General features: G+C 45.3%; 5 protein-coding genes across 5 annotated transcripts in view; 3 read left to right on the top strand and 2 right to left on the bottom strand.

Annotated features, from left to right (window-relative positions):
- NCAPH (non-SMC condensin I complex subunit H) overlaps positions 1 to 5,103 on the top strand; it is a 25,390-nt gene extending 20,287 nt beyond the window's left edge. Inside the window, exons 14-18 of the mRNA XM_054997947.1 lie at positions 723 to 887; positions 1,649 to 1,765; positions 2,983 to 3,068; positions 3,789 to 3,864; positions 4,595 to 5,103. Of these exons, the coding sequence (XP_054853922.1) occupies positions 723 to 887; positions 1,649 to 1,765; positions 2,983 to 3,068; positions 3,789 to 3,864; positions 4,595 to 4,654 (504 nt within the window). The 3' untranslated portion in view covers positions 4,655 to 5,103. The remainder of the gene's footprint in view (positions 1 to 722; positions 888 to 1,648; positions 1,766 to 2,982; positions 3,069 to 3,788; positions 3,865 to 4,594) is intronic.
- Positions 5,104 to 11,076: 5,973 nt separating this feature from the next.
- NEURL3 (neuralized E3 ubiquitin protein ligase 3) lies at positions 11,077 to 22,154 on the bottom strand. Its single transcript, XM_054998106.1, has 4 exons — positions 21,956 to 22,154; positions 14,023 to 14,517; positions 13,475 to 13,543; positions 11,077 to 12,787 (listed from the first exon to the last, which is right to left on the bottom strand). Exons 1-4 carry the CDS (start codon positions 21,981 to 21,983, stop codon positions 12,522 to 12,524), a joined length of 858 nt encoding a protein of 285 aa, XP_054854081.1. The 5' UTR covers positions 21,984 to 22,154; the 3' UTR covers positions 11,077 to 12,521.
- A 27,500-nt stretch (positions 22,155 to 49,654) lies between these two features.
- Positions 49,655 to 82,715, top strand: ARID5A (AT-rich interaction domain 5A). Its single transcript, XM_054998483.1, has 7 exons — positions 49,655 to 49,729; positions 61,792 to 61,928; positions 70,180 to 70,369; positions 71,428 to 71,480; positions 78,140 to 78,237; positions 79,439 to 79,601; positions 80,371 to 82,715. Exons 1-7 carry the CDS (start codon positions 49,726 to 49,728, stop codon positions 81,892 to 81,894), a joined length of 2,169 nt encoding a protein of 722 aa, XP_054854458.1. The 5' UTR covers positions 49,655 to 49,725; the 3' UTR covers positions 81,895 to 82,715.
- A 38,222-nt stretch (positions 82,716 to 120,937) lies between these two features.
- Positions 120,938 to 125,086, top strand: LOC129342377 (small serum protein 2-like). Its single transcript, XM_054998094.1, has 4 exons — positions 120,938 to 121,005; positions 121,861 to 121,954; positions 124,437 to 124,566; positions 124,904 to 125,086. The coding sequence occupies exons 1-4, from the start codon at positions 121,003 to 121,005 to the stop codon at positions 125,049 to 125,051; spliced, it is 375 nt and encodes a 124-aa protein (XP_054854069.1). The 5' UTR covers positions 120,938 to 121,002; the 3' UTR covers positions 125,052 to 125,086.
- A 1,854-nt stretch (positions 125,087 to 126,940) lies between these two features.
- Positions 126,941 to 133,419, bottom strand: LOC129341836 (small serum protein 2-like). The gene is made up of 4 exons (XM_054997174.1): positions 133,355 to 133,419; positions 131,361 to 131,451; positions 128,397 to 128,508; positions 126,941 to 127,205 (listed from the first exon to the last, which is right to left on the bottom strand). The coding sequence occupies exons 1-4, from the start codon at positions 133,355 to 133,357 to the stop codon at positions 127,094 to 127,096; spliced, it is 318 nt and encodes a 105-aa protein (XP_054853149.1). The 5' UTR covers positions 133,358 to 133,419; the 3' UTR covers positions 126,941 to 127,093.
- Positions 133,420 to 142,883: the final 9,464 nt, after the last annotated feature.

Below are 142,883 nucleotides of genomic sequence, written 5' to 3'. Positions count from 1 at the left end.
GCATCTGCAATAATTTTTCTTTAAAATCCATTCTGGAGACAGAAAACACTGCGTCCAAGCTGGAAAAGGCATTAATACAGCTGAGGCATCCTCTTCTCATTTCTGATATATCACATTTCCATACTGTGGCTACTGTGTTTGCAAAGGCTGGGGGTGGGGTGGGGGGTCAGTGCTTAACAGGGTAGTGGGAGATGCATGAGATGTAAAGGACCATTTTATATGTAGGACTGAAGGAACCCAGAGAGCAAGGAAAACACATTAAAGGTTTATTTAGCAAATTTGAAGATTAGAGAAAAGCTCCCAAAAATCTTCAATTAAGATTTTTGGGAGCTTTAATCTTCAAATTTGCTAAATAAACCTTTAATGTGTGTTTTCCTTGGTCCCCGGGTTCCTTTTATGCCCCTGTTCAGTGCATGCTTCTGTATGCGAAAATCTGCCTGATTACTCTCTAAAAAGATGGTTAGTGCAAAATGGGCATTCCTTGAGAGTGTGTATGTAGGGGGAGAGTTAAAAGATTTCTCAATCTTTCTTGCCCTTATGTGATCACTAAAAATGAGAGCTTCAATGAATCACATTCTGTCAAAGCTGCTCACTTAATGCAAAAAAGCAAGAACTGTCTTGGTCATTAAGATTTAAATACTCAGATTGTTCTTCTCCCTCTGCTGAAAACCACATTCCTCTCTAACTGGACTCCAGCCTCATCTCTGTTTCTTTCTGTTTAGGATGCTGACAGTGATGACGAATATCCTGCTGACTTTGTGGGCCAGGGTGGGATGTTTGAAATGACAGCTCATCCTGAAGGAGAAGTAGGCCAAGATGCAGAGCTCAATGGTGGGCCCAACATCACTACTTATGGAGAATCAAACCTGGTGGCTGAGCCGCAGAAGGCAAGTACTGATGTAGAATGGACACATGCAAAGCAACTCTCCTCTTGTTTATAGTCTACACCAGGAGCTGGTGCTGAATAGAAGACTTTGCACTAAACACATACTAGGTGGCACTAGAGCCAAGGTTTGCTTGTTCAAGGCATGCTGGTTTTAAGAAAATTGTTTCAGTAAAGTGTAAAGAGTTTGAAACAAAACTCCCAGTTTAACCCATGTTCTGTCGTGGTTACTGTGGATAGGCCCAGCTGGCCTGGTCTATGACTGGCAGCTCTTCTCGCCTGTCACCACCAAGTGCAGAAAATAACTACGTAAGTAAGTCTAGTTTAATTAGGAGTTTTTCCCTACTTGGAGTTTGTAGTGGTTCTTTGTACATCTTTCTTGATTTATAAGGAGTTAGTTGTCTGTCTTCAGGAGTTTCAGTTTCTTCTACTGTGGCTAAGCCAAAAAGCATTTGTATTTTGGTACCAGGGAAATCTAGAAGGCTTGTCACAATGAAAAGGAGGGCTTGGTTCTGGAAGCAAATCCAAAACCAAACCCTCTTTTTGATGGCATGCTTGGATTCTTCTTAAACCAAGAACCTCACGCTGTGAAAGGACTATGGTTAGTGAGTGGCAGACATAAAACTTGTTAAGGAAGAGGCATGTGCCCAGGTGCAATAATGGGTGCACGTTTGATCATTTGTCTTCAGTTTGTGTTTGTTGAGATTTACTGGGGAGTCTTTGCTATTCCTATAATGCTGTTCCCACATGCCTCCATTCTTTCAGGTAAACAAGATAGCTATCCAATATGCAAAGACTGCCAAAAAGATGGACATGAAGAGGCTAAAACAGGCCATGTGGTGCCTTCTAACTGATGCCCAGAAAAATGGAACTGAGGAAGAGGTATGAGCTAGGGAAGCTCAGAATGCGGCCCCAATCTTCCCTTTGCTGAAGCTGTTCTTTACTTAGGCTGTTTCAGCAATATCATAGATCTCAGCTGACTTCATGGGTCTTTAGTTGTCATTTGCGGCCTCCTTCTTTGCCCCCTAGGTTTCTGTTTATTTTACCTAAAATATTTATGTACCACCTCTTAACCAAAGTGCTTGAGGAAGTCAACAATGTGGTGGTTCAGTGGCGTTACAAAGATGCTGTTCAAAGCTACGGTATTCTGGGCTGTGCGCTTGTAAATACCCAATTTCTGCACAAAGGAAAAACTGGGTCCCGTATGAAGAGTGCAGATTAGGAAATTGCTTTGCATAATCTATTTCTGTTAGTTATGAGGAGGGGCAATAAGCTCTGCATGGGGACCTTATTCCTCTTTCCCCACCTGGCTCTGAAGATTTCACTAGGCAGTACTGGCATATTCTCAAGCATCTCTTTGCAGCCTGCTTCAGAAAACAAGCAAGCAAGCTGCGATTCTTAGCTGAAATCTGCACCCTCAGAATCGCTCCATATAAACTGTGTCAAATGCTTGATTCATAATGGAACACAATGAGGTATAGTGATCTCTTACGCTATGTATGCCACCCCAAAGCATGTCTGTGTGACTTGTTGCCGTGGACATAGATCAGATATAAGAACTAGTAGGACATCCTGCATCGGACGCAGTGTGACTTCTTTCAGAGTTGAACTGTCCCTGAACACTCAAGCCAGAACAGAATTCAGAGCACTGTTCAGGTTCAGATCAGGCTCCAGAGCACAAGGAACCTGATCTTCTGAACATTCAGCTATGCCAAACTGCAAGTCTTGTAAACTCAAAGGTGTGGAGTCCAGTGGCACATTTAAGACTACAACATTTATTTGAATATGTACTCATATTAAAATAAATGTTGTTAGTCTTTAAGATGTCACTGGGCTTATGTTTTATTTTGCTATAACAGACTAACGCAGCTACCTCCTTGCATTCATGCATCTTGGCCTAGCAAACATTTTTTTAATAACTCCAGTAATAGTGCTCTCACTTGATACATTTGGTCTCAGCTGTCCAAAACCACCAGTTGTTGCATAGAAATGTCATTTTGTTGCTTTAGCATCTTAGGAGGCACACACCTAGGACTTGGGCACTGTATGTGCATTATCTGATCACTAGTTAACTTTTAATTTCTCTTTTGCATGAGCAGCATGTAGTCTCGGAGAAAGGTCCTGATTCCTCAGCGGTGATGGGCCAGAAGGCCTTCAGCAACATTACCAAGGATCTGCTTACCAGGTACTTCTATGTGCAAGTTGTAGATTTGATGTTCTGGAGTTGGGGGGGGCAGACTTGCTCCTGTGCAGCCTTCCAGTCCTTCACTGTGTGCAAATGGTCCGCCATATGGAGTTGGCTGCTGCAGGGATCTAACTAAGTATCCTCTGTGTGTTGACTGTTCCCTCGCTCCCTAATTGGAGAGTACTTTCTTTTTTTAAAATACTCTGTACATGGAGCAGGCAAATGAACACTAAGTTGCTAAAACTGTTGGCACAAGGACTTGGCAAAACATTTCTCTCAGCTGAGCACGGTGGAAGACTTCAGCTAGATCCCTGAAGAACTTGAAATCTCGAGCCCTGCCATATTTGTGTGTGTGTGAGTGTGTGTGTAGATGGAAGATGAATTCAAACAAGGTGGTTTTCAGTCTGGTAGCTATTCTCATTCTAGTAATCTAATAATCGGAACAAACTATAATTTCCTTTACAAAAAGAAAAGAAACAAGGAGTTTGAGAGACAGTCTGCTTTGCATGGGGTACACATTTCACCTGCTCCACTCATACCTGAAATCAAATAGGTTTTTGAACAATACAATACAAAACCCTCCTAATTCGGTTTGGTGGGGACAAAGCTGTAAAAATGAGCAAGTGTAACATGAACAGCAATCCTAAACTTCCTTCAACTCTGAAAAGGCTGCTGTCTATCTCCAGCCTTAATCCTACCCTCTTTTTCTGTTTCTTGCAGGCTGCCTTCTGTTATGGCAAAAAACCTATCTATACCGTTGGCATTTGCTTGCCTCTTGCACTTGGCCAATGAAAAGGTATGTATGATGTGTACATATTCCTTTGGTTGTGTATTTGAACATCATGGGCAAGCAGAGTGCTACTGTTTGCCTATATGCACATCCAAGGGATTAAAATATCTCGGCTTCGCTAACCAATCAGAGATGCCATCCCATAATTTCAATTGCTAAGGATGAGAGCTATAAGAAACGAGGAACATTGATAAAGTTCTTGAAATCGATATAGTCAAGTGCATCCCTTAGGAAATGCAGAGGCAGTAACCTGTTCTGCCTCAGCTAAAGCTTCAATATGGGCCTCATACTCATCAACACCTGCTGAAGGCAGAGACCCTACAACTCTGTACACGTTGCAGCATTCCCTTGATAGACAAATGGGTGGTGGTCTTGAATGTTCCTATATCTCATTGGACCTTTTACATAAGCAGCTACCTAACTTATGCCCAATAGACCTAGCTTTCTTTTAGGGGAGAATTTTTTTGTAATTGTCAGCTTTCCCTTAAGTCTTTGAATTTATTGGAATTTATTGAATGTATTTGTAGGCTGCTAAAAGATGGATTTTTTAAAAAGTGCTTAAGTGGAATAATAGACATCTGTGGCCAGTAGTAACATGATCTGAAATATAGCTTAGATGTCATTGTGCTAAGAAATTTGTAAGGACTAGCTTAACTACTTTATAATACGAAGTTCAAAACTGTACGCAGACAAATGGTTTTCAGCTGCAATATGTGCTCTGATTTCTTGTCTGCAGAACCTGAAGCTGGAGAGAGTGGAGGACTTGTCTGATGTCTTGGTGTTGCAAGGAGACTAATATGTGCTGCATGGGCAGAGTAAGAAGCTTTAGTAAGAAGGTTTATCTGCCCGATAGCTGCTTTCCCACCTTCTGGGAATGCTCGCATCATTTCCAGCAACTCTGGGAGCTATGGGAATACATGGTAGTTTAAAATCATGAGCAGTTGGTGAAAAGTATGCCTGTTCAAGAGTGGCATTGTGATTTTAACCCTTTTCTGAACTCTGCACCACCACCACCCTGCTCCCCACTGTCCTCCTGAGACTAGATGTGCTGTTCTATGCTGTGGCCCATGAGCCTTTTGAAATACATCAGTGTTCCTTCCATAGTCATGGTGATTGCAAGTGACTACTGGATATATTCATTTTGCTTTTGAACATATGCATCTACTTCCTGTACACAGAAAGCTAACCTGTCTCCTTTTAATGTTCTTTATTCTTTTATCTTAATTGATTTTATATATTTATACAGATGCCTTTTTTTAAAAAAACTCAATAAACTATGTGTGTAGTTTCTGTAAATCTCTAATAGAAGTACTGACTTATATGAGAGATGTAAATGTGATTGCACCACTTGGGAACAGTGACCATAATGTTATTGAGTACAACATATGTATAAATAGGAAATTGCCAAATAAGACCAACACAGCCATGTTTAACTTCAAAAGGGGTAACTTTTCTGAGATGAGGGGGTACGTGAAGAAGAAACTGAAAGGGAAAGTAAAAAAGGTCAAAACACTTGGGGAATCTTGGAGACTATTTAAAACTACAATCCTGGAAGCTCAAATTAAATATATACCGCTGGTTAGGAAAGGCACAAATAGGTTTAGGAAAAGGCCAGCATGGTTAACAAGCAATGTAATAGAAGCTGTAAAAGGTAAAAAGGATTCTTTTAGGCAGTGGAAAACTAGTCGGAGTGAGGTTGATAAAAAGGAGCATAAGCTGTGGCAAAAAAAGTGCAAGTCTGTGATCAGACAGGCAAAAAGGGAATATGAGGAGCATATTGCAAAGAACATAAAGAAAAACAATAAACAATTCTTTAAATATATTAGAAGTAGGAAACCAGCTAGGGAGGCCGTGGGGCCCTTGGATGACCAAGGCGTAAAAGGATTACTAAAGGGTGATAGGGAAATGGCCGAGAAGCTGAATGCGTTCTTTGCTTCTGTCTTCACTGTGGAAGATAAGAAGTGCATGCCCACTCCGGAAGCACTGACTTTGGGAGGGGTTTTGAAAGACCTGAGTCACATTGAGGTGACGAGAGAGGAGGTTATGCGACTGCTAGATAATTTAAAAACTGATAAATCACCGGGCCCAGATGGCATACATCCAAGAGTTCTGAAAGAACTCAAGTGTGAACTTGTAGATCTCCTCACAAAAATATGTAATCTGTCATTAAACTCTGCATCTGTTCCTGAGGACTGGAAGGTAGCTAATGTTGTCCCCATCTTTAAAAAAGGTTCCAGGGGAGATCCGGGAAATTACAGGCCAGTCAGCCTGACGTCAATACCGGGTAAGTTGGTGGAAACTATTATCAAAAATAAAATTAGTGGGCACATTGATGACCAAAAGCTGATGAGGAAAACTCAGCATGGGTTCTGTAAGGGAAGATCTTGTCTCACCAATCTGTTAGAGTTCTTTGAGGGAGTGAACAAACAAGTGGACAAGGGAGACCCGATAGATATTGTTTATCTTGACTTCCAGAAAGCTTTTGACAAAGTTCCTCATCAAAGGCTCCTAAGTAAGCTCAGTAGCTATGGGATAAAGGGCCAAGTCCTCTTGTGGATCGAAAACTGGCTAATTAATAGGAAACAGAGAGTGAGCATAAACGGGCACTTCTCACAGTGGAGGGTGGTGAGCAGTGGGGTGCCACAGGGGTCGGTATTGGGTCCAATGCTTTTTAACTTGTTTATTAATGATTTGGAATTGGGATTAAGCAGTGAAGTGGCTAAATTTGCAGATGACACGAAATTGTTCAGGGTGGTGAAAGCCAGAGAGGATTGTGAGGCACTCCAAAGGGATCTGTCGAGGCTAGAAGAGTGGGCATCCATGTGGCAAATGAGGTTCAATGTAGCCAAGTGCAAAGTAATGCACATTGGAACCAAAAATCCAAAATATAAATACAAGTTGATGGGGTCTGAACTGGCGGAGACTGACCAAGAGAGAGATCTTGGAGTCATGATAGATAACTCACTAAAAACGTCAGCACAGTGTGCGACTGCCATAAAAAAAGCTAATGCTATGCTAGGGGTTATTAGGAAAGGGATTGAAAACAAATCAGCTGGTATCATAATGCCTCTGTATAAATCGATGGTGAGGCCTCATTTGGAGTACTGTGTACAGTTCTGGTCGCCACACCTTAAAAAAGATATCATAGCACTGGAAAAAGTACAGAGAAGGGCAACTAAAATGATTAAAGGGTTGGAACACTTTCCCTATGAGGAAAGATTGAGGCGCTTGGGGCTCTTTAGCCTGGAGAAAAGACGACTGAGGGGAGACATGATAGAGGTTTACAAGATAATGCACGGGTTAGAGAAGGTCGAGAAAGATGTGTTTTTCTCCCTTTCTCACAATACAAGAACTCGTGGGCACTCTATGAAATTATTGAGCAGTCGGGTTAGAACAGATAGAAGAAAATACTACTTTACACAAAGGGTGATAAACACATGGAATTCGTTGCCACAGGAGGTGGTGGCAGCTACAAGCATTGCCAGCTTCAAGAGGGGACTGGACAAATATATGGAGCAGAGGTCCATCAGTGGCTATTAGCCACAGGAGATAGATGGTATTCTCTTTGTGGGGAGGTGGTGCTCTGTTGTCTTGGTGCTGGAAGGAAGGCAGTGGGAGGGCTTCTGGTGTCCTGGCCTCACTGACAGTCCTTTAGATGGCACTGGATTTCTAGCCACTGTGTGTGACAGAATGTTGGACTGGATGGGCCACTGGCCTGATCCAACATGGCTTTGCTTATGTTCTTATGTTCTTATATGTGGCAAGTTCCATTAATAACTGCTACTTATTGGTGATTTCGAGTTAGGCGAGGCATTTGATGATGGGATTGCTGAGTTTTTTATGCATCTGGTGGTAGAGCTGACACTTTATTTTGCAGCTTGTTTTGGTTCTCTCTATATGATCGTGCTAGCTAGTGAGTTACATAGGCTGCTTATAACATACAAGAATTCCAGTGTAAGAGTGATTCCGCACATGTTGGATAATGCACCTCCAATCCTCTTTATAGATCATTTGGAACGGATTTTTTCGTGTGCGGAACAAAAAATCCACCTCAAACGATTGATAAAGTGCATTGAAAGTGCATTATCCAACGTGTGCGGAATCAGCCTAACTCTCCGGATTGGGCAGGCACCTTTTTTTCATTTGGCTCATCCTTTCTACCTGGTTTTAATTTCTGTTCTGATTTTTTAATCTAAATGTTAGCTTCCTTTTTTGCTTTTCAGCTATGATTATCTAATCCTACTAGGGCTTCCCGCCCTTTCTCTTAATTGCTCTGCCCCTTTATCTAATCTGTGCTAGTCTATTCAAATTGATATTTCCTGTCATGGTTCTTGAAATTGCCTTGACAAAGGGCCCTCTGTCGGTAGAATGAACAAACGTGAACTTTCATGCCCAGGGCTCTAGAATAGCTCTACAAGCAAAAACATTCTCTTGACATAGGCATTGGCAAATCTGTTATTCCCTGTGATCCACACAGGCTTGATGTACATGGGGGGAAATGGGATCTATGAGAAACGCCCCATTCCCCTAAATTTTGGCCATATTCAGAATAGAATGTGAACATTAGCATAAGAGTCCATGTGATCTTTATCACTGTCTCAGAGTAAATTTCCACATGTGTTTATGATCTCATTTCTGTAGGTTGCCAATAGTGCTTTGTATTTAACTTGTCAGCTTATAACCTTCATCTTGTAAAACCTTGTGTGACTCATCTTGTTAGCTCTGCTTAAAAGCTGAAGGCATGTTTGTCTCTGGAAACTTCCTTTCAGAGTAGTTCATACTCACGGGCGTACAGTTCGGTTTGGAATTCAGATTAAAATACTGAATTTCCAGGTATTCAGAATTTTTACTGAATTTTCACTAAAAATTCAGTAGCATTTGGGCATTGTTTTCTATGGGAAAATAACTCTGGGAGCTGTTTAGTGGGCTGGGGTGTGTGTGTCATTTTTCAACCAAACTTCACCAAAGTTGGAGAGAATCTACTGCTGACTGTCCTCTAAATACCACCCCCCCCAAGAGTCTGGGGGTGGCATTTTTCAAGCAAACTCCACCAAATTTGCAGGGGAGCCTACTCCTGACTGTCCTCTCAAGGCCCCACCACCAAGTTTCAGGAAGATTAAACTCGGGGCCAATTCTATGGCCCCCTGAACAAGGTGCCTCCAGTCACTTCATTGTTTCCTATGGGGGAAAGTCAAAGCTGACTTCCACTGCAGTAACACATCGGGGCAAGGCTGCCATGGCCAAGGCACACTCTCAAATGCAAGCTGAGCTCATCCCAGAGAGAGCCCAAGCTGAAGCAAGGGAATGGAATCTCCTCTGAACCAAACCTCTGAAGCAAGAGGACCAACATCACATGAGAGAATCACATCCATTCCACCCAAACCAAACTGAAGCAAGGGGCACTGTTGCAACTTAGCCCAACAGGAGCAAACTGACGCAAAGGAACGCCTTGTGCATGTGGCAGGGTAATGCTTTGTTCTGTGGTGTTTCCCCACTGGCTGAACCCAGTGCCCGGCTGCTGTGAATGACACTGGCTCTGTTGAGGTAAGATAGCCCCCAAAGTGATTTTTTTCCACAGAAAACAATGGCCAGATTTTTCAGAAATAGCCAAATCAAATTGAAGAATTAATTTGGAATTCAGGGAATTCTGATCCCCCCCCCACTTCAGATTTGGGGGGTTTTTTTAGAAAAACAATCAGATTTACCCCCCCCCCCCTTTATTTTTGGTGCACACCTCTAGATGGAGTTATTGAGGAAACTTACTCAAGTGATCATACTAACCATGCTTTCAACTTAAAAGTATAAGTACCAATGGGGGATGGGGAATCATATTTATTTATTTAGATATTTATACACAGTTTTTCTCAGTAATGGGGAGAGGACCAAAAGCCGCTTATAACTTCATGCCTCTCTTCATTTCATCAACCCTATAAGGTATCTTATGCTGGTAGAGTAACTGGCCCAGTCACCTAGTAAGTTTCTACAACAGAGTGGAAATTTGAATCTGAGTCTCCCTTCAAATTAAAAAAAGCACATCAAAGAGAATAGCTCTAACTTAGCCTTCTGTCTGCTGTCCAGTTCTCCACTTACAGCGAATGATTAATGTATGAGAACTGTGAAGGATGTAATCTCTCTCTTGCATCTAAAGATGTTCAGTCCCTTTGACTACCTTGGCACTCTGCCACCACCTTCTGCTGCAGGTGTGTACCAGGCCTAAATACTGCAAAATGTAACCTTATACCTCCTATTTCACAACTAATTTTGCATAATGGAAGTAGATACGCTTCCAGACCCTTATACTTAATTTTCTGTGGGCGGACTTTTCTTCCCAGTCCTCCCCTCATGTTGTCTAACCTCTGCTCAGTTAATGGGCAACAAAAATGGCAAATCAGATTCTTACAATAAAATAATAAAACCATGCTATTATGATGAAACAAGATAACTGCAGTACTATACAACTGAGCTGTTTGTTAGTCCATGCAAGGGACTATGTTCTTCCCCTGCTGCTGAATGATGGCTTGAGGGAGGTGGACCAAGAATAAAAGATTCCTTTCAAGGAGGCAGCAGCAGGCAGGTCTGATCATACCAAGGGGTCGTGGCTCAGTGACAGAGTGTCTGTCTGGAATCCAGAAGGCCCCAGGTTCAATCCCCAGTGTCTGTAGTTAAGAGGCGATGTGAAAGACCTCAACCTGAGACTCTGGAGAGCCATCAAGTACATAAGGTAGCTTCACATGTGTGAGTTGATGTGTGAAATGGTAATTGGTAATGGCTTAATGGTTTTATCATAAGCTATTTTGAAAGGGTTTTTTAAAAGCAAAAAACCCCTCCAGCCCTGCGAAGAAGTATTAAGTCTTGTTACTAGTTGCATAGTGCGGATTTGTTTGAGGAATAAGGAAAGTTGTTTGTCCTTCATGCCTTGCTTTGGGATATCTGGACCCATTAGAAACAGGCTGACATTTCCATTGATTCAGGAAGGACTTTTCTTACATTTAGTCTGTTTCAGTCAGTATTTCCTGTTAAGCATGGAAGAATGAGCTTGGTGTAACTCATCGCTGAAGTTATGACTTTGTAACAACTCCACAACACAGCAGCTAACCTTCGTCTTGTCACTCAGTTCAAACCGCAGAATACAAAACACACTGTATGTATTTTATTTCATAACTTTCTAGAAAATGAAAAGTATAAAAGCAAATACAATATAAACTAAATAGAGTTTTAAAACAATCATCCCCACCAAAATAAACAAAATTAAGACAGATGGTATATTGTTATATCGTTGCCTGCCTTTCCAGAAACAGAATCCTGGGCGAGGCAATGAACAATATATTGTACTGATTCTGTGTGTGTCCCTTTTAACAGCAGCCTGATCTGTAACAAAGATAGTAGGTGAATTCTTTTCCCTATCACTAATCTCCATGCTTGGGAAAAAAATCATTCTACTTGATTTCCATGTTTCAGGTTGCTGTTAAAGGCAGAAGAATGAGAGCAGGGGCAAACAAACACATACCTGACACCCTGTAGCCATTTTATCTGTGCGGCTTCTTTACTCCCCCTGCTCCCACAATTTCTCCCAGTACGATATGATACATTTAATTGCGCTCCTTGTGTCCTTGGCCTGTCCTGTAATGCTAGATCTGGTTGTTTTCCTTTTAACAAAGGATGGGAAATATCTGCTTTTCTCCTACATGGAATTGCTGTGCAATCTTATGTCTCTCCTGCCAGCTCGGGGGGAATTTCTCATTCTGCTGGATAGCGGCAAACCCTGTAGGTGTCTTCTGCTTTTCAGGGACATGTAAAGGCTTTTGTTCTGCTGCTGAATGTGTTTTTTCTCCAGGTCCCATGTGGTTTCCTCTCTTCAGTAACTTGTGAATCTCCTAAGAACTCCACCACTTCTTCATCGTCTAGTATTAATTTTGGGCAAAACACACACGCTCACACAAAGGCTTCATCTTTCTATTCCATGCACTGGGAGGGTAGCTCTTTCAAAGAACATTATGAATAAGGTCAGTAGTATCTGCCTGTCTAACATCTGCCCCAAAAGACAGCTGAAGTGGCTTGTGTTTTTAAGTAAATAGGAAATGCAGAATCCAATTGCCTTGATTTGCTTGCAAAATGTACGTTCTCTCAGGAAAAAGCTGTCCATTAATAGAGTTGTCAACAGGCTTGGAGGAAAGTGTTCTGCCCCTTCAACAGAAGCTTAATGAGTAGAAATAGGCAAGTGAAGCTTTTCATGGCATAGAGGTAAATAACATCCCATTAAGACTCTCTCCAGGCAATTGGCGTCTCTAAAGGCAGTGCATCTTCCGTAAAGGTATCTTCTCAGTTTTTCTTGGATATTTTCAATAGCAGTTACAGTGAATGAGTAGTTCTGTTTCCCCTGTCATTTGTCTTAAAATGTATTTTAGGAGTCATTCTAAAACCTGCCTGTGGTGCTCTGTTTTTCAGCTGCAAAGGATTTTTTCCCCCAGCGTGCTCTCCATACTCTTCCCTCTCACCTTGGCTGTTGATCGGGTGAAACTTTGCATTGAGGAGGTCTCTTAAACCAGCCCATTCTACTCTATTCATTGTTTAGAGCTCCCTTCAGTCAACTCTGCCTTTTGTGCTTTTTTTTGTTTCCATCAAGATGGAAATGTTACAGGGACATAGGCAGAATTAAACTTTTGTCATAGAGGAGGTTGGCTGTCCTTTGCTTCTCCCAGCCATTTTGCTGGGATTCCTTGCTCAGCCCAAGCAGAGACACGAAGTATTTTCTCAACTTTCTGCCGACACAAAGGGCAGTCGCTGCTGCTATAGAGAATTCTTGTGGAGCAGGAGAAGCAAAAGTTAGTGTGGCAACAAGGGAGCATTATTGTGTTGGCCTTGCGGTAGAGGCAGACAACGCATTCTTTTCCGATGCTATTTTCTTTATATAAATTTCTGCATGCAGACTCTAGAAAAACAGGAACATTTCATTAAAAAGTGGAACACAATGTCGAAACAGGTACTACTTCAGCTACCACTCAGGACAGGATGATCGGGGGGTGGCATCTGCAGACTCAAGTTTCCTTGTGTTGAGAATGCAAGCTGGAGACTAATGCTCTTATCAATATTGGTTTATTTACAAATCTACAAACATGATATAGTAGAAGCAAGCAGGCTGCCCAACATCTAGTTCTGCTTCACATCTTCAAAGGAGAAGTTGCATGTGCGTGCACACATGCACCACATCCCAATGGCTGTATCCTGGTTTTAGCTAATGCTAAGTAAACTCCCAGCCATTCCTTTCCCCCCATACTCAAATGGCTTCCACTGCTTCTCTGCCCCTTTTTGGCTGTGACGTGCCAAAAAACTGCAGATGGGTTTCCAGTCACTGAAGTCTCATTATAAAGACTGTGGGTGGACAGCAAGTTTACATGTTGTAAGGATCCTCATAGGATACATAGTGCACTCTACATATAAACAATATACCCTTTCCCTGTGGGATCCTTGTCAGGGAGGGCTAAACTACCTGATACCAGCAGCGGATGGCACATGCAGCCGTTCACATAGATAGGCATAGTAAAATGGTGTCCTCAAGAATACTGGTGAGTTGTGGCCTAAACTTGCTCCCTGCACAAAGCTCTTTCCAGATACTCACCATTCTGTTCACTTGCATTCAACAGCAATTGGCATGGCTCATAACTATGTGTCTTTGGTCTTGAGGGATCTATGGGGGCAGAAAGAGAAAGTTCAGATACCAGATCACAGCTAAATCTTTATCCTTTCCCCTAAACGAACGTAAGCTCCTCGTCTAACGGGACTTTTTTCAGGCATCGTGCAGCAGCTAATTCAACATCCTCTCATATGCTTAACAAGGAGATGCAGCCAATTCAAGTTCCCTGACTAAAATACCTATAAGCTCTCATGCTTGCAAACTTGCACCTGTGTATTCCTGCTTTAGATATTGAGAGATACATCTTAAAATGTAATGTATGAATTTTTATTAAATGGCTGTCTCTACTGTGGAGCCCTACCTGGAATAATCATGAGCCATGTTGAAGGCAGGTGGCTTAAGTCAAGAAATCAACTTGGCCCGAGAGGGCTGGTTTCTCATGCTGAAAAAATTGGCAACTGCCATCTAAACAACAGAACGAGACTCTTCTCCTAAACCAGCAAACTGGCCAGTCTAACACATCAGGTGCTTACCTAGAAGCTGGATAGCTTTAGTTCTTCCATAGATGTCTATAACTGCCCAGAGAGGCTTTTTGACCGGGACACCTTCGAGCAGTAAGTAATAGCCAGACTCTTGTTCAATGCTGAAGAAAACACGGCCTTTGCCATCCACCCAGAAGCTGACAATTGTGCCTTCACTTCCATATTCATCTGGTAAGACAGCAGCCCAACACTTCCCTTGTCTGACCAGATTGGGGCAAGCAAATGGAGGCAAATCTCTGGAGTCCATCAAGGAGGGATGCTCTGATGTGAAGCCCAGCCGTAAGCCACCAAACCATTTGCTATCTTCCTTTAGGATTTCTAGTGTCACCTTCTCATTAACTTTAATTGGCCTGTTGGAGAAGACAATACCATCACAGAAGGTGGCTGCTCTGGTGGCAATATACTGTGATGCATCTAGAATGATCTGGGACCCTTTGGTGTCTGGATGGAAGACAAGTGGGACATATGGAACCCGGTTGCAGTCACCTTTAGGAGACAAAAGGATAATATAAATGAAGGGATAGGATACGGCACGCATTCTGTTTAGTGGTAGTTCCTTGAAAATCTCTTCACTCAATAATACAGAGGTGTTATTCATCTATGTAACCACAGGAGCTATATTTTGGTGGTGATAATTGGGGTTCTTTAATGAAAAGTTGAGACTTAGAGAAAGATAAATCCTGTGCCCAGTGGAATTGTAGCATACACATAGTACTGACCTGCCTAGTGTGTATAGGTGCACGTGGGTGTGTATGTACATTTGTAAACAAAGAATATGGCAAAACATGAGTTTATTACTAGATGTAGCTGTTGATAATATGCCTGATTCTAAGGCTCCAAATGGAAGTTGGCCTGTTTAATTTGCAGATATCACACACCCTTGATAAACATTCTCAGTTACAAGAACGCAAAAATGAAACTGACCGATTCAGGGGGAATCAATAATTGCACAAGGATTGAAAGAGCCGTTCCTTTTTTTGTTCAGTTTAATTTGGTTGTATGGTTTATACTTAACCAATATTCAAGTATTCCTGATTATTGGATTAGATTAAGCTATTCCAAAACATATCAATAACATAAACTGGATTCAGTATATTATAGTTAAACTCTGGACTCCTTTTAATATTATTAATTTAATTTGGAAACTAATAAACTCTTAGCCAAATAAGTAGTAAACTCCTATGCATTTTCTAATTATTCCAGGATTGATTAAACTGCTTGTATTTCTCAGTGTTCTCAGAGATACTGCAGCAATTAATTGATTTAATACCAGCTGTATAAACTTTGAGATATAGCATACTTTACAAAATTAAGCAGATGTATAAGTGGCTCTAATGTTAATAATGCTCAACATTTTCTTATACAACCTCAAGCACAATTTTCCAAAAATTGCTATTTTTGTAGAGCCAGCTGCATACAAAAACAAACCCAAATAGCTGCAACACCAACAACCCAATGTGGATGTTGTTGCATTCTTCCAAGTTGTACTGTGCTATTAGTAAAACCATTTTATGTTAAAATTCATTGTGAGCCAATTGTGAACTGCAGATCATAATTTGGAATGCTTACATTGAATTTCTAGGTGCAGTTTTGATCAAAAGTTTAATTTTCTGACCTTGTAAATTTTTCAAATTCTGTTGCTTCTCTGAGAAAAAAATTCACTCAGGGACACATGAGCTGTTCTTTACTCTCTGGACCTCCATCCTATGGCTGGGTTCCCCAGGGCTGTCAACCAATTACAGATCACTATTATTAAGTACTGTTTTGATTAATTATTCAATTAGTTTATTAAAAATAGCTTCACACTATTAACTTCACAATGCATTCTCAAGAGATTCCTATCATTCCACAATAGTAAGAGGCAGCCATTGTTATGTAGTGGAGAGTGTCGGACTGCTATTCAGGAGACCTAAGTTCAAATTCCCACCCTGCCAAGAAGCTCACTGGGTGACCTTGGGCCAGTCACTCATAGCCTCATTCACCTCACGCAATTTGGAGGATAAAATGGAGGAAGGAAGAATGATGTATGACCCTTTGGATCTCCACTGAGGAGAAAGATGGGGTATAAATAAATCCTGTGGGAGCTGTTTGTATGTTGGAGCAAATCTAAACAGAAGCTACTAAACTCAACCGCTGATGACAAGGAGTTTGCTGTTTTTCAGAGAAAGCTCTTATCATGAGGTAAAAGCCAGTGGCCACTTCACGACCTCCTGTCCACTGTCATATCCACTTAAAAGATTGTGGTAGTAGGGCTTGGAGAAGACTTCTCTGCCTCAGACCTTGCAAAGCCACTGCGGGTCCGCTAAGAACAATGTTGCCGAGTGCCACGGTGGGCCTGGCCCCTGTAATAATAATAATAATAATAATAATAATAATAATAATAATAATAATAAACATTCAATTTATATACCGCCCTTCAGGACAACTTAATGCCCACTCAGAGCGGTTTACAAAGTATGTCATTATTATCCCCAAAACAATAATCACCCTGTGAGGTGGGTGGGGCTGAGAGAGCTCCTAGAAGCTGTGGCTGACTCAAGGTCACCCAGCTGGCTTCAAGTGGAGGAGTAGGGAATCAAACCCGGTTCTCCAGATTAGAGTCCCACGCTCTTAACCACTACACCAAACTGTAAGGGTATTGCAGGCTCTATCTCTGAATTTTCAGCTTTCAGTTAATAAAAAGTAAGTCTCCAGTCCTTTTTCTTACAGAAATAAAAATAACAGTGTGCATGCAACATCCATCTGATTATTAAAAAATGGAGCAGCTTCTGCCTGCCAGTATCTTGGCTAGAGAGTACAAAGGCACTGAGACAAATTGGCAAGCAATAGCCACATATTCTTAATTTGTTTTAAAGGTTCCCCCTGCACTCACACACGTGGAATTTTCACCATTATTTCTCTATCAAAAATGAAATTCCAAGGTGTGTGGACAGTTGCCATGCTGGTGTCATGCCCAACTCCAGATGGATACTTGTAAGTATAATGGCTGTTGTGTTCAAGTGCTTCGGATCCGTGAATCTGTACGTCCTCAGGTTGGTTGACAGTTAAAACTAAGCTGTTCAAATTGCAATTGAATCCTGGGTTGTTTTTGTCTTAATATGAACACACAATTTATATGGCAAGACAAGGCTCAGATCTCCGACTATGGGAGCAAACTGGAAATAAGAACATAGAGGTTCCTTTGGTAGTTCACTTTGTGGAAAAAACACAATTGGGCATTGATTTTCTTTGCCACTAGCAAACCATATGTAACTCTTATAATTGGCTTAATTCTAATTAAGACCATTTTGAATCTGCATCCTAGAAGATTAAATGACTGATAAAACTGATCTGAGCAATTGATGTCTCATAGTGTTTTTTCTTAACAGAACAGTTCAGCGGTACTTTAAAGGCTAACAAAATTGATTTCAGCATAGGGAGAAATTCCAGCATCCTTTTGTGGCTCTCTCTGTCTGTAAAGCTGTGGGCGTTGTAAGATACTTAAAGAACATGTTATGTTCTTGGATCACTGCTGCTACTTTTGGATTCGTTTCTAATCTGACCTTGCAAGAATGAGGAACTTGTGGACACAGATCTCCCTTTCATAATATTAAAAATTTTCAGAATATTTTTTTTGCACAGTTGAGTTTATTTTCAGTTTCAGTTTGGAAATGGTTCATTGTATACACATTAATATTTTCTTGCTTGATAATGCCAGATTGATACATCTTGCATTCAGTGGGGCTATCTACCAGGTATACATGCCAAGGCACAAATTCCTATGCTTAAAAAGTGAGAGTGTCTGTCCTGTGTTGTTAATGGCACTGTAGTTATGTGGTACAGACAGTGATCACAACAATTGGCTTTAAAATGTACTAGGTTGGTCTCTTATGTAGCCCCTGTCTCATGATGAGCCCAACACAGGAAGATGTCTCAGGGGGTTGTGCCCATGCGGGTCAGCTCTGGATGGCTGCCCTTTTAAGCAGCCATCCATCCCTGTGGCAGATGTCTCACCTTGCCTCATGAAAGTGCTGCCTCTACTCTGTGCTCATGCATGACTTTCACTAATTGATCTGACTCAGGCAATTAATAGTTAAGCTGCTATATCTCAACCTAACAGCTTCATAAGTCTTTCCCAACAGTGCTGTAATTCTAAAGTGCAATGTTATGTGCTGGTCGAAGAATACAGCCTTTGTCTTGTTCCACATTCCAGGTGTGTTTTATGGAGATGGCAGTTACAATCGCCCATACCTTTATTGCTATAATATTGGTAAAGAGGGTTCCTTCAGACAGCCTGAGTACAAGCCTATGGGAGGGGGAAGAGGATGGGGCCAAAGTTAGAATTTTTATGGGCCCCAAAGGATGTTGGGATAACATCCTGCCCCTACCCTTGACATGTCGGTACCAAGGGCTGCCATTGATAACAAAGAGACTTCAATGAGGTATTAAAACTACACGAGATGAATTACATGAGGACACTCAAGGGAAGGGAGATACAATGTTAGCTGGGAAGCGTAGTTTGAATTTCACCTCTCTGTACGGAGATCGCTCCACAGAGCATTTGTTCATTTCACGTCTCTACAGAGCCTGCAAAGATTGCTGCTTAGAGGGTTTGTTAATTTCCTCTTTGCCTCCCTGAAGGCTCTGTCAATTATTAACAAACCCTCTGAGAAGAGATCTTTGACTCCTCTGTAGAGATAGGTGAAATTCAAACTACGTCTCCCGGCTAACATTGCGTCTCTCTTGAGCGTCTTCATGTAATTCATCTTGTGTAGTTTAGCTCTGACAGCCTGAAGGGAAGGCAGCAGGCTTTTGCTGTAAAGGAAACTCTTGGCTGGGGGCTCCCAAGGATCCTTCAAGCTGCCCCTTTCCAGTTTGAAGAGGTGAGGGGGCGGGGAGGGTCTTGGTTTCAGAATGGTTTCTTTGAACCATTCCTCAATGGAATTTTCCACAGTCCCAACTTGTTATATACTGTTTCCCAGACTCTTATGTTTTCCCCACCCCCTTTTCAGTCATGGACCTGCCAGGAAAGATAAGGGGCGGGGGGGAGAGGAGAAGAATAGCATTTCTGTATCATTTTATGAGTGTTCAAAACAGTCATCCTCACAACAATTCTGTCAAGTGGGTCACAGTTATTTTTATATTTCGGTCACTAAAAATAGTGGTCCCCGGACTGAAAATGTAAACTGGGGGGTTTCTGGGTCACAGTTTGTGATTCTTGTCACTACACTACACTACATTATATTTGAAGGAACGGGGATGATACATTCTGTTTATGAATTGGGTGGAAGAGAAAGAAGATCTGTAAGATGATTCAGAGAGCTTTTTAGCAGAAGAATGATCGTTGTTAGATGGAAAAATCTTAACAGTGCTTTATATCACAGAAAATGTGGTCTCATGCTACAATGCCCTAGTATAACATTCCTCCTCAACAATTATAATAAGGGCATCTTCTAGACAACTGTAGTGTTCCAGTTTCAGTTCCCTTCATTATCATGTTTTCTCCCCTCATTCCCTCACATCTTTGTGGCATTCCTACCCACTCCTTCTTTCTGAAACGTTTCCCCCATATCTTTTTCTTTTCTGAGACAGCTTGATTTTGGTTTTTGCCTGTCTGTAATGCCTGTGCCATTTCCCATTGCTTCACCCATCTCGCCATTTTGTTTTGGCGCACGGTGGGTGGTTAACATTTTTTTAATCGCTTGCTAGCAATACGCTGCACATGCGCTAAACAAACTGGCATGGCCAAAAGGAATGTCAGAAATAAGCAGTCAGTCCTCTCCTCTCGGCTACCTGAAATGTTCCTTGTAAGAGCGCACTTGAGCCCTGTGCCTGGGAGCCATTTTCTAGCTCTGCATGCTAGTTTCCTTTGCAACATTCAATCTAAAGAGTCTGTGGAAGCACGTGGGATCTCCCAGAGAGAAAGGGGAAGCATTGACTTGCTATTGTTCAGGGTGCTTCTTATCACCTGTGCCCCCCCTTCAGCCCAGCATGCCCTCCATAGCAACCAATGAAAGGGACACCCACCAGCAATTGCCCCAGCACAGTAAATGGTCTATTCAGGGCAACTGTATACATGAGTACCAGTACATTTGAAAAAAAGAGAGCACTGAGTCTATTTAAAAGTTCCTGATTAATCATTTACAAATAAACATGCAACCACAAAAGCATTTCTGGGCATTAATGGTGATTTACCGGTGGTTAGGTGATTCCGAAGCAGAATTTGCCTCAGTATTAACCACCCACCCACCCACTTTCTGTGAATGAAGTTTGTGCACAGTAATAATGAATTCAATCTTGGCATAAGGACTATAAACACAGCAAAATTCTTTATTGATGAACAGAACAGGACGACAAAACAGTATAAGGGTGCTCTAAACAATAATGTTCCAAAGCAACATCCTTTAGTCCTGCGACTGGCCAGGATCACGGCTATGCTGAATTCTTTAGCTACTGTTAGGTCTGTGAGGCCCTCTGGTGGGGGCGGGGGCGGGAGATCCCCTGCCCCCACACTCTGCCCCCTGCTACCACTCACCTGGCCAGCAGGGGAAAAGGCGGGGGAACAAGCCTCCTGAGTCACCCCCAGGAGTGATGTCATTGTGATGTCACCCTGTAAGCATGCCCGCACTTCTCACCAAAAGTGATGTCATCGCACCACAAGGAAATGAGAAAGGTAAGTGCTGAGTCTAACCCTCCTGCCAGACCTGGAAACCTCTAGCTACTGTCCTTCATTCACAAACGGAAGGAAGGAGAGCACAGCCAATGAAAGCAACCATCCAACGCAGGAAAGCAGATAACCAATCACAGGCCAGACACATACGCAAGGCATGATTCCCTGGTGGGCTTGGAGGGCCGTAATTGATAAAGCAACACAATGAAACAGCACGTGTGGAAATGGACTGTGTTCAGTAGATTGCTACGACACACGTGGGGGGTGGAGAAGGAAAATACCATCAAGTCATAACTGACTTATTGTGACCCTGGCTGGGGTTTTCAAGGCAAGAGACCAACAGAGGTGGTTTGCTATTGCTTGCCTCAGCAACTCTGGTCTTCGCTGGAGGATTCCTATCTAATAACTAACCAAGGCCAACTTTGCTTAGCTTAAGGGTGGGGGGGATGTGGCAAACTGAACAGTCTGTAAAGGAAGATAGAACACGCACATGGGGAAGTTCTGCATAAAAACCTGCAGCGTAAAACAATTGCCTTAATGTGCTATGATCAGAGGATCCCCAGAAACAAGGAAAAAACAAATCAAGGCTGCAGTCTGGAAGAAAAGCCTTGCTGGATTAAATGCTCCCTCTGTTCCAGCATCCTGATTCCTACAGCAGCCAACCAAGAAGACCTCCAGGTGCTCACAAGCCCAGCATGGTCAATGAATCGTTTCTCCCCAGTATCTGGTATTTAGAGATATGCTGCCTCTGGACTTGGGAGTTCCATCTAGCAGTCAAGGTTAATAGTTGTTGATAAGCCTCAGTTAAACGTCTCCTTATCAAAACTCACGAACCACCACTGCATCTTGGGGCAACAAATTCCATAAAATAAGATTTTGTGGGTCAGATGGCTGGAAAAAAAGCACTCAGTTCACATAAGGAGGCATTTAAAAAAAAATTACTTCGGAGCTGAGTCTTGTTAAACGAGTGCAGTTACAGCGCAATTCCAAGCAGTCGCTCAAGCCTCGACCCATTGAAATCAGTGGGCCGAGACTGAGTAACTGTTTAGGATTGCATTGTTAAGCCCGCAGCGGTAGCCTTTTTTTAGTGCAAAGAGCACCAACGTTTCGGAGCCCCTGGAGACCAGAGATGCTTCAGCTGCACTCCCAGAAGTTGAGCTTGGAGCGGGACACACCCTCCACCGGCTGGTCTGTAAAGCCTCCTCCGCCTGCGCGTATTCTGAATTAATCATAACGAAACCGACAGAAGCCCTCCTTAAAATCTAACTTCCTTACCAAACAGAGTGCTAAGGCGGGTACCCATCTCTGGCCAAGGGGGCTGCTTTTGGTCTGCTGCTCTGCGGTGGGGCAGGGGGCGCTCGCCTTTCCCCCTTTTCTTTTTTCCTTTCTTTTCCTTCTGGCTTTGTTTTTTGGTCTTCCTTGCCCGCGGACTAAGGACCTTCTCCAGCAGTCTCTCACGTTGGGTCTGAAGGCTCCGTTGCCATGCCGGGAGAAGGATCGGGTTTTTATACCGCGTCCTGTGCAATTTCATGAGTTAAATATTAATCATCGTTTATGCTTCTTTTAAAAAAATGGTCACGGGTTTCTTTTACGTTCGGGGATTTCCATTAGCTTGTGGTTTTGTGTGTGTGTGTGCGCGCGCGCGCTTTTAAAACATCCGCTCCGCCTCCAGCCCCGGCGGGATCCATCCAGCGCTTCTTGCTTCGAGGCCACAAGCTGAGCTAGCAATGGATCTTGGGGCGCTCAAATGGGGGGGATCGTCGGCTTCTCACCCACCCCATCCCCACCCTCACTTTTGTGATTTTCATTCTGGATTTAGGCTCCCCCTGCAGCCAGGTGGGAAGCCATCAGTTCTCTGTATTGGTTCTAGATTGGCTTGTTTCAGTTGTAGGATACTAATACTTTTAAACGAGTAACTGGAATGTTCAAAGCGTACATTCATGCCTCTTTACAAGGAATTATGGGGATTGTAGTTTCGTGATGGTGCTGAGGCATCTGAGCTGAGGGTTGCCAACCTCCAAGTGGCGGCTAGAGACCTCCCAGATTTACAACTGATCTCCAGACTACAGAGATTAGTGCCCTGGAGAAAATGCATGCTTCAGAGGGTGCGTTCTATGGCATTATACCCTGATGAGGTCGCTCCCCATCCCCTCCAAATTTCCAGGAATTTCCAAACATGGAGTTGGCAACGTTTGTCCCTAAGAATTCCTTTGCCAGATCAGAAACCATATTGGGACTAACATTGAACTGGGAAATCACCATGGTATCAAATGCACTAAACCGATGCAGAGCCCAAAACTTCCTGCAGACGGGCACTGCAGTGAATGGAAAATTTCCAGGGACAGGTGAACCCGTGGGAAGGGAGGTAGGATCTGTCAAGCAGATGGATCGCTTCCTCGACAACTGATGTAATCTCTTTCCTGTGCTGTGTGGCAATTGAAAAGTGGCACGCATCCAACATTATACAAATTAAACATTTGTACTTGTCTAGGAGAGTCACCTGATTAGAGAAATGTTCCTGGATTATCCAAAGGAGTTTTCAATAAATTACATGTGCATAACTTTGCATTTGAAAAAATCAAATGTAAAATTACACTTTAAAAATTAGGCATATTATCCATGAAGGAAAAGCATTTTTTTTCTTCTTTAAAGAATCAGAACATTCTTTTTTTCAAACCTCGTTACATTAACTGTACAAAAAAAGATTAAGAGGACAGCAACATTTAGCTTTGATGGTGAGCCAAGGATTTCAAACAAAAATGTTTACATTTGCATATTCCAAGGATGTACTAAGTTTAGTGACCACAGTTCCTGAAACACTAGGTTCATGAGGGACTGCAGTGATTGAAAAACAAAAATCCCGATCAAGGAACTTTTGTGGTGGATCTTTTCCTGCCGCCTTCACCTTCCTTCCAGCAGCCCGCTGCATCACGAATATAAGGCAGGCTGCAGTAAGGAAGGGAAATTGGGTGGAATTCCCTCCTTATTATGTGAGTGGAAAGTAAGCAGGACACAAACCAAAGTCTTTCTTGAGGCAAATTAGCATGTAGAAGCTGCAGCAGAGAATGTGCTTTCCTCAGACAATCTGTGTATCACCATAATGCCCATTTCTGATCTCGAAGCAGACGATGAAAGAAGTGTAGGAGCCTGGCTGCACCTGCTGGAACACACACACACACACACATTGCAGATTGATTGCTTCTCCCCCCCCCCCCCGAACATAGATTGGTTGCTCACATGCCAGTTCCACATGTTGGATCAGACCGAGTTGGTTGTATCTAGTCTAGCAGCCTGCTCCCAACGATGGCCAGCCCCCAGGAAGCCCCCAGGTGAGGCATGAAAGCAAGGCTCCTCCCTGGTTGTTTGTCCCCTGTATCTGGTATATTGCTGCTAACCATGGAGGTTTAATTCACGGCTACACTTTACAGATACTCCCCTGCGTCTGTCTATTCCACATCACCACATGCGATGGGACTTCACTCCCATGTTTATCCACTGTACAAAAAAGTCCTTCCTTTTGTCCTGTCCTGAATCTTCCACCTGTGAATTTCATTGGGTGACCTGTGGTAGTGTTATGAAAGACCTTTCTCTCGGACCACTTTTTTGAAATCTCAGTAAACCAAGGAAGCCTGAAACAAAAGAAAGAAAGAGGCCTGGATGAAGGAGGGCATGAAAATGGTCCAGAGAAAGGAGGTTTTGTTTCTTTTCAAGCCCCGTCAGAAGTGGTCCATCCATCACTGGTGTTTTGCAGTCACTCCCTTTGGGTGCTCAGCTTGGCTTGGCTCCAAGACTAGAGGAGAACAGAGGTGAAGAAAACAGACTTGTGTGAGCAGTAGGGTTGCCACCCTCGAGGTGGAGCTTGATGTTCTATTGATCTCCAGACTATGCAAATCAGTTCCCCGGGGGAAAGGGCTGCATTGGAGGGTGGACTCTAGGGCATTATATCCCACAGATGTTCTTCCCTTTTCCAACTCCCCCAGGCTCCAGGAATTTACCAACCCGGAGTTGGCAACCCCAGTAAGCATTGGAGAAAATGTTTTCTCCAGCCACTTTCTCTGTCCAGTGCATAATTTTATAAGCCCCCTCCAACCATCTTATCACGTCCCCCTCTTAGATATTCACAGTCTGGGGAAGATGTAAGGAAAAGAGCGCGCTGGCATTTGGTGTCGGTCTGTGTATGTACACAGAAGCTATTGTCGATCCAGCTCATGTTCAGTGACCGATCCTCACAACAAGAACTCTGCGAGGTTGGTTAGAGTGAGAGTGTGTGGCCCAAGATCACCTAGCAGACTTTCATAGCAAAGTGGACATTTGAACCAGATCCTGGTCCGATACTCAATCACTACCATACTGGCTGGAGAAATCTGGAAAACATGAGAGAGACCCTTGGAGAGAGAGAAGAGATTCTCTAAATAGGGGGACATCGATTTGTCAAGTGAAAGGACCAGGCGGCAGCAGCAACAAACGTGCTCTAGCATGAAGCCACACCTCCTCCCATTGCAGATTTGGACGTTCCTTTAAAGAGCAACGTATTGTCAGGAAGCTTAATTAATAGTTAATTGTTGCATTTTTATCCCATTTGGCTATTTTGCTTCAGTGTCCGTTCGATAGTGACTTCGTTGCCAGGGGTTTTTCCTTTGGGCTGTTCACGTGCCCTCTCCCTTCCCCGTGATCAGTTACTTTTCACTAGAAAGCGAGAACACAACAGCGAACTGTTCTTCCTGTTGGCAAAAGGCTCCTTTTCCTCTATGCTAATACAGCTCCACTCCACCCTCTAGTGGCGACTGCTTATAACTACAGGAATGGCTATTGCCCTTTTCTTGGTATTTCTAACTCCAAATCGTATTTCTTCAGAACATTCTGATGGAAACTAAAGTTAGCCAAGTTTAATCAAATAAATAAGCAGATCACACAGTTTGCCACAGCTCCTGTTCATTTCAGAGGGTCTAGTGCAGTAGAACTTCCTGCTGGCTTGTGTGCCATGTTAATCTGTGTCTTTTGAATTTTCCACTGGAGGCTGGAAAAAATGTGGATTGGCAAGAAGACTTTATACAGTTATGCCTATAAATCGAGATTTGTTGTAGGTTATCCTCATGTATTTTATGATATTTAGAATATCTGGTATGTGCCCAGGTGCAGCTCCCACATGCCTTCACCACACAGCACATTTGACAGATACTTGGATGGGGTGTGTGTCCAATGCTGATTCAGTTGCCTCATTTTAATTCATATTTGGGTAGGGTAGGATATCTTGGCTTTTTATTTAAATACATATTGACCTACAAGAAGAATATGAAAACAATACAAGATTAATTAGGAAAAAAAAGATGTCATCCCCAAGACTTCCAGAATTACAAATTTCCAAAGTTACAAGCAATACGGCAAGCACCAGACAATAGCCAAGTTCTGAACCAATAGTAATTTCCGAACTCTTTTTAAGGTAGCCCCAAAGAAAGCACATTGCAGTAATCTAACATGAGTGTTGCTATGGCATAATGCTTGTGATGACATTACATTTTTCCAGGGGATGACATACTTTGGGCCACAAATGTTATTTGGGTATCCCTGAGCATAGATGAATCTAAAGACACTCCTAAACTGTAAAATCTTGTCCTCAAGGGGTAGTGCCACCCCATCCAGAATCAGCCAGATGCCATCTCCATAGTGTCCTGTACCATCATCACCTCTGGATTTAGTTTTACTTTCTTAGCCCTTGTCCAGGTCAGTTTAAAGTCCAGGTTCAATTCACAATGTCTGGAGCTAATGAAATCTAGAGTTTCTTCTTGCTCCTTCTCCCATGCTTCAGGCAGGCTGCCCGCCTTTTTATTTTTCAAATGTCATATGTATATGTATATTTAGTGAAATGTAAATCCATCCATTCTCTGCCCCCCTCCTTTTTTAAATAAAAAAGCACAATTGATTTATGAGGAATGTGCATAGCAAGTTCTGTTGCAAACAGCTAAACTCAATCCAGCAGTGAAGTCTGACAAAACCACATGGATGTGCTTTCCCAGCTGGCTCATTGATAAAACTATGTGCAGCCGGACTCTCTTGAAGTATTGTAAAGAAGAAATGCTTCCTGTTATGGAGGCTTTACTACTATCATCCCTGTCACCAACAGAGATTCTGCTATCCTAGGCATAGTTACCAATGGTCTCAGACTGCAGTAACTCTAAGATTGTTCTGAAACATGGAGGTCATTGGTGCCTTGAATGTTTGGATTGCTCTGGTTCTGAACACAACTCATCTGCAAATCAGGTTTGGAAGCACCTTGTTGGTATGAAATGTGGAACTGGAAGCTTTGCTACTAGTGTGCACAGCATTCTAGAAGTGGCTGTATTTCAATAGTTACGGTGCAGTAATAAGAATTAAACAAATTATAGCCATCCTAGGATCAAGCTTGGTTCTTTGTGGCTGGGATCATCAGGGACAGAGAGCAGCTTTAGCTTTCCACCACCACTATTTTTCCAACAGTGTTCCCAAAGCATCCTTTCCCTGTATAAGTTAATAGCTATTATCTACTCTTATGAGATAAGGCAAAGTCACTGCATTCAGGAATGCTGTTTCGGTGAGTGGGGTGAAGGAAATGTGTGTGTGTGTTCTGCCTGGGACACAATGCTTATGTCATTCCATTTTCTAAAAGGGGATGGGTCTGAGGCTCAATGGTAGAGCATCTGCCATGCATGCAGAAAACCCCAAATAAAGCAGAGTGGCTCATATAAAGCAGAGTGAGACCTTTGCTTTGCTGGTGTGGGCCCCCCAATATTGCATGACCCCCAAACTATTTTCCAGCTCCCCCTTCCATCACAGAAGGGACATTTAGCTCTTTGCCACCAGAGGGAAGCAGAGCCACAAACAAAGCAGTGGTAGCCAATGGCTTCTGTCCAGCTTTCTGAAAGCAAATTTGTGGGGAAAATATAGCCAGAACGAGAGGCAGGAAAAGGTGTATTCCGGGCACCACATTTCATAGCTATTGTTGCCCAGATATTCTCAGTGCAATTGTTGCTGGTCTTATCCTGGGCCTTACAACTTCCCTATAGTTATCTTTATAGCAACTAAGGCTGAAAATAGAAAGGAAAAAACAAACAACCAGCAGAAGGCAGTCTTTGTTCCTCTCTCTCTTTATAGCAGTGTGTATTCTTAGTTTATTACTATTGTGAGTTTCCTCCTTGTGGTTTTGGCTGGTAAAGCAAAAGACCGGAACGTACTGTTTGGTTATCGTTAATACTTTCAGGTTTACTATACTGCTTGCATGTCTTCTGAGGAAGCAGCTACAGTTATTTAACACAACGGAACATAATTCAAAGTACTCCCTTCACGAGAAAGGGCCCAGGCCAAGACATATTTATTGCCTGAAAATCCACATGGGGCATCCATCCACCCCACCGGTTTGTGCCCCCAGCTTAGTAAATGGAAGTCTTCCTGCTCAGTTCAAATTGAAATGAATTTTTGTGACTGCAAGCATCCACCAAGGAGCAAACAGGGTGCGGTTTGATCGAATAAATGCAGTGGACTAGTATGTGCAGGTGGATGTGAACAGCCTTAGTGTTCATATGCACTAATAGGTGTCTCTGTATAAAGATCCTTTTCAAAGGAGGAAGATGAGGAGATCAAGCATGCTCATGATGGCATGCATACATCAGTGCCCACACCAAAAGAGGCACAATCAGGGCTGGTGCACCCATTGAGACCAGTCCAGCCCCCAAGCGCTGAGGCGCCGGAGAGGGGGCCGGGGGCGGGGGCACATGCTACGGAGCTGGCAGCAGCAGCGCTGGCGGCTGAGCGGAAGGGATGGGAAACTGTTTGCATGCTGCCCTGGCCGCCTGCCATGCCTGGGCCCGCAGCTGCTGCAGCCTGCCAGCCCTCCCGCCACGCCGCCACCGCCAACACATGCCCCTGGCCGGGTGCCGCAGCCATGGGCCAGGTGTGGCAGGCGTCTGGGACAGTGTGTGGAACAATGGAGCGGGAGGGCTGGGAGGACACACTTGCACCTCCCCAGCCACCCGATGCACCCGACTGGGAGCGTGGGCAGCCTCCGCATGCCGTCCCAGCCGGCCGCTGTACCAATGGGTGGGCTTGCTGCATGATGACATCAAACACAGTGACATCATCATGCAGTCCGGGGCATGGGTGCACATGTGCAATCTGTGCACGCATGCAGGGGCAGCCTCGGGCGCCAGAAACCCTGGTGCCACCCCTGGGCACAATGCAGTGGCTGAGGGGACAGGAAGGGAGGTGCTGCTGAAAAGAATCTTCCCATGTCTCTGTCTGCTGTGTCTCTTTGACACAACCTTGTAATATCATTTAGCCAGGGCCTTTTCAGCCCTGGCATTGGCCTGGTGGAACTCTCTTCCAATGGAAACCTGGGTCCTGTGGGATCTGTTACAGTTCTGCAGGACCTATAAAACGGAGATGTTCTGCCAGGCTGAGGCTTGACGGTGTCCTCTCTGACTGTCCATGCCCCCACCTTGCCACCCTGGGAGTGATCGTTCCATCCTTTTGCTATCTGCCATTTAGGATCATAGTGCAGCCTTTTATATGAATAGTAACACCTGTATTTATCGATTGGCTTTATGTGTCTTATTAAGTGTATATTTTAAACGCTGTATTCAAAAATAGTTGTGAGCCATCCATCTTGAGGGCGGGATATAAATGTAATAAACTAAACTAATTAGGAATGTTCCGATCTGCCCCTCCTGTTTTTCCCTTTGGGGGTTGGTGTATGCCACTGTTGCTGGTGTTTCCAATTCTGTTGCTCCTTTGGTGCCATTTTTACTCCATTCCTCTGCAATGAGGGCTGGTTCCAGGTTTTGACGGGCCCTTTCCTGCCCATCTTCCTCCCCACCAGGGGATCCTTCCCCTGCTCACTGGCTCCTGAGCCCTCCCTCCACCTATCCTCCCAGCCGCATCCATCACCCACTTGCTCCTCTCCGGTGGTGCTGGTCAGCTCACATGGCCAGGGCCAGGAACACGGGTGGGAAGGAGGCTTGCAATTCAGAGAGCGGGTGGGGGGGGTGTCCAGCAGGGCAGGCATGTGGGCCCAAGCAGAAGTCCAGAGCCTTGGCAGTTGGCCCACCTCAGGCTATGCTGACACAGCCTCGACATGATGCAAAAATGTTAACAATTGCACACATTTAACAGAAAAGGTTTGGCAGGAAGAGACAGAAAATGAAACAAAATAAAGGCGCACTGATTCGATTTGCGTAAGGGGTAAGCAAAATTGATACAGATTTGGCTGTTGACATGGTTGGGTTGTGAAATCTGGTACCATCCTTGCTTGTGACATGATAGGTGATCGTGGCTTTTGCCAGCCACAGGAGAGGGAAAACACACAGCATGATAATCTCATATAATGAGGTAGGTGATACTGCTTGTTACGGAGAGCGGAGAACTGGATACGAGAATGCTATTTTCAGTACTTTCCCTGCGTCTGCCATAGCATGTCTTTATTGTCCCAACTGTTGGAGCTCCTCTTCCAAATCTGAGACCATCCACTTAGGCCACTTCTTCTTTGGCTGCATCTGCAATATGGGGATGATAATATTGACCTACCTCACAAGGTTATTATAAGGATGACTGGGAGAATATATGTAATGCACTTGGATCACTTGATAATTGCCAGATATTATTAAGATGACCGCATGCTTACAGCTGTTCTCTCTACTGCAGCTTGACTCAAATTCCTTTATCTTCTTCAGTTCTGATATCACTTCAGGTGATGTGCACTTTCTGCACGTTGGAATATTATCTCAAGCAAGCAAGCAAACAAGCAAATCTCCCTGCATGTAGAGAAACAATCTGTCAGGGAGAAGGCTAAAATTCTTCTAAATAAGCTAGTTTTCTAGGTGCTTGGAGTTTTAATACAGGGAGTATTCAGACATTCAGCCCTAACCCCCACCTTCAGGTATACTCCAGCAAGAACTTCACCAATTTTTTTACTAAACCTCATTGTTGATTCCTGGGAGAAGGGTACTCACATCTTGCCACTTCCTTGTTTGCAGATAAAATTCAAAGCAAGAGGTCTCAGAAGGGTTAATTATAACAGCAAGGTCTCTGCCAAATGGCCCAAACATTCAAATTTTGCCCTGATGTCAGGCTTTGCATGGCAGCCCTGGGACACCTTGGCTGGCCAAGATGGATGAGGCTGTCTTGCACACCTGCACCGAGTCCAGAAATAGCTCCTTCCATCTGCAAGCCAAGCACAGACGGGCTCAGAGACCAAGGAAGATGGTTCCGACACCTCTGTGCTGGCTCAGATGTATTGTCCACCTGGCTCCTCATTCTGTGTGCTGGGGAAGTTCCCAATCCAGCCCCAAGGATGACATCCTGTCCACTGCATCAAAAAGACAGAAATGCAGAGTAATAAAGAACGAGGCTGTATGGTGGCGAGGGTTGCCAACGGACCAGGGAGAAATGGCATGGCCTGTTTTTGTGCCTGTAAGAGTTGCTTGATGTGCAGGAATCAGGAGGTGAAGCTTTTCACGGGATGAAGATAAACAAGGCTTTTTTTCAGCTGGAACGTGGTGGAACGGAGTTCCGGAACCTCTTGAAAATGGTCCCATGGCTGATGGCCCCGCCCCCTAATCTCCAGACAGAGGGGAGTTGAGATTGCCCACCACACTGAGCGGCGCAGAGGGCCATCTAAACTCCCCTCTGTCTGGAGATAAGGGGGCGGGGCCACCAGCCATGTGACCATTTTCTCCGAGGGCAACCCACTGAGCTCCACCACCTCTTTTCCCAGAAAAAAAGCCCTGAAGAGAAATATGATCCCTTGCTTATTATTGCTGATTCCGCTTTCGCTAAAGGCACAGCTACAGGGCATAGTTTGGATATTGGCAAGCCCAATGTGAACTGGAGAACCCCTGGAGCAAATGCTACCTTCTCAAAATCTGCAAGCGGCCTGAGGTAACCTGCTCTTCTCCCAGCCTCAGCCTTCCCATCTAGAATGTCAACCCCTTTGAGCCTGGTTATTAACAGGAGAACCACCCATACATTTTATCAGTACATATATAAAGGAAAGTTCGTAATTGCTTATCTGATGAAGAAAACCTACTAATAAACTGAAGTACTTTTCACACAAAAGAAAGTTGCCTTGCAATGGTGAGGCAGCATGCAGGGTGTGAGAGATTGTTTTTTTTCCTGGTCAGTTGGCAATCTAGCCTGTGCCAATCCCTGACACCTACTTGAACTGCAAAAATCAGCCGGTCATGCTTTTCACAGCACAGGCAGGAATAAGTACAGTCAGTTGCTAATAGCTATGCTCTAAGCTGTTGCTAAAAGCATAAGAGTAGAGGCTGTCTGAAAAGCTGGTGATCCTACAAACCATCTATAGCCATACGTGGGGAGGCACTGCATTCTTCACCGTGAGAGTTGACAACTTTTTTCTGACAGGACTCCTGTATTTTTAACAGCTGCCTGAGAGAAATCTAGCAGCTGAAGCTTTCCCTATCACTTCCTTACCATTGCTAGGAAAAGCTTCATCTAATTTCAGCCCACCAGGCCATTTCTAAAAGCACAGGGGCCTTGCCAAAAAAGAAGCTGACAACCTGGGCAACTGCTCAATAGCCACAGCAACCCTCCTGTAAATATTTGCTCTTCCTTCCTCTAATTTTGAGCAGGGCTGAAATTTCTTGATTGTTTGTGAATGAAATTTCTCTTTCACTCTGACTGGGCAGTCAGATTTGACTCAGAGTCCCTGGTGTGTGAAGAAAGCACGTTTTTGCTATCAAAGGAGGCTGGCCAGCACTGAACCGCCTCCTGAGTCATATGGAGACTGCCACCCATGTCAGTTGCAGGCCCAAGAACCACAGAGCACGGCTGGAGAAGAAGGGGCCTGAGGCGGAGAGTGCCAGTTTGTCCTGTCCTGTTCCAAACATGGTGAAGCTAGTGCCAGCATCCCCCGAGCTGGGGCAGCTGCCAGGACCCAGGGTTTCAGGTGGGGTCCACAGGTGTTGATTCCCCCCAGCCCACTCTCTTGCTAGTGACCTGTGATCCCAGCTGTACCCTGCCCTTGCTACCAAGGAGAGGAATGTTGGTGGGCACACAGCTCTGAACTCGGGCAGCGGGAGAGCTTGCGAGTGGGCAGGGAAGGACATACAGCCGGGTTAGGTTCACGCTGAGGACCCCACAGCAGAGCTAGTCACTGGCGAGGTGTGAGGCCACCAGAGGCCCCCCATGAGTCTCCTTAAGAAAGAAGGAGATATGATGGATGGACAGGCAGGCAGGCTCCATAGATTAGGCTGATTAACTGGGAGCAGGCAAATTTTAACGAGTGGGTCCTGAAGCTCTGGTAGATCTGTTTGGCTAATCTCATGGGAAACGTGCTATTATGCATACACATAGAGAGATAACACTGTTTTTTTCTATACTTCAGAATCCCCTTGATATTCTGACCAAGTTTTTGAAACAGTTGAGGGGGAAAAAACCCGTGTGACTCAAGTCAGAAGCACCATACTAGCAAATTATTTTTTTTAAAAAACACCCTGCTCTGTGAAAGGCAGCAAACAAGGGTAAGAAATGACTGAACAAAGGGGCTAATTAAACTCTGGTAACAGAAGCAAAATTTGACAGAACCAGAGTTGATGTTCTGTCCCCATGCTGTAAGTAGCTGACTTGGGCTTGGCTATCTTCAAACGCATCGGGTCTGGACAAATCCCATGCAAGCCTGAATTTAATGCCCGGGAGAGAAATTAGCATCTCAAGATTTTCAGTTCTTTACTCTGCATTAGTCTCATCTCCAGATTAAAGATACCAACAGGAAACCAACTTGCGCTGACACCCTGGCTTTAACAGCCCCTGGAGCTGCAAAAATTAACAGGCAAAGTTAAATGAAGCAAACCTGATCACTTACTAATGGCTGCATTTTGTTAAAGGTACTGGAGTAAGAACCAACAAAAAGTTGGCAACCCAAACTCACCTTTACAAGGAAGGTTTGGGAGCATGGAGGAAGGGCAGGCCCACCATTTCTTACTAGTCCAGTTGCTGTGCCTAACATGCTGGAATGAGGGGCAAGCTTTTCCTGGCATGCAGCTCAAGTGATAGGAGAAAGCTTTACGTGCTTAATTGTGGCATATCTGATTACTGTTAAAAGCACAGATTTAGGCCCGGTGCATCCATGGAGGTGGTGTTGGCAGTCGCCTCAAGCGCTGAACTCAAGGAGGCACCGTACCGGCCCCCGACGACCTGGAAGCTGACCGCGTCCCTGCTTGCCTCTCCGCCCCTTCACCGCCGCCACCTGCCTCAGCTTGCCTCTCTGCGAGCCGGGTGCCCAGGCGGTGCGGCAGCGAGCGGTGAAGCGAGTGGGGAAGTGGGCCGCCCGCCTCAGGTGAAGGGGACGCTCTTGCACAATGACATCACAAGTGATGTCTTCGTGCAGGGCCGGAGTACACACATGCTCTGCGTGCACAGATGAGGCAAGGGGCACAAGTAGGTATCTTGCCTCAGGTGCCAGAAACCCTGGCACTGGCCCTGCACACATGCCGGGGCAGTGGCAACCCCACACAAAGGCCAGAAGAAAATGGGCAGAGCATCCCATGGTCAAGGACAGCCCTATCAACATTTGATATCCTTTAAGAGGTTAATTCCAGGCTTGTACTGAAAATGGTCCTAAATCTATTGAGAACTTATCCTACATAAGCTTTGTTGAATGAATGGGAACTGGGGAACATCCAGTCAACTGCTGTTATGTGGTTTGCAAACTTAACACTGTCTGTAGAACAGAACTGAGAAAGAGGTTAAAAAACCATAAAGTAAAACAAGTTCTAGTTAGGGCTTCCAACTGATCAGGGAACCCCCCAACCCCCCCCCCCAGCCTTTCCTGTGTCTTTAACAACAGCTCAATGTGCAGAAATCAGCAGGCAAAATTGTTCCCAGTAGAGGCAACTGCAGTTAGAGGCAGAGGAGAAGGAGCTGGCAAAAAACTGGCAACCCCAGCCTAAAATTTAACCTTGGGTGACCACATCTTTTCCTTTTCTGCTTCTAAGTTTTTAACAGCAAACTTAGCAGGAGTTTTTCTTTCATATTCTCCCCATACCAGGAATAACTTATTCTAGCTAAAACTTCTGCGTTGAGCAGTACGGAAGCAAAGCCAGCAAAAAGAAATGGCAGCCTTGTCCTGATCTGGCTCTCATATTCTGCTGCATAAGGTCAGACCTCTGCTTGGGTTGTCAGCTTTTTGACACTCCTACTCCAGCGCCTTTCACATTAGTCAAACACACAGAAATTGAGCAAGTGAAAGTCTTTCCTGGTGCAAATAAAAAGATGGAAGAAAGCTTCTCATGCTGAGTTTCTACCTGTGTGTGTATAAAGTGCCATCAAATCACAGCCAATTTATGACTACCCTAGAGGGCTTTCAAGGCGAGAGACGGTTCAGAGGTGGTTTGCCATTGCCTGCTCTGCATAGTGACCCTGGTCTTCCTTAGGGGGTGGGGCAGGTCTCCCATCCAAGTACTAACCAAGGCCTACCATGCTTAGCTTCTGTGAAGATCCAACTAACCTGGGTCATCCAGGCCAGGGTGAATTTCTCCATGCGTGGCTTTTAAAGGCATAGGAGCAGAGGCAGCAAAAAAGGTGGCAACCATTACTGTTACAAGAAGCAGAAATGAGATGCGCCTGTACTGATGCCCTTCTCTTCTTGCAATGCACGAGCTGCATTTGAGCATCACGGAATATTTCACTACGGTTGTGCTATAGCAATCATTTGTAACAGGATTGTGTTGTCCACACAGGAAGAACTGGTTGCTATCATGCAACAATTTTACAATATCCAGCATTGGATGGATGCACCCATAATGTTGCTCCAAGCACCTTGAGACAAGAGCCCTAATATTAAGTGATTCCTGCTACCTGCATACTGGAGCTTTCATTTTGATATTGGAAAGTACCACACACTCATTTGGTCAGACACCTCAAACCACAATAAAATTGCTCCGGAAAGCCCAGGCAGTTCTGGAAATGAAACATTCAGATGTGAGTCATACCCCAACCCCTTTGACCCAGGCTAGAGAGCATGCAATCACACCACAGGGTTGGTTCTTCTGAAATTTCTAGATTCTCAATGGGAGAAGCCAAGACAGAGATCTTATTACATTTTGGGCAGCATTAATTTGTGCTGATCACAACCTTATAACTTGGCACCTTTTAACAAAGTTGCCATCTTTTTTTAAACTAGTCCCTGTTCCTAAGCTTTTAATAGAAACTTAACCTACAGGCCCAAGATCATACATGTCACTGTGCCCTGAATAGGTTGGCCAATGTATCAGGAAAAATATTTCCTGTCTCTTTAGTATGCAGAAATGGGCAGCTGGAGCTTTTCATGGCATGGGGCTAAATATTATCACCTGATAATTGCTGCCAATCAAACTGATATTAGAGAGACAGGTAGAGGAGTAGCTCAAAAATCAGCAGCCCTAGTCCTGAAAAGCTGTTAAAATCCCAGGATCATGCCATACTTGTGTAGTTTTTTCTCTGACCAGTGGGAAATCCTGTCATTTAATCAAGCAAATTTTGGATGAAACAGTCCAGCCATTAATTGCACCTATGAGAACAGCAAGGGGTTTGTTGTGGCCACATTTAAGGTTGCCGGACTGCAATATAAAGAACCCATCAATATATATTTAAATCCATCATGAAGTGAAAGTATTTACTGCTGCTTCTGTCCAGTTAGGTTCCTTCTCTTCTTTTCATTGGTGTTCTTCCTTCCTTAGACTGGAAGGCACAAAAGCAGACTAAAGGAACAGGGGAAACTAGGCATAGTTTGGCTGCTGCTCCATTAGTGGATTTGAAGAATGGACTTTTGGGCTGCAAACTGGCAAGTTTAAGGACATCAGGGAGAAAGACTAGTTCTTTTCATGCTGTGCTAGTTTCCAGTTTACAAGGAATTATCAATGTAAAGAAGTGGTTTTCAAACTTCAGCAACCTTAGGACCCCCCCCCCCATTTTGATTTAGAGGTTTTTCATGCCACCCACAAAGCCCTCTCTTCTTCCCTCAATAGTGCTGACCATGAGCCCAGGATTGGTGAGCAATGAACACCCCATGGAGGCACACGCCCCCCGCCCCAGTATTAGTAAGACACTTACTAGCTTCACTTTAAAAGCAAGTTTCAAAAGAATGTTGTTTGCACAGGTTCCCTGCAAGATCAGATGTTGAAGAGTAGCTCATTCTATAGGGCCACAAGGAAAAAGACTCTGACCGAAGGAATCACTTTTTAGACCTGCTCATAGAACAAGACTGGCATTTCATGAAGCCTAAACTTTTAGTGTTACAGTAAAAGCTTTTTGTTAGCCAGCATTTGATTATCCAGAATGCGTCATTAACCAGCATGACCCAGAGAGCAAGCTCCTCCTCAACCATAACAGCCCTGCATCCTTGGTTGAGAGCATGCCACACTCCTGGTTTCCCATGCAGTCAGCTTGATTCCTCCAGCTGTTCAAGGCTTCTGACAATTGGCACTGCCAGCTGACATCATCTTCAGGCACCTCCCTCCCCTTCAGCCTACCAGAGGGCTGCTGAGCTGATTGCTGCATCACGGAGTGGTTCTGTGATTCATGAAGATGAGGAATTGTTTAGCCAGGCATCAGGGCTGAAGCTATGGCATTCACAGTAGAATGGGATTTGATTGCTGCAGATTCCACTGCGAAGCGCCCAGGGCAGAACAGTAAGCTTGAGTATCTAGCACCAGCAGTCCGCATTTCCCATGAGTGCCTGGTAACAAAACTTTAACTGTACTTTGAAAACCACAATTAGGAGCTGTTGTCTATGAATGCAGATTGGCATCTCTATGGTGAGGTTCCCTTGTTGGAAAATTAAGTGAAAAGCAATTCGATTTCATACTAGATGTAGTTATAGTGATTGCAGTAGGACTATTGCCTTGGTGCCACACCACCAACCAATTATCTAGAATTGAGCCACTAGTTCCCAGTGGCCAATCAGCATGTTTTCTAGCTGGTGAGCTGAAAGCTAGATGACTGATGGTAGCAGCTCTACAAACCCCCATTCTTCAAAAGAGAGAGAAGCCAGTGGATTCCCTTTCCCCTCAAAATGAGAAGACTCCATTTCACATTAGCTGGATAGATATGAGATTATAAGAGTTTACAGAGTCCCTGGAGTACTTTCATGGACCCCCAGGGTTCCTAGATCCAAATCTGAAATGCGGATATAGAGGAGCTCTGAAAAATGTAATCCGTCCCCTATACTTTGAAGTAGCACAGTCCATTGTACATCCACAGCATTCTGCCATGTAATTACCACTTCATTCTGCTGCATGTATAATCATGAATATCTAGGCATTATTAAATATGGAGTTGGAAAATGCGGCACTGATGCCTAATAGTAGTGATGGCCCCTTAATATGAGTAGCATTTTTCTGCTGCTCCTGTTCAGTTTCATGATGAGGCTTGTGTGGGAGATTTTCCAAGGGGGGATTCTGACCGGTGCGTAACCATGCAGCATTTTACAGAGGACACTAAAGAATCCTTTGTCTGTTTGTAATACAGCCCAGTTCTGACATCAGTGCCCTTGACATCTCCCAATCACTCCTTGCAGAAGTGTCTCTGCCTGCTGTAGGAACCACGTTTATGCCGCAATACCCTGTTCTCTGTGTTAGTGAACTGAGCAAAACGGTTTCCTTTAAAAAGAGAGAGAGAGCAGATGTTTAATCTCATGTTGGATCAGCTCATACTTTCAACAGAAGAGCCACAACTCCAACACATTCCGCAATATCTACTATCTAAGATTAGAGGTTCTGGGGAAGATGGAGGAAAGGAGTGCGTTGCCTGGGTAGTCACAGGTGTGCATTTAGAGGCATGTGTGCTGAGACTGAGATGAATCCAGTACCCACACAGTGATCTAACCTCAAAATCTAAGGGAGGGGGCTGAAACCTATACACACTTAAAGCCATTTGGTAACTTCCAGCTTAGAAGACTGCAATGTGCTGTAAGTGGAGCTGCCCATGAAGAACATCTGGAAGCTTCTAAGAACTGCGGCTGGACTGTTGACTGGTGACTGTACAACAGTGGTCTTCAGTTCATGGGTTAGTACCTTCGAGTGGGACTCAAAGTCCCATCTGCTAGGTCTCAAGCCTTTGTGGAACCACCATTTTGTTGCCTTTTTGAAGAACTGCTAGTGTATATATACCAGGAACACAGGTCCCCTACTACTTGGTCTCTTTTTGCATTCATCCTGAGAGGAAAATCAAGCACCGGGTGACCTTCTTCCATGAATCTTCTTCCTTAGGATTTTTCCATGACTCTGAATTTGGGCTTGCTCCCCACTATGGTGTACTTTCTAATACAGTCTTCTGTTTTTGGACCCTGCCTCTTTTGGTCTGTTGCTCACTATCTTAACTATGACATGAGTGTGTCATAACTCTGCCCCACCTCTTCCTGTCACATGACTTCCTATCATTGCTTGCTACTTAGCATGTTATGGAGCTGAAAAGATTGAAGACCATTGCTGTAGAGCTGATAGTACTTGCCTGTCAGGGCCTTACCCTGCATTTTCTCCAGAGATGTCCCTGGCTCAGCTGGAGACGCATAATCTAAAGTCCTTTGTTTTCTAACGCCAGAACAGTACAGTTTATTTGTGATCCCCAGTCATCCAAGGTGTTACAAGCAAGTCAACAATGCATAAAACATAATACATCAACAATTCATATTGTGAATAGTCACAAACCTTTGTTTTCTAGACATGTGTGGGCCCAGTTCAATTGGGATTGTGAAAGACTTAAACTTTGTCCCTTCCCCAGTTTTCAGACCTGGCGTTATTTTTCCACTGGGATTTGCAGGTGAATAGATGAGCTACATGTTAAGTTTCCACAATGGATCAAATAGCACCCCAGGACCATTTCAGACTGGGAAAATAACAAAGGGTTATGTCTAACCCCCCTTTCTCCACGTACAGAGGCCCTGATCCAGAATGGGGTCTCTTGTGCATCCAGGGCCGGCGCGCCCATGGAGGCCAGGTAGGCGGTGGCCTCGGGCGCGCGGGCACTGGAGGGGCGCTGGAGGGGGTGTTGGGGGCAGGGCCGCCTGTAGCTACTGCTGCAGCCAGCCAGCCAGCCAGCCCCTTGCTGCTGCCACCGCCACACACCTCAGCCGGGCGCAGCCTCTGTGTGCCGTTCGAGCAGCAGCTTGCGGCTTCTGCGCCCAGCTGGGGCGCGCGGCGGCGGCAGCACGGAGCTGGCTGGCTGGCTGCAGCAGCAGCTGTAGCCAGCCACCCCAGTTCAGCTGCGCGCTCCTCCGCCCCAGCCGGGCGCAGAAGCTGTGAGCTGCTGCTGGGGCGGCGCACGGAGCAGCCTCCGCGCGCCGCTACAGCAGCAGCCCGCAGCTTCTGCACTCGGCTGGGGCATGTGGCGGCGGCGGCACGGGGCTGCCTGGCTGGCTGCAGCTACTGCTGCAGCCAGCCACGCCAGCTCAGCTGCGCGCTCCTCCGCCCCAGCCGAATGCAGAAGCTGTGAGCTGCTGCTGGGGCAGCGCACGGGTCAGCCTCCACGCGCTGCTCCAGCAGCAGCCCGCAGCTTCTACGCTCGGTGGTCCGCGCGCAGCCCAGCCCCCCTGTGGTGCGTGATGACGTCTGCGATGACGTCATCACGCCTCCCGTGGGGCGCGTGCGCGCCCGCCGCCGCAGGCGCTGAAACCTCTGGCGCCGGCCCTGTGTGCATCTGAGAGCCAAGCTACAAGTGACGCCTTACCCAGGTTGGACACTTGTCAGCTTCCCTCAAGTTTTGATGGGAAATGTAGGCGTCCTGGTTTTACAGCTTGGCTCTCCATTACAGCTGCAAGACCAGGATGCCTACATTTCCCATCAAAACTTGAGGGAAGCTGACAAGTGTCCAACCTGTGTCAGGCGTCACTTGTAGCCTAGCTCTGAGAAGTACAGAAATTCAGAACACACCTCTCTCCACCTGTCTTGGGGACATCCCTAAGGAAAATTTAACATGCCATTAGGACCTAAGAGTTTCATGGGATACCATTTTATTTCTAAGTGCAATCAGAGAGTTGGCTTTGTTTTTGAAATGGGCTGGGGTGTCTCAAGAACTGTTGTGTATTGGGCTGAGCAAGGCCTCTAAAGTAACTACTGTATTGAATGTTATGCTTCAGTTTATGTCAAGGTTCCTAACGCACTTCATTCTCATTGGTTACATTGCCTGCACTTAATCCTCATTGGGTACATTCACATGCACATTCATTGGGTACCTTCTGAAGGCAGCAGCCAATTGGTCCTCTCAAATAAAGACCAATCAGTGGCCTGCCTATCTTATATATTGTATATAGTTAATGCAAATGACGGTATTGTAAAGCACACGTTCTTATTGGTTGCTAGCTATTCTTGGGGTGGGGTTTTCTCTGTATATATTGAGGGCTTTTGTTCAGTTTGTGTTGTGTGTCTAGTGAGTAGTGCCTGCTGTTGTGTGTTCTGGCTTGCAATAAAGAGCATTGTTTTGGCTGAAATCACTCTGGACTGCAATCATTCTGAGCTCTAGGCTCAGTACACAATAAGAACTATGAACCTGCTTGCATATTAAGTTCCTTTGCAGAGCGTGTTCCCAACTTCTTAAGTGATGTAGATAGCTGGTCAGGATGGGGATTTCTTTGTTTTGGCACCTGAACTGAGAATTGTCCTCCCTTGGTATGGCTGAAAGCCGCTATCTGCTCCTTATTTCAGAGAACTATTTTTTATTCATTTCTTTCAGAAGTACTCATCGAAAAAATGATACGTGCCAGAACTACAAAACACAATTTTAATGCTTCTCACAATATTCTAATAAAGCACTTTAATATTCGGGCATACATAAGATAGTTTGCTGTAGTGGTTAAAAGCGCAGGACTCTAATCTGGAGAACCAGGCTTGATTCCCTACTCCTCAGCTTGAAGCCAGCTAGGTGAACTTGGGTCAGTCACAGCTTCTAGGAGCTCTCTCAGCCCCACCCACCTCACAGGGTGTTTTGTTGTGGAGATAATAATGACATACTTTGTAAACTGCTCTGAGTGGGTGTTAAGTTGTTCTAAAGGGCAGTATATGTTGTTATTTCCTTCTGGTATCACAGCCAATGTGTTTCTTATTTTTGCGCTATTCAGGTTGAACTGATACAAGGCAGAGCAATTTAGCTAAAGTTACTCGGGTTTGGTTGTGATCAGTGCCTGGATGGAAATTCCCTCAAGAATTAGCTGAAACCTGTGTGATACATAAAATGTTCCAAAGTGGTAATTTGTGATTAGTGTAGCACAATTTGGTGCGTGATTATTTGAAAGTAAGTCTCACCAAAGAAAATGGCACTTAGTAGTATGCACAGAGTCTGATGTTTTGCTACGGTTGTGGTTGCTCTATTGTCTTTGTTTTGCCATGTAGGTCAAAACACTGAGTTGAGAATTTCCTGGAGATTTGGGGATTGATCCTGGGAAGGACAGAGATTGGGAAGGGAAGGCAGCATAGCAGGGATTAGATGCCTTAGATTCCAGTTCCTCAAACTGCCGTTTTCTCCAGAGGAACTGTTCTCTGTAATTTCCAGATTACAGTTGTAATTTCAGGAGAACTCCTGGAACCCTATTATGATGCCTAATTGTTTCCAACAATTTGTTTCCAATAATTTGATTGTGAACTGCTACGGAAACTTGAAATGTCCAAAATGTGGGGTGTAAATGTTTCAAACAAGTAAGTAAAACATTTAAAGAAGCTCTGCCCTCCAAAGGTAAAATAATGACCCTGTCTTATCAGAGAAGAAGATTGGGACTGTCCCTTGTAAAAAAGGCAAATGGAAAAAGCCCAGGTTAATTAGCAGGAAGGAGTCTTATTTGAACCGCTGCCTCAGCACTGCACCTGGAGATGCCAGTGTGACAAAGACCAGCTTGGTGCATCTAACAGACGGTTTGTGGCTGAAATAGCAACTTGTCCTGTTTCACTACGAGAGGCAGAAATATCTAAGTGCCTGATGCTCAGTGTTCTGTGTATTCAAAAGAATAATTTTGATCTTTTGGATCATCTTTTACTTCCTTCCAAAGGTGCTCAGGTTGTGACCCTTCTGAGGAAGGGAGCCTCTCCCAGTGCCTCCATCAGTTAAATGGCACAGGAGCCAAGACAAAACTTTGGGGGTTCACTGTCAGAAGAGGCTGCCCATAGAGTCCCTGCCTGAGTCATTGCTTTGGCCTTCTCTTCTAGTCATGATTAAAGTTTCTAGTCCTTGAGGTATTCAAGTTTCAAGGTTTTAGCCTTCTCCTCAGGGTGTTCCAGGGGAGGATGTTACTCTCCGGTTGAGGAACTGAAGGCTAAGAGGCAAGGTCTTTCTTGTAGCCCCTCTCCCCATAGGGCTGCCAGGTTGGGAAATTCCTAGAGATTTGGGGAGTGGCACCTGGAGGGGGCAGAATTTGGGGAGAGGAGGGATCTCAGCGGGATAAAATGCTATAGAGTCCATCCTCCAAAGCAGCCATTTTCTCCAGGGGAACTGATCTCTATGGCCTGGAGATCTACTGTAATTCCAGGAGATCTCCAGCCTTCTCCAGACATTGAAGTTTAAACCACTCCCCTTTCTAGCTTGTTCTTCCAACCTTATTATCTTTCTCTTACTTTCTGTGAATGAGAATGATTGAGGGGTATGGATGTCAATATCAAATATATCTGGAATAGAAACAGGGAAGTGGGGAATCTCCTTGCACTGGAGAGCCATTAGAAGAGACTCAAGGGGTTTTTATTCTTAATCATCAAAATGACATCAGGCCCTGCCTTTGAATTTGCTTTGCCCCCTGAATCCAGAGGCTTAAGAAACCAAGTCAAGAGCACACCAAGACTAGTGATGCATGCAGAAACACAGCAGGCAGCCTCCCCTGAAGGCCAACGATGCTTGCTTTTACACCATGGATCTAATTGGGTCATTTCGTAGAAAAAGAGCGGGAGGAACTCATTAGCATAACTCATTAGCATATGTAATGCCCCTTGACATCACTGGAAGTGTGTCATTAACATAACTGATTTGCCACACACCCTGACATCATCTACCCTAGGTGTTTTGGACCCAATCCTGGCCATTCAGGGCCGAAATTGGGCCCAAAATGGCAAAAAGTGGCTGAAAATGGCCAAAAAGGGCCCTAAAATGGTCAGGATTGGGCCATTGCTGAGCAGGAGAGTGATCCACCACCCATCAGAGGCCTGATCCGGGCTGTTTCGGACCCAATCCGGCCAAAATGGGCCCAAAATGGCCGAGAATCAGGTGGGTGGGGCCATCTGACATGTGACCTCTTTGGGGAACTGCTGAAACTGTGTTCCTGCACATTCCCCCTCGAAATGAGCCCGGGATCTAATCCCAATCCCCAATAGGCATTCTCATTATTTTAAATGGGAGAAAGCACACATTCAGTTTCTCCACTGAAATTAACTTCGCTGTATCTGAATAGGGAGCTCAAGTCAACGAACACTGATGCTGCTATCAATCTGTTTGTCTAAGATGGCACAGGAAAGCAGATTTATCTGGTTACCCCACTGGAATTTATTTCCGTTTTAATCAATGGGACTTAAATGTACTTAACTTTGGTTGGGTAGTAAATCTTCCTAGGGTGTAAGAATGAAATGATCCTTCAACTTCTAAATTGAAAGAAAAAAATGTGCCCTAGATGCCAGGATCTTGGGAAATGGGTCAGGGTTGATAGATGGTGGATTTTTTCTGCTTTAATTTTAGAGCAGCCTCTTTGCTCTCTCCAGCCTCGGTTTCTAGTTTCTCACTGAGATCTGTTGCCAGTGTTTATGTGCCCGGCTATTATTGCTTGGAAAGCAACCCTCTTCATTCCGCTCTGGAATCCGTGTCCTGGACAGTCTGTTCGTTTGCCCTCTAAATTTTACTCATGTTTGCAATCTGGGTGTAATGCTTGTACGGATTTCATCCACTCTCTGAGCGGCTTTTGGTGATGTAAGCTGATATTTTAATTCTCTTACAAGGAATGGTGTTTAGAGGAATGACTTAAGTGGATTACTCATCTTCTGTAATAACTTGGCAGCACTCCCATTCTATTCCTAGACATGACGCTCGAGGCTTTGATTCTTCTCCCGCTTCTGTTCCACCCCCACCATTTTTTTTTAATCCAGAAATTTACGCTCATGTATATTTCAAAGAATCAGCCCGCCCCATGTTGTTGCAATGCATTTTGGGAGATGTAGTCTGTTTACAATAGAAGGCAGAGGCAGCCCAAGACATTTGGGTGCCTGAGGCCTAAAATCCAAAAGGTGCCCCCATGGGGAGGGTCTGAATATTAGTGTCATTGGCGTCTAATGATAGGGCCAGCGCTAGTCAAAATATTTGTAAGGCACAAGCTTCCTGTTTCTTTACACTGGGAACCAAGCATTTTTCAGTGGAAAATGGTTCATAAATATTAAAGGAAGAAAAAGGCTCTTACAGGGAAGTCCATTGCTCTAGTGGGAGTGCGCACACTTTGTGTGCAGAAAAAAGCCCTGAGATCTCAGATAACAGGGCTGGAAAAGAACTCTTTGCCTGAGAGGGCTGCCAGTTAAGAGTTTGTACTGGGCTAGGCATGGGACAACAGCAGTCTAATACTCAGCACATGGACATAGGGTTGCCAGCCTCCAGGTGGTGGCTGGAGATCTCCCGGAATTACAACTGATCTCCAGGTGACAGAAATCAGTTCCCCTGAAGAAACTGGCTGCTTTGGAGGGTGGGCTCTATGGCATTATACCCTAATGAGGCCACTCTCTTTCCCAAACCCCACCTCTCTAGGCTCCACCCCCTAAATCTTCAGGAATTTCCCAATCTGGACCTGGTAAGCCTAAATGGACAGATTCACACAATTGATTTTTCTACCTAAAAGCCTGCTGCTTAAAGTGCCATCCTTGTGATTTTTTGTGTAAAATGGTTGAACTAGGATTAATTAAAAGGGTTCATAGGACGTCTCCCCCGGGCTAAACTTGGAGTTGGGATTCTTATTTGACTATCCCTGTGGCTGTCTGAATAAAACCTGCAAACCCCTCATTGCAGATATTGATTTTTAGCATAACTAATGGTCTCCAAATATTTCTTGATTATTTGAATTTTACATCATTACATTTCACTCTCAACTTCCCGCATTGTGTGGCCCCTTGACCTTGCTTTAAAAAACAAAAACCCTCCTGCACCAAATGACTGCATGATGAAGACCCACTCATAATATCTGAGGAAGTGGGCTCTAGCCCATGGAAGCTTATGCTGGAATAAATTTTTCTTAGTCTTTAAGGTGCCATCAAACATCTGCTTATCCTTGTGTTTAATTTTCCATCCTACACATGTAATGTTAAAGTTTCTTACCACATTTAAGGTCACTGCTGTATGGAGAGTCTCTACATCTCGGTGGTGTTTCAGGGAAGAGGAGAATTCTCCGTATGTTGACAGATAACACCACGCATGAGGCGGCCAGGGCTGGCTCTAGGTTTTCTGGGACTCTAGGAAAAAGACCTGTAGTAGGCCCTCCCCTGCCCTGGTGGCAGGGCATCTGCTGCCAATCTGGGCTGGGTGGAGTTCCCTTCTCCCCCAGGTGTGTAGGAATGAGGATCTGCCACGGCATCTTCTCTCTACTGTTTACCTTTGACCTTCCTGGGCAGCTGGTTGCTGTTTGTTTCTCGGCTGTGGAGGTTGACGGAGGAGACACCAAAGATGTGGCTGAGGAATAGAAAGGACCCCAGATGCAAGAGAGAGAGAGAGAATGAGGGTGGGATGACCCTGGATGCCAACAGTTGGCTCCAGGCTTGGTGACTTGGCACCATTTTTGATGGTGTTTCTGTGACCACTTTTGCTCTCAGTATGCATGTTCTTGACTCATTGCCCAAGTGTACAAAAGTATTCGTTCCATCAAATATTATATTCATGGTGAAGCAGTGGCAAGCATCTGAAGATCTTCAGGACATCCGGACAAAATTAGTAGGATTTTAGTTCAGTGGCACCTTAGAGACCAACAATATTTTCAGAATGTAAGCTTCCGAGAGTCAGAGCTAGGGAGCTTACCCTCCCAGTGGGAGGGGGGACCTGGCACTCACCTTTCTAAATGTCTTTTAGGAAGTGACATCACCATGCAAGAGCTGGGAGTGCCCCTGTGCTTCACAGCAGGCCAATTTGGGTCCCAGGTGAGTGGTGGCGGAGGGTGGAGGGTGGGAGCGGGGGATCCCCCACCCCACCCCCACCAGGGGACTTGGGATCCACAGTTAGAGCTCCATTCTTCAGGCACCTGAATACGGGAGCTCTGACTCTTGAAAGCTTACACTCTGAAAAATTTGTTGGTCTCTAAGGTACCACTGCTGTTCTACTGCTGACAAAATGGCTACCCACCTCCGGGATAAGATTTTTATTTTTCCATCACTTTGAGGTACCTATTTTGAAAATTCCTTAGTTCACCTCATTCCCTTCTTGATTGTCAAGTGCTGGAGGCCTTGAACCAAGCATTCTCATATCAGGTACTCATTCTCTATCCCCTGCACTTTCAGACTAGCTGGAAGAGGGAACCATAGGCCATTCAAGTGGAGATTTAGAGCTCTGGATCCAGGGCAGTCAGCTGATTTATATAACTTCAAGATTTGTGGCAGTCCCTTAGTTTGGGCAGTTTGTTGTTGAAGAAAGTCAGTGTGCTTAGCCAGGTTTATGTGTTCCCTGGTTCTCCCTGCTTTATATATTCTGTGCCTTGACAGGTGTAGGGCTAGGATTTTGCCAACATGTAGAGCAAGAAACAGCTGTTTTCAAATATGTCTTGGAAGGATAACCAACCTTCATGTGGAGCCTGGATTTCTCCTGGAATTACAACTGATCTCCAGATGACAAAGATCAGTTCCCCTGGAAAATGGCAGCTTCACAGGACAGATGCTATATGGCATTACATTCCTGTTGAGCTCCTACTCCAAACTCCATCTTTTCCAGGTACTTACCCTCATCCCATGTCTCCATGAACTTCCCCAAGATGGAATTAGCAACCCGAGTTCTAATCAGGTCTATCTCAAGTCTATTTAATCGTGCTTATTCACGTGAAAGTATTTTTAGGATGGCACTGTCTGCTTTTTTCCCCTAATGTTTTGTATGATCATGAAAACATACCCAACTAGTCAGATAGTCAGCACCAACTTGGGTACTTCCTGGAGATTTGGGGGTGGCAGTACCTAGGGAGAGGGGAGTTTGGGGAGGGGAGGGAATTCAGAGGGGATGAGATGTCCATAGAGTCCTCCAAAGCTGTCATTTCCTCCAGGGGAACTGATACTGGGAATCAATTGTAATTCTGGGAGAACGCCAGACCCCACCAGGAACTTGGTAACCAACAGGTTAAATATGTTTTTTTTAACTTGCCTGGTGCAGGGGCCAGGTGAGAATTTAGCAGTGTGAAAGAGCTGCTGGCTCAGCAGAATGGGGGAATTGTCTTACAACTGGCTAATTGGCCAATACGTTGATTAAATATAAGTATTTTTGATATTACCAAGTCTCACTATAGGTGCCTTATTGAGATACTGATGGATGAAGGAAATGTGACACGTTTCAAAATAAAAAAGCAACTACATTATTAGAAGGAAAGGTATCAGAAACTTTTCCTCTTGGAAAACATTGCTGTAATACTGTCTGCCCTCCTAAGCTGCCATTTGCTCTAGGGGAACTGATCTCCATAGCCTGGAAGCTCATAATTCTGGGAAAATTCCACCTGGAGGTTGGCAACCCTATGTGGCTAAGGATGTGTTGTAATGTTCCCTAGTTCAAATCCCACATCTGCCATAAAATCATGATGCAATTCTGTGCAAGGCACTAGTTTCCTGAGCTTCACCCCATCACCTGTTATCTCCTATATAAGCAAAAGTTGATGCTATACCATAGTACCAGAGGAGTTAGCTGCGTTAGTCTGCATGCATCTGATGAAGGCATGCATCTGACGAAGAGAACTGTGGTTCTTGAAAGCTTATGCTAGAGTAGAGTTCGTTAGTCTTAAATGTGCTGTTTTACACCATAGTATTCTATCATGAGTGGTTTCTTTTGCCATCTCAGAAACTGTTGGATCAGCCCAGCCTACTGTATGTCTTCCTGGGAACCAGGGCTTTTTTTCAATTGGAACGCAGTGGAATAGAGTTCCGGAACCTCTTGAAAACGGTCACATGGCTGGTGGCCCCACCCCCTAATCTCCAGACAGAGCGGAGTTTAGATTGCCCACCGCGCCGGGCGGTGCAGAGGGCAATCTAAACTCTCCTCTGTCTGAAGATCAGGGGGTGGGGCCACCAGCCATGTGACCATTTCCGCCAAGGGCAATTTAAACTTTTAAAAACTTCCTCCTTGTTCCAGCTGACCCAATGTGACTTCATTGGCCTTGGGAGCATGTGTGCACTTTGCACGTGCACATGTGGTACTGGGGTACCACCTCCCGCCAAGAGTTGCCCCCTGTGCTGGCAACCCACTGAGTTCCACCACCTCTTTTTCCAGAAAAAAAGCCCTGCTGGGGACCCATACAGGGATTGCAATAATATTTATTGGCCTACATTACAAGGCTGTTGTAAGGAACGCTGAGATAATATATGTGATGATGTTTGAAATATGTTAGAACTAATGATGATAGCGATGACAGGCATTTGATGGCTCTTTCAAACATGTGAGTCAATGCAAGCAACAAATCCCATGTACAAAACAAGTCTGAGCTCCCTAGAGAAAGTATGGGGTGCTAATGTCAGAAATTATTTGCATTTACTTTACAGTGGGCTCTTTAATTTTCTTTCCGTTCATGTTTTCCTTGAAATTGTTTCGCAATAACTGCTGATAGTAACGGGAAATTTTAAAAAAATTACTGCAGAAGATAACCAGTAGAACTACCTTTCCCAGAATCCATCACGAGAGAGCAGGCGGACACCATCCCTCTGACGGATGGCCACTTTGACTAATAGCCTGAGCCCAGCGCACTGCGGGGCCCTATCAGAGCGCGGAACGAGGCGCCCGCCGCTGGGGCAGGGCGAGAGTTTAGCCGAGCTAGAGAGTTGCTGGCTCAGTTGGACTGTGGAGTTGGGATCACATGGGACAAGCCGAGCCGGCTGCTACCACTAAGCCGGGCAGGATCTGCGCTCCGGGCGATGGGTAAGCGGGGAAAAAGTCTAGTGTTAGCTGCTGATCCGTGCGCTCTGCTGTCTTCGATTGGGAACTGGGGCGAACGGGGCGCCCTGCGGACTAGCAGCTTGTTTGGAGGCGCTTTCTTGAAGGTGGAGCAGTTTGGTTTTGGAAGTGAGGAAGGGGACCGGGAGGAGTGAACTGGTTTGCGGTGTGCGTGTTAGCGCCTTCTCCTTCAAGGTTATCCGAACTCCTACTTGCATAGCTCACACATTAACGTAGGGATCGACGATCCTAGAAAGTGTGTGCGTGCCGGGGCTGGACGGAGAGGTCTTGCTTCTTTTTCCAGTTTACTAATTATTATGCATTTAGCGGGATTCTGCCTTGCCTATCCAACCCCAGAGGCAGGGGTTGGGGTTGGGGTTGGGGATTGCGTTTGAAACCTCGTAATGTACCAGCTGCCCGGGGGGTGGGGGGTGAGCTTTGACTCTCGGAAACTCATAACCTGGAAATATAGTTGATCTTTAAGGTGCTACTGGACCTGAACCTTGCAGACCTTTTAGGCGTTTGCGTGTTTAAAAAAACAAACCGTCCGAATTCATGGAGATCCGTGTTTGTCTTTTTTTAACCTTGCGGGGAAGCTTTTAAAAGTGGAAGTTTCTTGCCGCGCGGGTGGGGGGAGTGAAGCGCTTTGATTGTTTCAAGAGGAAACGATCCGGCCGGTCTGTATGCAAATACTCCCCTTTCCCGTTCTGTGTGGCTCGGCGTGTCATTATTGGCAAGGATGAGCTGCGATTAAGTTGTTGAAGTCACTGAGTTTGCATTTCTGAGCAGGTGGAGGAGGGGGGGGGGGAAGAGAGGGAGGAGTGTAATCTGGCAAGGCAGCCCAATTTTTTTGAAGCTGTCTTGGTTTTACTGTTAGAACAAAACAGCCCTCCCATCCTTCCCACCGCAAAACGCACACGCTGTAAGCACGTGAATCCAATCTTTTTAGCAGTGCCAGAAGTTGCTTAAAACGTTGTCTGAAGTTTTTTTTAATTCTTGAGTGTTTTTCCCAGTACTTAAAAGAACAGCAAAATCCTTCATCTTTAGTAGGGACTTCCCAGTAATTTTGATCTCGCTTTTGCTCTCCCCCAGTTAGGTAAATTTCAACACTCTTCTCCGATTTTGTCATTTCTCTTCCTGTTGTGGTTTTTATCTCTCACTGTTTTCAGCTAATTTATTGTGTCAGCTGTTCGCAACAGCCACCCTTTCGCCCCTCCCCGCCACTTCCCAGAAGAGCCACTGTTCGCCAAGTCCTGCATGTTGCTCTGCCCCTCTCATGGCTTTGGAAGAGTTAAAACTGTGATATTGAATAAAGTATACGTGCAATTCTAGTTCCATTGTGCTCTGTCATTTCCTGAATGTGGCTGGATCTACATTCTTTGAAGATGTGAATAAATAGTTGGGGGGTTGTTGACCTTTTCCCCTCTCTCCTTTTTGAGCACAATTTTTCTGAATAACTCATCAGCTCGGAAGAATTGAGCATGTGTGTGCGCGCTCTTGTTGTTCTTCTGCTCAGGGCAGCACACCCTGGAAGTGAGAGAGATGTTTGATGCTTGTGTGTGTGAGAGAGAATACAAATCCTTGTGAAATATAATCACCTACTGTCATTGTTGGCAAAGTTAGAGCTGGCGGGTAGCCAGAAAATTCTAAAATGCCTACTGAGCCTTGCTGTTCCAGCTTAGACTAGTGCTGCAGTCCTTGGGGAGATAGTTGAAAGACATCATATTTATTCACACGTTCTTCTTTTCTGCCTTCATGTGCTGGAGCCGGGGTGGCCCTGTATCAGGTGTTCTGCAAACACAGGCCCCAAATAATGGGGTTCCCCAGAGATGACTGGCCTTTTCAGTAAAGTAACGGAAACTGGAGAGTCCTGACAGGGTAAGCTAACAGAAGAATTCAGGACCACCTAACGACACCCACTTCAAAAGTGGTCCTGAATTCTTCTGTTAGCTTTTCAGTAAAGGGCTGTTTGTAGTCCATCCTAAAGTTTAAAATTCTGTGCTCAGGAGTTTGAGTTCTGCAACCTGTATAAATTAAGGCCAAATTTAGAATGGTTGCAGAACTTCTATAATTCTGCCACTGGTGCTCCTGCATAATTTATTCTGGGTTTGCTGGTTATTGGAAAGACAAGGACACTTAAGCCCCGCCCCCCCCTGTGGAAAGCCTTATTTGGCTGCCTCGCTTCTGAGAATCCGACTGGCATTGCCCAGCTCTTTCAAGTATATCCTCAAGTCACTGCTTTTTGAAATGAAAGTGGAAACTCCTGGAAAGATGAATTCTGAGCTTGGCTCACCATTTAGAACTCAATTTTTTTTTGCATTCCTGCAGGTGCAGAATCACAATAATACAAGCTCCCCCCCCCCCAGTTTAAAGTTTCAAGCTACAAGAGTTGTACAAATCAATTCCTTATGTGTTGAGGGCTCAGCTGACCCTCACACAAGAGATCTGTGATTGGGTCTCTTGTCTGGTTTTGGTTTCACTTGAAGGTGTGTGTGTGTGTGTGTGTGAATTGGTTGAGAGCAGTGGTGCTTGGGAAAGAGTGCTTTATCTCCTTCTTTACAGAGCTAATAGCTGCTTGACGGGGAGTGCAGTTTAGACAGGGCAGGGACAACTTCCTGCACTGACTGGCACTATAAAACAGATCTGAAGGGCTCTGTGGATGTTCTGAAATAACAAGAAGAGAGATCAGAAATGTGTGGGTCTCCTGTATTGTGTGTAATAGGATGGTACAAAGTCAGCCCCTAGGGAAACTGAGGCATGAATGTGCCTCTTGCCTTGAGTCTCAGTGAGAAAGGCAGGCTACAAATGATAAAAATAAATAAGGAGCAGATTGGCACTGCAATCATTTGTCTTTTCCGAATGTGACGAGGCAACCATAGTAATACAATTTCTATGAACTGCATGTGCTTCATTTCCTCCCAATGTATGAGCAATAACTTTTTGCCACTCCTTGATTAAAATTCAGCAGGAGGTTGGATATGCTTGCTTGAGGGAGGGGGGTGGACGTCTATGACTATAGCTTGGCCTGGGCAGGAGCATTCTCCCTCCCCCAACTCTCTTTGAGTGCAAACACAATGAGCTCATGGCTCTTACGCCGGCTCTGATTTCTATGATTCACACTGAAGTTTTGAAACTGATCTGCTGTACTTCTCCTTTATGTGTGTGCGTGTGCGTGTGTATTTTTAAAACTTACTGGCACTGACAATCTTTGTTTCCCCATTTTGTCCCTTGATGTTTTGGCATAGTGCTGGGACTTTCTTTGTTTTTAAAATTGCTTTCTCTGGAAAGAGAGGGTGGCTTTATTTTTAAGAGACCACAGGGAGGAGCAATAGGGGCTTGCCATTGTGGGATAATTTCCCAGACAAGTGGCTTCAGAAGAAATTGCTCTGCTGGATCTATATAGGCTCATGTAGTTCTGAGTTTCCAAGAGGAGGTAGCCAGATGTTTCAGAGAAGCCCACAAGCAGGGCAAGTACAGCATGGCATATCATGTAACCCCACATGGGACAATTAAAGGTATATTGCCTCTGAACATTCACGTTTTGCATTTCTATTTGGGCTATGGTGAAAAGCTGTTTATAGACTTAATCCTGCATGATTTCCCCCCCAATCTGCTTTATAAAGCCTTCTAACCTGGTAATTATTGTCGTATCTTGTGGCTGTGAATTTCATACATTAATTATGTGTTGTGTGAAAAAATTAGTTCTTTTGTCTGGCAGCCGATTTCTGAGAGTGACCTCTTGTGAGAGAAAGGGGGGGGAGTTCTTTCCCGCCATACCATAATTTTGTTTCCTATTCTGAGACTCGGTTTCACCATCTCTAAAATGGGCTTGACAATAATACCACTGCCCCCATTCTGGAGAATGTTGTAGGGGTCAGTCACTCTGAAAGCTTTAAATCTGTTGCCAGATGGACGGATAAATAATTGGGTTGAGGTCAGCAGATTCTACTCTCTTTGCTGGGGGTTGGAGGAGGAGGAGCTAGAGAGTGTCCTGCCCCTCCCCGTGTGCTAGCAGGGCACAAAAAACTATTGTTTTCATTGCCCAAGCTAAGAAACCAGCAAACTGCCACTGGGAGATTCCTCTAGGCAGCTGCTTTGCGAGGGGAGGGGGAAGGGAATGTCCCCCTTTGTCAAAACAGGTGTTTTCAGGACTGAAAGAGATCTGAGGCATCCCAAAAGCATGAAATGCAGAGCCATGGTTTCTCCTTAAAGTCTTAGATAGGAAGCTGGGGGAAAGTCGGAATCGAAGCACTCTCTTTCCCCCTCACTCCCCCCCATTAGTTCGCAGGAGTCAATAAAGCAAACTCTAAACTATGCAAAGCCGAAAGACACATTTTCCCAGCCGACAGCCATACTTACATTGGTGGTGTGTTTGTGCTTTTCCGGTGGACATGTGTTGCTTCACTGAATTTGGGTGCAACTGTGAGGATGCTGTTGTGAAGGGAGCTGGGAACCGGCCTAAGGTATTGCAGCAATACTGTGCTGCGACTGAATTTTCAAACCAGTAATGGGACTGTCCCATCAAAGGAGGTTTTGGGCACTGTTTCGTTCCTAAGAAGAGAGGTTGCAAATCTTGCCGTGCTTCTTCGAAGGAAGCCCTATTTCCTCACATCACGGATGTGGGGACATGCTGCAATTACTCAGGGGAGGGAAGAACTCTGTATACACTTAGGGGTTTATTTGAGGTTTTATTATTGTTTCTCTGAGGAAGCAGTTGGGCAGCGATGGGAGGAATTTTTGGAAGTAGCCATGTTGGGGCCAACTAGCATGTCTTGCTGAGGGCCAAGCTACACATGACGAATGACACTTGAACGGCAAGTGGATTGAGTGGAGGGCAAGTGAACAGGGAGAAATACACTTGCTGCTCAAGTGTCATTCGTCATGTGTAGCTTGGCCCTCAGATTCCATGCTCAGGTGTTCATTCTAAATATCCACCGAGGACCCTGATTCGGCTGAAATTGAACTATGGCCCAAGCGGGGGGGGGGGGGTGGTTAACCCTTTCTCCCTCACTGCTTTTTCTTGACTTGCAGCCAACCACAGAACTGCTGTATGTATGCCCTACTGGCCAAACAAATAAAGATTCGGAATGACATCATGCCACTTCACAGGTCACAGAGTGTATAGACTTATTTATTTATAACCTGCCTTCCCACTGAGACTCAAGGCGCATTACGTGGTTGTAAAACACAACTCCTGTGTATTTGGTGCCTCATTTGAATCAGGACTGTGGCATGCGTACAGAAGCCTGCTCCCTCCACCCCATTTTCCTGACCAGAAACAGCTTGGAGGAGTGATGCTGTTTAACCGATTGGGAACGTGAGTGGACCAAATGGTGCTCTCTCTCCCGCCACCACTTCAGATTGAGAAAAATGTTGTGGAGTGTGTGTGAAGCATGCCACAGTCCACGTCGGAATTAGAGACCACATATGTGAGAATTGAGGAGAACCTGCAACTCATATCTGACTGTTACACACAAGGTGGTGATTCTAAACCCCACCTGTTTATTCTGTTTTGGGGGTTAGATACAGCAAAAGGTGAGGAGGGAGATGTACTAAATGGGTGTGGCCGAAGGAAGGGGTTGGGCTTCAAGACTAAGAGTACCCCTGAGATTTCTTTTTTTTTTTGTCTCATACCAATGGGAGAATGTAATTTGGGGTGACCGCCAGCTCTGTTGGCCATCATCGGTATGGGCAAGGAGGGATTAATGATTTGTAATGCCTTTTTAAAAGTGCACTTTTCTTGGTTGTTTCTATAATTAATATTTTTGGAGGGGTTGGGGAGGTTTGTCTGTTAAAAAAAATTGTCAGGTGCCATTAGAAAGGCAAATTGTTAAGCTGGCAGGGAGAACTTTTTGCCTCTTGCTAGCAAATGAAAAAATCAAAAGGGACAATCCGGAGGGAGTCTCTTCTTTCCACCAGCTCTTGTTTTCAGTGTAGCTTATTTGGCTTTTGTGGGTCTCTCGTTCCCCCCCTCATCTATTCACATCTGTTCTTTTGTCATTTTTGCTGAGTCCTGGACATTGCAGGCGCCTGCCAGCATCCCCCCCCCCAGCTCCTTAATTTCTGCTGTAAGTCTGATGAAAGGGGCTCAAGTTGGTTCCTCCCCCTACCCTTTTGTTTCCCGAACTTGTCATCATGTCCAGTAATCCTCTCAGAAGCCGGACTTGTTTTGGCTGCCGTGTGCCATGATCTCATACTCAGAGAACATTAAACTGGAAGGCTTTTTAAAAAATTCCTCCCTCCCGCCCCCCCCCCTCTGCTGCCTCTTTGTACAGTATGTTAGTGTTTTGTATGAGCTCACTGACCCCGCAGGGAAGAGACTGACATACAAACCGTTTGAGCAAACATGAGCTGGAAGTGGATGCGGGGGCAGAGATGGCTGGCAGCAATTCAGGGCTCAGCATTCTGTTGTTTTCAAGAGAGTCCGAAGAGCTTTCTTTTCATACCGCAAAATGATCCATGTTGGTGCCGATCCTGATGGGTCACGTTTTGAAAAGCTTTTGTCTGAAACTGGAGTTATGGACTTGTAAGCTGGTACCTAGCTGTTCAAGTGGAGAATTTAGTTGAGATGGGGGATTATTTCCCCTCCTTTCCTTCCTTGTCATATCTATATTAAGCAAATTATGCAGTGTGGAATTAATCCTATGAATGCAGAAAGGTGGGGGCACTGAAGCCAACTGGAGTGGGCCAAGCATTTTCAAAGTACGGCTGGGAACTGTTAGATGATCAACCAAAAATTCTCCAGTCTCTTGTTCGATCATACAGCTGATTAATAAAAAATCAGGCTAGTTTTCCTTTTAAATCAGTGAGCATCTTACCAAAATATAAGTGTAGATGGCTTTCTTTGAGATACTGAGATAGCGAACACCAAGCTGCCACTTTAAAAAAAAAGTTTTCGTCTTCATTCCCTATTACATTTAGGCTTGCTGGTCTGAGGGTCACACCTAGAGTTGAAAAAGGGGGACTTTGTTCATGCATGCATGCGCGTGTGTGTGTGGGGGGGGTAACAGTACTTTGTAGTAGGGGTGTGCTATCAGGATCTGGGATTAAAAAAAGATGGATTTTTGCCAATCTGGCTTTCCCTAATCAAATCCAGAGAATCCGGGAACTGATCCAGAAACCTGGACCTGGCCCCCTGGATACATCCAGGTAAATCTGGGAAACATGGCTTCAGCCTCTGCCTGGCTCCTTCCTGGGCATCTCCTGCTTTTTTTCCAAGAGGAGAGGTGGAGAAGGGTGTGGGGAGTAAGGCAGAAGCAGGGGAGAGGGGAAGTGAGGCATGGAGGGGGGAGTACGCATCTTTTCTGTATGGCTTCTCTGTGTGATACTGGTTCGGTTGGGCTAAGTTGCATGATTCTCTGGTTTGATGTTGGTCCGCTTGATTCATTTTGGTTCTTTTGAGCTTCCTCTTGCATTTGGGGCCATGCTTTTGATCTCTGGCAGCCTTGCCCCGTGTGTTTCTGCCTGAGAGCCTGCTTGGAAATGTTTCCGCCATAAGAAACCATGGAAAGTGGCTGGGGGCACCTTCTTTAAGGGCCCATAGAATTGGACCCCGTAGTCAAATCATCTTGAAACTTGGTGAGTCTTTAGAGGACAGTCAGGAGTAGATTTCCTGCAAGATTGCTGGAGTTTGCTTGAAAAATGTCACCCCAGCCCCCCAGATAGCCCCAAGATAGTTTCCCTCAAAGGGAATAATGGCCAAATAAATCTGGGATTCTCTGATCTGTCTTAACAGGATCAGGGAATCTTTCCCAAGTTTCAGGAATCCCAGATTTTTTGGAGGATCCCTGAAACCCGGATATGAATTTCCCATATTTTTTTTAAAGTAGGGGCAGAGGAAAAGGCACTTGCTAGGTCAGAAGGCAGACTGTGGTTGTGTGTGGTTGATCTTGTGGGCATAGGGAAAGAATTAGCAGCAGAAGCATTCAAGAAAGAGATCCAAAAGTTGTTAGGGGTCAGATGTTCTTGCTGACCCAGAGTTTTAGAGGGAGGAACCTGGAAGCTAAGGGGCTGTTTCCTGACATGGAGTGGAGCCTGTGGTACCAGGTAGGGGCGTCAGGTGGCTCCAAGCTTCCTGGGTACCTCAGGAGTAGAGCTTGGTGAGGGGCAATGAGGCAGGAGATACTAAAAGTGTGCATCAGTGTAAGCAGATGTTACTCTAGTCTCTTGAGACCCTAAGACACAGGCGGAAGTTGTAACACCTCTGGTGTGATTGGGTGCTCAGACAAAATGGCAGAACCACTAGGAGTTCCAGAAAAATAAATTCACTTCCTTAACTTGCAGCCCTGATAATTAAAATTCTGTTAAAATAATTTCTTATCCCATCCATGGAAGCCCTTGTGGATATTGCAGATTTAAAGCATGTGTCCCTTCATCGACTCACGGCAGGTTAAAGTAGCAGTATTAAATTGGGTGAGACTCCTACTATTGTACCCCTACATCCCACCCTCCAAATGCCCGAAATGCTTGCCACTCCACTTTCTCTCAAGAAGTGTACGAGAACATCCAGCTGGGCTGTGCCCATAAGCTGGATCTGTCTGGACTCCCAGACTTAGTTGGACCTTCAATCCTCAGCCTTGCTTTTATTTCTGGGAAGGAACCCTCTGTCTGTGTGGCCATCAAGTGAAGTTCAGAAGGCTCTCAAAACCCACATCTTGTTTTCTCCACCTTCTAGCAGCAGATTCTTCCCTCTCCTCCTTTACATTATGATAAGAATATTTTTTAATATATATTTGACTTTGGTGAATACTGCTGGAAGCACGTTTGAGATGTGGTCTTCCCAGCTCTGACTTTCTGGTAACCTCCTCATTAGGAACTCTGTAAGGGCCAGTGAACAAAGAATTTCATTTCTGTGACTCATTCAATCCTCAGTTTCTCTGATGCTCGTCAGCAAAATGGTGGGGAGAGAATGCAAGTCAGCAACCATTTCTGTGATGCAGATATGAAAAGCCAGATTTGCTGTACAATCTATTCAGTTGCTCCAGTCGAAGTCCCTGATTTCAGTTGGCTTAGACTGGAGTAACACTGCATAGGATTGCTCTGTCAGATGCTCACCCCCCCTTCTCCCCACCCTTAACTAAGCCTTCTAGTTTCTAGTGACCCATGCAAGATGCAAGCTGATGACCTGGAGAGATTAAAGCCTCCTGTGCCCCATAACTAATCCCTCCCCCCAGCATGTAATTCTTTAAGCTTTGGTGGGTGTTTTGTAATTGGCTTGAACAGAAGATGGAAAGTTGGGAGTTGGGGCAAGGATAACCAGAACGGAGGGGGGGGGGGAGATTGGATGGTAACGAAAATATTCAGCATCTCCAGCCCCTTCTTCAGCTACCTGTTGCTTTCTCTTGTTGGGATGATACTTTATCAGAATTTAGACTGTAAGCTCCTTGGAGTAGGGATCTGTTTTTCTTGCCCATGTTAATCTATTAAGTATTATATACATTGATAGCTCTGTGTAAGAAAATATTTAGTCTGTCTCAAAATGACACGAGTTCCTCCAAATTTATCTGTCTGCTTCAGCAATTATGTCTAGGCAAACTCCTATATGTAGCTTCACTGAATGAGTGGATTCTTTTGGAAAGGACTTATGATTGGAAAGCTCAAAGGTTAGCTTGATGGCTTTTAAGCCTCTTGGAAATTCTCTCCAAGCAGCTTGGAGAGAATGAATATGAATTTTTGTCAGTCGTCTTTTATTTGCTTAGAAATCTGTTGCATAGTGAACATAGAAAAGGATAGCTAGGAGTGCTGGAGGAACCTCTCCATATTGGTCAGTACCCTTTTTTTTCGTTTGTGTAATGGAGGATAACAATGATAATTAATGAGCTCACATATGTCAGAAGTTTTTCACAAATACTCATCCTTACACCAGCCTGTAAGTAAGGGCAGTATCAACTAATTGTACTGCAGGTGGAAACCTGAAGATTGGTTAAGTTGAGGGTCTAACTCCACATTACATTTTCCACATGTCCTCCTTGGATCTCCCTCAAGGATTTTCAGTCAGATGTCAGCTGTGAGTTCCCAGTGGAGAACTTACAGCTGACATCTGATTGAAAGTTCCCCGGAAGGGTGCCTGGAAAGTATAACATGAAGTTAAGCCCTGAGACTTTCCCTTGCAAGTGTTGATGTGAAAGTTCTCAGTATGTCCTCTGAATATGTGAACATTCATTAAATAATTTAATGCCTCTGTTCAGCATGCAAAGGTATGTTATTTTAATTTTTTTTGTTTCAGCGTTTGCCTAATAATATTTGACAGTATTTCATAGCCAGTATGAAACAGTTCTTGGATTTGACAGTTGGCATTCAGTATTATTTAATATTTGTCTGTGTTTGACAGATGGTGTTTAATGATATTTTAGTATTTGGCAGTTGGCAACTGAGACTTTTGCATTTGACACCTACTAAAATCAGAACAAGTTCTAAAGCATTTGAAGTTTGGAGTAGAATTTCACACTCCATGTGGCTAATTTGAATTTCATGTTTGAAATTTTTCATTCTTTAAAAAGTAATGATACTGGAAGTTTTGGAGCAAATTCTGGAGATACGAGACTATTTTGCACAGTCAGCAAAATGTTCTCATGTTTCAGAGTCTGGGAATGAAAAGCCCAGATTGATGATGAGAATATTGTCATAGAAGCCTAGTGCTAAGGACGATATAGACGAGGACTGGGCAGTCCACAATGAGTCCTCACCCGCAGCAGTTAGCCTGTGTGATGATATAAATTCAACTTATGGGCCATCACCCAACTCTGGTTAGGAGAGAACTGCAGGAAAACCCACCAATGTGGCCTCCTAGGTTCTATCGGCTGGAGAGTAGTCAGGCGATACTCCCTGACCCTTTCATAAATGCTTCTGGATCAGGCTTGCCAACTGGCCTGATCAACAACGTGCCTGAATCTTGCTACCCGTAGAGTGCCTTTGGTGCCTCTACTTTTGCTTTACCCTGCCTTCAACCACACAGAAGTTGGATCTAACAGCGTTTCTCAACAGTAGTGAGTCTCACACTTGTGCCTGACCTTACAAAGAACATGCTTCTACAACGAATGGGCACTTAAGACTTCCAATGTTTTCTGAATTCAAATGAAGAGGCTTATATTGAGAGTGGGCCCTTGGAGGCTTGTTTAAGGTGGTTGGTTGAGCAATGTCTAGGAGGGAAGGATGTGGCTGCTGGGGTGAAGTTCACACCCTTCAGGAAACCACCTTGAAAGTGAAAGCGGAAACTTGACAGACTTAACGGTTTGTGATACATGTTTTTGCGCATTTGTAGTTGCGTCTGAAAATGGGAAACTACGTCATAAGAGGCATCTCTTCTAGGAACACCACTCCTGTTGAGGGATGGCACTTAGAACCACTTTGAGAGCTGTAGCAGCAACGCTGCCCCACTCCTTAAGTGGGATTACAAAAAAATTGAAAGATGACACATTTACACATAAAGCTCTCTGGCTTGTGGTCCCCAAAAAGGACCATTCAGGTTATTAAAAAGCAGTGAGCAAGTTTTTGAGTTCCCCGGAACTTTCCAGTCATCCTGATGAAAACTTCTGGAGAACTCCAAAGTTTGTTAACTCCTTTGTGACAATTGGTTGGTCTCAATAAAAAAAAACAACTATATTATCTTGCTGTTATTTCGGGAGGTGGGCTTGAAATGGGTCCACCTGTTTACTGACAACCTTTAGCTTAAGATTGTGATTTACTCTTCCTCAGTGAAGAAGGGGAGTGGGAAACTGTGGTTGATAGGAGAAAGAAACGGAGACTGGACTAAAAGATCTAAAACAGACTCAAAAGCCTACAACCTTCTTACCTCCTTGGGATAGTTTCAGGTGAGTAGCCATGTTGGACTGTAGTAAAAAAGCAAGGTTCAGGTCCTATCGCACCAGCTAGATTTCCAGGATACCCTTTTTCCTTCTTGGGAGGGTCTTGGAGGCTTCTTCTCAGTGTGTGACTCAACAGGGGGTTAATTACCACAGAAATACTGGCCTGAGTCTTTCCACCGTCAGAGGATCTCAGGTGATGACTTTCTTAACAACTTTTCTGTTTCCTCCTTCACTATGCTCTAGCACCCAGCCTTAAAGGGAAGAGGAAAAAGAAGTTTGTCCCCATGGCTGCGTGTGAATCAAAGGCTCCAGAGAAAGAGGTGACAGCAGGTCCTGGAGTAGAAGAGAGTCGGAGTGCTCCAGAGAAACTGGATCAAGAGGTGAGTGAAGCAAATTAATAAACCTCATGAATGTGAAGAATTGAATCCTGATACAATTTTTTTCTCACATTGTGGCCTTTAGTATTCGGAAATAACCAGATATTATTTAGCTAGTGTTACGATTGTCTACTTTTCAGAGGAATATCAACAAAAATAAATACATTTTAAAAAGAGACAGGTAGAGAGGTTCCAAAATAAATTTCAATAATGAGGATACAACAGAGAAAGGGGAAAAAAGGAATTTGAAGAATATGAATATATTAAATTGTTGTTAATAGTAATTTTATTTCATTTTCACCCTTATTTGAGCCTCTGGGAGGAAGGGACTAACCTCCACCCCTGACCTCTTAATCCTCACAACAATTCTGTGAAGTAGGTTAATTATTGGTCCAAGGTCGCCTCATGTCATAGTTGAGTGGAGATTTGAACCTGAGTTTTTCCAGGCTATGTTCAGCATTAAATCCAGTGCAATTCATGAACTCTAAATTAGATACACTTAGGTGTAATTCTGGTGGTGAAGGATGAGGACAAAGGGACAACTGGAGCTCAGCTGTCAACCAGACTTTCACAAATATGAAAATCCCAGTTTCACATTTTAAGAAATGTGTCATTTGAACTTTGCTTGTTCAACTTGTTACAACTTGATATTTAAAAAAAATATACCCTTGACTGCCAGCATGGATGTGGGGAAGAGGTTTGATGTCATAGAAACTTGCAAGTGACTAGCATGAGGACCTAGCAGTCCTGACTCAATCCTGTACCTCTATACAGTCCTGTCTCACCTGACAGGTATCTGTATTCCTGGTGCTCCTAGCCCACACTGCAATGAGGCAAAATGAGATTGTGAACTTGGGTGGTTGCCTTAACCTTACAATCCAATCCAGGAGCAGATAATGTTCCTTCCCTAGGTGTCTTTAAACACAGTGCATACTGAATAGGTCATCTGTAACTCATATCTTTTGATGGTTTTGGAAGCCCGGTTTGGCATGTGTGGCTGACCATGAATGTATTTAAAAATACCTGGAAAGAGGTGGGAAAAAGTGTTATCTGCTCAGATTTCTGGGTGTTACAGTGCAGTGGGAGGGGAGGCAGCAGTGGCAAAAAAGGGTGGCCAAGGATAGTGGTCTTAGGTGGCACCCCTTGTTGTAAAGCCATTGCTGGCTTGCAATTGCAGCTGATGCCTTCCTATTCCAGCTCCGTACTTTCTCCCTGCATCCCCTTTGCATCCCATTACTTTTCTGGTAATACCTGGTGGTGGAGGAGGAAAGTGTTATTGAGACGTAGCTGACTTATAGCAACCCCTGGTGGGGCTTTCAAAGCAAGAGATAAAAGAGGCGATTTGCCATTGCCTCCCTCTACAACCATCAACTTCTTTGGAGGTCTCCCATCCAATTACTAACCCTGCTTAAGCTTCCAAGATCTGATGAGATTGGGCTTGCCAGAGCTGTCCAAATCGGGGTGGTAATAACTAATGAAGAGGAAAAAATGAAAGAAAATAGTGTTGATGCCACTGGTGCAACTCAGTCAACCTTGACCGAGGTTGATGCTAAGTAGGTTTCTTATCAGAGCTGATATAATGCTGAACTATGGTTAAAAGGAACAAAGGAGATAGGAAAGGGGAAATATACACTGAAGTAGGGTACATGCCTTCCTAGGTCCTGGTTCAAAATCTGCGGTGTGTGTGAAGCCAGCATTAACTCTGCACTGGACCATTGTAATGTTGGAGGTCCTTTGCCCCAGTTACTCAATTCTTCATTTTGGAACTGCTAATGTGATTAATTATCCAAAGGAAACCACTCATTCACCTCTGACATGTTGACTCAGAGGTTGAAGTGAGTTGCAAAAGGATCAGAGACTGAGGGGTTTGTGTCCTGCCCCCCCTGGCTTGACAAGTAGACTCTTTTGTGCTTGTAGTGAGTATTTTGCATAAGAGTTGTTTGTTTGTGTGTTTGAGAGAGAAGAAACAGGGAAGTGTCACAATTTCCAGACCAGAGGTGTTGATATCAAGAGCAAAAGAAACTGAAAACAAACTATTTTTGTGTGCTGTGGAGTAGAAACTTACGTGAACTTCTGAAATGAACTCTCGGTTGCCAAGAAATTAGCATTGCTTGTGAGAAATAGATTAATGGGGAAAATCCTATTCTCAACCTCTTCCCTCCCTCCAAATGTACCAAATTCTGCAGAATTTGAGTTGCTTTGGAATGAAACTCCTGCAGATCAGAGCTCTTGTGTCCTTTTCAGTGGTGACTGCCCTTGACCCTTCCAGCTGATCACCTCTTCTCCTTGTTTGCAGTCCTCCACCCCCCGTCCCCCAATGATTTGAAAACAGGAATAATAAAAACAGAATACAACTTTGCTTTGCATAGGCATTATTGGGGGGGGGACGGTGGTGCAAGACCCGCTATCTATTTGGCTGTCCCAGATCAGCACTTGGGATGTTCCCCAAATTGCTTTTCTGTTGTGACACATATTCAGACAAAATTAGATTGGACAAGGAGGGCGTGACTTTTTCCTTCTGTGTGGCTTTGGAACAAAAGCCAAAAATTAGTCCCTTAATATCTGTTGTAGATGACTGTTCTTGGTAAGGCATAGATGCATCTCCCCCTTCTTCCAAGTAGTTTTATCTTCATAACATCCTGTGAACCCCCAGGGCTAGGGGCCTCATCCCACTGAGGGGGTGCCATCTTCTTTCTGCAGAGCCAAAGAAAAGTCCACGCACCAGACATGTATAGGTTGTCCTTCAGTTACTTGGCTTCTTTACTATGCCAGTTGCAGAGGTTCACGCTACCTGTAGCCTGGCCAGTCCACTTCTCATCACTTCTACCTGCTCACACCTAGGAGCTAGTCTGTTTTCTCAGCCTGAGAACTTCATTTAGCCCCTGTCCTGGCCAATGCACCCTTTCAGCAGGGTTAAGCCAGTGGCGGGGGGGGGGGGGGCAGCCTGCCTGGGTCAGGTTGGAAGAGTTCCATCTGGCTGCCCTCTGGGGGCCAGGAATGTCACCTTCAGAGTCTCCAGGAGGCATGGCACTGTCTTGCATGCTGAGGCCCCAAGGGCAGCCACTTGCCTCCCCCACTTCCTTCAGCTGGGGTCTTTTGATCCCTCTTCGTTTGGCCTGCTTGCCTGCTCCTCCTGAATAGGCCCTTTCTCTTGAGGAGGCCTTTACACCAGAAGAGGTCATTGCTCCATACAGGTTGGCCTTCCTCCTGTCTGCTCCTCCCTTGCTCTTGTCAACCCCAATGGATTTTCTGCCTTTGCTGCAACTGGACCTGCTCCCTTCCTTAGGGCTGTGGCCCTGCTCCTCCCTTTCACCCCTGGGGGTAGGGTACCCTTGGCTGTGATTACATCCCTATGAAGGGGTGGGTTAGGTTACAAGAAAGAGAGTGGCCAAAGGTCACCCAATTAGCATCATGGCTAAGTGAAAAATTGGAACCTGGATCTCCCTGACTTAAGTCCAACATTCTGTCCACTGCTTAAGACTAATATCATCTTGTTTCATAGCATAGGTAAAGTAAGATGGAGACAGTGATTTTTTTAAGAACATAAAGACATTTTTTAACCTTGGTATACACGTGCATTTCTTTTTGTCCCACCTGGTCAATCTGTGGTCTAATAGGTTTTGCAGGTTTTAGAAACTCTTCAAAATCCTGCAATATCTATTTGTCTACAGATGATGGAATCAGGATACAAAGCATGGGCAAGTGATACTTGTGTTTTGCTGTTGACTTCAGCAGTCTCTGGCTCCAGCCTACATGCAGCTATTACAAATTTACATAATCTGTTCCAAATGGCAGAATTTAGCTTTCCTAAAAATGGAATCTAGGTTAACAATACACCCATCCCGCTAGGAGCCAACACACCTTGAGAGAGTATACCCAACGCTGTCAGGTTGGCACTTTTGCTTGTTCAGAATGAGCTTTGTTGGAAAAGAAAACCAGTCCCATAAATAGCACTGCAGCTAAAATAACACGTCTATCGTGAGCAGAAAAGAATAGGAAGGAGCAAAAGCGCTGAGAGCTGAGCAGCTGCTTTGACCAAAAATAGCAACAAGTTTTATAACTCCGGAAAATTTAGAACAAACAAACGCAAAGCGTTTTTAGCAGAGGGAGGGAGGGGGTGTGAGAGTGAGAATTTGTGCCGTTCTGTTTTCCTGGAAACAGCCTCTCGTGTTCTCACACATCTCCGGCACTCTGACCAACTTGGCTTCCTTCCCAGCCCCAAGCATAATAAACCCAGCATCTCTGTCTCTTTTGCTCTCTCTCTCTCTCTCTCTCTCTCTCTCAGCTGAACAAGCTGGTTACTCTTTGGAGCTAATAAATTGCCTCCGACCACAAAACAACACTTGATGGGACTGAACAGCCAAGCTTTGTGTTGTGGGGTGGGGTGGGGAGAAAGCGAAGCAATCTTGTCTGCATAGGCATTTTGGCAGTGAGACTTTTGCAATTGGTTTGCCCCCCTTTAATTCCCTGTGCTTCCAGTTGAAAGCTTCCTTGAACCCTCAGGGAGCTGCTGTCCGGCAAGAGCAGACATTTCCTGGGTTTGGTGGACCGCTGGTCTGATTCACAATTGGGTAACATCATGTGTCTCTATCAGCAGGAGTATAACAGAGGGTGCAAGAATGCAAACGAGGGAGCCATATTGATGCTTGCACCATGCTTGAACCTTTCTGAGCTAAAAATAGTTAACTTCCTGTGCCAAGGAAGAGCTTGTTCTGCATTGAGTTCAGCTAAATTCTGCAACTGGTATAAATTAAGTGTGGTAAGCAAATCCGCATGTGTTTGCTTGTTCTGCACAATCCTACAATTGCTGGAAAGATATTAGTTCATAACCATAGCTGAATTCCATTGCTTCTCAGCCTTTTGGCTTAGATCAAGTGTAGATAAATTCCGGTGAAAAAAACAGGATGTTAAAAGCAGCAAATGAGACTCATTGACAACATTGACATTGAGCCTGCTGGAAATGTGGGGAGGGCAGAATAAAAATCAAAAATAAATAAATAAATAATAAAATAAAACAAAAATCAGTAACTAGATAAGAACTCTTATTGGATCTCCCAACATCTTCAGTATTAATTAAAAGGAGCCTGGGGCCGGGTGGTGGTGGTGGTTAAATCCAAACCATAGCAGAGGGGACAGAATAGGATAAAGCCTTTCCCATGCACCCTTTCCTGGATAGAGCCCTCCTCCCCAAGCTAATAGCTGCTTTTGTGTGTGTTTCTGTTCAGGAAACTATGGTGGAGGACAAGGATTACACCCCCCCCCCAGCATCATGACCACAGCAGTGTTTTTTAAATTGAAGATCTAATTGTGGATCTCTCACCTCTTGTGTGGTTGGCATAGTAATAAGCAAATCTAGTGTTACGAGTCAAGTGGTCTCCAAACATTGGTTTGCAAACATCTGTCTCCGTTTCTGGGCTGCAGTATCCTCCCTGAGCCTGCTGGTGTGGGGAGGGCGGAATATAAATCGAATAAATAAATTAAATAAATAGTGTTATTTTGGGGCTGAATTTTTCAGGCTGGACATGTGCTCTTCAGGTTATAGTTGTAGCCTTTTTTTCAAAAATCTTCTCCCGAGGGTACTGTATACATGTTCCCCTCCCCACTATGCTGTCCTCACAACAGCTCTGTGAGGCAGGTTTAAGCTAAGAACGAGTGGCCCAAGATCATAGTTGGTTCTTGTTGAAGCTTCTAGAAATCTTCACCCTCTCTGGCATTCCCCACACACTTTTAAGTGCACATTGTCAGAGCCATAAGGGCTAGAAGCTTGCTTTATTTTCAAAAGCCAAAGTGGACATTTTTTTCAAGGGACTGAATTCTCTACCCAGTATCACATTCTGTGGCACCTTGACATCATCACAGCCCTTTTCTAGCATTCAATCTGGAGCTCTCTAAAGTGTGTGGAGACCCATTTGTGGCCCTTTTCTCCCACTCTACAACTCTTAATAGACGTTAGGCCTCGAGAGCTGTTTCACAGCTTTTCGAAAGCATCTGCCCATTGGTCAGTCCTCCAGTCTGGCAGGCCAGTATATGTTATGTGCCATCAAGTCGCCTCCGACCTATGGTGTCCCTATGAATGAAAGACCTCCAAAACATCTTGTCGTTAACAGACTTGCTCAGATCTTGCAAACTGGAGGACGTGGCTTCTTTTATTGAGTCCAGCCATCTCGTTTTAGGTCTTCCTCTTTTCCTACTGCCTTCTACTGTTCCTAGCATTATTGACTTTTCCAGAGAATCTTGTCTTCTCATAATGTGACCCAAGTACTATAGCCTCAGTTTTGTCATTTTTGCTTCTGGGGAGAAGTGCTCCAGACAAATTGATAGGCTGCTTGAGGGTAGATGAAATGCTTCAGAGGGCTAGTTGTGGTCCGTAGGTGATCATTTGCCCATCTATAGAGCTTTCAAGTGTTCAAAGCACCTCACATGCCTTCATGTAGGGCTGATGTGCAGACACTTCAGTAGTCTGCACATCAGCCCTGTAAAGTAGGTCATTATTTTTATTATGTCTGTGGAACTGTAGGGCAGGGGGGATGATGTTTCTTCTTTCTTTCTTCTTTCTCCCTCTCTTTGGGACTCAGAGAAATGGAGTAAATTGTACAAAATGAAGCCAGGCTGTAATCTGAAAGAGAATCTCCTGTAGGTGACCTGAAAAGAAAGCTCTTGTTAATCACCACCCACAGTAAGTTACACGGGGCTAGTAGCTCTTTTTGTGAGCTGTGCTGAAGGTGGCTTTATTTGCGAAAATGAAATACATAAATTGACACAGGTCACAGAATTCAGCTTTTGTCAGTGCAGAATATGCCCTATTAAAAAGCCCCAATAAATCCTTTCTCCCTTCACAATTTGTATCTCTTTGTGGGGCAAACTGAGAAGGTACTTGCCAATGTATGATTTTCTGTTGACAAACAAGATGCGTGATGTTGTCCTATGTCGAGGCCAGCCATTGCTCTGTCTAGCCTCTGTCTAGCCTTGTTTTCTCGGACAGGCAGCCTCTTCCCCAAGACCTCAGGCAGAGAGAGGCTCTTCCTCCGTCTTAAGTGGAGATTTCTGGATTGAACTTGGGGCCTCTGCGTGCAAAGCTGTGTGCTTGATTCTGAGATGCAGTGCCTCTTTCCATGAGGTAAAATAGTCCAGATGTGCTGGAGGTTGCAGGAAAAGAGGGCAGTGGCTGGGATTTGTTAAGCAACCAGCACAGCTCTTGCTTGGTAAACAAGAGTCACTCTCCTTGCTAATTGACTTCGGGGTTGCAGGTCATGGATTTGAGCTCTGCAGTTTAATGCAGCTGTTCAAAACCAAAGCAGAATTCCATCTGTTTTCCGTTTCTACAAGGGCTAATGATTTTGGTCCCGTAAGGAGCACATGCATGGGGTTTTTTTGTTTGTTTTTTTAAAAATAGAAACTGACTTGAAGACCGGCCCTTTGAAGCATCTTCCATATACTCTGAATGGATGCGTGAGGACCTTCAAGTTACTTTTCTAGCCTTGGCCAGTGGCTAGTGGAAAACTGTCGGTTGTCTAGAAAAAGGGCTGGCTTTGACATGAGGCGACTAGGACAGCTGCCTTAGGTGGCAAATCTTCAACACTCGTTGAGGACAGCGGAATTATCTGTTGTTGTTACATGTTGTACGTACACAAGATCACATTTACACTAGCTCTCTGGTCTGTAAATGTGTAATCAGTTTGGCCCGTTAACTTGACTTTGGTGCCTTACGTTGATGAAGAAGGATGTCGTGTAAACAGTGCACTTGATCACAATTCCGTGCGTATTCATACGCACCCCAGTTTTGGGCAGCTGAAATTGGGATTTTACATTTTAGGTTCCAGCATGGTTCAGGCTGACCCTGATTAAACAAGGTCTTGAAAATTCTGTATGGTTTGGAGTAGCTACATCTAAACTTATTTTACTGCTTTAACTATCATGGCTTCCTCTAAAAACTTCTTGGAATTTCAGGCAAGGAATGTTCAGATAAAAGAATCCCCCTGTACAGGATTACCATTTCCAGAGAGAAAGGAAGTTACTCAAGCTGGTTTAAGTCTGCTATGTAGCCATGCCCTTATACTTTGGTTTGGGGGCGGGGGTAGCTCTTGTTGGAATCCATTGTCCTTGGAGGAGAAGGTTGGCACAGAGACAAAATTTTGGTCTTCTGCTGGGATGTATATTCGTTCCTAACAACAGGCGTCCATAATGTCAAACTGTAACTGCTCAAGCTTTTTATAGCAGTTAGTGAATCCTTGGCTGTGTTTTTTCCCCACTTCAGGAAGCCCCGGCAATGAAGCCAGGTGATATTTCCAAGGTTGAGCGGAAGAGTCTCGCAGAGGATTCCGAAGATGATCAAGTGTTGAACGACGAGAGAGAAGAGGAACAAACCTTCTTGGTCAACCTGTACAAATTCATGAAGGAACGTCACACGCCGATCGAGAGGGTGCCTCATCTTGGCTTCAAACAGAGTACGCCCCTAGTCTTGTTTTTGGGGTGGGCAGGTTCTTTCCTAGTCTTTGACTTATTTGATTGCCATCTATAACTTGCCAAGACTAATGCTGCCCAAGCAAGCATTTTTATTTTCAGTAAATCACTACCTTTGAGCAGTCGGGTTGCTAGTCGTGGTTGGTGTGACCCAACAGGCATGATTTTATAGGGTGCGTTTTTCTGTGGGCGTAGAGGTACTGCTAGAATCAAAAGCACCTATTGGGTGGGGCCCATGGTGTGATTGCCAGGCATGTCGTAAGGCCCTTTTTATTCTTAACAAAACCAGTTTGAAAAGCCTGCCAGTTTTCAATTACTCCATCCCCAAGTGATGCCATTCCCCATCCCTCCCCAAGATTTGTAAGGCCACTTTTGTGACTCAAAGGCAGGGATGCGGCTAGTGGAGGGAGAAGAGACAGACTCCTCCCTGCTCTCGAGAATGTTTCAACCAGCACTTCTCAGACTGTGGAGTAGCTCTCCACTTTGCCTCTGTTCACTTGTTTGCACATCTGAAAATAATGGGCTTCTGTTGGTACAGTTGCCTGAAAGCTCAAGCTAGGGCGTTGTATAGCTCCATTTTAAAAAAAGAAAATTGAAACTCTGCGCTAAGAAAAAGTCAGTTTTACCTTTTAAAAATTACTACACAAGTTGCATCATTTCCTCTATATTGCATAATTCATTTGGTTTTGCTAGGCTGGGGGAGGGGCAAGGACAATGCGGGGCACCAATGTGTCACCTCCAGCCACTGGGAATCCTGTTCTGCCTGAGTCTTTCAGTGGGCCTTTGTATTTTCAGACATATTTGGGTGACCATGAGGACTAGAAACTTGCTTTGAATGAAAGAATTAATCATCAGGGAGCCATGTTCAGCTCTTGATGCAACAGGGCTCTGTTGCATCACAAGCAACCAACACTGTGTTCTGCAGGATTTCTGCATTTCCACGGAATAGCATCATATATAGAACACTGCGTAAGGCCGACAGTCTGTGCTGTGTTTGGCTGCTCTGATTCCTTGGTATGTTCCTTGTTCTTTTTTTTTTCAGTTAACTTGTTCAAGATCTACAAAGTTGTGGAAAAACTTGGAGCCTATGAATTGGTAAGGGAAAAAGTAGTAGTTTTTTTAATTGGGTGTATAATCCTCCCCTCCTAGAATGCTTCCTAGCCTCAGTTTCCCATCTAAAAAATGGGAATAATAAAAGATTTGCCCTGGGTGGTGCTGATGTTGTTGGTTATTACTTCAAATGATATAAGTAGCACTTTACAGAATCATAATAAAACAAAAACAGAATCTGGTTCCTGCCCCAAGGGCCTTTACAATTTATATACTATGAAGGCAAAATCCATGTGAAAGCATTTGAAGCAGTTGCAAACTGAAAAATGGGTTTAGAAATTATCAGCATTAGAAGTTGTGAGGATTTAACATCTGTGTATCCTCTAAAGGGTTAGATTCATGTCTTGACCACAGATCTTACCAGCAAGCTTTTGGGAGGTTGGGTGTGCATGCATTTTATACAGCTGTAGAAGCAGGGCTTTTTTTCAGCTGGAACGCGGTGGAACGGAGTTCCGGAACCTCTTGAAAATGGTCACATGGCCGGTGGCCCCGCCCCCTGATCTCCAGACAGAGGGGAGTTTAGATTGCCTTCCGTGCAGAGGGCAATCTAAACTCCCCTCTGTCTGGAGATCAGGGGGCGGGGCCACCGGCCATGTGACCATTTTCTCCAAGGGCAACCCACTGAGTTCCACCACCTCTTTTCCCAGAAAAAAAGCCCTGTGTAGAAGTAACAAAGTAAGAGCCTTCAAGCCTTTCCCCAATCATTTGTGTTAAAATCATGGGTCTGCAAAGCAACTTGGGGCAGGATTCTGGCCACCCTCCATAGGCCTTGAGGTGAACAGAAACATCCTCCACAATGAGATCGTCGCCTGAATGATTCTGCAGCCCAGGTTGGCGCTCTGATGCTGGAGCCCATTGAGGTACTTTCTGGTTGGAGATCTGGCGCATGTTTTAGCCTTCCATGGGAACTTGCTGAGAACTGCCGATGATTAGATGCAGATTGGCCTTTTAACTTACTGGGAACATTCCTGGTGGGACTCTCTCTTGGAGTATTTCTGGCAGCAAGGAGCGCGAAGTAGTCCTGCAGAGTTTCCTTGGCCTGGACTCAGATCATGACAAGAAGATAGTGTGTGTATGCTCACCTATGTCTGTTGTTGCCATCACTGTGGTCCAGGTCTGAGGCCAGTGGACTCTGCAAGGGCTCAGCTTATCCCAGGGCTGTTTTAAAATCCCAGTTGGTTCCGGATGATGATAAAGCTTAGCATGTCTAGTGCAGCCCTGTACCATTTGCAATCCACCTGATTGAGTTCTTTCCACCTGCCCTATGTAGGTAGAACATTCTCTTTCTCCCAGCTGCTTGGCTGTGTTTGACTTGGTGGATTGCATTTTGGGCAGGACTGGATACATTTCCCTTAGAAGCCCTTGTAGTAACTCTGCAAGGTAGACCAGCATTGTTATCCCCCAACTTACAGATGAGGACAGGGGCTGACACTGCCTCACCTAAGGCTTCTCATGAGCTGCTGGCTCAGGTGGGAGTTCAACCAGAGACGTCCCAGCTTACACCCTTCACATCTGCATCTCGCCGGCTGGTCTGGCATTGCCTACAGTCTTTGCCACTGGCAGCTGCTTTTTGACAAGTGGAGCTTACTGCAGTGGATTGCATTGATAGGTCTAGCCCTTCTGAGGGTAGCAGCCAAAGAAGGCTTCTGCTTAGGAACCAAGTCATTTATCATCCTTACCAGCAGCAACTCACCCAGGTCCTTCCTTTGGTTTGTTCTCATCCCTGGGAGATTCAGCAGAGTGAAAGGTTTACCCGTTGTGGAAGGAGATGTTCCCCTGGCTCACACACCTGCATTGTCTTTGGTCATGCACTCCTTATTAACTTAATCCGTCTGTTTCTTGCAAATAGAAGGCTGAGGGAAGTCACTGGTGCCAGCACCTGTGTGGAATGCAGGGCTGGGAGAGTAGAGAGAGCAGCTGGGTGGTGCCAATGGACACTCTGTGAAGCCTGGGGCAGGAGTTGCTGGATCAGGTATCCCTGGGACAGCAGGCTTAGTCTACTGCAGGCAAAGAGGGAAAGAATGTCATGGCACCTTATCAATGAAGATTTTAAAAAAAGGCATTTCCAGCAATTCTGGATAAAAAGAACATTGTTTGCAATCCTCCAACCTGCTCAGAAATGAGTTAGCTGGAGCTAGTTTCCTGAGCCGACTCCATTGGACTTAATGCCCTCAGCAGAGGAAGAAACGGTGGGTTATTTAAAGAGCTGGCTTCCAAGCATATTGCAGTGAGAATGGAGCACCATTGTCAAGGCAGGTGTTAACATCGCAGCCCTTTTGCAAACAGCTCCTGGGAAACTTGTGCATCTTGGTTCCAAGTCAGTAAAACTCCTGCCAACTCTGACAATTGAAACTCGGTGACCTAAATTTACTTTGATCACTGTCCCAGGGAGGGGGTGGGGGAGAATCTGGAGTTGTTCCTTTATTTCTGTGCCGTCAATCAACATTGGTCTCCCTTTAGAAAGATTTTGAGCCTGTTTCAGTGGAGCTTCAGGGACCCTTTGGGCTCAAAGTGGGCACTGAATTAAGTGCCCATGTGCTGCCTATCAGCCATTACAAGTTCTGGTTATAACTTCTAGTTAGGGAGATGTGACATGATACCCACTCTGGGCACTATGTGGGGAGAGAAAGGCGTGGTGTAGCAGACTGATGTCATGTCTTGTGTTGATTCAACAAGATGCTAAAATGAGAGGTGCAAGTAGTAGATAAGTGACTGCATTTCCACAGCATCAAGCATATCTGCAAAATAGTGTTAGAGCTTGGGCAAAACGTCTCTTGATTTGTTGTGTTCCTGTCTTTTTTTACCCCTCCCCTTTTGATATATATTTATTCATGTTGTAAGTGTGTCGGTGGGATCTTCTTCTCTTTCCTACCCCCATTCCCTCGTGAGGATGCACGTTTTTCAAAAACTGCAGGAGGCAGGGGGGTTGGATCTTACTGGTGGGAGGAATCTCTCGAGGAGGTGTGCAGAAAATCTTGCCTTTTGGAATGAAACCCTTGCCTTCCTCTGAAACCAGACTGGGCCAAGGGTTGTGCGTGTGTGCACCCCTCATGACACCAGTGAATGAGGAAGTAAAGAGAAGCTTACAGAAGTTAGCCTTGTACTACATAAACTGAAAACAGTTTAAGCTTCATGAGCACAACATCCCTTCCCCCTTGGGATGCATATCCTTGGGAATGGTGTGTGCGTGTGCGCGCATGCGCACGCCATCAAGTCACCGACCTATGGTGACCCTATGAATGAAAGATCTCCAAAACATCATTAACAGACTTGCTCAGATCCTGCAAACTGGAGCCATCTCATTTTGTGTCATCCTCTTTTCCTACTGCCTTCCACTTTTCTTAGCATTGTTGTATTTTCCAGAGATTCCTGTCTTCTCATGATGTGACAAAAGTACAATACCCTCAATTTTGTCATTGTAGTTTCTAGGGAGAATTCAGGCTTGATTTGATTTAGAACATAATTTGTCTTTTTGGCCATCCATGGTATCTGCAAAACTCTCCTCCAGCACCACATTTCAAATGAATCAATTTTCTTCCTGTCAGCTTTCTTCATTGTCCAACTTTCACATCCATACATAGTAATAGAGAGTACTATAGTCTGGATTATCTTGATCTTGGTCCCCAGAGAGACATCGAGTGATTCCGCACACATTGGATAATGCACTTCCAATCCTCTTTATAGATCATTTGGAACGGATTTTTTTGTGTGTGGAACAAAAAATCCACCTCAAACAATTGATAAAGTGCATTGAAAGTGCATTATCCAATGCGTGCGGAATCAGCCATCCTTAGCTTTAAGGATCTTTTCTAGTTCCATCACAGTTGTTCTTCCAAGTCTCAGTCGTCTTCTGATTTCTTGGTTGCAGTTTCCCTTTTGGTTGATGATAGAGCCAAGGAATAGAAAATCATGAACAATTTCAATTTCCTCATTGTCAACTTTAACATTGTGTGATTCCTCAGTAGACTTTTGTCTTCTTGATGTTCACCTGTAATCCTCCTTTGACACTTCCTCCTTTAACCTTCATCAGTAGTCATTTCAAGTCTTCACTATTTTCTGCCAGTAATGTGTCACCTGCATATCTCAAATTGTTAACATTCCTTCCACCAATTTTCACTTCACTTTCTAAACCTAATCCCACTTTCCTTATGATATGCTTTGCATAGAGATTGAACAGGTAGGGTGATAATATGCATCCTTATCTGACACCTTTGCCAATTGGAAGCCTTTCTGTTTCCCCATATTCTGTCCTGACAGTAGCCTCTTGTCCAGAGTACAGGTCACGCATCAAAACAGTCAGATGTTGTGGCATCCCCGATTCTTTTAACACTATCCTTATCTTTTCATGATCCTCACAGTCAAAAACTTTGCTGTGATCTATAAAACATAGGCTGATTTTCTTCTGAAATTCCTGGTATGTTCCAGTAGCCATTGTAAATTTTCAGTGTGATCTCTAGTACCTCTTCCTTTTCTGAATCCAGCTTGAACGTCTGACATTTTTCATTCCATATAATAAGAATTTTTGCTGTAGAATTTTGAGCATCACTTTGCTTGCACGGGAGATTAAAGTGATAGTCAGATAGTTGTACTCTTTGGCATCCCTTTTTTGAAATTGGAATGTAGACTGAGCGTTTCCAGTCTGTGGGCCATTGTTTTGTTTTCCATATTTGTTAAGATTTTGATGGACTCCATTTCTTGAAATAGCTCTATTGGCATTCCATCTACTCCAGGTACTTTGTTTCTCCCAGTTGCTTTGAGTGCTGTTTTTACTTACTAAAATTTCTGGTTCTTTGTCAAAAGATTCTTCTCTGAAAGTAGCTGTCATCCTTCCATCTCTTCTGTATATTTCTTCAGTGTATTGTCTCCATCTTTTCTTTATTTTGTCCTGATCAGATACTATATTTCCATATTGATCTTCCAGCGTCCTGAGCCGTGGTTTGAATTTCCCTTTGATTTCCCAGATCTTGTGGAACAGATCTCTTGTTCTTCCTTTTTTGTTGTTGTCTTCTATTTCTTTGCACTGGTTATTATAATAGATTTCTTTGTCTCTGAGTGCAAGTCGCTGAAAAGCTGCATTTAGAATTATGACTCTGTGTGATCAAGCAGAATTCTGACTCTGCTTTTGCTTCTCATATGTCTTTAGCAATTTTAAGAGTTTCCTCAGTCGTCCATTTAGGCTTTTCCTTTCTTTTGGCTACAGGAATAGTTTGTGTACATTCTTCCTTGACAATATCTCTGGTTTCAGCCCAAAGTTCTTCTGGTTCACGCTAAATTAAACTTAGTATTGCAAATCTATTCTTTACAGGATCTTTACATTCTTCAGGAATGTTATTTAGATTATATTTCGGCACTATGATTCTTTTAGTGTTTTTCTTCAGCTTTATTCTAATTTTTGATATTAGCAACTCATGATGATCTGTATCACAATCAGCTCCTGGTCTTGTTTTCGCAGAGAGCATCTTCTGCTTCCAGTTATGTAATCTGTTTAGTTCCTGTATTGGCCACCCAGTGATTTCCATGTATACAGTCAACTTTTTTGGTTGCCTAAAGCACATGTTAGCAGTGACAGGTTGTTGGTTTCACAAAATTATATGAGTCATTCTCCTGCTTCATTTCATGATCCTAGTCCAAATTCTGTAACAATGTTTGATTCTGCTTTGTCAACACAAACAGCAGTATGAGGTGTGGGATTCCAAGATGATAGAATTGGCCGTATCACTTCAGACTATGTGTATCCCTGTGGTTAATAGCTCCTCATGCAAAAACTTGTGCTAATTTTTAATATGCTGGATCAGGAAGAAAGTTTCTATCTAACTTTTTGTTCTAGTTTCCCACTTAGAGGAAATTATTAATCTACTTTGAAAATGTAATCCCTCCTCCTGCATTATGACATGGTTTAGCCCAGTCTGTCCCCTCAGCCCCCTTTCTCTTGATCACCTCATTCTGCTACATGTCTAGTCCAGGCCACAGTCAGTGAAGGGCAGATAGGTGAGGAATGCTCAGTGCTAATTTGTGGTCACAAAAGAAATGATGAGTTTTGAAAGTGCGTGTATCTCTCCTTCCGGAATCTGCATTTGTGAAAGTTTGTTTGTTTATTTACTGGTTTTATAGCCTGCTTTTCTTCTGCACTTATTCAAGTCCAGTAGCATCTTCTCTTGTTGGTTGTGAAAGTGCTACTGGACTTGAATCTTGCTCTTCTACCACAGGTCATCTGAAACTTTGCCACTGAGATTCACGCTGAGTAATCTGCTTTAAGTTTGTAACAAATACAAAGAAATACCTGATTAACACAGCATAGGTCAATAACAATAAAAGGAGACATCAAATGAGCAAAGTACTAGGATTACAATTACTGAAATCAGAATGACCATAGCATATTAGGCATGGTACAGAGAGTGAATGTAATGAAGAAAAAATTGGTATTATATCAGTAGAAAACAATGAAGCGGTAACAGAGTAATAGATGCTGCAAAATGACAGTGCGTCCTATATCCAGTGGTATAATCCACAGTCCTTTTGCCTTTATAAAGCACCTTCCTAAACTATTCTGTTATTAGTGTAGTCCTATTGAATTTTTAGAAATATTGTCTTGTTTTTCTATACAATTCCACTTCTCATCCTGGTCACTCCCAACCTCGTTACAGGTCACTGGAAGACGCCTTTGGAAGAATGTGTATGACATGTTGGGGGGCAGCCCTGGGAGCACCAGCGCTGCCACTTGCACTCGGAGACACTATGAGAGGTATCGGACTCTGTCCTGTCTTACGCCAGCCCTGGCAAGGAAGGGAATGGCCCAAGAGGCGCCATACGTTGCTTTGATGGGAAAGACAGTCATTTGGTTTATGTGTAGTGCCAGTCCATGATTTGGCATCACACAAGCAAATCTCTGTCTTTATTCATTTATTTGAACTATTTATGCCCCATTTTTCTCCCCAGCGGGGTCCTGAAGCAGCTTTCAACATCATTCTCTCCCCTTTCCATTTTTATCATCACAGCAGGTGAAGTTGTGAGAGATGACTGGGCCCAAGGACACCCAGCAAGCTTCCCTGGCAGAGTGGGGATTTGAACCTGGGTCTCCCAGATCCTAGTCCAACCCTCTAATCACTACACCACACTGGCTTGCACACTCCAATCCCTTCCTTTCATGGCTAAAGTTAGAAACCGCAGCGGCTCAGCAGGGTCACCGGTGGAGGTCTTTCATAGGAACCGTCACCTAATCCTTTGAACAAGAGATGCTGGGGGTTGAACCTGGGACTTCCTGCATGCAAAGTGTGCTATTGAGCCAAAGTCCCTCCTCTTTCATAAGCACAAGGACAGGGGACTTCTTTAAAGATGACTGTGGAAGTTCTAAGGAGTGCAAATCATGGCTGGTGACAGCACATAGTGAGGTGGGGCAGATGCCGGGGCCTCTGGCTTCTGGTGGGGCCCACTGCTGCTGACTCCCTACTCCTGCATCTCCTCTGATGTCTGCACTCACGCCCTTCCACTGTTCTGTCACCTCTGCTCCCCGTTGAATATGCTGGCTAGCGCTGCTGGAGAAGCATCTGTATTCAAGGTGGCCCTGGCAGGGGAGCTTCTAGTTGCACCCACCACCCAGCACCACTGGGGAAAGGGTGTGCAGTCAGTGTGAGCAGCTGTGATGCAGGTGGTGGGAGAGTTTGCAAGTGGGAAAAGGAAGGACGCACAGCTAGGTGGGGGCATCTGGGTGGAGGGCAAGAAGGGGAGCCTTGTAGTGAGTGTAGCTCCCCCGCCCCAAAACCTGGAATTAACCCTAGTGCAAATTCTGCAGCAGAAGGCCAGATTCTGTGTGCAATTCTGCGTGTGTCATTTTTTTCAGGAAGCAAGCCCGTAATTAGTGTCGGGGGCATCCTGGTGCCACAGTTAGTGAGGGTGGATGGCTGTTCTCTGGCTTTTATCTCAAGGCTTTTGCATCTTCTTTGCAGGCTGGTCCTCCCATATGTGCGGCATCTGAAAGGGGAAGATGACAAACCTTTGCCCCCCGTGAAGCCCCGGAAACAGTATAAGGTTTCAAAGGAGCCAAAGGGGGACAAAGGGAATGGCACTGTGGAGAAAAAGCGATCCAAAAAGGAGAAAAGTAGGGACCAGGTAAGGCAGTACTCACCCACATGTTTGGAAATTCAACTGTACAAACCTCAGGCATTATTACATAGCCTGCTAGGAAAGCCAGCCCCATCCCGAGACCTGCAGCCTTGGAGCTGTCACACATTCTGTGCAGTTTGTGGTGGCAGCTGATGGCAGTGACATTACTGGCCTCATCCATCTTTGAATATTGTTTCCCTACTTTTTGGGTGAATGATTGGCTTGTGAGGATCCAAGCAAAGAGATGGAGAAATATGAGCAGCACGAGATCCAAAGGGGCCGCTTGCATAAGATTGATTAGAAGCTGGAGAAGCTGGAGAAAAGTTAGTCAGAACTTTATGCATTCTGCAGAATGCTGTGTTGGGTACAGAGCTGTGCTTTCTGAGAAGTAGAGTCACCCACCTCTTTTAAAAGCAAGATTCTAGACCTTATGGCTCTTGATTGAGTGGGCAATGCCTGCTGAAATCTGAGTATGAAGAACATTTCCATGGGTCAGGAGGCAGTGTTTCAGGTCCCACCTAACATGTGGCTTCTCCCCCAGACCATCACAAACATAAGAAGATCATTTATGCAAAGAATTTGCATAATGATAGGGGCTGCAGAAGTTCAGTTTTCTTGGCATAGAATTAGATTAATTTAGTGCATTTTTAAGAATAGATTGGTCCTGCATTTAGATGCCCTAAGTTGAACCCTGTTATCTTTCTGTGTTCCACCAAGTTCAAGAGAGATTGTTTCCAGATCCTCCATTCACAGGGCAAATTCTCTTTGGTTGCAGGTTCTGCCAGAGAAGCTGAAGGCGGATGTTGTTTCTGCCCCCAGATCTACCAATGGAGTTGAGCAGAAGCAGCCTGCAGAACAACCTGAGGGGTTTCTCCCCCTGCCCAATGGTAGGGAGCCCTCTGAGGTCCAACCCCCTGAGAGCTGCCATGGCAACTGCAGGGTCAGCTGCTGCTCTGAGGCCTACAAGCGGGTCTTCTCCAGCTTCTACTTCAAAGGGAACCATGGCATCATGTCACCCTTGGCCAAGAAGAAACTGTTGGCACAAGTAAGCAAAGCCGAATCCTTGTACTGTCATGAGAAGCACCTCAGCCACTGCCCAGAGTATAAGAAGTCCAGAAGCAGAGAGGTCCTTGGCTCAGACCCAGAGGCCAGCCCTAAGAATCTGTCAATCAGCCACCATCACAAAGAAGTGCAGAACCCTGTGCTGGAAGTGGATGGTTCTAGTGGCCCTGCTGATTCTCCTCACATCTCAAAAGCAAGTGAAGGTGCATTGAAGGCATCTCCAAGCCTTAAGGACAGCCAGGTTCCTCAGAAAGCAGAAGATTCTGGGCTCCATCCCTCGCCTGGTCCTCCTGTCTTTACTGGGTATTTCCACACATATCGAAGTGATGTCTTGAAACCTGTAAGTTGTCATCCACTCCGAGGACCAGTAGAATACTACCCTAGCTTCAAGGATTTCCCAGAGTCTTCCTCTGCCTATCAGCAGCCTGGGAAAGATTTGCCATCGGGCAATGTGTCTCAGAAAGGACAGGAGGACACAGAGGACCAGCCAGAAGATCTCCGCAGGAAACCAAGTCAGCCGCCTCCTTCCTGGAGAGGCGACAGCCAGCAACACTTGGGCTTTCAGATGAGCAGCCCCAATAGTAAGAGAGGCTCCTCTCCCTTTCCGAATGTCAAGGCCTCTTGGGTTCCTCCTGTAGTCAACCTGGTTAAGGTCAGTCCTCAGGCGCCTAAGAATGGAGGTCAGCCTGTTTCTCCAAACCAAACAGGCAGCTCTGCTCAGAGGAACAAAAGGAGTTTGGAAGAGGAAAGCTTTCTTCATGGGAAGAAGCTGAAGGTCGTCTCCCCTTTTGTCAAGGAAGTGGAATCCAACAGTGGTCTGGAGCGCGGCACTTCCCCTGGCAGCCAGCAGGGGGTCTCTAAGCCCAAGGGGGGCATGTCAAGTCCGGGTTTCCCAGCGGCCCCTTCACCTCAGCTTCAGGACATGTATAAAGGGACAATGTTGAGGCTACCTGTGAACTTTAGCAGCACAGGGGATCATTTAAAGGGGCAGTTGCCCTCGCTGATCCCCTCCTTGTCAGTCAGCCCATTCATAATCCCTGCTTTTCCAACTCCATTATTAACTGCTTCTGTCCAGCCCTCAGACCTCTGCCAGCCGCTGGGGACGAGCCTCGTCCACTATCCCACATCTTACGATGGCACGCTACGCCACAGGCTGTATCCAGTTTCAACATGGCACAGTCAGCCAGCATATGCTTCTCCCCACATACCCTCCTACCACCGGAACACCAAGCTGTAGCCACCTGGCAGGCACCTCAGGAGAGCCTGTTTCTCACACAATCTTGGTCAAGGCACACAGTAACTTTTGAACTGCAGCTGTGCTGCATTTCAGCTTTCTGACTGTCCCATTCTATTTGGAAAAGTGGCGAGATGCCACTGTCAGGACCGTGTAATATTTTTTTAAACTCTGAGACTTTGACTCATATTTGTATCTGGTATGGTATGCAAATGACTTAAAACTATATTGTGCTAAAAAAAAAATAACCCACTAGGGAACAAAGCTCATATAAATGGAGATTTTTATCTGTGGTAACACTGGACCCAATTCCGTTTTGATTTTTTTATACCTTAGAGGGACAGCAAATGCTCCTGGCATTGGAAAATTGACTAGTCCCCAAGGTGCCCGCTCAGTGTTGCAGGAGCAGAGCGTGGCCTCATATGTTAGGGTGTGGCTCAGTGATGGGGCATCTGTTTTGCATGCAGAAGGTCTCAGGCTCAGTCCCTGATATCTCCAGTTAAAAGGAGTAGGTAATAGGTGATGAGAAAGACCTCCACCTGAGTCCTTGGGGAGCCTCTGACAGAGGGAGTAGACAGTACTGGCACTGATAGATCAGTGGCCTGACTCAGTATAAGGCAGGTTCATATGTACAAAAAGATGAGAAGGCCTGTGAGAAGGCCTTAACCCTAGGTGAGTGGGAGTTAGCGTGCTGATCCAGGAGGAGCACTCTGAAATCCTGCAATTAGATTGAAGATGCATATAGAAAATAGTCCATGAAGATAAGAGAACAAGACCTGATACAGTGATATCTGCTTAGGGTGGATTCAGTGGTGCATCACACAGTGTGGGTGTGAGGGGGGGGCAGCGATGGTTCCTGGGCCTAGGGGGAGAGAAATGTGGAAGATGCCACAAGGGCCTCCTTTCCCATTGTACAGCACAGATTTGGTATCCCTACTGCCAAGGCAGTGCCCAACTTAGCAAAACCCTGGTCCTTTCTACTGCAGCTTCCAAAATCCATTTTTTTTCCTCCTTTTGCTCAGTTCACCTAACTTCACTTCCATAAGAATGTAGCCTGTCAATGAGGCTGCTAATGGACTCTTACCACCTGGCCTCCAGCTTCAATTGGCTGGGATGGGGCGTGTACGTTGGTGGTGTTTGCATGGGGCCAAGGACTGCGATTCCCAAACTTTGGATAGCAGAGGCTCACTTATTTTCCACTCTGAGGCAGCCTTAAGTTTTGCACCCCCGAGATGTGTAAGAGTCTTTTGCCAGAAGGACCCTCTCCACCTCTGTCATGTTTCTGTGTGAGCCACTTTGCTGGTCACCCTTTCTGAGAGGAATGAGGCAAGCCCCAAGCAGTGATTCCTGAAGAGACACATCCAAAAGTCTCTTCTTGGGGCAGGTAATTTGGCTGTTCCCTGCAGTAAGCACGAATAGTTCATTTGGTGCAAAGATCCATCCAAATTGCCCATCCCCACAGGAGGCTGATAAGGAATGGAGAATACCCAGAGGGTGTGTCCTTTGCTTTACCAATGCTTTTCGTGCATTCATTCCTTTTCCATGATACAAGTTTGGTGGCTTCTCTTGCAGCACACAGTTGGGAGATGATTGGGTTGGCAAGCAATTGGCTAAGAGAGAGGAGCAGAATTTTAAACATAGTGCGAGGCTGTAATTCTGCAAACAATTACTAGACGCAAAGCTCCATTGAACACAGCAGAAGTGCCGTAACTAGTTGTTTTCGTATGTGTGGGGAGTGGCTTCCAGTTCTCCATCCACTTCTAGGAGAAAAATACTAGGATAGGGGATCTCCCTATAAAAGCAAGGTAGTAGATTCAGGGCAGCAAAAGGAAGTACTCCTTCATGCAGGGCATAATGAATGAGGAACTCACTGCCACAACATGCAATGGCCACTATGTTGGACATCTTTAAGAGGTGATTATACAGATTCACGAAGTCCATCAATGCCCTTTGGCCATGCTATATGTCCAGAAGCAGTCTCTCTCTCTGAATACTGGTTGATGGGATAGGAGAAGCCATCAAGTCCTTGGGAGCTTTCAGAAGGCATTTGCTGTCTCCTGTGGGAAACAGGATGCTGGGCCTTTGGTCTGATTTGTCAGGGTTCTTCCAGGGCTGAGTTGAGAATGGGTATGTACTGTTTAGGGTGCTACAGCCAAAGTTCCAGGTTCCTCTTTGTTCAGAGATTGATATGCAAAACACTTGCTGGCACTTGGTGGTTGAAAGAGCTTTCCTGTGTGGTTGGGCTGCAGACGCAAGGAGAGTGCAAAGTCTCCCTGCCTGGTCAGCTGCCACCACTAAGCTTCTAAGGGGACTGGTATCTGGTTTTCATCAACCATCTTGAAAATATAATTATAGAATTGGAAAGGTGCTTTGGAAGTCCTATGTAGGAATACTCAGCTACAGCATCTCTGAAAGTTGGCCCTGCAGCCTCTGCTTTAAAACCCCCTCCAGTGAAGGAGTATGTGCAGATGCCTGGGGCACTCTGTTCCACTGTTTGACAGGTCTTACCATTAGGAAGTTTCTCCTAATATTGAAATGAAATTTATTTCCTTGTCAGAGATGCCTTTCAGAGATCATGAAGACATATTTTCCTGAGAAATGATATAATGTTTTCTTTTCAACAGTGTTTTCATCATGATCTAGGGCAAGGGTCCTGAACCTTTTTTGAGCCTGCATGGAACTTTGGAATTCTGATACAGGACAGTGGGTGCAACCACAAAATGGCTGCCATGGGAGGGGGAGCTAACCACAAAATGGTTGCCACAGGAGGCGGAGCTAACCACAAAATGTCAGAGAATGAGGTTATGCATAACTAATAGTAACACTTCAACATTTCAGGCAGAGATTCTGTTTAACAGGATACCTTTTTAATTGAACATATTGTTCAAAAATATTTTCTTGTTTATATGCAACTTACCTTCAGTCACATGGTGAAGATGTTTGTGATGTGGTGACAGCTGCTGCCAAAGCAACTTTTTTAGAGATCTGCACAGCCAATCAGATCTCCAATGGCCAATAAGAATCCCTTCTGGGCAAAGCCCCACCCACTTTCTGAAAATACTTGGTGGGTTCCAGGAAAGATGTCAGCAGGTGCCATGGTGCCCATGGGTACTATGGGCTAAGCTAGAAGTAACAAATTACACTTGAATGGCAAGAGAACAGACTCACATGTATTCCTCCCCGTTCACTTGCACTCCACTTGCACTTTACTCGATCACGTGGAATGCAAGTGAACAGGGAGGAATACATGTGAGTCTGTTCACTTGCCATTCAAGTGTAATTTGTCACTTCTAGCCTGGCCCTATGTTGGGCATCCTCGATCTAAGGTGCCTATCCAGAGTAGGTACACCTATAGCCTTTCTCATGATATCACTGATTATCGGGGCTTGCTTCTGAGCAAATCAGGATAAGATCAGGCTTAGAGATTGCTCAAGGCATTTTGGTGCCCAAGGCAAAAGATTCAAATGGCTCTCAGGAGGGTAGGGGTGGCAATAATATAATATTGACGTCAGTGTTGGTTTAATGCTCTTCACTGAATATAGGGGAGTTGGAACATTGGCCAAACTGGCTCAGTATTGTCCAGTCTGACTTGGTGGCAGCTCCCTGGGGCTTCAACAAGGGTTTGCTTTCTGCCCTGCCACCACAAAGCCTTTCATTGGAGAAGGTGAGAACTGGAGACCTTTATCAAGTTAAAAGCACTAAAACTAAGCTGTGGCTTGTCAGTCACTCTGAATCTATACTGGAAAAGTGGGATATAAATATTTGCCCCACTATTAGGAATAAGAGACAGACACAGTATTTGGATTATAAAAATGGGCCGCTTTATTAATAAACAAGAACCAGAAATTATTAACTACGACAAGGGCCTAACTAGCGGTACAGGTCAGGCCCTGGGGTCGCTCCCTACCCCGCCCTGACCTGTCTGGGCGAGACACCCGCTGCCCCAGGTGCGAGCCATCAGACAATGGCTGGGACCCGGACTGGCCAGGCGAAGTGGTTCACCCCTGTAAAGCTCCCCCACCCGGCCGTACGGCAGCGGGGGGAGACTGGCTTGTCCAGGGGTTCCCCACCAGGGCGTCTAACCACGCAACTGGGCCGTACGGCAGCCAGCCACATCTGGCAGACCCCAATTCCCCACCAATGGAGAGGTGCCAAGGGTGCTCACCGGCCCGCTACAGATTCTTCCCTAACTAACACCCTGCCACCCGTGGCGTAAACTCAGACCCACCAACAAATTAACCCCCCTCCCAAGACAGTACGAGGTAGGCGAAAAAACTCCAGCCCCAAGGCCAATCGGGGACTGAGAGAGAAAAAATTCCTACCTGGCTCCGAATGGCAACCGGCTAGTCCCGTACTGAAATAGGGAGAGGTGGGTGGGCCGAGCACGAGGCAAGACTGAAGCCACGGGGGCGGAGAGGCAGAAAAACGCCGTGAGACTCCGCCCCCCAGGCTGAATCCCCGGATGAGGCTGAAACTGTCTGCCTCCATCCTTGCAGTGGGGCAAATGGCTGCCACCTGCTTAAAAGAGGGGCGAGCCCCAAGCAGGATTGGCAGTATTGCCCCACTATTAGGAATAAGAGACAGACACAGTATTTGGATTATAAAAATGGGCCGCTTTATTAATAAACAAGAACCAGAAATTATTAACTACGACAAGGGCCTAACTAGCGGTACAGGTCAGGCCCTGGGGTCGCTCCCTACCCCGCCCTGACCTGTCTGGGCGAGACACCCGCTGCCCCAGGTGCGAGCCATCAGACAATGGCTGGGACCCGGACTGGCCAGGCGAAGTGGTTCACCCCTGTAAAGCTCCCCCACCCGGCCGTACGGCAGCGGGGGGAGACTGGCTTGTCCAGGGGTTCCCCACCAGGGCGTCTAACCACGCAACTGGGCCGTACGGCAGCCAGCCACATCTGGCAGACCCCAATTCCCCACCAATGGAGAGGTGCCAAGGGTGCTCACCGGCCCGCTACAGATTCTTCCCTAACTAACACCCTGCCACCGCAGAGGCCAAGCCTCTGCTTAGGCCTCGGCGCCCCACAAGTGGCTTAAAGCCAGGCGCAGCCCTTGTCGTAGGTCGTTCAAGAAAATGGCATTACCACTGTCGGATAAGTGTACCCCATCCCCTCGGTAGAGGTCTGCAGACTCGGCCCGTATCTGCGGATGGGGCAAATAGATCCCAAGACCCTCAGTCATTGCTTTAAACAGGGCTCTATTGGCCATCCGCCTCGCCCGTTCCACAGCCCTATGGTCCAATGCTTCCCGCCACACACGACGCGGAAGCATCGCCGACCAAAAAATGAGAACACCGGGCCATCTTCTCATAATCTCACGGAAGTCATCCCGTGCCTGGCAAGACAGGGCCACGCCCTTCATCAGACCCAAATCGTTGCCACCCAAATGGACAACAAGAATGTGTGGGGGAGGGGGACTCCGGCCCTCAAACAACAGCGGCAGCAAACCTGCCCAACGCAGGCCTCTTCTGCCTCGCCACTCCACTGTGGCCCAACGGCTGAGTCCAAGCTGGGACCCGATCCGCGTCCTCTTCGCTTGGTGCGCCGCCCAAAAGACCATACTATGGCCACATATGAGGATGCGAATCCTATCGCGCCACGCCACAGCACCTGAAAGAAAAACAACGTCAGCATGACTGCCCACCAGCCAGGGGCCTCACATAAGACTTGTAAGCGGAGGAGCGCCACCGCCCCACCTTCTGAATCTCAGCTCCTGAATACCCCATCGCTGCGGCCGTGGAAGCCGCACCTATACGAAAAGAATGGGTCCCAAATTTGACCCCTTCTAGCCCCAACTTCGAGAGAGCCCTACCCGTGACAGTCCAGAACTGGTACTTCGTAAGCGGGGAGTTATTCTCATGGCAAAACAGTGCCCCAGGCGTCGTACCCCGGGCTCTCAAATACTTTCTCAAAGCCGCCACCGGGCACAAATCCCGAATTGCGCATCGCCCTATTGACAAATCTACCCCCTTTTGCATCTGGTCGGTCTTAGAACGCCTAATGCGAATCACCACCTGATCTCCCTGAATCTTAACATCAGAAGTGGAGATGGCACGACCAGAAATGTCCCTAAGGGACTGGGGAACGAGCTCACTGACTCTAAGAGCTCCAAAAAATGCAATCAAGGAAGCAGCATGGAATAACAGTTCCTCAAAAGGGGAACTGCAGACCAGGGGCCACATGGCCCTCAAACCCTGTAAAATACTAGGGGAAATAGGCTGCCTGGTGTCCCTCGTGACAACAGCCTCCCTGGACCAACCCTCCAGCATTTTCCTAATGCGGAAGTCCCCCGTGGGGTCGACCAGTCCCCGAGCCTTTGAAGCAAAACCCAAAGCCGCAAGCTGACTACGAATGTATTTAACACTGTGCCCCTTACCTTTCTGAGCAACACAAAATTGGGCTGCATGCTCAACTGGAATTGGCCAAATCTGCGGAAGACCAGACTCCTGCCTGAACTCCGCAAAGTACCGTACCGCCCTGTCGTAGGCTCTCCTGGTACTAGGGGCCAGAGCTAACTGGATAGCTCTGAATGCCTCGGATTCCCAATCCTCCATAGCTCCAAAGGAACCTGGGCGGGCAGCAAATCCGCCTCTGGGGCAAGCTGTCGAAACCGGTCCATCTGCAGACGAGATAAGGCGTCTGCCACCTCATTATTTAACCCGGGTACGTGTCTGGCTAAGAACAAAATGTTAAGGTGAAGACACCTTAAGGTGAAGGCTCGGACCAGCTTCATTACCCTGGGGGATCTGGAAGAGAGGGAATTCACGACCTGCACCACTGCCATATTATCGCACCAAAAGTGCACGGAGTGGTTGGCCATTTCCCCGCCCCATAGGTAAACAGCCCCCAGAATCGGGAAGAACTCAAGAAATGTAAGGTCCCTACACAGGCCAGCTTCCATCCAGCCAGCGGGCCATGGTGCAGCACACCAGTGCCCCCTGAAATAAATTCCCAAACCTATGGAGCCCGCTGCATCAGAGGAAACCTGCAGGTCGCCCTCCAACAGCAGCTCCTGTCTCCAAAAAGAAACACCATTGAAACAGGCCAAAAATTGGGACCAAACTTCCAAGTCCTGTCTCATACCTGGGGAAATCCGAGTCCTATGATGCGGAAGCCGAAGTGACCCCATCGCATCACAAAGGCGCCTCAGGAAGGCTCTTCCTGGTGCCACCACCTTGCATGCGAAGTTAAGGTGACCGACGACCTGCTGTAGTTCCAATAATGAAACTTTCCGCTTACCCAAGAGGGTCTGCAATCGAGACCGCAACTCCTGAAGCTTTACCGAGGGCAGCCGCGAAGTCTGCTGCTCGGTATCCAATTCTATCCCTAGGAAGGTCAAAACCGTCGTGGGACCCTCCGTCTTTTCGTGTGCTAAGGGAACACCCAACTCGCCAGCTAAACGTACAAAATCTTCCAACAGGCGAGCACACTGACCAGTGTGTGGGGGCCCAACCAGGATAAAATCATCCAAATAGTGGGCGGAGTCACGGCAGCGTTGCCTGCGACGTAGTGCCCACTCCAAGAACGTACTAAAACGCTCAAACACTGCACAGGAAACAGAGCAACCCATGGGAAGGGCTCTATCCATGTAAAATTTGCCCTCGAAGGCAAACCCCAGCAGTTCAAAGTCGTCGGGGTGAACAGGGAGAAGGCGGAATGCCGACTTGATGTCGCATTTCGCCATCTCAGCACCCCGACCGCAACGTCTAACCACTTTGACCGCCTGGTCAAAGGATGTATAACGCACCGAGCATAAATGCTCGGGAATTGCGTCATTGACAGAACTGCCCCTAGGGTAAGACAGGTGGTGAATAAGCCGGAATTCACCAGCTGCCTTCTTAGGCACTACCCCCAGGGGAGAAACCCGCAAACAAGGAACTGGAGGGGAGGGGAAAGGGCCTAAAACCCTGCCCTCAGCACATTCCTTCTGAATCTTTGCCCGCACAACATCCTCCATGCCAATAACCGAACGCAAATTAGCTGACATGAAGGCAGTTCTGGGGCCTTGAAAAGGTATACGGAAACCAAACAAAAAACCTTGCAACAAAAACTGGGCATCCACCTTGTTAGGGTAGTCGGCCAGCATGGCCTCAAGTACCCTCACTTTTATTGGGCTGGGGCCCTTTACTAGGCCCCTGTTGCCCTGGGGGGCCACCCCCTTTCTTTCCAAATGGCCGTTGCCTTTTACAGGCATTGAGGGCATGCGGACCTCGGCAGGTCGGGCACTCATGACCAAATCGACAGTTTTTACGGTTGCAAACCCCTTTTGAGGTGAACTCAAAGCAAAGCAGCCGGGGCTGAACCGACTGCCCCGCCGAGGCGCGGGAACCGTAAGAACCCTGGGCAAACCCCCCAGAAGCCTGTGATGAACGCTGCACAATATGACCGCTATCTGACCTGTCCCCAACTGAAGCCTTAGCCGGGGTCATCAGTTGCAACCACAGGTGCTGGTGGACTTGATCCCAAGGCAAAGATGGGTTCAAGGCCGCCCGCATCCGGAATTCTTCGTCATATTGCAGCCAGGCTGCTCCTAAGAATTCCGTGTGAGCCCTATAAATAATGTCCATGTACTGGAAGAGTGGGGCAGCCCTCCAGGGCTGCGCCCTAGCTATGACTCCCGCGTATATGAGAAAACCAGGAAGCCAATTATGCCACGTTCTATCTATCTTGCGCCTCTTGATGCGCTCTTTGTCACGGTCTTCCAGATCTTCTTTATCCTTCTTCTCCAGGTCTCTGAAGAGAAGGGTAAAGACATCTACATAATCCCCGCGCAAAATCTTCTCTCTAGTAGCCGGGGTAAGATGATCCCCTAACGGCATAGCCGTATCACCCACTGGGAGGGCCCTATATGGAACGGTTCCATAATTGGACCAAGGAACACCAAAATATGAACCCCATGGCGGTACCTGGCCCATCCCCGGAACCTGGGCCGGGGAAGCCGCCCAACCGGCCCCTCCCTGGCTCTGCCCAGGAACAAGCGACTGACTCCAGTGACCCCAATCAGGAGACAGCCCAGCCCCTGGCGTGTACACAGGGGCTGCAGGGTGCATACATGTGGTGTGCTGTGCAGGTTGATTAGCCTGGCCCCAAGGCCAGACGCCTGGTTGCTGGGGCCAAGGACACTTACCTTCCACTTCGGCCGGCTGCACCACCAGCGCCACCTGCCCCGCATCCTGGGTCCAGCTTCCCTCCGTGTCAGTCGCTGTAGGTTCCACTGACTCATCCTCCAAAACCTGACTGGCCACGGCAGCATGACTGGCCACAGAAGTAGACGGAGCCGATGCACCTTCCACAGACCTTCCTTCTAAAGCAGACAAACGAGAAAGAATGTCGTTTAAAGATGCAGCCTTGGATGCCACCCTCACGGGTCTCTTAGCAGCAGGTTCCACTGACTGCGCAGCAGGTGACTTCACTTGCTCCAAGGCTGCAATCCTGGCCAGAATATCACGTCTCAGGGAAACCTCATCGTCCTCGTCAGACGATAATGCAGCAGCCGTACGCTTTGGAGGGCGCTTGGCGGGCTGCTTTCCCTTTGAAGCGCCGACACCCTTTTTGGGTCCCATCCTGTCCCAGTCCAACAAGTGGCGAAGTAAGTAAGCTGGGGGAAAGCAAAGACAGAGAGAGGCCAAGCCAGCTAAAGCCAAGGCAAATGCTTAACCTAGTCAATGGGTGAGGCTGAGAGAGCTCTGAGAGAGCTGTGCCCAACCTAGCTCACCTAGCTAACCTGCAGAGGTGCAGCGTCAAACAAAGCAGCTCTTCAAAGTAGCCAGCACAATTAACCACCACTGGCACTCCAAAAGGGGGAATATCTTGGGTAACCCACCAATGGGCCCCAGGCCTACCACCCCACCGACGGGCCAAAAATGGCCGCTCCAAACGGCCACCTAAAATGGCGCCAAAAGCGCGGGGCGAAAAAGCACCCACCGGGTCCCCACAGTCCCCCGTGCGGCAAACCCCCCAAGCAAGCCAAAACCCCGTAGGGCAAGCACCCCCCAAGCCAAACCCGAGGGCAGAGCGCCCCACCGAAAACCGAGGTGGTCGCCGAGCACCAATGCCTTGCGAGGCCAACGGGCACTGCAAGGAGAGGAACGCGCCGCGAGGCGCACACTCCAACGCGCCGCGTCCTTCAAAGGGGCAGCGCGCAGCAGGTGCCGGACCCGCAAACAGGAGTGGGACGCGCAGCAGCCTCAGCCGCGGCCAACAGGCGCGCAAAGGAAAGGAACACGCCGCGAGGCGCACCCTCCGATGCGCCGCTTCCCTCAAAGGGGCAGCGTGCGGAAGGCGCCGTCCCCGTGAGCAGGAGCGGGACGTGCAGCAGCCTCAGCCGCGGCTGCTCCCGTTCCCGGCGGCGGAACAGCCGCCGCGAAGATGGAATGCGCGGCAAGCGCGGCCACCCACCCACCCCACCCCGCCTGCCCCGACGGGGAACGGCGGGTGGGAAAGGAACCTGGCCCCACCCAAACCCGAGCCACCCGGCAGCACCAAACGCCCAGATGACGGGGGGGGGGGCGTCTCCACAGAGCCGACTCGATCGCGTCCGAACGCCGAGTCAGACGACGCCAAAGGCCTCGTGCTGAGGAGCAACTCCGAGGTGTTGCCTCCACCGAGCACGAGGCAAGACTGAAGCCACGGGGGCGGAGAGGCAGAAAAACGCCGTGAGACTCCGCCCCCCAGGCTGAATCCCCGGATGAGGCTGAAACTGTCTGCCTCCATCCTTGCAGTGGGGCAAATGGCTGCCACCTGCTTAAAAGAGGGGCGAGCCCCAAGCAGGATTGGCAGTATTTAAATCAATATCATGCATTTTTGCCTATCAATAGACCAAACTACACCCTATTTAGAAATAAAATTGTTGATAACAGGCTTATATGTGTCCAGAAATGTGTGTATCGTGATTCTATACCACATTTTCACACAAATTGGTACCACTTGCAGAACTTGGCAGGCTAGGAATGTTTTAAGAAAATATCACCTTGATTTGAGTCCTCATGGTTGCAAAGACAGACTTTAAAATGTGTGAGCAACAGCTGGTGAAATCTCAGAAGCCAGGAGCAATGGCCTAGTAAGCTTTTCACTGGACAAGAAGCATTTAATTTGCTCCTGATTCCTAGTCTTTAATCGGGCATACCTAGAGACATCAGGTTACCCCCCCGCCCCCATATAGAGTATACATAGCAGAAAAGAACACTAACCCCCCCCCCCCAAACATACAACCTGTTTGTACTTATAAGTTTGCTTCCTCACTAGGGAACTTTTGCATTAGTTAGTACTACTTTCCACAGCCACTTACAAGCAGAAGTGAAAAAGTGAGGCTCCACGTGGCACAATGTTATGCTATAGTCCTGATAAAAAGCTGGCAATGCCCATCACCCTGGGCATTTTGTTACTTATTTAGGGATCTGTACCCTCCATACTCTTAACCCACAATGGATTCCTGAGAAGGTTTCTAATATAAACATAAAATGATCAATAGAAACAATGAAACTAAGAACATTTATGGTTACTGTGAAGTAATCCCCATTTAGCAACAGTTGTTTTAAATGTTTCACCCTCCTATTTCTCCCATTCACTTCTGCTTTTCAGTGCAATTAGTTATTTTCTGTTTGCTGGTGGTAGTTAACATTTCTGACTCAATCTTCACTTGTTTCCTATCCTGGAGAAGAGTGGGGAGAGGCTGGCAGGCAGCCAAAGTAAATGCTCATTAATTAATTTTATTTTTATGACCATAATTTTACAGTTACCGTAACAAAGTAATGAGCGATTGCTTAGGCTGCAAAGAGAAAATTTGTGACGAAAGACACACCTTTAATTAAGAGCTAATTATGAACTGATTTGGGCATTCTGGGTAACTAGCACATTAGAAGAAATGCAGAAGTAAAGAAGAGGGAAGGGACTCAGGGCCAAGCTACACATGACGAATGACACTTGAACGGCAAGTGGATTGAGTGGAGGGCAAGTGAACAGGGAGAAATACACTTGCCGTTCAAGTGTCATTCGTCATGTGTAGCTTGGCCCACAGTCTAAAGGCTCTATGTAGGCTGAAGAGGGCTCTGCTAGTTCAGGTTTGATAGACATATGTGGCAAGTGCATTTTAAATTTTAAAAACCACCAAAGGTAAGGTATAAAAACAGATGGAAACCAATACAGAAAACCCTGGGGTGCAATGGGTTGGCGACAACTAGGTCTGGTTTCTGTGTCAAAATAAGAGTGAACAAATGATAACTTACTACTGACTGTGAAAGCAATCCCCCCCTCACCTCACACACACAAGCAACCGAAAGAAGGCAAGATAGCAAACTTGGTGGTCCAGTAAGGCATAAAATGGCTGCTCCTAGATATGTTAAAGAGTGCTCTGTGTGGTTGGGGAACTCGCAGTTATGTGAAGTAGCATTACCTTGTAAATTAAAAAAGGCAACCCCCCCCCCCCCAAGTGGCCTGACAAGGACTGAGCAGAATGTTGATTGTATTTGATTATAGGGGGAAGGGTTGAAGAGAGGAAGAAGGGGATTTGGCTAGCCCGAGTCCCTAGCCACTTCCACTGAAGAGGGGAAATTTGGGTCAGGGGATATGTGAACTGTACATCCCCCAAACCTAAATATCCCCTAAATCTAGCATACAATAAGCATGTAAGGCCTTCTGACTGATGTGAAGCTACAAGAAGCCCAGGAAGCATGATTTATTTTGAGTTGGATGAAGACAGTCCTTGTGGGGATGATTAATAAGCTTCCTCCAGTTATTAATTAATTGGACTCCAAGCCATAAAGATGACTTAATTAGGAGGGTTGGGAAACATCCTCTGACCGTAACATTTCCTTATATATAGGGAGGAGGAGATAAGTATGGCCCATTCTCATGCTGTATCCATCAGGTCTAAGGCAATACTGAAATGGGAAACCATTTCCAGGAAACAGTGGTCTTACTTGCTTTTCGTGTTATGGCCCTACTCAATTATTCCCCCGTCTGTATAATTTCATGTGGCCTTAACTTGTAAAATGCTCTGTTTCTGGATCCCAACTGTTTAACCCTCCCATTTTTAGATCTTTATTGTTGTAAAAGTTTAAAATCACGTGAGGGGATCATTGGAGAAATTCAGAGGACCGTGTAACCACTTCCTACCCCTTTGACTCAGACATTTGCATGATGAGTCTGCCCTCTGGTGGATCACAAGGGCTCACAGGGTTGTCTTGCCTAAGACTTTCTTATCCCTACTGTGTCTTTTTGTCGTCTTGCAAGTCTTACAAAAAGCCAGAAATGGACTTGGAAGTTCTACTACTTTACAGCCAACAATCTTTAGAAAGAACTGTGATGTAAGGAAAGCTCAGAAAATGAGGTCGAAATACCGTCCCTGAGAAAAAGCTAACATGTTGAGGTTTTTACCTTGGGGGTGGGGGCGTGCTTTCAAGTCATTGCTGGCTTCTGTTGACCTCTACTGGGGTTTTCAAGGCAAGAGACAAACAGAGGTGGTTTGCCATTTCCTGGCTCTGCAACCTTGGTCTTATTGGAGGTCTCCCGTCCAATACCATCCCTGCTTAGCTTTTGAAATCTGATGAGATCAGCCTCACCTGGTCTAGCTGGGTCAGAGCCAGTATATATGAGTTGAGAGTGCATTATAAATGGTAGGAAGGGGAATTGCTGGAGGGAAAAATGTCTCCATTCTTCCGTGATATTAAAACTGTGGGCCACCAATGAGACCAGACTAGCAGTACTACTCTCAGTCCGGGACATTCTTCACACAAGACATTCAACATGCAGTCTACTGCCATCAGCGTGGCACAGGGCGATAGCCTGTAGCTTACGAAGTCTTAATGGTTTATAAATAACTATTAGCCATGATGGCTAAAGAGAACCATCAGGTGTTAGTCAATATATCAGGGTGCAAACAGGAGGGGGGAGTCCATGCCCAGAGGGAGGGTTTCCTGGAGGCACCTGGCTGGCTTCTAGGGATGCACATTTAGAAGGCAAGAGATCAGAATCTGACCAGAGTATGCCCCTCTTAAGGAACGACATTACCTCTGAAATATGGAAGCATCTGGAAATGTTGAGTGTTCTGGCACCTCGGTTACCCATGCTGTGCCCATCTGAGCAGGACAGGGCAGCTCTAGCAAGAGCAGGAGAGGCTGAGGAATATGTAAATCAGTACATGTATGCCTAACAAGAATGCAGCTCCATCCATGTAGAAGTTACTTGTCTCTTCCTCTATGCAGTGTCTGCCCTAATTGGTATTTTTGTGCAGAGCCACATATTTGCCACTACATGGCTTCATAATAATAATAATATTAGATTTATATACCGCCCTTCAGGATGACTTAGCACCCAAAGTGGTTTACAAAGTATGCTGTTATTATCCCCACAACAGAAAGCCAAACTACACTATACAACTGACATGTGAACAACGTGAATGGACTTACATGTGTCTCCTCGTTGCTTTCCTGTAAACTCGCTAGCGCAGCAGACTGCACTTGATCCCGTGTCCCTGCTGGCACATGTTTCTTCTGCTCTCCTTCAAGACACAGGAATGGTAGCCCATCATGCACTGCCAGTTTGCATGTGCTTTAAACTGTCCCCTGTAATCGTCCCCTGTCCCCTCTTGCCTTTCTGTGTGGGAAGAGGGAAGTGGAAGCAAAACAGAATCACCACTCTGCAACAGTGACTCGATGATATGGTCTGCAGACACTAGCCAATGTAAAACACTTTTTTGCTGACACGTGCACAGAGCAGAGCCATGGACACGAGTTCATCGAGGTAAAAGAGACACGGGAAGGCAAGGAAAAAACCAAATCTGGCCACTCGCACAGACTCATGTAATTTGTCTTGTCTAGTTTGCCTCTCGAAGAAGCTATGACTGACCCAAGGCCACCCAACTGGCTTCAAGTGGAGGAGTGGGGAATCAAACCCAGTTCTCCAGATTAGAGTCCCATGCTCTTAACCACTACACCAAACTGGCTCTCATGGTATCTCACAGATAGCATGTAGTACAGTCTTGGTGGAAGTATTGTTGTTAGCATTTCCCTGGAGGAACCTGATTACTCACTGTTTCTTCTGTTGACATTTAAAGCAGGGGTGGGTGTATTTGTACATCAATGCAAATCTGAGCGTAATCAGATAGGGAAGTGTTCAGTTGAGCTCCATAGGTGTGAAGCTGTGGGAGGAGCAAGGGGAGCAGGCAGACTCAGCAAGAAATCTGTAATTGTGCCTGCCACTGACAAACCTCTTTAATTAAAGTTTGTTGTGATGTTTGAGTGCAGCCATAGTCTCCCACAGCTCATCAAAAACCAATTGTTCAATTACAAATAAACCCTTAAATTATCATTATTTTGAGTACATGAATACTTAGCATTTATCCAGCACATTTCATTGATTCAGAACACTTGGGATTAGGCGTGTGCAATTCGGGTTTCTGCAACCCGAAAGAAACCCGAAACAAACTTGTTTCGGGTGGTTTCGGGTTATCCGAAACGTTTTGGGAAACCTGAAACGTTTCGGGTTATCCGAAACAAAATAACCCGAAACGTTTCAGGTTGTTTTGGGTTGTTTCGGGTTTTTCAATGGGAAAATGCCTCCGTCTTCCCGGATGCCTGGGGGAGGCATTTTCCCACCGAATCACGCCAAAATTGGTGGGGACCTTCCTCTAACTCCTCTCTAACAACCCTCCAAGTTTCAGACCGATTGGATTATGGGGGGCCATGTTATGGCCGCCCAAACCAGGTCCCCCTATCCTCGCATAAGAAAGGGAAGGGTGAGCATATTGTTGGCTTGCTGCTACTCATCTTCTTCTTCATTATTTCCTATGGGGAAAAATGAAGAGGCAGGCTTCCTTTGCCAGGGGTGGCATTTTGCATGCAAAATGCCCCCCAACCCTCTGGGGCCCTTCTCCCACCCTTTCTCCCACCCCCCACCAAGGCTCAGCCTGCTCCCACTTGGGGGGGCATTTCATGGCCTCCCCAAGTAGGTGCTCTCAGCCCCCAAAGTCTACCCCCTACAGCCCCACACAAACCCAATTCCCCCCCAGTTGCCACACACAGACCCAAATCCCCACATTAGCCCCTCACAGACCCAAATCCACCCCCAGCAGCCCCACACCCATAACCCCAGGAACAGGCTGGCAAAGGCCAGCCCTCTCCCTTTGTTCCCTATGCTGGGAACTTCTAAACTCTCTTTCCCTGGGCAATTCTGCACAGCCCAGGGGTGCCACAATGGTGGGCACACTTCTGAGTGCCAGCTGGTCCCTGTGAAAGGGCATTCCAGCATTCCAAAAATAACACAACTCACTTAACATCAGAGAATCACAAAAACACAATTCCTGTCAAAAACACTTTATTTCTTGAACAGCTTTAGGTTACACAGCAGGGGGGCACACCAAAGGGCATGGCAGCAGTATCTTACACAAAAATAACACAACTCACTTCACATTAAAGAATCACCCCCCAAAAAAATTGCTGTCAAAAGCACTTTATTTCTTTAACTGCTTTAGGTTACACAGTAGGAAGGCACAACAGGGCATGAAAGCAGTGTACTACACAAAAATAACACAACTCACTTCACATCAGAGAATCACCAAAACACAATTGCTGTCAAAAACGGTGAAGTGGGTTGTATTATTTTGTGTAGTACACTGCTATCATGCCCTGTTGTGCCCTCCTACTTTGTAACCTAAAGCTGTTCAAGAAATAAAGTGTTTTTGAAAGGAATTGTGCTTTGTGATTCTCTGATGTTAAGTGAGTTGTGTTATTTTTCTGTGTGGGGGACTGCTGGTGTAATGTGTCATAATGCTTTGCCTACTTGTACTTTGAAAGGGAGAAAGTAATTTTTAAAAAACTTTATTTTGTGTTGTTCGTGTTTTATTCTTTGTTGTGCAGTTGGTTCCCATCATAGGGAACAATGGGGCTGGCTGGCCAGCCATCTCTGTAGGTGGTGGGGGAATTTGAGGGAGGGTGTCTGTGGTTCAGGTGCTCTTTCACAGGGACCAGCTGGCACTCAGAAGTGTGCCCACCATTGTGGCACCCCTGGGCTGTGCAGAATTGCCCAGGGAAAGAGAGTTTAGAAGTTCCCAGCATAGGGAACAAAGGGAGAGGGCTGGCCTTTGCCAGCCTGTTCCTGGGGTTATGGGTGTGGGGCTGCTGGGGGTGGATTTGGGTCTGTGAGGGGCTAATGTGGGGATTTGGGTCTGTGTGTGGCAGCTGGGGGGGAATTGGGTTTGTGTGGGGCTGTAAGGGGTGGACATTTGGGTCTGAGAGTACCTACTTGGGGAGGCCATGAAATGCCCCTCCCAAGTGGGAGCAGGCTGAGCCTTGGTGGGGGGTGGGAGGTAAGGTGGGAGAAGGGCCCCTGAGGGTAGGGGGGCATTTTGCATGCAAAATACCACCCCTGGCAAGACAAGCCTCCCCCAGCTGTAAGTAGTAGAGAAAAGAGCACCTACTTGGGGAGGCCATGAAATGCCCCCCCAAGTGGGAGCAGGCTGAGCCTTGGTGGGGGGTGGGAGGAAGGGTGGGAGAAGGCCCCCAGAGGGTTGGGGGGCATTTTGCATGCAAAATGCCACCCCTGGCAAAGGAAGCTGCCTCTTCATTTTTCCCCATAGGAAATAATGAAGAAGAAGATGAGCAGCAGCAAGCTAACAATATGCTGCTCCTTCGCTTTCTTATGGGAGGATAGGGGGACCTGGTTTGGGGGGCCCATAACATGGCTCCCCAAAGTCCAATCGGTCTGAAACTTGGGGGTTGTTAGAGAGGAGTTAGAGGAAGGTCCCCACCAATTTTGGCTTGATTTGGTGGGAAAATGCCTCCCCCAGGCGTCCGGGAAGACGGAGGCATTTTCCCATTGAAAAAAACCCGAAAAAACCCGAAACGCTAAACCTGAAACGGCTAGCCGTTTCGAGTTTTGCTGTTTCCGAAACAGATTCTTGTTTCGGGTAAACCCGAAACAAGAAACACGAAACAGAGTGCCTTTGCACACCCCTACTTGGGATGCAGCCAAAGCTCACAAGGAGTCAGCTCTGTTAATGAAAGAAGGATCCCAAGATCAGAGGGGAGCAAATTGGCAGCTGAGTTGCAAAGGTCAGGTTCCCAAAGCAGCAGCTAGGAGCAAAGAAGACGGAAAGAAGCAAACACTGTGCTGTGTATGTGTATGCAGGCTGCTCAGCTGGCCATCTGTCATGTTTTAGAGGCAGCAGCTACAGTAAGAGAAGATGGAAATTGGCACACCATCAGGAAAGTCTGTCTCTTTAGAGTCATTGATGATCAGTTCCCCAAAGGTGGCAATTTTCTCTGGAGTTTCATAGGGCATCCTGAATTATTATCCTCTTGCATTAGGAATATTAGCTCCTATTGCAGTCCTAAATGATATCCAACTTGCAGCAGAACAGACATTTGGGGATGTCTGTTTTCTCTACAGGATTATGTTTTTGGTGTGTCATTGCAAACACTGCTTTTTGGAGGTTTGCACAGGTGAGCCACATCCCAACTGCCATGCACACAATCCCTGTGTGTACTAAACCCTGATCAAAATTAAACCAAATTGCTGTCTTGCTTTTTGGCATGAGGACAAGCAACTGCTTTCCTTTCTGAGCACTCCTTTGACCACTGGGTGGCAGTGTTTGCACTTGTATTTGTGTCCAATCCATGTACTGCCAGAATAGAGGTAGGCTTGATTCCATTCCATGATTTTTTGGCGGTTGTTTTTCAGTTCATTTTTGCTAATGAGCTAGGAAAGAAAATACTCAGCAGGAGCTGTGGTGGAGAAGATGGAAGTGACCAAGAATGAAGTCTCATTCTGGCAAACAGTTTATGTTTGCGGGACACAATCCACGGGAAATTTCCCCTGCACAGAGAACAAGTGCTGGACAATAACACCCCTGTACACTACTACAGAATATTTTCCCAGCAGATTGTTCATGGTAAACTTTTGTGTTTAATCCAGCGAACACAGAGACATGGAGAATAGGGCTGCACATTAACATAGCTATCAAAGCCATCAATAGCAAGTCACCTTTCTGAAACTACAAAGAGAAGGCATGATTTTTCTGAATTGTGACATAATTTAGAATGTAATCAACAAAAGCGGCTGGAGCCAAACCAGATGTGAAGCTGGGAGTTCAGAGGATGAAGCTCCCATTGAGTTACCTCTCTCCTTTAAATAGCAGTCATGGGTGAGCTTGATGAATATTTGGGTCTGCCCTTCCTGCTATTGAAAGGCAGGAATAAAATCATTGGAATCTCCATTCATGGAATTCCCAGCATCACATCTGATCTGGCCCCAAGAGCACATTTTCACCAGGTTGGGATATCTGGAGTTTCAGATGGTCTTGAGTACATTCATGCACCAAAGTCCACATGGCTTCTCAGGGTCAAGCTAAATGATACATCTTATGATAGTTTGAACCTGTGTCTGTACTTTCACATGCCTGTCCTCCAATTCTGCACACAGGCACACACATCTCTCAATCATGTGCTTGATCATACATGAGTTTACAAACAACTCCTCCAGAGGTAGAGAAGTACATTCCTTGGTTCAGTTCGTTTTTGCACATGCATACATTTTTTTCCATTTTGATTGCAACACAAATGGATAAATCACTGATTGGGTAAATCACTCAGAGTACGATGGTTATTGTGGGTTTTCCGGGCTGTATTGCCGTGGTCTTGGCATTGTAGTTCCTGACGTTTCGCCAGCAGCTGTGGCTGGCATCTTCAGAGGTGTAGCACCAAAAGACAGAGATGTCTCAGTGTCTCTCTGTGTCTCTCTCTCACTGAGAGATCTCTGTCTTTTGGTGCTACACCTCTGAAGATGCCAGCCACAGCTGCTGGCGAAACGTCAGGAACTACAATGCCAAGACCACGGCAATACAGTCCGGAAAACCCACAACAACCATCGTTCTCCAGCCGTGAAAGCCTTCGACAATACACTCAGAGTACATTCCAGAAAATAAAGGACAGATTGTTAGCAGTCTCTAAAGAACAACAGCAACATCTGCATGTTCACCTAAGAAAAACAAGGGAATGAAAGGAAAGGGAAGATGGAAGCAAGGTAAAATCATTGCTCTGGCCAGATGACTCTGCATTTCTCTTACTGGACACTGAGAAACAATGTCATACGTGTGGGAGAACAAGTGAACAGAGGAGCCACACACAAACTCAGGGAACCAGCAGACACAAGAAAGTAGGTCTAAACATGATTTTGAACATGTAATTGTTTACTTGTATGAGGATTGCCAGGGTCGCTTCCACGTGCTCCAATTTTTTCGGGTTTTCCCTGTCCCAAAGCTGCATCTTCCCAATCCGCTTCAAGAACTCACGTTCTACATGCATCCTCCTCATGCATATTTTGTAGGTGTTTGTCGTGGGGGGAAAAAGGTCCCAAAACAGAAAACGTGTTTTTTATCTGCGCCTTGTCACAAATGACATTGGTGCATTCCTGCCCAACTTTCCTTTTTTTTTGTTTTTTTTTGAGCATATGCAGGATTACACTATACCGTTGTCCTTTCAGCTTCTGTAGAAACTGGGCATGTGCTGTACTCCATTCTCTACCGTTGATTTCCCGCTTAAAGTTTTAAATGCAAAAGTGTTTAATAAATATGCGAACAGTAGAGTGGCGCAATCGCACGATTCCAAATCCTACCATATAAAAGGCAAACGGTGTTCCTCACCATTCACTCCTTATCCCTGTGGACGCACAGTATGCAGGGATTAGAAGCAAGTGGGGAGCAAAATGGTTTGCGTCCCCGCTGTCTCCCGGGGGCCTCCAGAGGCCCAGAAGGGCCCAGTGTGGCTGCAGGAAGGCTCAGCGCAGTGGCGAGGCCCTCCTAAAGTTCCACAGCAGTGGGGGAGGGGCTTCCTGACGCCTCCGTGGGGCTTTGGGCCATGCACAAACTAAGCAGCGGCTGAGGGGTTGGAGACAGAGGGAACCCCTGCTCTCTTCCCTGACCCCCCCTTGACTGAATCACAGGGAGGGGGAGTGCTACTAGGGCCCATCGTATTTTCCCAAACAATGGGTCTTATTGCTAGTTTGAAATAAAATCAGAAATGGCACTCCATTCCCAGTGTTATTCCTAGACTGATGGTCTGATTGCTGAGTGATCCAGTGTAGCAAGCGCTGCAGTATGATTCCCTGTATACATAGATATTGTAATAGCACAAAGACTGTTAAAAAAAGTTTTTAAAAAAAGGGGGGGGGGATTATACAATCGCGCATGTGAGCCAGACATATGTGTGGGAAGGATAATGGCGAGAGGAGGGGCTGGAGCGCAAAAAAGTGTCCATATGCGTTGATACACCAGATAATCATGTGGAAAAACCGGCATCAAAAATGAAAATGAACTAAAACAAGTTTCACAAAGGCCGATTCCAGATGACTAACCTTAAGTCGCTTCATGCCGCCCTCTTCCGGATCGCGACGGGGAAAATGCGAAATATCGCGTTTCCTCGCACGAGTTTTGCGCGACAATGCGCAAAACTCGCGCGAGGAAACGCAATATTTCGCATTTTCCCCGTCGCGATCCGGAAGAGGGCGGCATGAAGCGACTTAAGGTTAGTCATCTGGAATCGGCCAAAAAATGCTCAAAAAGCGAGATTGTCATGACCTGCTCAAGCTTCAGAAACAATGATGTGTGTAATGAGGGAGATAACCCACCGAAGTCCCCTTGGCAGGCTGTCTCATTAAGGACATGTGGAAGCAACCCAGGTCCCCTGAGGTCCAAACAAGGGGATGGGGGGGCATGTGCAGGTGTGTGCTGGGGGGGGACTTGCCAAGCTCAAAGTGTCATTCCCGGGGCAACAATCAAGGCTCGGGAGTGAGCAGGAGCCATTCACAACACACACACCCCACCATCCAGGTAAAAGGCAGAGGTGAGCAGAGACTGGAAGTGGGGGATTTCCCACCCCCACTGGGGGACTGGGAACCCTAGGTTGTATGGTTCATTGTTTAGCTTTGCCCTCAAATTTGAACAAGTTCAAATCCCATCAGTATTGTGAAATAGATATTGATATAGCAGTGCTCATTTTTGAAAAGCAGGACAACTTATATTTAAATTGTTTGGTGGAGAGCCAGTTTGGTGTAGTGGTTAAGAGCACGGGACTCTAATCTCGAGAGCTGGGTTTGATTCCCCACTCCTCCACAAAGCCAGCTAGGTGACCTTGGGCGAGTCACAGTTCTCTGGAGCGCTCTCAGCCCCACCCACCTCACAGGGTGATTGCTGTGGGGTAATAATAGCACTTTGTAAACCGCTCTGAGTGGGCATTAAGTTGTCCTGAAGGGTGGTATATAAATCGAATGTAATAATAATAATAATAATAATAATAATAATAATAATAATAATAATAAGTTGTTGTTGCTGTTGCTGTTGTTGTTGTTGTTGTTGTTGTTGTTGTTGTCCTCTTTTTCAGCTGAGCACTATCTTTAATATCCAACGAAGAAAGCATTTCACCTTGAAAATGCGCAAGAATTGCTTTTTATAAAAACTAGGACAGCCTTTTTGAAATCTCTCTCAGGGTGGGGACCTATCTCTGTATTCATTCAAAAAGAAACCAGAGTTAGGTGATTTCCTGAGGAAGGACACTGTGTAACTATGGTATCACCACAGAAAAGGCCCTGTTTGTTATGGCCGCTAACTTAACTTCTGAAGAAAGCAGCACATAGAACAGGACTAAGGGGCAGGGAGGTTTATATGCGATGAGACGTTCACCCTAGTAGGAAGGGTCTCACACAGGGCATAGACTGGGCATTTGGATCACAGCTTCACTTCAGTCATGCAGAGCAGTGTCAAGGCATGAAGACCCTCTTGAGACCTTTATTGCAGTGAATTGAGCCCTGCCAACCTTCCCATCTCCCGTTCTCTGGTAAGTTATTCAAAAAATGGCAGGGAGGGGGGAGGGAGAAGTTCAAGCCTTGTAGAGCAAGCATGATGTCTTGGTTTCCAGCAAAGGTTATCTGATTAGTTAGCCTGGCAGTTAGTCCAGTTAGTGCCCTATCTTCCCTGTGCCCAGGACCTAGTGGGAAAAACATTTTCCTCTCAAGTTTTCGAATTTTTTTTAAAAAAAATCCTTCACAATACTAGTCAAGATAATATATGTCATTCGTGTAGCATTGGGGTTAAACACTGATCAGAATTACATGTGCATTGTTATACTGTTGATGCTAAGCAGGGCTTTTTTCCAGGTGGAACGCGGTGGAACGGAGTTCTGGCACCTCTTGAAAATGGTCACATGGCCAGTGGCCCTGCCCCCTGATCTCCAGACAGAGGGGAGTTGAGATTGCCCTCTGCGCCGCCCAGTGATGCAGAGGGCAATCTAAACTCCCCTCTGTCTGGAGATCAGGAGGTGGGGCCACCGGCCATGTGACCATTTTCGCCAAGGGCGATTTAAACTTTAAAAAATTCCCCCCTTGTTCCAGCTGACCCTAAGTGACCAACAAAAAAGGAGGGGCCACCCCTGTTGTTGCTAACAATATAAAGGGAAACCCACAGGGGTTGTTAAGACTACTATGCACAGAATGCAAAAGCTTACTTTATACAGTAATTGTTTACTTGTAACTCAACATGCAAAATTCATAACATGAAAATTAATTTGTACATATTCAATGAGAGTTTGCATAGAATGAACCCTAAGTGATGTCATTGTGCGGTCCTGAGTTCTACCACTGAGTCCCACTACCTCTTTTCCCAGAAAAAAGCACTGATGCTAAGTATCTGCCTTCCCATGCATATAAAAAGAAATGTCTCACTTTTCTTTTGGTGTCTTGGACAGGAACCAAAGCCAGGTAGTTTACTGAGCCTACAGTGGACTGTCATATATTGCTGGAGGGGCACACTGGCCAATTCAGATGTCCCTAAATCCTAGTGTCCCCCTTGTTTTTGGCTGACAGATATGATCGGGGAATTCCATGCTTGGAATTTAATTCTCAGGTATGTATATAGGGGCCTGATTTAAACCAAGACTATGGTATGTGGGGAGAAGAGGGTTTAAGTCTTCCCCTTGAGCCATTTTCCTAAACTGAAATGGCCTACTGAGCCGCTATTTGCTCTGCTGAGGAAATTTATATGTGGCAATTGTTGCATGTAGGTTTTCCCTGCAAGCAAATAATGGCTCCCTAGCATTGTTTCGGATCAAGAAAATGGTGCAGGGGGAAGGCTTCAGCTGCCTCTCCTGGTGTCCCATGGTACCAGATTTAAGTTGGGGATCTGTACACCTGGGAACTAAGTTATGAGCATGGAATTCCCAGCACATGTCTAACTAACTGGACCTGTGGAAGACTTGTGAGAGATACAAACACTTGGTAACATATAAATTGGCCCTGAGACAGGTTGTGTGCTACTCTTCTACAAGATGCCACTCCGTGACTTTAATCATTTAAGGTACACAAGCCCAACAATTAATTGATTGTGCATTGTTCTGTAGAAAAGAGGAGATGAGTACGCTTATAAATGAATTGCTTGTTCTATCATTGTTAATGTTCAACAAGTAAACAAATTACAGATGCAGCATTCAACAGCCAAAATTAATTTTAGGTAACTATGGTTATAGTCCTGTGGAGTTATGAACATGACAATGGGAATTTGTGCAATGTAGCAAGTGCCTGATTGTTCCACTGACTGGATATTGATGTGCTGATACCTTGGATGATTGTTCTAGCAAATGCTGAAGGCGTCATTTTTCAAGAATGATCACAGTATTGATGAAATAATAAAAGTAAAACACAGACAAGATGATGGGGGAGCAGGGGGTGGAGGTGAGTGCAGTTTAAAGAGAAATACTTGTATTTTTTCTGTTCTCATGTCTGTTTAAACAGGCGTGTAAGGTTTTGCATTGTTTTAAAAACCAGAAAAACCTGTTTGACCAGATGATTGGTTGACCATATTTGGACACATGAAGTGTATGTGTATGCCTTAGGAAGCAGGGCTGCAAACTCCAGGTTAGGAAATTCCTGGAGATTTGGGGATGGAACCTCAGGAGGGGGATTAGGGGATGGAAGGGACCTCAGCTAGGCTTGGTGCCATAGAGTCTATCTTCTGAAACAGCCATTTTCTCCAGGGAAATTATCTATGTTGTCTAAAAACCAGTTGTAATTCTGGGACAGCTCCCACCTGGAGGTTGGCAGCTCCAGCTTAAAGTTCTTTGGCTTCTCTTCCTGGTCCTCATCTCTTATTGAAACCAAGGGTTGATTCACATGATGTAGCATACATGAGGAAAGAGGGGGAAAGACTTCTCCAATTTCTCATCTGAAAAATATTCTTAAACCTTTGCCAAACAACACATGAAAACTGTATTTGGCATCCAATGCTGTTGGCTTTCAATTTTTAATATTTGGCAGCTGACATTGTAATAGAACTTAGAATCTAATGAGACTTGAAAATTTATGTACATTTCTTTAAATCTGGAAGTGAGTAGATTCCAGAGGGGTTGCTGTGTTAAGAAGTATAACAGAATTATTGAAACAGGAGCTTTTGTGGACATTATACCATAAAGGGTTATGGCTTATTAAATCTTCATCTGTAAAGTGTCACAGGACTGTGATGGTAACTATAAAGTTACCATCACAGTTAATAACTGTCTCTGGTCCATCTAGGGAAGTGTGTTTTCTGGGCACTTTCCTTCAATTTACCTGGAAACTGCCTGAGGTTCTGTATCTGCAGTAGAGATGGGCACGAACCAGAAAAAAACCAAACCGTGTGGTTCATGGTTCTTTGGCTTTCGCATTTCACGAACCATGAACCATGAACTTTCACGAACCTGCCCCGGTTCATGAACCAGTTTGTTTTGTTTGTGAAAACATCACATGCAGGTCAGCAAATCGTCACTTCTGGGTCAGCAGAAGGCCACTTCCGGGTCAGCAGAAGGTCTTCAGGAAGTCCATCCCCTGTTGCCTAGGAAACTGATTGATCGCCGCCAGGCTGTCTGCAGTGACAAACCAGAAAAACGAACCAAACAAACCAGCCTAAAGTTCGTGGTGGTTTATCAGAAATGGGCTCTGACGAACCACCAGTTTGCGAACCGCAAACCGGCCTGGTTCATCATGAATTTTGTTTTGTATTTCGTTTCATGCCCATCTCTAATCTGCAGTTCCCCTCTTCTCAGCAGGGGCTGTGGGCATGGCTGTTTGTGAAGCAAACTTGGGGGGGGCTAGATCAGCCCTTTTTTCACCACTAAGCTTGTACTTTAGCTTTTTCAAAAGAGCCCCATGCTTGTTTCCCCATCTGCTGTCTTGCCAAGGGAACATGGATGCAGCACAAAGTTGTACCTGTGGTCCCCCCCAAAGTGCTGATAAATAAATTGTTATGTAGGCCCCAGAAACCTAATTAAAGGATTCCATGTTTGGGCCATTAGCAGAGTCTATCGTTAGGCATAGGAAGTGTGATTATAGGTGGCTGTGAGCTTGTTCTGCTGGCTGGTGTGTGTGCAGGAATGAAAATAATAAAAGCATACACTTGGTTTATATTTAGAAAAGAAATTAGAGTTCTTTATTGCAGAAACTCCACACTCAGATAGGAAAAGAGGACTGATCCTAACTACCTATCTAGTATAAGAATGGACATGGATGGCAGGACAAAGCCTGCATCCATGCTGCCAAGATGGAGGGAGGTGTTGCCTGGATCAAAGCCAGGAAGAGGGGAGAGGGAGGAAGTCAGAAAGAGGAAATCCTGAGAACAGCAATCTGCATATTAAAGAACAGTCAGAGCAGTAAACAATAGTAAACAGTAAACGAAGTGCCCTGACCTCTCTATCTTCCTTTGGTTTGTCCCCCTCTGAAACCTGAGGAGAGAGACAGCACTGGATTCTCCTCTTTCAACAAGCGCTCCATGTAAACTCCATGAAAGTGGGGTGAGTATTTGACTTGCAATGGTATTGTTTCTCGGTCTAAATGAGTAGGTCTGGGTAGATATAACAGAGCAGTGCACAACTGGTGATAAGTCTGTCTTCAGCCAAGAACATAAGTACAGAGTAAGTTTGCCAAGTTGATGAGATGCCTGAGCATCCCTAATTCTACATGGTTTTTTAAAAAAATATTGTGAATATTTCTCCTGGTTCTAGCTTTGGAAATCCAACAAATCTATCAGCTCCAGTGTTCCAGGTTTTGAGTTCAAATGATCTTAAAGTCTATCAAGAACTAGAGTATTGTCATGGTTAAGCTTTGAATGAGCTTCTCATCTTGGTCAAATAAGCCTCAATCAGTGCTCTGCCCCCATATGTAATAATACCAAACTACCTTACAAGGTTCTGCAATAAATAATGTTATGTGCCTTGATTGAACTTTTTAAAATGACAAAAAAAAATTAAGTGTTACGGGGATTTGAAAGTGGCAAAAACCGAGCTTCAAACAAATATAAGAATAAGCATCTGTTTTAGCAAGAGAGCTGTGCATGAGCTTTTGGCATCCACTGTTTGAAGGCCAGTATAATAATACTGGATCCTGTACTTTGCATGCCATGTGTCTGCTCTCCTGGTGTACACAGGGCAACTCCCTCTGTCCCTCCATCCCTTCCTTCCTTCCTTCCTTCCTTCCTTCCTTCCTTCCTTCCTTCCTTCCTTCTTCCTTCCTTCCTACGTCTTGTAGACTAACTCCTAGACAACTTAACTTGCAAAGAATGATCACATTGTACTATTACTTTTTGATCTCCCTGAAGTGATAATCCATATCGTGCAGCCAGGTGTATTAAAACCAAATGTCTGGTTTGACAGCACAAGTTAATATCCTAGGTACAGAATACAGATGTCCTGCTGCTGTCAAGGGGTTGCTGAGAGAACCAAGTCTGAGTAGCTTTAAATAAATTTGATCTCTGATAATATAAATTAAGCATGGGGTGTGGATGTAGTTCAATAACACATGGGGGCAGTGGGGGGGTGGAAATCTCACAAGCTGTACAAGAAATCTCAAACTTTGTCAAGACCAAAAAGAGAAAAAAAAGAAGTCATCTTGTGGCAGCTAAAATGCAAAGAGGTTTAGGGCCAAACGAGGCAAGTAGTTGGGAGTCCTGGCCAATGTTCCCTCTAAGCTGTGCAGTGTCGTGAGCCCCCGCCCCCCCCCCAAAATTTGTGAGCTGAAACTTGCACAAAAATTTATTTTGTGAGCTGACTTGCATAAAAGTTTTGAGAGCGCCTTAATAAAAAAAAAAGATTGCAACCTACAAACATACAAGAATACAAACATACAGTTGACCATCGTGTAAAAGTGTTGAGAAGTTTATAACCTCAACCTTATTAATATCTGAGAATTAATTTTTAAAATGTATTTTAAGCATTTTTAAAGCATGTTTTATGTGTTATTTGTAGACAGAATCAAGTCACATAAGCTGTTTTCTGGACTTGCTATGTTCAGATACAATGAAATGTTTTGGAAACTCTTTGGACTTTTCCTGCAATGATATAGGAAGGAGCAGAAAGTCCAATCTCCAGACAGACATGTCATGAAGCAGAGGTTTGATTGTGGCCATATTTTGAAAGGGGAGGTAAAATCTGGGTATTCCAAAAAAAATTCAGGTATCCTGAATTTTTACCAACCGTTCAAAAAAAAAAAAGTAAAATCCAGCCATTGTTTCCTATTGGGGGGGAAGGTCAAAGCAAACATCCACGGCAGAGTGAAGAGTTGTTGGCCAGACTTACGTTTAAAGATGAGTTTTTCACACAGTGTACCTGCCCAGTCATGGATCATTGATGAATATCAATACACGCATTCAAATTATCTTATGAAGTGCTGAGAAAAAATAGATGGGGGAGTGAGTAAAATCCGAATCCAGATGATTTTAAATGGATCCTCATGAATTCATATGATTTTTATATTGAAATAAAACAAAAAGGCTGTCATAGTATAAATCATGTCCTAGTCTACAGACAGCAACAAAACAATCATGCATCCACCAATCAGTGGCGCTGCCACGGCAGAAAAACAAGCTAAAAAAGCATGGATCCTCATGGATCCTCTTGATTTTTATGTGGGGCCAACCAATGGGACACCCAAAATACACCATACAATACCAGATCATGTCCATATCCACAAATATGACCAAAAAATCAGCCATTCACCGCTTCATGGCACTGCCATGGCGCAAACACATGGTGGACATGATTTGGTATTGTATGGTGGATTTTGTGTGGCCCCACATAAAAATCAAGAGGATCCATGAGGATCCATACTTTTTATGCATGTTTTTGCACCATGGCAGTGCCACGAAGCAGTGAATGCCTGAATTTTTGGTTGCCATTTGTGGCAATGGACATGATCTGGTACCGTGTGGTGGATTTTGGGTGGCCCCATGTAAAAATCAAGAGGATCCATGAGGATCAGTGCTTTTTGAGCATGTTTTTGTGCTATGGCACCGCCACGGATTCACGGATGTGTGATTGTTTTGTTGCTCTCTGTAGACTCGATCATGATCTAAAATATGACAGCCTTTTTGTTTTGTTTCAGTATAAAAATCATATGAACTCATGAGGATTGGTGTCTCAGATTAATGTTTTTTCACCGTGGCAGTGCCAAATATTTTTGGATCTGTGTTTTTTATATTTCAGTCTGTGGACCTGGCTGTGATATGTGATTTGATGTTTCATTTGTGTTTTTCCTATTTAAAAAAAACATAGGATCCATGAGGATCCGTGTGGATCCTGGTTTTACTCTCTTCCCTTAGTACCTTATGGTAACAATTCACAAATGCAATCTTTTAATATCATCGTAAGTTGACAAATATACAGTGCAATCCTAAACAGAGTAACTCCAGTCTAAGTCCTATTACCTCAATTGGTTTAGAATGGATTAACTCTTCATAGGATTGCATTGATAGTGTATGAACCATCCACCCACCACCTCTCATTTTTATGTTAAATGAGCTGTTGGCTTATATTCTTGGAGGAATGCCTCCAGCATGGACTCTGATCCACACAACTGGACTCACCAAATCAATAGAGAAGCTGCTTGGTGGCCCTCTCCTCTAGCTCCCACCGCAGCTTCCGCTGGGATTGATGAGGAGATTTCTTCACAGCAAAGAAGGCACACATGCAGCAAGTGCTTCTCCGGCTCCCGGCCAGCAAAAAAGCCGCACACGCCACTGCCTTCTCCAGCTCTGTCCCCAGCCGGCAGAGGAGCCTCGTGGGAAGCACCAGCACATCCTTCTCCAACTCCCGCCGCTGGCACAGAAGCTGCGCAGGCCGCTGCTTTCTCCAGCTCTGTCCCCAGCCGGCAAAGGAGCCTCGTGGGAAGCACCAGCACACCCTTCTCCAACTCCCGCCGCTGGCACAGAAGCTGCGCAGGCCGCTGCTTTCTCCAGCTCTGTCCCCAGCCGGCAAAGGAGCCTCGTGGGAAGCACCAGCACATCCTTCTCCAACTCCCGCTGCTGGCACAGAAGCTGCGCAGGCCGCTGCTTTCTCCAGCTCTGTCCCCAGCCGGCAAAGGAGCCTCGTGGGAAGCACCAGCACACCCTTCTCCAACTCCCGCCGCTGGCACAGAAGCTGCGCAGGCCGCTACTTTCTTCAGCTCTGTCCCCAGCCGCCAAAGGAGTTGCGCGAGAAGCACCGCACATGTTTCTCCAACTCCTGCACAAGAAACTGCACGGGCTCCCGCCTTCTCTGGCTCCTCCCCAGCTCCTCCCAGCTCCTGCTGCTGGGACAGAGAGTCTGCTCGGCGGCAGAGAGACCACGCAGGACAGGAAGTTTGCTTGGCAGCCTGCCTTTGCTTCCAGAGCTGGGAGTCCGGGACAGAGAGGCAAAAGACAACTCTCTGTGCGCTGGGCTTCTCCTGTGTGCGCTGGCTACTAAAAATTCATGCGCCATTGCGCATGAACTTACGTTCATGGGAACGCTGGTCCTGGCATTTTCCCCTTTTAAATAGCCAGTGTGCAAGAGTCTGCTTTGGATCCAGGACTGGCTGTTCAAGGCTTCTGGCTGTGCTGTTTTCCTGACCTGTCCTGACCTTGTACAGGAGCTGCTGCCATTGATTCCTGTATGGGGCCTGTGTCAGGGGCTACATCAGGAGCTGTATGCTTACCATAGCAGGGCAAAGGGCTTATTTGCAGGGCCATTTCTGGCTGGGAAAAATCAAACGTAGGCAAGGATCCTTCTCCATGTTTCTGGTTTAAACTGGGTCCCTGCCTGATGGCTATTTTAACCACCAGCATCACATCTGTCTCATCCCTTACTGTGACAGAGGCTTGTGGGAGGGCTACAACCTGCTTCTTCCCACTATTCATTGGTCATGAAGGCTCTGATACATATATTATGTGAAGGTTTTGCGTGGCAGAGGAGTGACAGTCTTACCTCTTACCCACTGCACAGATGATGTAATGGAGGCAGTCCACACCATGTGACTCACACAGAGCCACTTTTGTGTGATTTCCCGGCTTCAGAGGAACAGGAATTGAACACAGATGTGATGTTGCCTTGCCTTGCTCCGAGACAGTCATTCAAGGTCGGTATTGCCTGTGATGATGACTGGCAGTGGCTCGTCAGAGTCTCAGGTCTTTCACACTGCCTACTAATAGTACTTGAACTGTATAAATGGAGATGTCAGGGATTGAACCTGGGGCCTTCTACATGCCAAGCAGATGCTCTGCCACTGATCCATGACCTCACTCGTTGTGCAAATGGCTCCTTGTTCGTTCATGAAGATCCAAGCTCACCATCCATGCACTGATCCTGCACCACAGAAGAATGCTATGAATTGGAGCACAAAGAAATCCAAATGCTTTTTTTTGGACTTCTCTAAACTTTTCTTTTATTCTTTCCTTAATTTGCTCAACCAAATGGAACCTCCATGTTCAGAGGCAGTGTACTGCCAGTAGCTGGGAGGGGAGGAAACAGTGCGAGATTTGTGCCTGTTTGCAGACATCCCAGAAGCATCTGGTTGGCCATTGCTAAGAGTAAAAACAATAACAACAACATGTTTATATCATGTTGGGAACCGACAGAAAAACTCACAAAAAGTGCCCAAGTATTTATTCCACTGTTAATGCATTAAAATTATACCGTGGAAGCTGCTCTTCTTCAGTGAAATAATTACAAAAGTACAAATAAACAAATACTACAGAATCAAATATTTGCAAAAATATTACTCCTAATTATGAGAGCCATCCCAAGTCAGTCTACTCAGAATGCTACTCAGGTCTCTTCAATAGGGATTACTCCCAGGAAAGTGTCCTCAGGGCTGGACTGATCAATTCTTGTTATGGTCTCTGAATAAAGCTCCATTTCTCTTAAAATGTATACGTGTGTGTTTTATGTGCTATCAAGTCACTTCTGACTTCTGGAGACTCATGAATAGAAAGCGTCCAAAACCTCCTATCATTAACATAGTGCTCAGATCTTGCAAACTGGAGGATGTGGCTTCCTTTTATTGAGTCCAGCCATCTCATTTTGGGTCTTCCACTTTTCCTACTGCCTTCTACTTTTCCTAGCATTATTGTCTTTTCCAATGAGTCTTGACTTCTCATAACGTGACCAAAGTATGATAGGCCCCATCTCATCATTTTAGCTTCTAGGGAGAATTCAGGCTTGATTTTATCTAGAACCCACTTATTTGTCTTTTTGGTCATCCATGGTACCTCTCACATTCATATGTAGTAATGGGGAATACTATAGTGTGGATTATCTTGATTTTGGTCCCTAAAGGCACATCCTTATCCTTAAAGATCTTTTCAAGCTCCTTCATGGCAGCTCTTCCAAGTCTCAGTCTCCTCCTGACTTCTTGGGTGCTGTCTCGATTGAGCCAAGGAATAGAAAATCATATCCTACTAGAAACAGAGCCCGTTGTGCAAATAAATACAACAGGCTCTAGAAAGCTGGGGCTGGGGAGGGCTGGTGGTGGTTAGGAAGGGCTGGCAGATGGGGAGCAAGGGGGGGTCTGAGGAGAGGTGAGAAGCAGGAGGGGTCTGGGGAGGAATGGCAGGTAGGGAGGCGATGGGGGTTTGGGGAGGGCTGAGAGGCAGGTGGGGTGTGGAGAGGAATGGCACGTAGGGAGGTAATGGGGGTTTGGGGAGGGCTGAGAGGCAGGTGGGGTGTCGAGAGGAATGGCAGGTAGGGAGGCAATGGGGGTTTGGGGAGAGCTCAGAGGCAGGTGGGATGTGGGGAGGAACGGCAGGTAGGGAGGCAATGGGGGTTTGGAGCAGAGAGCAGTGTGCCGTGGCTCCAGGGGCCTCGCAGGGCGGCAGTGCTCTGCTCGCGCCGCCTTTTCCCGGGCCCGAGGACAGCTGAGCACCGCCACCCTGCGAGGCCCCTGGAGCCGCTGCATGCCGTTCTCCTCGGGCCCAGGGTAAGGCGGCATGAGCGGAGCGCCACCGCCCGGCAAGGCCCCGGGTCTTTGCAGAGCGGAGCACCCGGCTCCGGTGGGGCTGATGCGGCAGCGAGCACTTCGCCCTCACCCCATCGCCCCGTCCCTGCCGAAAGCGGTGTAGCTCGGCTCCAGCAGGGGTCAGAGGGCGGCGGGCTTCTCCCCCGCCACGGCTCCCTCCAGAAGCAGCCTTCCACAGCACCCTTTTATGCTGATGCGCCCGCACAGGCGCACCAGCATAAACATGCCTCGTTGAGACGAGGCTAAGGGAATTATATAGTAGGATATATGTTTAGAAAATGCAGTGACCATCACACTTACAATACGTTTTTTACAAACTGCTGGTTCTGTATAATTTTTAACTTTCATTTTGCACTTGTTCCCCTGAAGCAAGACAGCTACACTCAAAAGGCATGAGGGTTTGTGGGGGAGATTATATTGTATTGGCTGGGGAAAACTTCAGTTGCACTTTACATTGACTTCCAGAGCCAGTCTATGGCGATTAGAGTGTTGGATCTGGGATACCCAGGTTCAAATCCCCACTGCCATGGAATCTTGGCCCACATACTCTCAGCCTAATCTACCTCAGAGGGTTGTTGTGAGTATAAAATGGAGGAGAGGAAAAGAGGAGAGGAGAACAATGTAAGCTGGTCTGAGTCCCCATTAGGGAAAAAAATCAGGATAAGTAAATATATGTACATTTCTTCTGGCCATTATCAGATGAGATGGTGGCTTGGGGTATGCACCACCTGGGCTCTTCTTCAGTTCTTTTGCTAGAACTACAATGTGGGGCAGCCATTTTAAAAGATTAAACGTGAAAGAAGAATCTTGTATTGCTGATTTCTGTACTCTTAACATTTGTGACTTATTCTTGCTGGCACAGAAGATGACAATTTGTCCCTGTAGGAGAGAAAGTAAGACCTAAAATGTCCTCACTTTGCAGGGCTGGCAGTCCATCCAAGCAACCACTTGAGCTAGCAAGGGCACTGACATTCCGCATGGGCTCTTCTCAGACCCAGCCACCAGTGGCATAGGAAAGTATGGACCCCTGGACTACTGAGGGCTAGGTCCTAGCCAAACTCATTCATTTCTGGCCATGACACAGGGGCTGGTTCAGACCTGGGCATATGGGAGAAGATGACAGGCACCTCTTGTTTGGGGGAGCAAATCTTGCACCATCCCTGTCGCTTTGGGAGAAGCAATTTTCTATGTGCAGGAAGGAATGCTGCAAGCCTGAAATGTTTTCTTTTCCCCAAAGAACAGATGGTGATCTAAAGCTATCTAGTGGAAAGCCCAGATATCTTTGTAATGGATTATTGCTTCTTGTTTTGCCTACACAGTGATTTACCATCTGCTGATTACTATCAAAATTATTGATTTACCATCTGCTGGTTATTGTCACGATTTTATTCATACTTGGCTTGAGTTTTGACAGGTTCAGCACAAGTTTTGATTTTAATTTATTTCATGTCAGGATCTGTCTGAAATAAAATCCACGACTTATATTCCCCTCCACTCATAAAGCATGCTTCCTGGGTTCCCAGCAGGATAGTTGTGCTTTCATTATATTGGCTGTTATATATTGAATTTTGATTTAGGGCTCTCAGCTCCAAGTTGAGAAATTCCTGGAGATTTGGGGGAGGGTTTTTTGAAGCCTAGAGAGGGTGGCATTTGTGGAGGGGAGGGACCTCAGCGGAGTTTAATGCTGTAGAGTTCATCCTCCAAAGCAGCCATTTTCTCCAGAGGAATTGATCTCTGCGGTCTGGAGATAAGTTGTAATCTCAGATACTGCCTGGAGGTTGGCAACCCTTTGCCTAGTAACTTTCTAGGGCTGTGTCCCTGTGCAGCTTGGTCTCCTTTGTGCACCAATGTCCTGCAGGCTATGGCTGCCCCCTTCTTCCATCTGCCTGATCTCCTATGCTTGTTAGTGGCTCGTGATTAGGTGGGCAGCTCCACTCTATTGGTGTACTGTAGTGTAGACCTCTGTTTACTTGTTCTGTACCTGTCAGTTCAGCCTGAGCTAAGGTTCACCCTCGAGGGGGCAGGTTTCTCTGGGACTTACATAAATTTTTCATTACATGGCTTCACATGTTTTCCCATAAACTGGGAAATGAATAATGCATCCAAGGCCAACTGATAAGCCGTAAATGAGGCAAATGTCCAATACAAAGGAGTGTAACTATCCTCCCTAAAAACTTTGCACAAGATGCGTAAGTTTAACCCTAATATATTGCATTCCCAATTGTAGCAACATAATACCATGGTTAGATAAAAACATGTTTTTAAGAGAAAAACATTTAGTTTTGCCAAAATATTGAAAAATGTTTAGCCCTGCCTCGCAAAGCAATTGGGGCACAGGATGGAGGAATTGTATGTCCGAGGTGTGAGGCACAGCCCCCAGCCTTGCCTGGAGGAAGCAATGGGAGGCAGCTGGGAGACAGCTGTCCTGCCACCCCAGACGGCAACCAGGGCCAGAACCTGCCTACACCAGGGAAAAGGGGCAAAGGTCCAAAGCCTCAGAGGGTTAGAAGGGGGATAGGGGGCTAAGCAGAGCAGAGGGAGAGGGCAGAGGCAGGGGGAATAGGGACCCAGCAGATGCCCAAACAGAGCCCTTACCAGCCAAGGAGGAGAAGCAGCCACAACAGCTCGGAGCCACGCCCCAGCCTACACCTCTGCTAGAAGACAGTAACCTGGCTCAGGAGAGGCCAAGAGCAAAGCCCAGGTGGAGCTGCTGGAGGCACTCTGCTGGAAAAGCTGGGCAGCCAGCCAAGGGGCCACAGCTGGGCCTGCTTTCAGCAACCAGCTCAGCGAGAGAGGCCTGACAGCCAGCCAATGAGATGCAGCTGTTGCTGACCTATGCAGCCAAACCAGCTACCCCAGCTGCAACGGCTTGAGGCAGCCCAGAACAATGCTGGGAGGCCAAGGGGGTGTGGCCTGGCAGGAGGAGCCTGCAAGGAGGGTGGGGCGGGGAGAGAAAGCTCTATAAAGGATGGCTCGGAAGAGCACTGGGGTGGTGGGTTTGAGTAGGAGTAATGGAGTGGAAGGAGAGTGAAGGCAAGGAGAAGAGTGGATGGAGGAGGAGATGGCAGAGATCAAAGGGGGTGAGTGGCACAGGTTGAGCAGACCAGCGAGTGGATTGAGAGGGAGTCTGGGTGATGTATACTGCCCCTCCTTCCACAGAGCAAGGTCCTGCAGTATCCCTGGCACCCCTTTGATGTCAGGGGCAGACTGCCCAGCACTCTGCCCAGCGGCGGCTGCCGCAAGCCCTGACATTGTACACCAAACCTAACTCCTCAAAGTCAGAACAGTCTTTTGGAAGTACTGCTATAGGTTCCTTTTAGCCATCACAGCTAGTAGTCAGTGAGGAATCTATCCTACCGGAGTGTCTAATCCTCTTTTAAAACCATCTGTGGGTTTTTTAAAAGCCATCCTACTGAAATGTGGTTAAATCCTCTGGAGTGTACAGCTTAAACAAACTTATGGCTGAAGATCTAGAGGGGTTAGCTGTGTTATTCTGTAGTTGCAAAATAGTAAACAGTCCAGTAGCACTTCTAAGACTAACCTGCTTTATTGTAGTATAAAATTTTGAGAACCACAGCTCTCTTTCTCAGATGCATCTTATGAAGAGAGCTGTGGTTCTCAAAAGCTTATGCTACAATAAAATTGGTTAGTCTTAAAGGTGCTACTGGACTCTTTACTATTATGGCTGAAGGTAATGTACGAGATGTGCTCTTGCTTGTCTGAAAGCTGTTTCTAAAGGGGGGAAAGTCAGCTTGTCTGGAGGTTTGTTTGTTTGTTTCCCTGGTTGGCTGGCATAGAATGGGTAGAGAATGTAGATTTAGCCATTCCACTGGACAATAAACCTTGGCTTGAGGTCTTTGCTTTCAGCAGCAGCCTTATGAAAAGTCAACAAGGTCAACTGATTGGAGCTAACAATGAGAACTTTGTTCTGCCAAATACTAATGCAAGATCATCACAGGCAAATAAACCTGATTCAGGCCTAAACTGATATTGGCAAGATTTAGGAAGGTAATTATTATTATTAGCCTTCCTAATTTTTGAGTAGGGTTGCCAGGTCTCCTTATCCTCCCAGTGAGGAGGGGGGAAATGCAGCATGCCCCTTGTTTCTCTCCTCGCACACGCAATCTCCTGGCACTGCATGATGACATCACTTCCAGGAATGGCGTCTGTAGTAACGACACGAGACCGAGATCTGGATGCAAAGTCTCTCCCTCCAACATGGAGGCGAGTGTTTTATTGAGAAAGCTTTCAGGAACCCGGAAAAGAGCAATGCCCAAATATGTCTATAACAACAGTTACACATTTCTAAACCAGTCACAGCCAACTGAGCAAATATGCTGTGATCATGCTTTTGTCTTATCTATGAAGCATAGTGAGAGGAACACAGTGAACCTTAAGACATGTAAGAATTATTACTTAGAGTGTATGGGAATATTGTGCTCTGGGAAAGATGAGAGAGTTATTGTGAAACATTTAAACTACTCCCTGAGTCTTCCTGTATGGCATGCCAACTGACCAGGAGATCAGGAATGTAGAAATGTAAAGAGCAATTAATGGAGGCTGTGTGGCATGCCTACTCCGGCCTACAGGCGTCATCACTAGGCTTGCTCCCACCTCCTTCCCCCGTCCCCACTTACCTGGCCAGCATGGGGGCAGGGTCCCGGGGCGCCCCCCAGTGGCACTGGCGTATACCTGGGCAGCATAGTGCACCCCTGGGCCTGTTGTGGGTCATGGAGGGGTGATTCAGCCCTTTGGGCAGTGTGTGTGCACTCCTGGGCCACCCTTTGACCCATGTGATGATGTCACTTACCGGAAGTGATGTCATCACACATGCTGGGATCACGTGTGCAATGGAGAGCACAAGCCAGCACAGGGTAAGTGCCAGCGTCCCAGTCTCCCACTGGGGGACTTGAGGGACCTGGCAACCTTAGTTATCATGCAGGACTCAAGAGTGCTCCCACACTTTGCACTGGGCCGATTTGGGCCCCAAACAGGCCCCATTGGGATCCCAAATCAGCCTGGTGCGACATGCAGGAGCGCTCCCAGGGCCTGCACAATGACATCATTCCTGGGAGCGATGTCAGTGCTCCTCATCAGAAGCACACCTGGGAGACCTGTTCCCCTGCCAGCCAGGTGAGTGGTGCCAGCCAGGTGAGTGGTGGCAGTGGGCAGAGGCTGGTGTGCAGGAGACCAGTTTGAATTGGGTTCATGTACTGTCCTCCTAGTCTGAAACGCCCCAGGAAGCTACTTTCTGTCTCTTTGGGCTAAACTTGTGGGTACGTATAAATTTAGCCCAATGGGGCAAGTAGTGATCCCACCTGGAGGCATTTCAGGTCAAGAAAATGACAAGGAGGGTAAGATATAAGTCTCCTCTCCCCATGCACTGCACTCCTGATCTCAACCAGATTTCTTCCTGCCTGAGAATTAACTTTAAACATTGTTAAGAGTTCCAAACACAGGAATCTTACCTATATTTGGCCACAGATATACAACATTTGGTTTGTGTGCACTCCAAACATGGTCATCCTTTAGTATAATTTCTCTCTTGTTCATGGTCCTCCATTTGAGAAAATGATGCCCTTCTTGGCTGTACCTCTGAGGTACGGATGCTATCAGGTCACTGCAAGTAGAACAATTTGCACAGCAAACATCGGGTTAGTCAGAACGGAATGATTTCCTCAGAATATTCATTCCGTTAATCCAGGTCAGCAGAGCAAGGGGAGGTGATCTCCACAGTGAAGCCTCTCCCCCTTTTTGGTTGTATAAATTTGGGTCATAACTATTTCACAGACATTGGCATCCAGCTTTCTGTGGGAAGAGTCCGTTGGCTGCATACAGAAGAAAAAGGATGGTAAGTAGAACACTTACAGGCTCCAATAAGGCCAACTTCTTTTTTAAAAAAATTAGTTAGGATAAAAATATTGGAAAGGCTCTGTACAATTCAGAATTTGGACATATTCTTTTGATTCTTAGCATCCAATGAAACTTGGATTGTGTTGTTTTTAAAGTTTAATTCTATGGTACATTTTCCCCTTTAAATTATTTTCTCGACCTCTCAGTATTCAGTGTGTGGATATAAAAATGAAGAAAAGCCAGAGTTTTAAAAAAAAATTGCAATAGTTTCTCTGGGATTCAGTTTCTCATGCACACTCTGATACATACTACTTATTTTGTGAGAACAGGACAACAAAAATAAGATCTTTGTGCTAAATACAGAGTAGTTTCCTCACAATATTTACAAGATCTAGGGAGGGACCATGCCAATAGGCTTGCCAATTGAAGCCAAATAAGATCTGTCTCCATGCATGCTTACATATCCATGTGCTACTCTATCTGGCTCACATACACAGAGACATATTTATACAACTCATTCTGACAGCTAACCACTGATAACTTTGGCTGTCCCAAGAAGTTATTTGTGGACTGGATTTTGTTTGCTGAAACTTCTGAGCCATTGGAATACTACTGAAGTACTGCATTTCAAAGTTCAAAAACATGTTTATTTGTCTGTATATGAACACAGGTGAGTTAAGGCCAATGAATCAAACTTATAACAGCTCTGGCTTTAAAATAAGTTATTGAAGTAATGATGTGTTTTTTCTTGCTTTTTAAAAAAAACTGTAAATTAAAATGCCATAGATCTGTGTGGAGGGGAAATGTCTCAGAGCTCAAAACTGACTGTTATTTTCTTTTGCTTCTTTTTCAGAAAGTCCTCCTCCCCCTCACTGTCTCATGCATCACTCTGGCCTTGTGCCAGGCAGCCTGTTTCTTAACGCTACCTACACTAGAGATTAGGAATGGTAAATATTTATCACACAGCCTACTAATTTGGGCAAAGAAATATAATTTTGTGTTTAGAACATGCTTCGAAAAAATGGTTCTGCTAACACACTTTGGGGTGAGGGGATATACTACTACCTTTAATGTCAGTGTTATTCCACTTTAAGTGCCTTGACTTTCCTCAGAGAATCTTGGGAACTACAGTTTAATTGGAGTACTGAACACTGAACTAGATGTTATGAGTGTCACAAGTCAGAAGGGGGCTGTTTGGCCTTTTCTGGGGCTCCACAGCACATGGCAACTGTGTGTCATTCATAAAGTTTACTTTGATTCTAACAAGTTCCTGTTGGAAACATGGAAAAGCACAGGAGTTATTCACTGAACCTCATGTTGAGTTTCTACTTGCTGCCATATGTGCGGCAAGAGCATTCTGCAGAATATGGGGCCCACTCTGCCCCCTTGTCACTATAGCACCCTGTCCTCTTTTTTTGTATTGGGTGCCCCACACTTGGTCAGTCAATTGGCAACTATCAATTAGGAATCTAAAATGTTATTGATCTATTATTTCCTTGGTTAGAGATCCCAAGTATGTTGCAGACACTGAGACACCAAAGAATATTCCAGAAAATAAGGTCTGGGATACTGGCACTACTTTGAAATTAAGGTTCGAGAGAAGGGTGCTGGAGGTCCTGTTAAATCCTGTTCAGGAACACTTGATCTATTTCCAGGCCTGAGTCATGGTGCTACATTGAGCTTTTTACCCTTTACAGCCTGGGACCATCTTAGGGTTGCCAGCCCAGTGCGGCCATTGCACCAGCACCATGATAACGCTTCCAGTGCAAAACAGGAAGTGTAGTCATGGCATTGTGGTGACACCTTAGAATTTATCATGTACTCTGTGGTTGTACCATAGAGTTTTTGATGAATCCTAAAGCATCACTCCAATGCAGTGACACCACTTCTGATTTCACAGCAGAAGAGATGTAATGTTGGAAAGATATTGTAGTGTTGGCAAGATTCCCTCTCCCCAATTTTGTTCCCACTGCTTCACCAAGCAGAGAACAGCAGGGCCTGGGATAGGAGGTATAGTGGGAGACACGGCCACTTTAGACCAACATACTTTTGAAACTGCATCTCCCTGTATCAAATGATAGCTGATTTCATACAGCAGTGAGAAAAGCCACTCTCACTGTGCAAACAACTATGAGCAGGGTTGAAGAAAATGGGGATGGCACTCATGCACCCCTTCCAGGTGCAGAAGTGCCCACGTGACTACAATCTTGCTAGTCCCCCACCCCCTTTTAGCCCAGCAACCCCTACTTCCCCCAACAACTAAGCGATGGCTCACAGCTGAGCTGTGTAAACCAGGGCTGCCAATTTCAGGTTGGAAAATTCCTGGAGATTTGGTGGCAGGGCCTGGGGAGGATGAGGTTTGGAGAGGGAAGGAACCTTAGAGGGGTATAATGCCATAGAGCTCACTTGCCACAGCTGCCATTTTCTCCAAGGAAACTGAGCTCTGTAGTCTAGAGATTGGTTGTAATTCTGGGAAATTTCCACATCTCACCTGGAGATTGGCAAAACTTTCTGGGAACCAGTTGTAATTCTGGCAGAACTCCAATCCCTACCTATATTGGTAATCCTAGTCCAGATACATTTTCCCGTCAAGACATTCTAAACCTGGAGGTTGGCAACGCTATCTGTATCTCTCTTAAAGTTGGATGGGTGCCCTTCTAATGGAGGGAGTAAATGGTGGATGACAGCCTCATATAATCCCTTGCTGTATCTGAGTTTTTAAAAAGCCCTATTATTGGGCTATGGGGGGTGTGCTGGAGTTGAGTGTTGCCATTTTGAAGGCAGCACCCTGTTCCAGCCCCCACCTCCAGATTGGCGGCAGGCAGAGCTTTCGCATACAGCTCGCAAGTCATTTCCCTTTTAAGTTAGAATAAATGAGGTTTCTCCTTGCTCCTTCTTAAAAGGGAAACCCCAAGGAGCCCCTTGAAAGAGCACAGCATTGTGAGGAAACTCTGAAATAAAGTTGGGGCATGTTGTGTGCCCCCCAAATCCCTGTGTGGAAACAACAGCTGTGTCAGCTGTACTCCGGCCAGCAGCAGTATGCATTGATAGGGCTGTAAGACTTCTACAGCCCTGGGCATGAACTTTCTCAGAGGTAGCCAACTCATCATGTTATGGCTTCCAGGAGATGAGACAACCAATCTCCATGAAAGAATTCAGGAGGTAACACAAGACAGAGTTTTTAAAATGAGATTGACATCCTGAGCACTCCAGTTGTTTCAGCCAACTCGGTCTGCCCTAGACATGTATTATGGAGGCAAAGCTTTTCCTCTCACTTGCCAGGAAAAGCTTGATCTGCTACATTTCTGCATATCAGGCTGCTTTTGAAAACAGAAGGGGGGAAGTTGCACTATGTGCACTAAGCACTTTCCCTTAGGGATTGGTTTTGTTACTGTTGCAAATGAAACAGATAGGAATTTCCCTCCGTAGGTGCGATGGTACCTCAAGATGGCTGTATTGATGCTTATGATAAGAAGAAATATCCATTCGAATCAGAGTGGAACACAGCTCACTGCCTGAGGTGCAGTTGCAGAGTTACAGGAATGGAATGCTGTACCAGGTAGGCCTGAGCTGAGAGGGACTGATACTTGATCATTTTGAAATTCACACCAGCAGCTCTTTCCTTGCATAGAGTGCCAGGCAAAAGAAAACAGGGATGAAAGCTAGAATGAGAGCTGGTTTGGGTCAGATAGAGACTTCATTTCCATTAACAGGTTGCCATGTGAGTGGGTTCAGGTGACATTTTATACATTCACACACACACTTCTTTAAAGTGGCTTCCTCAAAGTGTCCTGGAAGGAAGCCCAGGGTTGTTTCAAGTGGGATAGGTGGAGCTGGGTAGCGGGAAGGAGCTCTAACAAGGTTCTTTGTACTTAATTCCTCTTTTTTTGTTTTAGATTTGGTGGCATTGCAGATGTGCAAGGATGCAACGGAGTTGTTGATTTTGAAACATGCACCTACAAATTCTATAGCCTTGACAACCCTGAGGAGCCATGTTTCGAAGCTTCAGAAACCAAATCCATTCATATCAGTGATCCTAAATAAATCAGGGGCTCGTGTGTGTCTCTCTTTTTTCTTTAGTGACTACTACAGATGAATTTTTTATTTGGATTTTATGAAATGGGGAGGGGCCTTTTCTGATGGAAGGTCTGTCAGTATAACTGATTCTTTTGGGATAAATGTCCCTGAATGCACCAAGTGGAAGAATAAACAGGGAATTTAAATGAGGAATTAGATTTTTAAAATATGGTGGTAAACAAGCACAAGAGACGTAGCAAAGTTTTGCATGTTATTATTTAGAATTATATGTTCTATTTGGTGTCAGAGAGACATTTGGTCCTACTGGCTTTTACATTTTCGACTGAAGACTGAAGGCAGGTTGAGTGAGAGCCAAGCTACAAGTGATGCCTGACACACGTTGGACACTTGTCAGCTTCCCTCAAGTTTTGATGGGAAATGTAGGCATCCTGGTCTTACAGCTGTAATGGAGAGCCAAGCTGTAAAACCAGGACGCCTACATTTCCCATCAAAACTTGAGGGAAGCTGACAAGTGTCCAACCTGTGTAAGGCGTCACTTGCAGCTTGGTTCTGAGGATAAATTGGCCATGGATGTTCTCTAGCAATCTAGGGGAATGTCAGGGAAAAGTCCAGTAACTTAGGAAATGGTGGGTACAGCTAGTATCAAGCTGCATCTTTAAGCCTTTGGGGGAGAAGGAAGAAAAATGACAATATCCAGCTAAAAATGGTAAAATCAGTAGTTGATTAAATGTCTTTCTGGGCTTTTACACACAGGCTATTTGCCTCCCATTTGGCCCTATACTGTGTCGGATGTTTATCTATTTATGCACAGAATTCGATACCTTCAGTGGTGATCTCAACTGGATACTGGGGTTTGCCCAACTTTTTATTCAATGCAAGAACATGCTGGGTCTCTTTCCTATGTAAATGCTTACATTTTCCTTTCCTCCACCCACCCTAGACCCATCTCCTGTGCAATGTTTGGTTTGTTTGTCTCCTCTTCCTCTCCCTCCGGCTCCTTGGAGGTGCTCAGTCTGTCCCTTGTGCAGTGCAAAGTATCTCTCTGATTAGCACCTTCATTCTATCTATATGCTGGTTGCCAAACTCCAAGTGGGCCTTGGAGATCTCCCAGTTACAACTTCAAAGGATAGAGATATCCAAACTACAGAGATTAGTCCCCCTGGGGAAAATGGCTGCAACCATACAAAAGGTTTATGGATGACTTGAAACCCAAGTCACCTTTGCTACACAGTGTAATTATAGATCACTCTGCTTACAATTGCAGCAATTAGGATCACCTAGAGCAAAATGTGCAAATTGATTATCAAGGCTTATCCCAAGCTGTGAGGAGATCTCACAAAATTTCACAACAGATTCTAGCTTTAGTGGTCGTGAAGACACTTCCATAATCTTTCAGAACAAGATAGTTTTAGTCAGAACTTGTATATGATAAAGTTGTGAGAGGAGAGGAGGAGAGATTCTCAGGCAGGATGCTGACTATTGGATGTGTTAGTGGTTTAACAATTGTGCAAAACAAATGATATGCCATGAGGTAAACATTTTCGGAGGATCTTTCTTCTAATCAGAACTGTTTTTCCAATAAGGGGTGTGGGGGGAACTGTGTGGACAATTAAAGCAGGGGAGAAATCCAACACAGAGATGGAGGTCATAATATATCAAACAAAAATGGGCCAAATAAATGAGCTTTCACTTCTGAAAATATCAGGAACAAGACAAGAGTGTGAAAAGGCCCTCCTATGCAGGAGTCCATAATAACTTACAAACATTTGGTATAAAATGTCATTTGTTTTTGTCTCACATTTTCAAAATCTGTTCACCTTCCTCTTCCGTTCCTGTTTAACACTTAACTGAATCCATGGGTATCTATCCCAAGAAAATCCATGATGCTAACAGACTTTCAGTCAGAAGAGGCTCCTCCCTATTTGAGAAATCAAAACAAAAACTTCTTTTTTAATTTTCGTGGAAGAAAAAGAGCAAGAGACACACAGCAAGTAGAACAGATGAGTCATTGATTTATTCAAGTTCACCAACATAAAGTGGATGGGTTTTTAAAGCTTAAAACATGGCTTTGAAGGATCATCAGCCTTATAAAACTTGTATTTACATGTTTTTGGATCAACAACTGCTGCGCATCCTGGGACACTTACAACACCACCGTATCTAAAATAAAAACGGAGAAATTAAGCATAAGGAACAATTTATTGGAATTTGTACAGATATTTTAAAAAGCTCTGACTTACTCAAGCTGCTAGAGACAGGCAGTAAAGGCAGCAATAAGGACAGGGGAGGCTGTAGGGAACCCTAACCCAGTCCATGAAGGCCCACTTTACTTTACTTTACTTTATTTGGTATTTAGCCCGCCCTCCCCACAAACGGGCTCAGGATGGGGTACAACATTCATAAAATTCATAATCATATACAGGGCTTTTTTTCAGCGGGAATGCGGTGGAATGGAGTTCCAGAACCTCTTGAAAATGGTCACATGGCTGGTGGCCCCGCCCCCTGATCTCCAGACAGATCTAAACTCCCCTCTGTCTGGAAATCAGGGGGCGGGGCCACCAGCCATGTGACCATTTTCTCTGAGGGCAATCCACTGAGTTCCACCACCTCTTTTCCCAGAAAAAAGCCCTGTTTATATAAATACAATTAAAATCATATCATAAAATCATATGGCCTATTGCACATTCCTGCCCTCAAATACAAAGAGGGAGACACCCACTCTAATCCCTCTGGCATCAGCAATTGTTCCTATCGGACATTCAGTGTTCTTGTCTCCTGGTGGAAATATATTCCATTTCCTCCATCTTTGGCCCTTCCTTCAATTGTTGCCCTACTTGTCTCTTTTTGTTCCCTTTCTGAGCAGTTTTTTTTTAGCTCTACCTTACTCACCTTTCAATAGAAGCTTTTCAAACAGGGTGGGAAAGAGATGAAGAAGTGTATTAACTTGGAGTGGAAGGGACATCAAGCACCCAAGGAAGACGTTGATTTGGGATTGTTGCTGTTACTTTAGCATTACCCGCAGGAGTAGAGAAAAATGTCCTATCCCTTTAACAGAAGCTTGTTGTTTGGAAATGGACAGTTGAAGATTTTCATGGCGTGGAGGTAACTATTACCAGGTATCAGCCTCTATTAAAGGGATGGGACACTTTTCTCCAGGCCTGTTGGCAAACCTATAGGAGCTACTAGCTCCTTTGTCCCACTCTCCTTTGCCCTACCCACCACATCTGGAGAGAGCAGCTGCTTTTGGCTAAATGTCTTTAAAGACAATAAAGACTCTAAAGTCTTTATTAGAGTCTTTAAAGACTCTAAAGACTTTAAAGACTCTAATGTCACATTGGAGCTTTTGCTTACGTGGTACAGCATTGGAGTATATCAGGATTACAGCTGCATTCCATGCATTTAGCAGTGTTCCATTTAGATCCAAAGGGATGTTCGCTTTTGTCATATGGATCAATGCAGCCATCTGAAGGAAGGAAAATTGCCATCAATCTCAGCTGCACTAGTTTCAGAACTTCCAATCATCACTGAAAATCAAGTTCTGAAATCAGATATTCATCTTTAAAAATCCTGTTCTGCGTAGTTTGGGTCACTGTATGCTTGGGTTCAGAGTTGCCAGTTTTTTTCTACCCCTGCTCCTTATTCTTATCAGAGATCTGACATGCGGAAATTTAGCAGCTGAAGCTTTTGTCTGGCAAAGAGATAAGCAGAAGGAAAGCTTTGCCTGTTTAATTTCTGTCCGCTTTAAAATCAATGGAGCAGGATGGGAAAATCAGGATAGGAACCTGAGATATGTGTCAGAATATAAACTCACTTGCACATGTGTAAAGGCTGTTGTGCCCTTTAACATAGGGTGAGTCAGCAGTTTTTTCTGACAGGTTCACACCTGATCAATTAAGCTGGTGTTGCAGCAAGATTGCATCAGCTGTGTGCTGGTTGGCTGACTCCAACTCACCCTATAGGCTAGTGGACACTTAAAGGTCCAGCCAAAGGTTTGTACTGTGCTGATCTGCTCAGCTTGGTGCCTGGTGCAAACCTTTGTCGCTCAAATCGAACTCGGATACCTCTGGATACTGACCTAAGGACTGGACTCTGGTTTTTGCTCTTTCATTCTGTCTGTATGTATGCTGAGCACCTTTTGCACCTGTAATATATGGACTTGTACAATACACCATCTGCACTTTATCACAACGTCTTGGCTCCAGTGTTTTTGTTGTTGGGCAAAGCGGGTCACTTGGCAGCACTAATTACAGATGGTTATTCCGTCAATATGGGTCCATTTCAAAATTTTGGCAACCCTTGTCAGGGCTTGCCGCAGCTGCTGCTGGGCATGGCACTGGGCAGTCTGCCCCTGACGTCACAGGGGGACCAGGGATTCTGCAGGACCCTGCTCTGTGGAAGGAGGAGCAGTATACCTCACCCTGACTCCCTCTCAATCCACTCACTGGCCTGCTCAACCTGGCCTGCTTACCTCCTGCCTCTTCCACCATCTCTTCCTCCCAAGACTCTCCTTCAAACCTCCACTCTCCTTCTTGCCTTTTCCTTGGCTTCTCTCCACTCCCACTCTGCTCCATCACTCCTACTCAAACCCACCACCGCAGAGCTCTTCCCAGCCACCCTTTATAGGGTTTCCTTTCTCCACCCCACCCTCCTTCCAGGCTTGTTCCCTCTCCTGACTGGGCCCAGCTGTGCATTCCTCCAGGTGTTTCCCTCCAACCACTAATCCCTCCTGGGCTCTTTTGCCTTGCTAGCAGGGTGGGGTTGAGTGCGAGCCATCCCCAGCTGAGGGCTCCTTGGCCTTGCTCACGAGGAGCTGCCCCAGCCAGCCTCTGTGCTATTGGGCTTGCCTGGCCTTGCTCACGAGGAGCTGCCCCAGCCAGCCTCTGAGCTACTGAGCTTGCCTGTCCCTGCTCATGAGGAGGTGCCTTAGCCAGCTTCTGCGCTGCCTGCTCAGCAATGCTGGGCGGGGTTACCCATCTCCTCCCCCAGAATGCCTGTGGCAGCCCCCCTGGAGAGGCTTGGCTTCTAGCAACTCCTGAGCCAGGCTGCTGTCTTCTAGCCATGGTGTGGCTCTGGGCTGCAGCGGCGGCGGCATCCTCTCCCTGCCAGGTAAGGGCTCTGCTTGGGTTGCTGCTGCTGCTGCTGGACCCACCTTCTCCCTGCTGTGTCCCTTTCCCTCCGGCCTGCTTAGCCCCCTCTCTTCCCCCTGGAGGGTGGGGCTGGCTGGTTTCTCCTTGCCCCCTCCACCCATCTGAGGTACTGGCCTTTTGCCCCTTCCCCATGGAGTAGGTAGGTTCTGGACCTGGTTGCCGGCTTGGGGGGTAGAGTTGCTGCCACCCTTTTGTCCCCTGCTGTTCCGTCTTGTCAAGTCTGGGGGCTGGGGCTCAGACCCCGGACAACCCTCTCATAATACTTGTGGGAGTGTGTGGGTCAACACACACAAGTAATTAAAACTTTATGGGGATTGTATAGAGTTGCCCATTTCATCCACATGAGACACATAGCTGTGGCTACCATTTATTTATTTCACTGTTTACATCCTGCCTTTTCTTCCATGCAGGAAGACTCAAAGTGGCTTACAACCAGCATGTGCTGGAAGTAGGCACAGCACAAAAATCAATAAAAATGTGCCATGATCTGCATGTTCATCAGGCACTTTTGATTATACCAGTCATGATGACTTCTGCCAAACAATCCTGGGAACTGTGGTTTTATAAGGATGCCAGGAATTCTTTGTTAGAGACTCAGAGGCAAACTAGACGTGACAGCACCCCTGAGTACTCCAGGGAGACATCTTCACCATTTTAGGGATGAAACTTCCTCTCTGTACAAAAGCTGTGGGACTCGATCCCAAGTGAAACCCTCATGCATTTTCAAGAGGTGTTTGAGCTCTTGAAAGTGGCACATGGGCGGTGGAGAGGGGAGGGAGCCAGGACAGCTCCTCTTCCCCTCTGCCATGGTCCTGATCAGGACGGGACTTCCGTGGCATTTGTAAACTTCATCCTTAAAATAGTGGAGGTGTCCTCATGATGGACTCAGGGTTACCATCTTGTCTCGTTTAGATCTAGAAAACAAAGGGAGCAATCCTAAGTAGGGTTACTCAGAAGTAAGTCCAATTTTATTCCATGGGGCATATTTCCAACAAAGTATCCTTAGGATCATTGCTGAAAAGAGTTACATACAACCCTCATTTCCAGTTCCTATTTATTCATTGTATGGATATGCCTATAAACCCAGTCTACCAGAATCAGTTTTATAATTTTTTCTAAACATGAAACAATGTTATTTGTCCAGTAGGCATATGGATAACATTATCACCTTGAGTTCCTGGTTGGAGATGCTTGAGGAAGCACTCTCCATAGCTCAGTGCCACTAGGGTGCACAAAATGATTAGGCTGAGGAGAATTTTCTGGAAAAGAGAGAAAAAGTCAGGAAAAAGCCATCAAGTTCTTTAAGAATTTCCCTCTATACAAAAGACTCACTTCATGGAGACCTTTACATTTTTATTAATCAAAAGGGATGCCTGAAGGAATATTAGTTGCAGTTTGCAAATCGTCTCTTAGATAAACTAAACAAAATAAAACAAAGTAAACAGAGGTGCCACATTAAGAACAATTAAACCCATGGTCTGGCTATATTAGTGAAACAGGTATTCACTGTGAGAATTCTTCCTTCAGAGAATTAAAATGAGTCTTCAGGAGCCCTTGCCCCAGCTGCTGTGGTTTTACGGAATATTTGCACACATTCTAAATACTCTGAAGGTTCTTGCTTTTTTTAAAAAAATGTTCAAATGGAACTGATGTGGGGTGGGAGGGTGGGGAGAGATGTGGAGAAGAAAGCAAGCAGCACCATCAGTAGTGTGGACAAGTGTTTGTGTATGACAGAAAGGGGTATTACGAAGTGATTGGGTAAGATGTATAAATGTGTGTGCGCATGAGAGTAGTGCATGACTCAATGAGTAGCATGAACAGGAGGGAGTACATGAGACCCAGGAAGATATTGTGTCCATGTATTTTTTTTTAAATTACAGTTTCTCAAGTTTCCATTTATATAGCCAATATATAGAGAATATTGAGAAAGCAACCTTTAAAAACAGCCAGAGAATCAAGCTCTCCCCCTCCCACCCCACCCCCAAGCCACAAGCTTGGCAATGTCCAAATTCTGACTCAGGCAATGCTGAATTCTACGCTAACAAACACTGCACTGATAGTCTATATTTGCATAAAATCTGGGATCCAAAGGCATCATTACTGAGTACCATACTGAAGAGGAAGGAAAAGTTAAGGTCTAACTACATGTTATGCTTTCCCTGGCTTTTCCCTGGGTTCTTGTGATCAGACATGCACGTGGAGTTCATGCTGGGAACTCAGCTCCCAGGCATGCAGTAGTGGCCTGATTCAGGTTGGGACATGACAGAGCAATTATCACCTCCCCTGGTCTATTTCAAACTGAGAAAACAGCATGTGGGGGGAAGGCTAAAGCCCGTTCTCATCACGTGCCATTGTCCTGATCAAAACTAGGCTCCAAACACCTGCAAAACATTTGCAGTGGGGAACTTGCAAGTGCATGTAGCCTTGCCATTTGCCCAACCATAGAGAGGGCAAATCTCTGCCCTTGGCTGCAGTACCCTGCCCTTGAGAAATTGAGGAGTGGGATAAAAAATAGCCAGAAAATGGTCTTCATAGCAATGCTCTAGGAACTTCCCAGTGTCTTTATGGGCTTTACCCATAAAGATTAAGGGACATTCCTAGAGCATCTGCCAGAAATGACATCATATCCTCCCTAAACTCCATCTTCCCCAGGCACTGTCCTCAAAATCTCTTGGCATTTGTCAAGGCAGTGCTGGCCACCCTAACACATATGGAAGGGGAAAACAAACAAACATGCAATTACACCATGGCTGCCAACTTCTAATTGGGGCCTATAGATCTCCCAGAATTACATCTGATTTCTAATTGATGGAGATCTGTTTCCCTAGGAAAAAAATGGCTACTTTGGAAGGTATACTCCATGGTTTATACCCTGCTGAGGTATAACCTTCCTGAAACTCCAACCTCCCCAAGCTCCTCCCCACACATTTTCAGGAATTCCTCAGCCAGGAGTTGGCAACCCTATGTTAGACCCTCAGATCGCTCAGGGTCAGTGAAGAAAGGGCACATTCTCCTAATTCTGAACCTCCTTACTGCCACTCTTTATAAGTCTGTTTTACAAATACAACTTTTACAACTGTTTTATTCATTCCAGATTATTTATATACACAGAGAGAGAGAGAGAGAGAGAGTTATAGAGGAATGCAAAAGCAACCAGCTTACCATCCTGGCTATTTCCTATGCAGTGAGATGAGAAAGTGCAAGGCAGTAGTATGTACCAGTTTCTGTGTCTACTACTCCAATTTATACAAACAAGAAAGGGGAGAGGCTAAACTGAGGAGAACACTTCCTGTTGTGTCAAGTGACTTAACTTGCCAACCATCTCTCAAAATATATTTTCTCCTCACTTAGTAGGTATTTGTTTTGTACCTGTGGTAACTCGGAGAGTTTTATCACCTTCAGAGGAATTTGAGAAAAGGATTGCTTCAACATGGAGGCCATTCTCCATGCAGCTTTCATTCCTGGCTGTTGCAAATGCAGAGGCATTTGCAGCGGCAATGAAGCATCCGCTCTGAACTCTTCCCTGTACTTTCCACATTCCTCTGATCTATGGCAACAATGTACTGGTTCTGATCCAGTATAACCCCTAGGCTCTTAACTGAGTCTGCAAGGGTCGGACGAACTCCATCAAAAGTGGGGAATACGATGTCCTTCAAGATCTCTGCCTTCCCAATAAGCATCACTTCCGTCTCGTCTGGGTTCAATTTCAATGTGTTCATTTTCAGTGATTTCAGCACAGCTGTCAGGCAGCGATCTATGATTTCTTCTGCAACCTGTGGGGACCTGGATTGCAAGATATATAGAGTTGGGTGTCATCTGCATATTGGTGACATCCAACTCCATAGTTGTGAATGAGTTATCCTAAAGGCTTTACATAGAGATTGAATAACATGGGAGATAAGATTGTGCCCCAAGGAACCCTGCATGATAGCTCCCATTCTGGAGATAGCTGATCTCCGATGGCAACCCTTTAAGTCCATTCCAGGAGAAACAATTTAAACCAATCCAAGGCACATCCCTTTGATGCTCACTTCCGCCTCTAAATGCCTCAACACTATGGCATGGTCTACTGTGTCAAAGGCTGCAGGTAGATCCTGGAGGAGCAATAAGGAAGCATGGCCTTCAGATGGAGATCATCCACTAATGCTATTAGTGCTTTCTCTGTCCCATGCCCTGGTCTGAATCCAGACTAGAAAGGGCCTAGAGTGCTAGAATTTTCCAATAAGATCTGGAGTTGGTCAGCTACTGCTCTCTCCTTTAGAGATGGGAACGAACAACAATATGAACTAAAAAAAGCCACGAACAGCCCAATCAGCTGTTTGCAAACAAGCTGTTCGTGAGGCCCCTTTCTAAATGAACAGGTGGTCGTTGCAAGCCTCCTTCATTGCTGTTCGTTAAGCCAGACAATCTGGCATCTGCAATCAATTCCCTTGGCAACCGGAGGCAGGGACTGCCTGAACTTTATCTGAACTCCTGCTGTTGCCCTGGAAACCCCAATCTAAGCCCAATTTAGCTTGATAGGCAGGTCTTCCTTTCAAGTGTGGAGGGGATTTCAACAGATAGAAGGAAGTATTTCTTCATGTAGCTAGTAATCATTTGAAGGAAATCACTACTTTTGGATATGTACTTGTGTTTAGTATTAGCTTGTCATATCACAACATAAAGTTGATCTGTTACCAACATGCTCTTTGTTTGACATTGGAGTCAGAGAAAGCCAGCTACTTAGCAGGAACCTAGGAATTCTAAACTGGAGCATTTGATGCAGAAATTGCAAGGCCTGCACAGTGCACATTCTGTTGCAAGACTGCCTCAGGTGGACATGTGTTGTCTGACAGTTTGTGTCCCAAGGGTCCAATTGCTACACATTTTATAACCCATGAAGCAAACTGTTGCATGACTTGAAAAACTGATTTGTGTGCTCTTTGTGATATCCCAGGTTGTCAATGTATGTGAGGAATGGCTGGCCTTTGGTTCACTTCCATTCTCTGAATGAAGTCCCCAAAATACAGTTGATAAACCTTTGTGTGTTTGATCTTCCATAACGAATCTGGTGCTGTGTCAGCAATCCTGATGTAATCCATATGTCAAGTGTGGGCTAGTTATGTGTTCATGATTTCCACCATCATTTCAAGATCCAAACCAGAATCAAGCTGGATAATATATTGTGAAACCCAGGGTCATAAGAACGTAAGAAAAGCTTTCAGACCGGCGATCCATCAACTGCAGCATTCTGTCCCACACAGTGGCCAACCAGCTGCCCTGGAGTATGAACGAAGAGGCCAGAGGGCCAAAACCTTTCGTTTATACAGCCTCTTGGCCAGGGCTTTTTTTCAGCCAGAACGCAGTGGAATGACATTTCAGCACCTCTAGAAAATGGTCACGTGGCTCCAATCAGCTGTAGGAAGGGGGGGATTTAGATAACCCTACGCGCCACTTTCAAGTGGTGAGGAGGGCAATTTAAACTTTAAAATTCCCCCTCTTGCTCCAGCAGACTGGCGCCAGTCAACTAGAGCCAGGGGGATAGTTTAGATCGCCCTCCATGCCGCTTGCTACCTATCTGAAACTATCATTAACCTTCAGTTTTACACAGGCCCAAATTGAGGAGAAGCTCTTGTAATGTCCCTCCCTGATTCATGAAGATTTAGAAGGCATAATGCTGTGCAAACATTATGCAAATCAGTAATTTTTACTTATCACCCTGAGAAAGAAATAGTTGAAGCCTTTGTGTTAACTTTGGCTTCAACTCAGGTTATTGTAATTCATCCTATTTTATCAGATAGTGGGGCCTTAGTCAAATGGACAGTTTTGAATAAAATGGAACATTGGATCTGAGCCTATAACTGTTGTGGCATATGAAAACCTATCAACATAGAAGACTGTGTATCTTGGCCAGATTTTGGATCTGCTTGTGAAGACCGAGCATTACAACATTCAGATCAATTTTTCTACTCTGATAAAGGATTGTGCCAGTTTGAATTTTATCTTAACAAAGTTGCTATTGTGCATGTAGGTCAAAGGTTTATTACCTTGCAGATGTCTATAAATTTTGATCAATGTTTCCCACAAGGAGTGTGAATTGTATGCTCAGGACAAATATGCCATTTTACTGTATTTATGTAAAACTGTATTTACGAAGCTTCTATATTGTTATCAAGTCTTATGCTAGCCAACGGAGGACAAGAGGGTGAGGCAGGTGTGGGTAAGATGGACCAAGACTCAAGAGGGAAGAGAACATTTCAAACACTCTTCTAATTCAGAGCCCCTTTGCAGCTGGACTAAATAAATCTGCCTTACGCTTGTATCCTTTGCAGCTTTTATCTGCTCCAGATTTTGAAAATAAAGGCAATTGGATGCAGCCTCACACATTCTGCTATCATCCTTTTGTTGTATGAGCCAGTAAACCCTTCTTGTTGTAAAATGGCTCTGATAGCAAATGATGCTTCATGCCAGTGTCTGCAAGAAATCTTAACTGAATTTATACAAATAGAAGGGGGAGGTGCTAAACCAAGAACACCCTCTTCCTCCCATTATTTGGCATGCCAAGATATATATCACAAGAAGAAAATCTTTGTTCCTTATTTGGTGTTAGGTTTGTACAGAGACATGCATGGTAAAAGAGAGTGAATCTTATCAACTTCACAGGAATTGGTTGATAAGGCCAAGCCTTATGAAATGCCTTTTCTTGGGGTTTGCCTAGGGAGGAGAACATGGGTGATAGCTTGCATTGTTTGCAGATATTTTTACAAACATCTGGCCACCAGACATTGGAGATAGAGGGTATTGGATAGGGGCAGTATGAGTTATGGTTTCAAAGGACAAACTGCTGATATCTTGGCATCTGTATTTCATCCAGTTACATACTACATGAGTTTGCAAATCAAATCTTACATGAATCTCCAGCAACTAGTTCAATAAGACAATTAACAGTTCCAGTAAGCACATATATAATGTGGACTCGATGGGATGGATCCAAGCTTCCTCCAAGTATCCTTCCTTCAACTTAACTTTTAATGACTTGATCCCCTGTTCACATGACTGTCCTTCCGAATCCATAGATTTGTGTCCTCTCAACAGACCTTGCTGGAGCTGTTCATGGTACGTTTTTGGTGGGGAAAGAATGCACTTTTGGCAATTACATTCAGTATGAAATGTGACCCTGTTTCTCATTTTTGCTAGGAATATTGTGCAAACTCTCCAAGGCTGTATATGTAGAGTAAGAAACCAAACCTTTTTTGTGGGATTCTTATGCCAAGGGTGGGCAATGTAGACATATGAGGTGGACGAGGCAAGAGCAGTGGAGTGGATTTCCACAGAAAGAAGCAAGTATGAGTCACATCATTCGCTTCAGGAATTTTCTCCTGTCATATAGGTGCTTCATATCAGCTTACAATGTTACAATGTAAAGTTGATCTGTTACCAATATGGACTTCATTCAAGATAAGCTACTGCCTTTAGGTAAACAAAATTAGTTGACAAGAAATCATGAATCTGAGGTGCTTAGGGCTGATATTTCCGGGTCTGCTTGTGCAAGGGCAACAAATGTCACCATACTTTTTTTTTTTAGCCATGAAGCAAACCCCTGTGTCACTGCAAAAATGGTCTCATTTTTTAACAGATACGCATGATTTGTGACTGATTTAACTGTCTATTTAAGCAATTGCCTGTTGACCATAGTGGTGCAGCAAGCGTGGAGGGAAATAGCACAACGCTGAGCTGTGCACAAAATGCTGATTGCACTGCACTGTAGGGTAGTTTAGGTGGGTAGGTGTGTTGGTGTGCAGAAGAAGTGTCTGAAGAAGGGAGCTCTGAGTCTCAAAAGCTTATGCTCTGAAAATCTTGTTGGCCTCTTAGGTGCCACTGGACTCATCCAGCTGTACAGAAGGAATATGTGAAAACAACCTGCTGAACATCCACAACTGGGTGGATGAACAATTTGTCGAAAAATCAGCTGCCTAACTGCAGCTGGTGAACAGGAGGACACCAACGTGCCGGGGTTGAGCATTCATAATTAAAATTCCAGCACTTTTATTTCTTTCAAAAATACTGACCCCACTACCAAACTACAACTTGGAAACACATATATACTGTTTCGTTTAAAATTACTTGTTTCCCCTCCATTCTTTATAAAAACAAGTTTCTTCTCAACACTCCTTCCACTCCTCTTGCTAAAGGCAAGCCAGATTTTACCAGAGCTCCCATTTTCAGTAGAGAAGAAAAGTACTTCTGAGAATGTGCAGATTGACTTTGTCTCTTTACTAAGTAATTCTTCACTTCCTGCTTCCCAATGTATTTAGAATTCAGGAGCAGGATACCCCCGAGCAGAAGACTGAGTAGGGATTTCAAGTATAAAGGATAAGCCTACAGTCTCTCTCCTCCCACCCACAAAACACTCTTCTTGGCTTCCTTCCAAAAGTATAGTTTTAAATGAAAACTTGCCAGCGAAATGGAAGAAAAATCAATTTTGTATTTTAAATGTTTGTCTTGATGCTTTATCAATACATGAAAATATATGAGATCCAATGCCTTTTCTTCCTCCTCCTCCTCCCCCCACCATCTCCTCCTTTGTACAGCTCTGGCTAGATTCTCAGTGGGATGAGAGAAGGAACCAGCCAACGGTGAAGGCATCAAATTTACATTGTCAAAGCTAGAGCAGGTGGGGGCAGAGAGATCTGAGATGAGAAATTCAGCACCCCAAAAAGTTTCTTCTTATGATAATTATCTCAGTAAGGTTTTATCTCAGTGAGAATTTATATCATTAAGAGATTGACATTTATAATTTTTACATGTCACCACTCATCTCTTCAGAGTTTGTCTTAAAAGTACAGGTCTATATATAGATACAAGTTGGTAAGACAATGGTTTAGGATTCTTATTCTGAACTTGTGTTGCCATAGGCAAACATAGTGTCTATAACAGCACACAAGCAAGCAAGAAAGGATATATAGCTTTTGTTTTAAAGTCATCACGCTTTCAGCTCAGTCCAGTGTTGCTGTCTAGCTCGGAGCGTCTCAAGCAGTTGCTGGCGTGCCTTGGAAATAGAAATGGTCCTGTATTGACTTTATACCGATATTTCCGTATTATACAATCTGTTTTGCCAATTATTTACCTAATCTACCAATTATCTTTATAAAACTATCTTACAATCAAATTATAAAATATATCAATATACACTCATTTTCAGATTTACAAAACTAAGACCTCTTATAAATTTTATCCATTATAAGCAAAGTATTTTTCCCATTTCTCTTTGAATTTAATAAGAGGTCTTCTATTAATATAATTAGTCAGTTTTGCCATCACCGCATATTCTGACATTTTACCCTTCCAAATTTCTCTGGTTCTTTCCATTTGCTTGCCTTTACTACTCTTGCCGCCATCAGCAAGTCCCAAAGTAGTTCGTGTAATGTTCTGTCAACATTATCTGGTATTATTCCCAACAACATAGTCTGAAGTTTCATGGCAAGATTAATTCTTAAAATCTTCTGTATCTCAGCTTGTATATCTTTCCAGATTTTTTAAACTTTTTTATATGCCCACCACATATGAAAGAAGGAGCCTTCTGCTTCTTTACACTTCCAGCATGACCCTACATATTTCTTGTCCGATTTTTCAGTATCTTTTGGTGTAATATACCATCTAAAAAACACCAATTTTCCCTAAGTGTTTGGCTTGTGGTAAATTTTATGCCATTCGTCCATAAATTTCCCCATTGTTGAAATGTTATACGATCTTCAAAATTCTGCATCCATTTTAGCATACAAATTTTAACTTCTTCTGTTTCTGTATCATGTTGAAGTAAAAGTTTGTAAATTTGACCCAAAATAGGATTCTTTTGCTGTGTGATTATCTTCTCGAAATCAGTAAGATCCCTCAATTGACCTCTTTAATACTGTTACTGAAAAGTAAAATATAAGGTAATGATATGCAGAAGGGAAATAAGAATTTTTTCTTTCTTCTTGTTCAAGGTAAGGAAAAGAAATAGGTTAGAATGCTCTATAGTAGGTTATATATATATTAAGGGCCATGTTAATCAGTTATATTAAGAAATAAGCAGTAATATCGCTAATAAATTGTTATTGTTAAAAATGGGAAGGATAACTTGGAGTAATAATTAAATAATGAGGGGTTTTTTTACTATTAAATAAGCAGGAACAGGTTTGAATTGTTTGTGTAGTACAGATGGGAAAATATATACTAGTTAGGTTTAATAATTATATTAATTTCTATTTTAATATTGAGAAAGGTTGTTTTTTGAACTCTGTATTTTAACAACCCTTGTAGCCAGGTGGTGGAATTCAGGACTGCACAATGACATCACTTTGGGTCAGCTGGAACTAGGGGGGTGTTTTATAAAGTTTAAATCGCCCTTGGCGAAAATGGTCACATGGCTGGTGGCCCCACCCCCTGATCTCCAGACAGAGGGGAGTTTAGATTGCCCTCCACACCATGGCGCAGAGGGCGATCTAACCTCCCCTCTGTCTGGAGATGAGGGGGCGGGGCCACCGGCCATGTGACCATTTTCAAGAAGTGCTGCTACTTCATTCCACCGCGTTCCAGCTGAAAAAAAGCCCTGCTTGTAGCACATAGGCTGAATCCACACTACCGTCGTTCTTGCAGCAGTTTTTCGCTTCCGAAGCACCATTCCTTCGGCATGGTGTCGCCACAGCCCATTGCACTTTCGCTGTGGGTTATCTTTTGACAAATAACTGCCCTCTGTTGAATTCCAAGCCTCTCTTGACCCGCCTCCCAATTAAGGAGTAATTCTCCGCCTTTGTCCCCACCCCTTTTTAAAAAAAATAAGAGTACCGTGTCGATATGGTGACATCTCATCATATTAATCTCATTTTAAAAAAGTGGGCAGACCTCAAATATCAAAGGAACAATTTCATATGTTAATTCAATTTATATATTTGGGGGGGGGGCATCCACATGATACTGAAATCATGGCTCATGTTACGCCCGACACAGACTGTGCCGATGAGTTAGGCGCAGATGTCAATTTTCCAAAGACAAAATGAAGCTCTGCTGTGGGATGCTGCTGTAGGTGATCATGACGCTCACCCATTCCTGGATGATTTCAACCAGCATGCAGGCTGTGATGTTCTGAGCGCTGCATATGAAAGGAATGAATCTTTTGATAGCTCAATGGCACATTCCCATGGGGGTTCAACAATCATACAGAGCTCAAATGTATATATTTGGCATTATCATTCTTTTGTTTTGCAGCTTTCACTATCTGTAAGGGTACTTGCAAGGGCTCTTAAAAACACAACTAATGAACAAAACACATGCCTAATAAATAGGTATAAAGCAAGCTTCACCTTCACAGGACCTTAAAGGTTCTGTATGCTGAATTTTGCCTAGGATTATTAAACATCCTGGCAGGTGAGCTGTCTGGCAAAATGATTTACCTTATCCAGGCAGCCAAGGTCTTGGAAAGTTTAATTGCCAACAATAATATATGAAAATATATCAAGATGGAGTCAGTTCACACAAGGAACTGTATTTTTTGCTGTGCACGTTGTTGGACAGTGACCACTTTGAACATGCTGCTAGATACATGGTATGGGACAACATATGCAAAGGCACCCACAGACTTTAACATATCAAATGGAGTGGTGCTGACATTTTGAAGAAGTTAAAGAGCCAGTCAAGAGGAAGAGATGGACATCAGAATGGAGTAGCGAAAAGTGGGGGCTCCTGTACTTTACAGTTAACTGCTCATACCACAGGGTGCCAGGGTCATCTGCCTTCCTAGTTCTTGTTATTGGGCTGTACTACCTACGGTGTCAGAATTTTCCAGGGGACAGCATGATTTTGCTTCTCCAGTTCAAATCAAGGCATGCTTCACCATGACTCTTGGTAGATTAGGAGGATCTGCATTGTTTTGTTTACTCTCTCCAGATCCACCCACCTTATAATCCTCAATGGGGTTACTCTTTCACCTCCTGCTTGCCCCTTGCTTTGATCACTTACTCCCTCATATCCATCTAAGTTTTTCCATTCCCCACTGGACCAAATAGGGCTGTTTCTGGTCAGGAAAATGGCATTTATGTGTGGGAAGCTGTAGTAGATCAATATAATGTTAACACAGCATAGGAATATAATTATTACCAATCTTTTTAAAGCCCACTGTTAGAGGTAGAAATGTCTATCACAGGGACTGAGGTAAGGAAAATTGTATTAATGTGGGCAGGACCTGAAAAAATGTGCTGTAGTAGTGATCTGAATTAAGCAATATGCACATGGGAATTGGGGGGAATCTGAAACTCCTGTTTATTTAGGACACCAAATGAGGACCCAGACCCAATCTGTGTACTCTTTAATGTGTACTATATATAGTAACTGGAGGAAATTTCAGCCAATGCTTCACTAACTGCTTTAAAATTTCCTTTATATGTGGAGCAATATCAAGATGCAGAAGAACCCTGGCCAGTCCCAAGATAAGATATGCACATTCTTGAACTCCAGCAGGGAAATGAGCTTATCATCAATCACACTGGAGTCTCTCTTTTGGCCCCGTTGGGAGAGAAAGTAGCAACTAGGTTTTTACATCCCTTCTCTCTTTTAGATTATATGAAATTATGACTCCTAAGATGTATTTGCGTTTTCTCAGCAGCTTCTCTAACCAGGCATAACCTACAAGAAAGATTTCACTGTGTCCTGGGAACACTGGAGGTGGGATTTTATG

The sequence above is a fragment of the Eublepharis macularius genome, chromosome 14, assembly GCF_028583425.1.
Source record: "Eublepharis macularius isolate TG4126 chromosome 14, MPM_Emac_v1.0, whole genome shotgun sequence".
Taxonomy (NCBI): Eukaryota; Metazoa; Chordata; class Lepidosauria; order Squamata; family Eublepharidae; genus Eublepharis; species Eublepharis macularius.
The sequence above is the reverse complement of the archived record's forward strand: the minus strand, read 5'-3'. Positions and strand labels throughout refer to the sequence as shown.

What these genes read in the sequence shown, in the direction of transcription:
- NEURL3 (XM_054998106.1), bottom strand. Translation starts at nt 21,983, where the DNA reads ATGGGTACCCGCCTTAGCACTCTGTTTG. An exon ending in CCGCCTTAGCACTCTGTTTG is followed by an intron (nt 14,518 to 21,955) that starts GTAAGGAAGTTA and finishes TGTCTCCTAAAG; the next exon opens with GTGACTGCAACCGGGTTCCA. An exon ending in GAATGCAAGTGAACAGAATG is followed by an intron (nt 12,788 to 13,474) that starts GTGAGTATCTGG and finishes CTGTTTTTCTAG; the next exon opens with AGTCTGCATGCAGAAATTTA.
- ARID5A (XM_054998483.1), top strand. An exon ending in CAGAGAAACTGGATCAAGAG is followed by an intron (nt 61,929 to 70,179) that starts GTGAGTGAAGCA and finishes TCCCCACTTCAG; the next exon opens with GAAGCCCCGGCAATGAAGCC. An exon ending in TCATCTTGGCTTCAAACAGA is followed by an intron (nt 70,370 to 71,427) that starts GTACGCCCCTAG and finishes TTTTTTTTTCAG; the next exon opens with TTAACTTGTTCAAGATCTAC.
- LOC129342377 (XM_054998094.1), top strand. An exon ending in TACACTAGAGATTAGGAATG is followed by an intron (nt 121,955 to 124,436) that starts GTAAATATTTAT and finishes TTCCCTCCGTAG; the next exon opens with GTGCGATGGTACCTCAAGAT. An exon ending in GGAATGGAATGCTGTACCAG is followed by an intron (nt 124,567 to 124,903) that starts GTAGGCCTGAGC and finishes TTTTTGTTTTAG; the next exon opens with ATTTGGTGGCATTGCAGATG.
- LOC129341836 (XM_054997174.1), bottom strand. An exon ending in TCTCCAACCAGGAACTCAAG is followed by an intron (nt 128,509 to 131,360) that starts GTGATAATGTTA and finishes TCCTTCCTTCAG; the next exon opens with ATGGCTGCATTGATCCATAT. An exon ending in ATACTCCAATGCTGTACCAC is followed by an intron (nt 127,206 to 128,396) that starts GTAAGCAAAAGC and finishes TTTTTATTTTAG; the next exon opens with ATACGGTGGTGTTGTAAGTG.